The following is a 120,953-nucleotide window of genomic DNA, read 5'->3' on the forward strand; positions in this document are numbered from 1 at the left end:
AGCTTCAATTCCTCGGCGACTCACCATGTATCCTAGGAATTTCCCCGAGCTAACGCCGAACGCACACTTCTCGGCATTGAGACGTAGCTTCCTATGTTTTAGGACAGCAAAGACCTCTCCCAGATCTCGAAGGTGGTCCTGAGCGAACATGCTTCTGCAAACCAAATCGTCAATATAAGCTTCTACTTTTACGCCGAGCATGCCAGGAAACATCTTCGTGATGGAGCGTTGGAAAGTGGCGCCTGCATTCTTCAAGCCGAACGGGACAACCTTGTAGCAGAAGGTTCCCCGAGGCGAGATGAAAGCCGTTTTTTCCTGGTCTTCCAGATCCAAAGCTATTTGATGGTAGCCCCGATACGCGTCCATGAAGCTTAAGCTCTCGCATCCTGCCGTTGCATCTACCATCTGCTCAATCCGAGGAAGTGGAAATCGATCCATAGGGCAAGCGTCATTGAGGTTCGTGTAATCGACACAGACCCTTAGTTTCCCATTTTTCTTCGGGACTACCACTGGGTTGGCAAGCCAGGTGGGGTATAGCACTTACCGAATGACGCCAGCTTCCAACAGTTGATTCACCTCTGCTATCACGGCTTCGGTGTGTGCGGCCGACGAGCGTCGGACTTTTTGCACAACCGGTCGCCTATTCGGATCTACATTCAATGAGTGCATGGCGAACGAAGGGTCCACGCCCGGCATGTCTTGTGGTGTCCAAGCAAAGACCTTTATGTTTCTCATCAGGAATTGATACATCTCCTCGCGTTCGCCCATGCTCAATGAACTCCCGATCAAAAAATATCTTCCTTCTTCCCCAGGAATGGAAAAACGTATTAGCTCCTCGGCTGACCGTTGTTCGGCAAGTACACCAACATCCTCAATCACTGGGATAGGAGCGGCAGCCACGCATTGTACCTCCATGCAGCTCTGTTTGTTCGTTACAGTGCTGATGTAGCATTTCTTGGATTGGATTTGATCGCCTCGCAGGCTTTCCTATCGTCCGTTCCATCCGACGAATTTTACCACCTGGTGATATGTTGAAGCAACCGCTTGCATTTCGTGTAGCCAGGTTCGGCCAAGAATGACGTTGTACGGACTTGGCGAAGCGACCACCACAAATTCGATCTCCAGGATGCGTGATCCAGCTCGCACAGGGAGGGTAATCAGGCCGAGTGGCCATACCGGGACTCCCGTAAAACTGACAAGGGGAGCTGACGCTGTCCGGAGTTGAGCGGGAGATAATCCGAGGCTCTGATAAGTAGAGAAAAACATGACATCGGCCGAGCTTCCCGGATCTATCAATACCCGCTGTACGGTTGATTTTTCAATGGCAATAGTAACGACGAGGGCATCTGCATGTGGCAGTTGCACTCCTTTCAAGTCGTCGGAAGAAAAAGTCATGGTACAGCTGGAGCTCGGATCTTCCCACTTTCGCTTTCCCGAAGCGCCCACATTGCAGACTGATTCAGAGGCGACAGCCCTGTCTATTTCTGAACGAAGTTCGGCCGCCCTTCCTTCGGATACAAGTCCTTGTATGACGCTCGCGAGATTGCCAACAAGGGGGGGAGGTGGAGGAAGTGGATTTTGCCGAACGTCGATCCACTGGTTGAGGTGACCAGCAGCTGCTAGCTCTTCTAGATACCTTTTGAAAGATGGGCATTGCGTGGTGTAATGGCCACGTTCTTTATGATACGTGCACATCCCCGGTCCGCTTCCTACGGTGCCTAAGAGTACCGTTGGCCAAACAAAGAACGACAATTTGCCAATGATGTTAAGAAGTTTATAAATAGGTTCAGTGAATACCGTGCGTTCGGCGACGTATTCGTCCGGTCGGGGTTCTCTTTTCGTTTGTGTCCAGGATTGTGGCTGAGGGTGCTGCGGGGGTCGGCCCTTGTTGTTCGATTTGTTCGATGCCTGGCCCGAGCTACCCTGGCTTCCTTGCCCTTGGCGAACGTTCGATACCTGCTTCTTCGGCCCTATCGTCTTGGCAGGTTCAGCCTTTGATGTATGTCGCTCGGCCATTGCTTCTTCGTGAACGCAATCTTTCTCGATTATTGTCATGAGCTCTCCCATTGTCTTAGGTGGATTTCGTGAGAGGTCACGAAACATTGTCGAGGTTGGATCCAACCCATTCATGAAAGACTCGGCTGCTACCCCTTGATCACAGTCGGGAATCAGGTTATAGACTTCCCAGTAACGCTCGGTATAGAGTCGCAGTGTTTCTCCCGCCGCTCTTCGCATGTTCACCAGCATCGATAATGTCTCGGTTGAATGTTGCTGGTGACGAAGCGTTTGCTAAACTCCAATTCTAGTTCGTTGAAGCAAGAAATGGATTTGGGCTTCAGCTGATTGTACCATAACATGATCGGTTCACTGAGAGTGAGCGGGAAGATCTTACACATAAGGGCGTCAGAAAAGTTATGGAGGCTCATGGTTTGCCTGAAGCGACAAACGAACGCGACTGCGTCTTCTTTTGCCTCATAGCGCTTCAGCTTCGGCATGACGAACCTGTCTGGCGGCCGCTCTTGTTGAATAGCATCCACGAAGGGGGAAGCCTTTGCCTTCCCGAGCTTCGAATTGTCTTCGGCCTACCCTGCGGCTGCGATCTTCGGGACGACAGGGGGAAGAACGTCAGTATGACGCTCCCGAGTCTTTCCTTTTTCCCGCCGATGGCGCCGACGGTGCTCCTCTTTTTCCCTTGGTCGTGGAGCAGCTAGCATTAAGGGCACATGTGCCTCCCTCAAGCTCGTCAATTGAGTGTTCCGAGGTTGAAGAGCCGGGTCGAGGGGTTGGTACACGGTTGGCAGGCCCGTGAATTGATCGTACAGGATAATCGTATTATCGTGCTCCGAACGGTTTCCTCTGCTTTCTGTTCGGTGTCGACTGCCAGAGTTGGCGGAGTGTCGCCCATCGTTACGTTCGGAATCATGTCGCGATTGAAATGAATATTCCCGGCTGCTACTGGTATGGGGTCGCCGAGGTGGATCATTTAAGTCTACGGGCCTCTTCCCACTTTTCTGACTAATCCGCCGTTCGGAACGGTGTTGTGTTCGGACAGACGCGCCTCCCTTATTGGTTCCCGCTGTGGAGCCCGTTGCCGAGGATCTAGTACTCTCGGCTCGAATGATGCTTGTCAGCCGAGGTCGCGAAACCCCCTGATCGAGGCGCTCAAAGACATTTCGTCGTTCGGTAACGGCGAGTTCGGCCGTTTGGGCTGGGCGAGACGGTCTACTTCGTTTGTGGGATCTCTTCGGTCGACTTGGCTCGGCATGATGTTCGTTTGCAGGGGTTACGGTCAACCCTCCGTCCCGCTCCTCTAGCCGTTGTTGCAGCATGGTAATAACCGCTGCCTGACGTTTTTGTTCGGCCAAGGCGATATCCAACTCGGTCGGTGGAAAAGAAAGTTGGCGGGCTACATGTGGAACCGCCCTAGCCGTTTGACGGGGCTCAAGGTTGATAGATCCGTAGCCCTCCAACCCAAGGTTAAAGTTCTCTGGGCTCGGAGGTGAGAGGTGCTGAGCCATTTGTTTCGTGCAAATATGAAGAGCAAACAAGATCTGAGATGAACAAAGGCCCTCAACTGACTATGAACGCGAAGAACACAAAGAACACCCCGAAAGTTGTTTTCAGAAAGTTCCCCAGCAGAGTCGCCAATTGTGGGGGCGTGATTTCTTCGTGGTTCTTCTGGCGCGGCTATCTCCGAAGGTGAGATCGTGAAAGCTAACGCCGGTCTTGATGTACCTGCAGAACCGGAGGGGGCTGTTCCTCCGGGAAGAAGCTCCGATGATCAAGTCAGTAGATGGAAAGAAGGAGTTTAGTAAAAACAATATGTAGGAGAGAGAAGTGTTCTTTTAGATCAGATTTTTTTTTTTTTGGGGGGGGGATCCCCCTCTCAGTGGTCATGCTTCTCTATTTATAGGCAAAGAGGTGAAGTGCTGAGCAAGTTGGCCATACTTTCCACGTGTCACGTTCTGCTCGGTTGGCGCCTTCTAGCAGGGCCAGTTAATGAACACCACTTCCCTAGTCTTTCAGAGCCACATGGGTTGATGTCAGGATGGTCACATCGTTCAGAGATGTCACTTCGAATGTCAGAGAGGACAGCTTTCTTATCAGTAGATATTTATGGAAGGTTCCACAATCGTCTAGGTTCGGCGGGACCCACGTCCGGCATGCGAATTATCCGAGCGTAGGATATCCCGGCCGAAGCACACCCTGGCCGAACAAACAGAAGTTCGTATCCGTGCGCTTGACAAGACCCCGAGCGAACTAATGTGTCGTACGTTCGGATATAGCTTATAATTGTTTGGTGAAGTACTCGTGGTTTTGTCTATCCTTCGGTCCAGCCGATGTCCAGACTTATTTACAGGTGAACTGTGATAGCTCTGATGATGGGTCAAACAGTGTGTGAACCCTCATCCCCCTTTTGGACCTTGTGAACCTTCGGATATTTCGGCCCCCTACACATTAGGGTTGTTGTCCTTCGATATTTATAGAGTCTGCTTGACTTGCTCTCCAAATACAGGCATGTGCCTTGCACGGGTCAGCTGATGTCATTATGATGTCACTGATAAGATCTGGTAACCGTTTTAATGCGGGCTGGCACCCCCATGTGCGCTTATCATTATCTTTTGGCATAACCACTTCAGCGCGTGGAGAGGCGCGTGGCATCATGACTGGCTGAGCCTCACCTTAAGCCAAGCTTAAAAGTAGGAGACTCGCAGGGAGAGACGAGTGAGTTACATGTCTTCAAGTTGGCCGAGCCTGATGACTCTCTTAGAGATGGCCAGCGGGTGGGTGAACCATCGTTCAAGGCTAAGCCTAAATTCAAGCCGAACCTGGGTTTAAGTACGGCTACTTCTCCCGTCGTTAGCCTTGGCCCACACTTCTTGACATGGTTCGAGCTGTCATGTTCGGCCTACTACACATATTAATTAATAATCGATGATTAATTGTTAGTCGGACCTAATCGGATAGGCCCCGCTACCGATTAATTGCCGATCAATTCCTTATTTTAGAACACCGGATGCACATGTGGCAATCACAAGTATTTCCCAGGCACCAAAAATAAAAGGAAATCACAAAACATCAAGTGAGGTATCATTAGTTCTGTTCAAAAAAAGGTATCATTAGTAACTAAACTTCAACTCGCAACTTCTTAATTCAGGTTGATCCACGTTACTTCTAATTCATAGTAAGTTCAAGTCAGGTGTTTCCAAATTTTTCATGGCAGAACCAAGAAAACGTCCTTTACAAACCTCCTCTTGTTTTTGTGTTACGAAAAATACGCAGTTTTGTCAACCTACAATCCTGTTGTCATCGTAAGCATCTGTAACTTCAAGGAAGCTTCCTGCATTCAGCAAACATGATCCTTACCACCCCACATATTCATATAACATTCCACATTCACAAATGACCTAAAAACAAGCACAGAGGGATAGAGAATATGCAGCAATTCTCTCTCTTCACCGTCTCTCTCTCCTCTCTCTTCCTCCTCCTGATACCTCACGAAACTTCATCTCCTTTTACTGCACTATACCCCGATCTCATCAACTCAACCTGCAAACAATGCGCAGAAAAGTCCACCACCTTCAACTATGATTTCTGCACAAGTTCGCTCCAAACAATCCCCATCAGCCACGCCACCAACCTCCAAGGACTCGCTCTCATCGCCATGGAGCTAGCTTTGGAAAATGCCACCAACACGATTTCATATATAGAGAAGATGACAAGCACGGGAAAGTTCGATCCCTACGCTTTGGGTTGCTTGAAGGATTGCTCAGAACTATACCTTGACGGTGTTTCGATGCTGGTCGACTCCATACAAGTCTTTTGGTGGGAGCAGTACAACGCTGCTAATTTGTTGCTGAATACAGTTATGGAAACAGCGGCAACATGTGAGGAAGGTTTCAAGGAGAAAGCGGGAGAAGTGTCTCCACTGACCGTAGAAAATTACGATCTCTCCCAGTTAGGTGCTATTGCACTGTGTATCACCGACTTGCTTTCTCTAGCATTAGATTCAGATTCCTCTTGAGCTTTTGCAACTAGTTAGTCTAGCTTGCAAAATAGGAGTCCTCCTTTCTCTTGATGTTTGTATTGATGCAAGTAATTAACGCATTGCAAAACTCCACCGGGCATCGCCATACTAATTCACAAACAAAGTGATATACATCAATATAGTCTAACCTAGTTAGTTATTCTAAAGGGGGGGCTGCATTTGAGAACTATCCTTGACAGAGAAAAGTCACATATGCGTATGAGAACTTAATAAACCTACATGGTAAAAACTATTAAAAAAATAACTGCAACATTAGCAGTTTAAAATGTGTAAATTTTGACACATCTAATGGCATCTGGGGCAGATTTCCTGACATACTGCAATCACAAAGATTTTGATGCAGACAGAAAATTACTACGTCAATAAATGGAGATCAAATACTGATAAAGTACCTCTTGGAATATGGACAATTCATTCATCAATTCTAGAAACAAACAAACAAAAGAATTGTCCTAACAAAACTGGTACATCAAATGAGAACATTTTTGGTAGTATCACCCTGTTTAGGAATCGTTCATCTGGCAGTATTTTACAGCACTTACAGGTGGGTCAAGCTGCGCAGCTTCCTTGCACTTTCATAGATCTACAGTGCTAAGTTTATACAGGCACCCTTTTACCACGGTAGCTGTCAAAGAACTGCACGAAGAAAGAAGCAAATTTCATATAAAGGATATATATACAGGAACTGTTTTATGGACCTCATGTTTGGATCAAGCACTTCCCCGTTATATTTTGAGCTGATTTCTGGCGGGTACACTTAAAACCATGTTTTAAACAAGTCTAACAGTATGGATCATCAAAATATGACCCAGAAGGCTCCGAACTATGAGGTCCACATTTAAGGACCTTATTTAAGGTCCTTATTAGAAGGGGACTCTATGTGTGTGTATGTATATTCTTTTTTTTTCCTTTTGGGTAAATAAATAGGATTTGACATTACAACTACATAAAATAACAGAGTGTTTCCTCCTACAAAAAAAAAAAAAAACATGAGGCTACCATAGTTAAATTGGCAAAAAGTAGATATCCAATCAAGAAGTGATAAAAGGGTTTATAATCCAGTTGTTGCGTCGCACCAGTGCACAGCATGACAACAAAACAAACACCACGGAACATACTGTGTAAGGATGTAGAATTCCAAATCCTAAATTCTGTCCCATGGCACTTAGTGATGTCCAGTTTCAGGTAGCTGTTTACCTCAGATTACAAGCACATTGAAAGGGTGTGTAAAGTTTGTCCCCAACAGGGGATTGCGTAAAAACATTCCTCGCTGAATTCTTCATTTTACTTGTTCCTACTATTCTCCTTACTATTACAATGTCAACTTACTGGCACGGGTGATTATCCTAATTCCTTGTTAGTCGACAGGTGTGCGAAGACTACAACAAGAAAAAGAATCAAAATTAATATACAACATCAGTAATAGTTCAAGGTGCAAATCCCACACACATAACTACCAGTAATTTTCATAACTCAAACACACCTCGCAGAACTCAACCTCATGCTAAAGATATCCTATGAAGATTTTAGACCACTAGTCCCCCAAAAGAGAGAATTGTAGGCTTAGCCAAATATGTATAAATCTCTTCTCTTTATTATATAAACCTCAACAATTGTCTGGGTTGAGAATAGATAAAGGTTGCCTTGCCTACGGTGTAATCCAACACCAGAAGTCAACCAACATTGTGACCTCATGTGTCGCTGCTTTCGCTATATTCACAACAAAGTTTGAACACCACTTCCATCTTAGAGCATGTGCAAGAGTTCCTAGCTAAAAGTGCACATTTTTTTTTGTTTTAGCTGCCTACACTCTTTCAACACTCCAACTCTCCAACAATACTATCTATGTTTACTTATCCTCTATCAAAAAGAAATTTTTTTTTTCTTTTCTTCTTCCCCATTCCAAAAACTGGGTTAACAAAATATTGTTTGATTGAGCAATTGGTTTTCTTGAAAACTGGGTTTGCACTTCCATTGTACTTTTATCCCCCATGGGTTCCAACAGTTGGAGAATTGACTAACTGATCGAGAAAAACTCTCAGATATACAAACCAATTGTATCAAACACTAGTTTTTCTCTTACAAGAAACAACAAACTGAAGCACACAGCCACAGAGAGAGAGAAGAGGCTTCTCTGCTGAATCGCACACCCAGCAAATTGAGCTTCTTCGGAGCACAAATCTGCAATGGTTCCAAATCTGCAATTTTTTCCCATGAACCATTGCAAATCTGCCTTCCTGATGTTTGCATTTCAGATTTCAGGCTGGAAACTTGGTTCAGGGGAGACGGTGCTTCAGAGACAGCACCAAAGTGCAGAGAGAAAATACCCAGGTAAAGGGTAAGAGAGAAACGTATTCAAGGAAAATGATAATTTACTCTCTCCCAAGGGAACGGCTCAATAGAAGTGGCGAGTTACTGTTCATAAAACCAAAATGTCTAGGTTCTATTGAGGCTGCTGCACTTCAGTTTTGAGTCTTGACTAGTTAAAATACCTAAGCTAACCCATTCGCCTAGCGGCCTAGCCTGCTGAACTTGCTCTTATCTCCTCATTTGGATCAAGTGTTTCCTTCCTCCAAATTTGCCGTTGATAACTAGTCAACAAGTATTTATCACCCATCCCCTCCGCCTTTTGTGTTTCAATCCAGGCTAACCATCTTCAAATTTCCTAAAGGAAGGGAATTGAGAACCTTGATGAACCCTTCACTCTACTGGCTGAAGATAGCATTGAAGACAAGATTAAAGGGTAGAATCAGTCGGCCAAGCCAAGGATACAAAGCGCATTGTCTGATAGTTCAAGCCAAGGGAGTGTATTAAGCGATTTGGTCTAGTATACTTGGAGGTGTCTCACTGATAACATAGAAGATTAGCAATTGAGGAATAGGGGGGACACATGTAGGTAGAGATTTTTGCAACAAAGTAGTGAACGCCTGATGTGTCTTTATGATATGCTCAAGCAAAGATATGTTTGAACAAGTTAGGTGGGCGCTACAAACATCTGGAGAAGTGGGCCAAGAGATGCCACAAAAGATTTATCCATAAGCACCTATACTAGGGCCTAAATCACATCATACTATCATAGATTAACGGTTAGTCTCAACCAATGTCACCAACTCTAGAATACGTGAATTGCAAGTATCTATTCATTAGTTCTCCAAACAATTTTACGTCATCCCCTTGTCTAAGAAGGAATAATAATGAACTTAATGAATACACAAGCAAAATTAAAAACACAGATATCATGAATCACAAGGGAATAAAGAGCCCTAACATTAGCAACTACAAATTAGTCTAGACTTCAGAAAAACTACATACTATCTGCCATTACAATAGTACAGGGCATATGTCAAGATTTGCCTTGTTAATACTCCCTCCGTCTCAATTTGTTGTGCTCTTATTCCTTTTTGGAATGTCCCAAAATGATTTGCCTGTTTCAAAACTTTACATTTTTTGGATGTCCATATTACCATTTTGCCCCTCATCTTCTTTTACATTTTAAAAGGTTAAGAATCAATGACATGAAAGGATAAGAAACGATTCGGCTCCAATACCATAATGAAAATTTCAAATTTGTAGGGAAACTTCCCGCCCTTGAGTTATGGCAGGTGAAAAGACGGTTGCCTTGGTTCAATTATTTTGATCTTTTACTTAAATTGAATATTCTTTCAAGGGGTAAAATGGTAAAATCAGCAAAAAGTCAATGCAATTATGATGTTCCCTTAAATAGTTCATCTCCCAATACAGGCGCAACAAATTGGGACAGAGGGAGTATCAAGAAACTTCTTCACAGATATTCCACTTCACAAGATGAAAAGCACTATTTACATTAATGTTCTACTTAATTCAAGCAAATTATCACTGTTTTCAATAGGAAATAAGTACTTCATTCAAGCAAAATTATGTGGGAGGAAATTCACTGAAGGCAGTAAAAAATATTATGCATCTTGGATGAGTACGGCAGCCTTATTCTTTATGATGTGAGTATGACTAGGAAAAACAATGCAGATAGACAAAAATGGACCCATGATTCCAAAACTAAATTATGTACAGAATCAGTAACAAAATTAGCTTTGTAGAAGAACACAACTGAGAGCGACCACTGTAAATTCCTACTGAAATCACTGTGCTGCATATCAAGAAAACATACCGATCTAACAAATGGCTGTTGGAAAACCCATCCAAGAACAGGTATCTTCTGCACAAAAACTGCCAATGTAGGCCAGAAGCCACTGCAGAAAATAACTCATCAGCAATTACAATCATCAATATGAGCAGAGCACAAGTAATCATGGAGGGAAATTTTATTTTCTTTAAATAAGTAAACCTGAAAAGAACAATGAATCCATAAGCTTCCAAAATCATTCCCAATACTGGCCATCCTATCATAACCAACAAAAAGCCCAAAGCAAAAGAAATTGTTCCCTGTACAACACGAAAGCCATAAGGTTATATAAAAAAGGAACATCATTATATGAAAAAGGCACAAGGTATAAACCTTGAAATTGCTACGCTTCGTGAAGAACTGCATTGAAGACTTCAATCCAATGGTTAATGTCACCCCAGAGATGAAGAGTATCTGATCGAGTATCACCACATAACCCAATGTTCGGCAGGCAGCAGGCATCAAATCAACAATAAGCTAAATGGGAGAGGCACCAAAAAATGGAAGGTGAGCAGTGAAAGGGCAATAAAAGAGAAGCTGTCACTCACATTTCCCATGGCAAGGAGTCCCTCGTCAAAGAAGAAAATGACTCCCAAGAACGAGAAAAATACGCCAAATCCTGTCAATCCAAGCCCAATCTCTGTTTCGTAACACAGTTGCAAAATTGTTTAGGGGATCAAAACTTTGAAATATAAACGAATAATTATGAAGAATATACATGATTAAGTGCATTTAAATACAAGCAAATTAACGGAAATGACATTAACAGGGTTTTATTTACTAGATGGGCAGTCAACCAAAGTAAAATCGAAGGATGTGTCCCTCAACTAAAGCTAAATGCCCAAATCGCATGAAGCATGAGCTCAACAGAACTAACAACTAACAAAGCAGAATCCTTCGTCCAACAAGACATGATTCCTCAGCAAGTTCGGTGCGTGAATGTAAGAGGGCAAGCAGACGACCCCTCCACGCAAATTATAGCAATTTGAGTAGAACCTACCTTTAAAGGTCCTTGTGACCACCTAATTTCTGGCATGGAAGTGACACTAAGAAAAATATTGCAAGCAGCCGTGAGTGTCCCATATCGTCTACGTGTGTATATAGATAGTACAAAAACTGTCTGTGTTGATGCACGCGTTTTCCCCTCTATCAAGAAATGCTAGTATTCCACGCTTACAAGATCTCTGATATGGTAAGCATGCCCCAAGATTTAACAAGTGCCAGTAAATCTAAAGTTCCAAGGCAACATGAAAAGAGTGCAAGGGAAGGTGACTATTAATTCATTATCACATTTCAGAGAATAACTTCATTGATCCCAGGAAAATGAACCTCCCCGATACATTGACAAACCTCACCACCAGATATATAATAAAAAAAGGAACAGAAAAGGCAACTCTGACTACTGGAAAGGTATACAGTATACACGCTTTTGGATTCATAAGAAGATCATTGATATAGGTCCAGATCATTAACTACATATACCAAATCAACTTTCAGGTTAGCGAAGAAACATTTTAAATGAATCCTTTCAGAATGACCACTGGCCAATGCCTCGAAACTGAGGGAAGTGATACGAAAAACCTCCACACTGACCACACCGTCAATGATATCAGATTTAGATCAATTCTAGCCAGAGATGATTTAGAACCACTATTCATCGAAACAATGTCAAAATCTAGTATTAGTTCATTTACAACGAGCAAGAATCACGAAATCAGAATCATAAGAGCAAACAATTAGGTCATTCATAGTACAGAGAATTAATTCATGTTCAACTTACTTTTACGGTCGTTCATTTCGAAGGAAATCATCGTGTTGATTCGGAGACAACACTAGGATCGAAGAAATTGCTACAACTGAACTGCATATCAAGGCAAAGGGAATCAAGTAACATAATATCAAAACAAATCGAACTTCCAATTAAAAAGACACAAACAAGTCCGCCAAAATCTGTCCGCTAATTCAAGCCTCGGTCTAGGGTTAGAATTGAGAAAAATCCACAGCACCTTCGTAAATTGGAGGGGAATTGAAGTCGATTCAACTCGTTTTGAGATCGAAGACCTGTACGAGATCACTAACTCGGTTAACGAACCCTAAAATTCAAGAAGAAAGCTAACGTGCGTACACCGTATAGTATGTATTACTGTAAAATACATGGGAAATACTAGATACAAAAAAAACTTATCCCGAAAGTACTCCGAAAACAACAATGGTTGAGAATCACTTTGATGATTGTGTCACACACATCAAAGTGAATCTCAACTACTAGTTGATCTTTTCTGGGTAAATTTTCTTTGTCCCTAGCATTTCTGAAAAAACATTTGTAGTAATGTATTTTAGAGAGAGAAAGAGGGCTCCGGCTATGGTGCTCCCGGGCTGTTTTGGTAGCGATACTCCCAATGAATTACGGCACTTGAATGGAAAATAGATAAATCACACTTCTTGGATCAAAATCAAAAGCTAAAAGTAGGGTGGTTTGTAAAAAACCAAGTGATTTTTTTGAAAAAAAAGAAATGAATGATTATTTACCACATAATAGGCAAAACTTATCATTGATTAATGTAACATTTACCATCGTATAAAACAAAATTTACTACACAAATAAGCAATACTTACAACAACTGGTTGGTCAGGTAACAAGTTACCATTAATTTTAAAAAAAGTACCCTATTTTTTGCGAAAAAATTTGGAGATTTTGGGGATATATATACATATATATGTATATATTCACACCATTTTAAGCTATATACACTATATATTTTGCCTTTTTGCTAAGAATTGAGTAGTGAAATTATAAATCTAGTTTAAAATTTTAATTTGTTACGAAGATATAACATAATTAGAAGAATTATCTAAAAACAAAAAATTTGACAAATATTTTCCATAATTTCTAAATAACATTATAAATGTATTTAATTTATTTATTTTTAAATAACCATTTACTGTAGATATATTTAAGTAATTTACTTTTAAATATTATAAAAAATTATATTATAGATATATTTACTTTTAAGTAACCATTTATTAGATGTAACAACTCTGATATTTAGTAAATAAAAATCTCGTTAAATATTTGAAAATCCTTATTTAAACCATAGATTGCTTAATAAAATTTTCTTTTAATTTTAATAACCCGTCATAATTAGATTTGAGACTTATAAAATTATATCCTTTCACACCGGACAATTGAGTCTTTTCTAAAGACAAATATGCTTATAGAAGCACTTGTATATTTTCCTAATGAGTAAAATAAAATCTTAAAATTATATTTTTTGACTAGAAATTCTACTTGGCAAGTAGAATTAGCTTTCAACCGATTAGTTAGAAAAATCTAATTATCATTTCACATAGTTACATTTCTCTAACCTAGAAGAACCTTATGAACCTTTTAGACCTAAGAAAGTAATCATTATACTTCCAAAAGTAGTATATTTTGACTTGCCATGTATAGGATTGGTCCGATTTCTGAGTGGACAAATACCCCCTTAGGAATAGATGTGCCGGAGAGGTTAGAATAGTCTACGGAAAGGAATGAGAGGAGTGATCTAGAAGGATGAAGAAGAGAGTAGGGGTGAACAGAGATGGTAGGCAGTGGAGACCCAAACCTAGAGATCTCAAAGAGGAAAGACAATAGAGCCCCTAAAAGAGGATAAGACCTCCTTTAAATTCAGTGCTCACCAACTTTCTCTCTCAAGAAAATGTTCACAATGTGCTCAACCACCTCTGGGATTCAATGAAAAGACGTTCATATTTATAGACCACACGAGCTAATGCTCGAGCACCAAGTGGCGCGCTGATAAAATGACACGTGTCCCTTCTATACCCCCTGACCGCCGAGGTGTCATTACCCTCGCAATGACCGCGAGTATGACGGTAAGCGTATCCTCTTATTCGCGGAGAACATCTTCTTCTTTTACAGCCACCAAGCCACTAGATCCCCTTCATTCCCGTAGGGCAAGGTCGTGACCTACTCGGTCGCGCCAATATCGCTGCCAAGCCTCAAGGGGCCCCTCGGGTCTTGGCTAAAGGCCGGAGCAGACATAAGAGTCTGGGCAAGTTCTTTGTGCATCTTGGTTAGATCGCGTTATCGTCTCCATCGGATTGGGACCGCGCCAAGCATCCACCTGAATAAATGTAGTTCTCTCCTTAAAGGAGGAATTTGGGCTCGCGAGCTTCACATGGGTGCGGCATAGCTATGGGTATCCCACGCGCAGGACCACGTGTGGCAAGACTAAGGCGCCACGTGGCGAGCTAGGGTTCGTTGGTCAAATCGTCAACCCCGCGAGGACGAGTACAAGTGTCGCATGCCCATTGACTAGTCAAACGGTCAACGGTCGCGCATATTGACCTTTCCTACAATTGGCCCCCACGCGCGTATGACTCACGCACTGTCATGCGCGTGTGTAACGGTCGGGACGGTTCGGATCTTTGCAACCATCACATCCCTTTAATTTATAGCATCCCTTTCTCGAGATTTGGGGGACCCTTCTTGAGATATAAATATCCACACTTAGTCATCGGTCCACCATTTTCCAAAGATCTCATCTTTCTCTCATCTCTTCTACCAAAAGTCCCCAACTTCCATCTTATTTTCTCTCTACTGTAGCCTTCTCTCTTTCTTCTTCTTCCTTTCCTTCTCGGTGAGAGATGGTGAGAGATGACATGGAGCAGGGGAGCAAGGCCATTTTGCAGACCTCCATCCGGGCACTTCCGGCGGACAAGTGTCGCTGGGCGTCGTACTTTGGTAGCTCAAGCGACTCATTCTGGCGGAAGGCGGAGGCCTTTGTTTTGGAGACAGACATCCCGGAGGAACCTCTCTCTTTAGTCCCTGAGGTGTCGCACGAGGAGGCCGATTTGATCCTTGTTTCTTTCGTTCTGAGGTTTCGAGTGGAGAGAGGGGACATCCCTTGTTGTTTCGTCAACTACGATGCCGTTTCCCAGGCGTCGGTCCACTAGAGCGACTAGGTGGAGTCGGTTTTGAGTAACCCAGACTCGATGCATACATTTAGGGCTTCCCATGCCCTCGAGCCCATCCGTCTTTCGGCAGAGTTGAACATTCGGAAGAACAATGCCAATATCGATCTTATGGTTTCTCGGTGGAAAAAAAGCACCCACACCTTTGTGTTCCCGTGGGGAGATGGCAGCCCAACTTTACAAGACACAGCCATACTGATGCAGTTGAGTATGAGGGGGTCTGTAGCTTTCAACCCTTCGAACCTTTCTTCGGCAGATGTAAGGTTGGTGGATTGGTTGAGGAGGGCATATACAGAGGCGGGCAACTATGGGTCCCGCTTCGATCGAGAGGGACGCGTCCAAGCCCCTCCGAAATCTGGTAAGACATCCTGGGGTTGCTGGCTGCGATACTTTTTCAAGGATTTGCCTCCTCCCGGGACTATGCCTCCTGTGGGGCAAGCAACTGAGTTCTACAAGAAGTTGTATGATTCCGATCTCCATCTCGCAGGTTTTCTTGTTTACTGGCTGTTTTTCTTTGTCATCCCTGATTTTCCTTATGAGGGGCCGAACTATACTGTTTTCCCTCTTGCGGTAAGTCTCGCGAGGGGGAACTTTGTTCCTCTTGGCCCCATCTTTCTGGGTTCTTTATTCCATCGTCTGGATCAAGTCCACACCGACAGTGAGAGATCTATGAGATGCTACGATATGGTATTAGTGGTACACTCACAATTCCTGATGGCTTTTTGTTTTGAGCATTTCCCAAGTTTTGCTCCCTCCCCTGCGGACATTAGCGGAGGTGACGAGCCGCGACCCAGGATAATGAGGTGGAGTGGGATGAGTTCAACAAAGTCTTGGGGGAAACGTATTAATGATGCTGGCAAATTTTTCGCAAGACCTTATGCTGAGCTCGTCGAAAGTGCCCTTTCTACCAGTTTCTTTTCAGAAAATAACCGTATTGTGGATTTCCAGACCAAAGGTATTACTGTCTCTGCTTCTACTCTTGCTGCATTTGCCGATGCTTGCCCGTGTTCTCTTCCTGCACTATGTGCGGAAGGGACGCATTCCATGTTGTATCGTCTCGACAGGGTAGCACGGCAGTTTGGTTATGACTAGGGTGCGCCGAGTCAGGCGCCACCGCTGAGGGGTTATGTTAAGAGTCTTCGCCATTTTACTAGGGCTCACGTAGAGGAACTGACTGAGGGTTACAGCGTTGTGGTACTTCCGAGGAACAACATGGAGACTTCCTTTACGGCTAACAGTTGCTTGGCTTAGCGTCACAACCTTGACTCCTTCATTAATTATGTTTGCGGCATCCCTGAGATTCAAGCATTTTCAGACGTCTATCACCGCGACGTGTCTTTAAGGTCCCCAAAGGCGAGGCAACCTAGATGGCGTGGCAAGAAGAGTTATTGGGCTCCGTCAAGCACCACCCCTGCGGCCAGCCGCGGTATTACCATCGCGGAGCCAATTTTGACTATAATCCCACCAAGGATGACTCGTGCGAAGGCAAAGGAGAAAGCCTTCTCGCAGCAGCAAGATCCTCAACTGAAGCGGCTACGGAAGGTATGCCTCTGGAACAACACTTCTCCATTTCTTCTTAGCGGTATTTGTTGTTTACCTTTGCTGCAGTCTTTGAACTTATTTCTTTCTTCAGGGTGCCCCTGCTTGAGCAGCAAGGACTCCTCGTTTTGAAGAGACCCCTGCGAGTGTCGCGTCTGCCGATGAGATCTACTTCTCTTCCCCTTCGACTCTCCCATTGCTTCATTGTTGTTTTCTCACATGTCCATCTTTGCTCCATAGGCTCTTCGTTCAAGCACGAAGGGAGGGGGGGGGGGAACATACCCCTTCGAGTAAGCTTAAGAGAAAGAGGGAAGATGAGGAGGTTCGCGAGGGGGGTTCTAACAGTAGCATTGACGACACCATTCCGATCAGTCAATCTTTTAAACTACCTCGTGTCGCACAGCCTAGTCCAAGCGGCACGTCCATTGTCGTAGGTAAGAAGGCAGTTGTTGATTTGGCTGAAGGGGAATCTGATAGAGCTGATTGCGACGCTGAGTGGAGCGAAGGTCACGATAATGAGAAAGATAAGGACAACAATATTGATGGCAGTGAGGAAGGCCAAAGTGATGGGAATGATGATGATGAAGACCACAGTGGTGATGATAATAGTGATGAAGATCTGGGCGATGACAAAGAAGGAGACGGTGCTGAGGATGAAAATGGTGGGGATGAAAATGGTAATGATAGCGATGGCGACGAAGGTCGCAACGGTGGCGGAGGTGATGGTGAGAATTTGGGTGTTGACACAACGCACCCTGTAGTTGAGGAGGACGAAGAGGATGATGATGCTTCAGGTCTGATACCCAGTCGAAGGATTTCAACGGAGGGGCTCCTCTCAATTCCAGACATCAACCAATTGGCGCCGGAGGCCGTTATTCCGCAGCTTCCTCTACAAGAAGCAGTAAAGGCTACCTTGGACCTTTTCGACAGGCGTGTCAACATTCCTCCTACTGGCGACCTTGCCAGGCACATTCAAACACATGATGCAGTAGTAGCACTTACAAATCTGACTTCCGCGGAAGTCTTTGCGGACTTGCAAGACAACTCTGATATCTCTCGGGACCCTACAGGCGGGGTATGTTGCTGGCGGCGTCAGCGAGGGTAGGTTTATACTGGCTGGGGGGTCTGTTTTGCAACAACAAGTCGAGGTAAGTACTAGCCGCGGACATGTAGCGACTGATGATGATTCTGAAGTACAAGTGGTGGAACCACCTGTGGTCAACGAGGTGGAAGAGCTTTCGAACGAGGCCTTTTTTGGTTATTACGGTCTCACCCGTGAGGTGACTTCTTTCCTCTCCTTTGTCCGGGACCGTTTCCCTTATACGTTTTTTAAGGTTCGCGACCTCTACAGTTTGACCATGGGCCGGCTGCAGCTTGAGTGCCTTTACAACTTTTTACAGAGTATCAAGAACACAAGGGTGTGTGATTTGGGCCTCACCCAGATTGAGGAGATCGGAAACACCGTCCAAAACTTTGACAAGTTGGGGTTTGATATCTGGTGGGTGTATAAAGAGCTTGACGTTGCAAAGATCTTGCGTGAAAACGAGAAACTGTGGAGGCACTGTGAGGGGGCAAAGGTAGCCTTGGAGGAGGCTCGCACGGCTGTTGCTAAAGCGCAGGGCGCGATGGTCGCAGTTGAGGAGGTGGTGGAAGAACGAAGGAGGGTTTATAAGCACAGGGCTGAGGAAGCTCGTCTTGGAGAGAGGCTCATTGACGTGCCCCTCTGTGACACTGGTCCTTTTCTGAAGAAAATCTTTGGTTGATAACTTCATTTGTTTTGGGTATTGTAATGTAATAACTTTGGAGAATATTTGTAGTAATTTTTGTGGTAACTTTTGGTGATGTAATGACAATGTCGGATATTCGCAGTAGTTTTTATGCGTAATATGACTATGTTTTAGGAACATAGTTAGGTGATATTACAACTACCGCTTTACTTTTCGCTAATTGCCCATTACATGATTCGCCTGCCGTCCTTTATAGGAAAACTGTTCATAAATGAACTAAGGATAGCACGAACGAAACCAAACTGAAAACGTGAGAAATACCTTTACATCATGGGTAGTACATCTTAATAAACTTAGCATTGATGAGACCAGTTTTAAAACCATCACTGGCCCTTGCTAACTCATAGTGACCACTGTTACTGGCCTTGATTACCTCATACGGGCCTTCCTACCTCGGAGTGAATTTTGGTTGCTCTAAGTCCCTCATGACTGCGGTTGTAGACTTCCACACTAAATCTCCAACTTGAAACGCTCGCGGCACCACCCCTTTGTTGTAGTACTTGGCTACCGATTCCTAGTACTTTTCTTGATTCCTTGCGACAGTGTTCCTTCTTTCTTCCATGGCCTCCAGGTCTGCCCTTCTTTCTTCTTGTGTCACCTCCGCCGCGAGGGCTAGCCTCGTGGATGGCATGCTTAGCCTAGCGAGGAGAACAGTTTCTGCCCCATAGACTAAATTGAAAGGGCTAGCCCGCGTGGCTTTACGATGAGAGGTCCTGTATGCCCACAGTGCTACCCCCAAGTGGTTAGCCCATGTCCCACCTTTTTTGTCAAGCAGCTTGCTAATGATACGGATGAGGGTTTTGTTGGTTGCATCGGCTTGACCGTTGCCCTGGGGATAGTATGGAGTCAACATGAGGTGACTCACTTAGTAGGACTTTAAAAGCTTCTTCACGTTCTTATTGATGAAGGGAGTGCCATTATCCGAAAGGATGACTTTGGGTATACCAAAGCGGCAAATGATGTTTTCTTTGATGAAGTTCGTGACTGCCGCACCAGTAGCCCTGCCTAAGCTCACCGCCTCTACCCACTTCGTGTTTATCTCAGTAGCGACTAAGATCCACTGGTTTCCTCCAGATGACGGGTGTATGGGCCCAATTGGATCCACTGCCTAAGTATGGAACGAATAAGGGGCGCGAATGAAGTGTAGTTCCACGGATGGCGCGTGGACTAGGTTCCCAAATTTCTGACAAGCCGCACACCTGCGCACATGTCGCTTCGAGTCCGCTTCCATCGTGGGCCAGAAATACCCGAGATGGATTAAATGCTCATATAGTTTCCTCCAACCCTAGTGTTCCACCTCGTGGACCTTTTGCAAAACTTCTTCAGCTTTTTCGCGAGGTAGACAACGCAAGGGAATCCCGTCTAAAGTGCGTCGGTAGAGTTGCCCCCCTTCCAAGAAGTAGCACTGAGAGTAGTGTTGAACCCTCCGGGCTTCTTTTGGGTCTAAGGGCAGCGCTCCTTCGCGAAGGAAATCAATGTACTCCTACCTCCAGTCTAGCTCTTCCATGAGGCAACCCTCTGCCTCTATCGCGTACAACATGCACTTTTGGCAAGTGCGGAGGACCTTCGCGGCATCTTCTTTCATGTTGGGCCAGTAATAACCCTGCCTTTGAACTCTGCGGTATAGAGAGATCTCGTTCTCGCCGCAAGTTTTGTCATGGATCTGACGCAACTTGGTCTTCGCCTCACCAGGGCCTACGCATCTCGCTAGCCACCATTGAGGTCCGCAATAGTATAGCTCACCGCGAAGGACAGTAAACTGGGCCACCTCCGCAATGGGCAAGTTCCCTTTTTCGGAAACCAACTGCTTTAAGATGGGGTCGCGCCAGTCTTCCTTGCGGTGAGCCCCGAGCCCATCTATGATTGATGGCTCTGTCTTTCTAATGATCTCAATCGTCACTTTTTCTTCATCGAATTCTGTCTTTGCCCCTAGCGTTGCGAGAGCGTCAGGGAATTTGTTGTCTGATCTTGGCTTGTGAATTATGTCCACTACCTCAAACCTTCCCATTAACTTTTGTACTGTCGCCCTGTAGGGCGTGAGGGTGGGCTCCTTCAGCGTGTATTCCTTGGATGTTTGGAGAATAATAAGTTTTGAATCCCCCATAATTTTCAACCATGAAATTCCTCTAAAACTTGCTGCTAAGAGCCCTAGGATTATAGCCTCATATTCTGCTTCGTTGTTGGAGCATGCGAAGCCTAGCTTGTAGGACAAGTATTCTCTTTCCCCTTCATAACTTTGAAGGACAATTCCTGCACCACCATGTGCTCCTCCTGCTGCCCCGTCGAAACTTAGCGTCCAGGACGCCTCACTTGGACTGGCTGCAAGAGCTTCGAAACCGTCTCTCGGTAATGCCTCTTCCAATGGTTCGCACTGTCCGCTTGGAAATTGTGCAAGGAGATCTGCTAGGGCTTGACACTTGATAACCCGTGGGGTGACACATGTAATCTCGAATTCTGTCAAGGCCAAGAGCCATCTCGCGATCCTTCTGGACAGAGCCGGTCGTGACAGTAAGTATCTCACAGGGTCGCTCTTAGTAACGAGCTGTACTGAAAATGACAGGAAGTAGTGCCTCAACTTCTGAGCAGTGAATACGAGGGCCATGCAATGTCGCTCCACTGGGGTGTTTCTCTCCTCCGCTCCTTGAATCTTCTGGCTAATGTAGTATGATGTTCGCTCCACCCCCTCTATCTTTTGAGCAAAGAGTGCCCCGATGAATTTTGGCATTGATGTCAGGTACAGGATGAAAGGCTTTCCTGGTTGTGGTGCAATCATGGTTTGAGGCGAGGCTAAGGCAGCCTTGACACTGTCGAAGGCTTTCTGATGCTCGTTGTTCCATTTGAACTCTGCCTTTCCCTTCAACAGGTCACTGAATGGCGCGGTTATCTCCACTAGTGCTGAAATGAACCTCCGCAAGTAAGAAACCTTTCTGAGAAAGCGCTTAAGGGACCGTTGCGAGTGCGGCGCGGGCATCTCCGCGATGGACGTTATCTTTGTCTCATCCACGTCGATCCTGTGCCTATGCACCAAGAACACCAAAAACTTCCCTGCTATCACACCAAAGGCACATTTCAATGGGTTCATCTTCATGTTAAACTTTTTGCATCTCTCAAACACTTCTTCTAGGTTCTTCAAATGATCAGCGCTCTCCTTTGACTTGACCACCAAATCATCCACATAGTCTTCTACTATGCAGTCATGACGTACTGGTAAGTGGCGCCTGCATTTTTCAGACCGAAATGCATCACCACATAGTAGAAATTTTCGAGAGGGGTGCGAAAGGCTGTCCTCTTTGCATCTTCGGGGGCCATTTTTATCTGATTGTACCCGCTGACGCCGTCCATAAATGAGAGCATTTGGTGACCTAAAGTAGCGTCGACCAATGTATCTACGTGCAGCAGTGGGAACTCATCTTTTGGGCATGACTTGTTAAGGTCGCGAAAGTCCACGCAGACCCTAATCTGCCCGTTCTTCTTCTTTACTGGTTTAATGTTGGCAAGCCATGAGGGATATTGGATCGGTCGTATTAAACCAGCTTTCCTTAACTTCTCAACTTCTTCCTTTATCTTCTCCTCTAACTCAGGGTTGTACTTCCGTTGCCCTTGCTTCACAGCTTTGGAGTTGGGGAACACGTCCAAGTGGTGCGAAACTAGGCCTTCGTCCAGCCCGAGCATTTCTTCATAGTGCCACGCGAAGACATCCGCGTACTTTCTCAATAACTCAATCAGTTTCTCTCGAGTTTCACCGCCCAGCGCCTTGCTTGTAAACACAGGCCGCGGGGATCCTACGCCTTCTCTCAGGTTTATCTCCTCCAAGGCCTTTTACTGCGGCCTAGGACCATCTTGCATGCATTCCGGTGCTGGTTCCGGCTTATCCACCAAGTCTGGCTTGACTTTTGTTGCTATCACAGTGTAGGGGCTGGCGATCCCGTGAGGGACCGTTACCCTCGCGCACCGTCATAAGCAGTACACCGTTTGGCGACCCTCTTCGATCTTAGTAACTTTCCTCGGGACTGCCGACGCCACCTTCGCGGCGGGTCGCTTGCTCGCGACCCCCTCTTCCTTGTTCATTATGTTCTCTCACCTTGGGACCTTGATGCCTATGGGCTTAGCTGACACCACCTCCACTTCTTCCTCCATCTCGGAGAAGTAAACTGCATCGGGCAAGTGCACCTCGTTCGTGTCAAAAGGCTTTTCTGACGCGGCTACCGTGACCTTCTTTCCTACCCAGATTCCTTTCATGCATTGATGATAGCTTGACGGGACTACAACATATTTATGCATCCAGCTCCTCCTAAGGATGATATGGTAGTTCTTTTGTGCATCGATGATGTGAAACTTTGTTGTAGCGCGGATGGCACCCACCGCAAAGTCTACCACCACGTAGCCTAGAGACCCTTTCTTATCTCCTCCGAATCCCGTGATCGCAACAGAGGATTTCACGATTCGGTTCTCTAGTATTCTGAGATTCTTGAAGGTAGCGAGTGGCATGATGTTGATGGACGCCCCTCCATTTAGGAAGGCCCGCTTCAACTTAACCCCCCTAACGTGGGCTGTCACATAGAGTGGCCTATTATAGGAGAATGTGACGCGACGGTCTGCATCGGAGAAGGTGATAGAGTTAGCTCCTTCTCGGATGGTTCGTGGCACTGAGCCATCCACAACCATGCACGCCTGCTGGTGCGCCTCCGCAATGTTTACAATGGACTTGGTGATTTCTGTTCTAGCTGTGATTGTGAAGCCCAGCGCATCATAGAATGCCTTGAACTTAGTGCTTCCTTGCAACACCATGACTGCAACGTCAGAGTCAGGGATGACCCTTGGTTGCTCGTGAGAGGCAATTTCATCAAAGTGATCATAATAGGAAGTCATACAGACCTCCTCATCCGTGTACTCATCCTTTTCAGCAAAGAAGTTGTAACAGGCAGCCATATGGACGGCGCGCTCATGCTCAGTATAAGGATGTTCTCGCACGTCATTAGGGTAGCCAGTCCTAACTCTTAGCTAATTGGCTTCTAGCTTTCTCTTGAAGATTCTCCTCAGAGTCCAACAATCGCTTGTTGGGTGTTTCATGTGCATGTGGTAAACAAAGTACCTCGTACTCTCGCGATCCTGCTGCGATGGCTTGTGCTCCACCTCAGGCAACCTGAGTACACCGTCGATGACCCATTGTTCCACCAATGCCTTCACTTTTTCCACGCTGCAAGGATATTTTGGGGCTTCTGCTGGTTCTTTATCTTTTCGCTTCTTGTGATCACCGACATCGCTACCACCCCCTGCCTCTTATGCGACTGCAGGGCAGAAGAGGCAGTAGCGACTGTGAGAGAGCGGTTGGACTTCTAGTTATCCTTAGGAGGGGGTTTCATAGTATGGCGCAGGTTGTAGGCTGCTTCAAGGAGAGCTGAGAAGGTTGGGATATTAATGCTCACCAAGAATACGCAATAGTCACGCAGGATTTCGTCAATGCATATTTCGACTAAGTGTGACTCGCCCACTAGCTCGTGGCAGTCCACAGCTTTGCCTTGAAAGCGCTTGATGTAGTCAATGATATCCTCACCATTACGCTGTGTTTCCTTCACGAGGGACAAGGTAGTGACCTTCTCGCGGACTTAGAAGAACTTAGTGTAAAACTTGGTTTTCATTTCTTCCCAAGTTTTAATCGAATAAGGTTTAAGATTCACATACCAGGTGTATGCTCGTGAGGTAAGGGATTTTGAGAACTCGCGGAGGCGAAGGTTATGGCCACTGAAATGGGCCCCAAAAGTTTCGATAAAGCGAACCACATGCTCTTGGGCGCTTCCCTCTTTTCTGTCAAATTTAATGAACTTGGGTGGGGTATATCCCTTTGGATAAGGTAGAGAGATGATGGTTATAGGATATGAGGGTTGTATATCAGGGTTGGGTAGGGAGGAAAGAGTGGCTTTGGTCTTTTCTTTGAGTAGAAGGGCTTGCACATCAGCTACAATGAGAAATTGATTCTGAGATTGGCCGTTGTCCTCGGCCTGGAGAGGCTGCTGGTGGATTGAACCAGTACCCGTAATAGGGGCTGGTCCACCGATTTGGGGGATTTTGGACAGGGTTTTGAACAGGGTTTGCTGGATTTGCTGCTGCTACGTTGGTTGATGCTACAGCGGGAGGCGGCAGGGCTACGACGAGCGGCACTGCTGGTGGTACTGCCAATTGTAGGCAGAGCTGCTGTAATAGCCTTTGTGAGAGCAGTCATGGCAGCAATCATATGATTTTGGCCATCTCGGATGGCCTGAAGAACTCCATGGTGGCGTCTCCTCCTTGAGTGGAGGAGCCGTCGCCCTCTCCCAAGATTGGCCCCGTATTGGGCAGATTTTCTGCCATGGCCGCCGCTGTGCGATCCGGAGGTTGTTGAACAGCTGGGGTTTCTAGACCACTTCTTAAGCTAATCATAAACTAAGCAACCTCCCCAGCAGAGTCACCAATGTAGGATTGGTCTGATTTTTTAGTGGACAAATACCCCTTAGGAAAAGTTGTGTAAGAGAGGTTAGAATAGTTTACGGAAAAGAATGAGAGGAGTGATCTAGAAGGGTGAAGAATAGAGCAGGGGTGAACAGAGAGGGTAGCCAGTGGAGACCCAAACCCAGAGATCTCAAAGAGGAAAGACAATAGAGCCCCTGAAAGAGGATAAGACCTCCTTTAAAATCAGTGCTCACCAACTTTCTCTCTCTAGGAAATGTTCACAATGTGCCCAACCACCTCTAGGATTCAATGAAGAGACGTTCATATTTATAGACCGCACGAGCTAATGCTCGAGCACCAAGTGGCGCGCTAATAAAATGACACGTGTCCCTTCTGTACCCCCTGACCACCGAGGTGTCGCTACCCTCGCGATGAGCTCAAGTATGACGATAAGCGTATCCTCTTATTCGCGGAGAACCTCTTCTTCTTTTACAGCCACCAAGCCACTAGATCCCTTTCATTCCTATAGGGCAAGGTCGTGACCTACTCGATCGTGCCAATATAGCTGCCAAGCTTCAAGGGGCCCCTCGGGTCCTGCCTAAAGGCCGAAGCAAACATAAGAGTCTGGGCAAGTTCTTTATGCATCTTTGTTAGACCGCGTTATCGTCTCCATCGGATTGGGACCGCGGCAAGCATCCACCTGAATAAATGTAGTTCTCTCCTTAAAGGAGGAATCTGGGCTCGCGACCTTCACATGAGTGTAGCATAGCTATGGGTATCCCACGCGCGGGGCCACGTGTCGCACGACTAAGGCTTCACCTGGCAAGCTAGGGTTCGTTAGTCAAATCGTCAACCCCGCGAGGACGAGTATAGGTGTCGCATGCCCATTGGCTAGTCAAACAGTCAACAATCACGCCTATTGACCTTTCCTACACCATGCATGCAAGCCTAAGAATAATAGCCTTGAACCTAAACACCCTCCAAAGATCACTTTCCTAGATTTTCTCTAGGGGTGTGTGTGTGTGTGTGTGTGTATATATATATATATATATACACACACACACACACATAATAGCCTACCATAATCATGCATATGCACACATACATAGACTTTCTAGGAAAGTCTTAACCATTGGTCAATGAGATATCACTTGAAAGCCTTACCTTAAATCATTACCTCTTCCTAGACTTATTAGGGCTACTTAGTACCTAAATACACATATGTATATAGATATATTTATATATATATATATATAAACATGCATGGTACGTACAAAGAGGGAGAGAGAGAGAGAGAGAGAGAGAGAGAGAGAGAGAGAGAGAGGTGTGTGCATGTGTTGGTACACCCCAACAAGCTACCTTGTTTAGCCAACCTCACACTCTGTGGGCACACGCCCCAAAATTTTCAATTTTTGTTATTTTAAAATTGAGTGCGGCCCTCTTTGAAAAGCGCGGCGAAACGCTTCGATTCAGAGTCGCCATTCGGGTTTTAGCGGTGAAAAAAACACTCAAGGAACCGAACTCGAAAACGTTTGCTATGTTTGTTTGATTTTGAAAAGGCTTGTAGACTGGACCGTCGTCACCTTCGATATCTGAGGTTCGGGAGCCAGGTTACGAGAGGGGAAGGGTTTTATGGCACTCCTCTCGCCCAATCCGGAGATCGGTCTCTACTCAGGCATTTTTATAAAACTTTTGCATTTTTCTCTCATTGATCATTTCTTTAGCCAGTTAGGGCGGGGGAACAGTTAATGGGGATTAAAACTGTGACAAGTTGCAGTTATGTGACAAAAATGCTTATGGAGATGATTTGCTTGCAATAATGAATATAGATTGAGAACAAGCACCGAGAGCATTTTAAAAAGGTTGGAGTACGCTGTTTCCCGGGGAAGTGAGCAGGTATCACACCAGAATGCACTGGCCAAGCCACCGCATGCTGATACAACCTGCGCACGCCACTAAATAACTGGCGTACTTCAACTATCTGGTCTCACAGTCTTTGTTTGCAACCCTCTGGGCTCTAGAAAGGACCAACGCACACCCAGGACAAACCACGCAGTTAATATCAGCATACATATACAAACCACAGATAGCAGGAATGGCTTGAAGCCATGAGAAGAAACAGAAAACTCCATAAACAGTGTGGGGACATGAAAAGAGACCAAGACTAAGCTAAATGCAAGGGCAAGCCACTGGATCCTAGTAACACTGCCGTACGCCAGTCTTAAGAGACCGTATGCCAGTTTCACCATTTGGTCAGTGCTTGGCTTTGCATTATCTGGGTTTTGGAACATGACCGGAGAGATCCCAGAAGCCCTCCAAAGCAAATAAAAGCAAATATTGAATTCTACACCTAAACAGTTCTAGGATACGGAAAGCTGTAAAGCTGATTATTAGCATGCTAAGGTGATGACATAAGTATAAGCAAGTAAAAATGGACAATCAATGATCCCCACGCCAGTAGTGTACATACTGCCGCTACCGGCGTACGGCATGATTGTACTAGCGTGCGCCATTTTTCATCTCACACGATTGCTATATTTTACTAGTTTAAGGCCAGGACTAGTATTGATTACTAGCCTGGACCATACTGGTTCCCCTCAGGGGTCGAAAACAGAAAGCCACACAAATGTGGTATACCTTTTTGTGTTGAGGTTTGAGGTGGTTTTGAGCTTTAAGGTTGAAAATGGAGGTTGGATGGTGACTGAATGATAATGGGGTGTATGGGAGTGGACTCCTCTTCTTTCTCTTTCAATGGAGGAGGAGAGACAAAGAGCAAGAGAGGAGAGAAAAGGGGTTGGACTCTTTAATGTGGTTAACCCCTTGCAAATGAATGCAAGGGGGGTATTTATAGCACAAGAGTGGATTGAGAGAGAGCAGTCAACTGGGGTTAAGGGTTCGTTAGGTTAGGGAGAGGAGTCTCCCATGCATTTAATGCATGGGACTAGGTGATGGGGTGTGTAGGAGAGAGAGGGGAACATCCCTGCAGAATATAATTATCAGGGGGACTGTTCCCTGTACTGGGGTGGTTACAAAATCTCGAGCATGTGGTTGAATAGTGGTGATTTGACTGGCTTTGACTAGCGTACGCCATGTTTTGACCTACGTGCGCCAGTGATAACTAAGTCAACGGTCGATGACCGACACGTGACAGTTCACTAGCGCACGCCAAGAGAACACTGGCGTAAGCAAGTAGGGTTTTGTTGGGGCCATCTGACTCGAAGGGTTTGAGGATGGAATTCGAAAGGGTTTAAATGAGAAATGTCCAAAGCTCAAAGCTCAAGACTTGCCATCGACCTTGGAATGTTCTCGACCTTTAATCATCATTGGGGCAACAAAAAAAAAAGACCGTAAGATAGGTTTATCCGGATAGTTCAGAATAGGGTGTCTACACACTCAACCTAAGTACTACTTTACAACCCATTTTTAGACTACTTTAAACATGAAATCTAGCCCTTAATGAAATTGACTTACAACCTTGACCTAGGATTGACTAAACATGGGAAGACTATTCTTTTAGCCTAGCTATCATGATTTTTAGACTTATAAGACTTGCAACCTAGGTTATAATCACCTAGGATTTACTTAAAAGCCTTAGGAAATCTCCATGATCACATAGTCTTACACCTTGAATGGATTGACAAGGTTTTGGCATACTTGAAGACAAGATTTGACAACACAATGGAGCAAACAAATGAGAGGAAAAGATAGATAGAGAGGGCCGGCCATGAGAGGAGAGAGAGAGCCAAGTTTTTGCTATAAATAACCCCCCCCCCCCCCCCCCCTCCCCTCTTGCCATTTGACTCACACCTTCAAATCTTCCAACTTTTCTCTTCTAGAAATCCTTGTGTTTGTTCTTTGTTCTCTCTTGTTCTTGAGTTCTTCAAGAAACTCATCCAAGGCCGTCACTAAACCACCACTCGACCACCCTTTCGATTCAAAAAGTTTAGTAGTTTAGTCAAGAACTAGTTTCAAGAGAAAGAAAGTCTTATCTTTTCTCTTTCAAAACTACAGTAAACTTACCGTAGGAAGTCACTCCGTTCGATAGCCAACGTACTTTTTCCATAGCCGTACCTACCGCCAAGAAGAATGGTAGAATATTTCTAATTACTTTCTCTAGTAAAAAAATTATAGTTATATTTTTTTGATGTGTTTAAAAAAAATGCATGTTAAGTTAAAGTACTAAAAATATCTAGCAAACTTGTTCTACTAAAACTTCGAAATGAAATATGATCATGTAGAATATTTCTACTCACTTTCTCTAGTAAAAAATTTAGTTATTTTTTTGTTGTGTTTAAAAAAAATGCTTGTTAAGTTAAAGTATTAAAAATATCTAGCAAACTTATTCTACTAAAATTTCGAAATGAAATATGATCATGTAGATTATCCTTACCCACTATCTCCAAGTATAAGTAGAAATGTGTATATTGTTTGTATGTTTGAAATGCATGAAAGAAAGTAAAAGCTAGTAACTTACTTTACGAAAATCTCGAAAGGAAATATGACCATGTCGAATATCTCAATTTGAATTACCGGAAAAACATATATTGTTTTGAACCTCCCAAAAAGAAAGAAAAAACGGACTTTGAAATGTAAGAAATAACAGTTTGATTGAAAGTATTCATATTTTGATCTTTAGATGGTTATGAGCATGTATACATGTTTACTAGGATTTCTTATTTTCATGTGTGATAAAGCATAAATGGTTTCCACTCCAAAGGTGTTCGTCCATGTGACACTATGCTTTAAGTGTGTGGTAATTGTTTGAATGTGATTCCGTGAACATGAGCATGATAAAGTAATATAGAGTTAGATAATCTTGCTAGTTTAGTTTCAAGATTACAATGAATGATTTATGATTACTTACGTGAAAAGTCCTACCGTAGATTCATTGCATGAAAATGAGACACAAAAATTGAGAAAGTTAGAAACATGACACCTAAGGTATGGTTAATGAAAAGACGTGTTTTGAAACCACAATGTGGCTGGACGTGATAGCCCATTGTGTGGTGTGTGTTACCAATGGGACCAGACTTGGTAGTCTCATTGGAGGTGTGACTTGGTTATCTGCAGAGAGGAGTCAAGAAAGAAAAATGTTTTGAAACCACAATGTAGCTGGATGTGGTAGCCCATTGTGTGTATGGATTTTTGAAACCGTAATGTGGCCAGACTTGGTAGCCCATTGTGTGTGTTGCTAATGGAGCCAGACGTGGTAGCCTCATTGGTAACGTGGCGTGTTTAAAAAGTGTTTTTCGACATGTTGATTTGGTAAATGGAAATGAGACACAGTTTACAATGAGTCGCGTAGGAGAAATACAGATATCACAGACACCAATGTTAGTTGAATAGCGAATGTGGCTGTGTCATTGTTAAGTATGCATGTGCTATTTGAAATTCCTGATTGACATTTTATTTCTATGACCTATTGTTAGTAATTTATGGGTTAGCGGCTATGTGATTATTCTGCTAAGCTCTCATAGCTCATGGTGTTACCTTTGGTGACTATAACATATTATACTGGTGGCGACGCTGGTATAATGTGTCAGACTTTGTAGATGATCAGGGTGAGCTGTACACCTTGGACACTTTCGGAGCCGAGAAGCTGGTTAGGATGGAGGAACAGACGGAGTTGTAGACATGAACCATAGTTTTCCTCCCTTTATGTAATAAATATACTCTTACGAGAGTTATGCTGTAATAACGAGCCAGACTCTATTTAAGTTTCTAATGAAATTTTTTTATTTAACGTTCCCAAAATTCGGGGCGTTACATTATATATATATATATATATATATATATATATATATATATATATATATATTTAAAAGTAGCTACCACATTAAATTTTATTTGAATCTACTTGTATTACTTTTTATGATAAATTAAATAAAAGTATTTACATTACTAAAATTACTTTTAAAAAAGGATCAAATAAATGAGATATTTCAATTTACTGGTTCATTAGTGGTTACTGTTACATTGGCCAAGTGATTAATGTTAACCACAAAGACTGTTTACGACTTCAGTTTCCAAGTGATCAATGTTAACCATTTTTGAAATTTGCTAATTGTATAATTTGAAGGATTGAAATAGATAAGTCTGTGGTTAATCAATTAAACAAATTAATCAGCCTATTTTAGCCAATTGTATTAATATTCGCTAATCACTATCAATCAACATCATTGTTAACTACTACATCCACCAAATATGATTTTAATCGATTCAAATCGTTTGATCAATTGGTTTAACTTATAACCAGATCAATCAATTACAAATGAATCAATCCTCGTTGATTGATCACTGCCAAGTATATTGATTTTAACACTATTAGTTGTTAGATTTGCAAATTATATCATATTGATCAATATAAACTATATTAATGAAATTGAATAGCTTAATTTCATTAAATACTACCATAAATTCAATTAAGAATCCTGCAAAATTATTCAATAACTAATAAGCAAAAATATATTAACATCGATATGCTTACCACAAATACTATTACCTAGGGTATGGCAAACAAAACTATATTATCTACGGAGATTACCTACCATTTTCATAACTATACTTACCACAAATACATGTTTTTTACTAAATTCTGGATATGCTTACCACAAATACGGAGAACTTATTCTCCAAATACTCCCTAATACAGTTTTCATCCGTAATAAAAATACCATAAAACGTGGTATAGATGGCCATAAGAAATGGTAAATATAAGCATAAAAAACGTAAAAATTGTATGGAGCTTCTTCTTAAATCGTAAAAACCGTATGGAAGCTTCATTAGGTTCTTGTGAAACACTTATTCGACATTCTTCAACTTATAATCTTTCGATAGATTGGTACGAGGTAATAATCACAACTAAATTCAGTTTGTTCTTCAAAAAACTTACTAGGTGAGCTTCTTCAACTTGTTATGGAGTTTCTTCTTAAATCTTCATTTTTTTGGACAAAAGGAGAGATAAATGGGAGCTAGAGGAGTTAGAGTGGATAAGTTTACAAGGTTTAAGGTAGTATGAAAAAACCTAATACCCTTAATGTCATAATTGGTGGTAGGTAAACAAGGCAATTGGCAAAACATGACCAATTTGCGTGGTAAGACTGGTTTAAGCATATAGTCTTTTTACCCTTATTTTACGGTAAGTATTGTTAACCACATGGTAAGTGTTATCAACGAATTTTAGTCCATTGTAAAAAGTCAGCTTTTGTGGTATCTCTAGCCTTATACTTTGATAAGTAAACCTTATTCTATAGTAAGTATGACATTAATACCGGGTAGGTATACATTTATGTATCATCATTAATGTCCTAGTAGCTACCACATTAAATTTTATTTGGATCTTCTTGTATTACTTTTATGTAAATTAAATAAAAGCATTTATATTAATAAATATTACTTTCAAAAAAGGATCAATTAGATGAGATATTTCAATTTACTGGTTCATTAGTGGTTACTCCTATATTGATCAAGCGATCAATGTTAACCACAAAGACTGTTACTCTTTCATTTACCAAGTGATCAATATTAACTATCAAATAATTATTTTTGAAATTTGCTAATTATTTAATTTGAAGGATTGAAATAGATAAGTCCGTGGTAAAGCAATTAAATAAATTAGTCAGCCTACTTTTAGCCAATTGTATTAATTTTCACTAATACTATCAATCAATATCATTGTTAACTATCACACATGCCAAATATGATTTTAATCGATTCAAATCGTCTGATCAATTGGCTAAACATATAATAAGATCAATCAATTACAAATGAATCAATCATTGTTGATTGATCACTGCCAAGTATATTAGTATCAATACTATTAATTGTTAGATTTGCAAATTATATCATAAACGAAGACAATTTTTTAGGTTTTTTTACTACCCAATTCTTAGCAAAAAGACAAAATATATGGTATATATAGCTTAAAGTGGTGTGAATATATAAATCTCCAAATTTTTCGGCCCGAAAATAGGTATTCTTTTCTTTTTTTTTACTTGATGGTAACTTGTTACCTGACCAATCAGTTGTAATAAGTGTTGCCTGTTTGTATGGTAAGTTGTACCTTATACAATGGTAAGTTGTATCTTATACGATGGTAAGTGTTGCTTTAATTAATGATAAGTATTGCCTGTTTCTGTGGTAAATAATCCTTTATTTTTTTGGTCAAAACCACCTCGTTTTTAACAAAATCACCATACTTTTAGTTTTTGGTTTTGATCCAAGAGCTGTGATTTATCTATTTTCAATCCAATAGCTGTAATTCATTGGGAGTATGGTGCTCCCATACCACTTGGGAGCACCACAGAAGGCAGGCTAAGCCAGAAAAGAGAGGAGGAACCTGTGACAGTCATGACGGTAGGCCCAGGGATCACTGATTATGTAGCTTTAGTAACTTCGTTGAAGGTACAAAAATGGAGGGGGGAGAGAGAGAGAGAGAGAGAGAGAGAGAGAGAGAGAGAGAGAGAGAGAGAGAGAGAGATCTATTTTTGGTTTCGTCTTCTTTGCCATGGAATTTAATTATCATTCGCTTGCTCCTTTAGACATTGAGAAAGGCTGGGAAAAAAAATATTTATTCGAATAATTATAAAGTACGAGAAAGAATGAGAAACAAATAAAAAATTAATCAATTCTAGTATACAACGGGAGAAACAAAACAAACAATCAAACAACCGTAATTTTCATTTCACAAATTCATTATTGCCTTTTATTTTTCCATGGAAAAAGTTTACGGAACAAGAAATACATTACTATTTACTACCTTATATTTTCGTGTGAAAAAAAGTATACAAAATGTACGTTACTTAATGCTATTTTTTTTCGAGAAGTCCTTCCTAGTGAAGTTAGTTGTCTCACCTTCCATCCACAGTTGAGGCGGAGATTCAAGTCCCACGGGAGGCGAATTTAGGGTTCAGGGCTATAGATAGCCTTTGGATCCCCTGTGGACCCTATTGACTAACATACTAACATCTTGCCAACTCCTACTGATATATACAATATTGACAAAAAAAATGCTACTTTTTTCTTCTATATATTAATTAATGCCGCAGTGTTCGATCACGACTAATTATAGCAACAAAACGAGAAAAAAAAAAAACACACATTGTTGCCACACAGCTCTTCTATTGTTCTACAGTGTGAAAGTTTGCTATTGCAAGGTATTTCCCCTTTCCCTTTTCCCCTTTTTTACTTCTCTTTTGTTAATATTGTTGACTTTTATTTTTGTGACAGAGGAAGAGAGAAAAAGGTTGGAAAAGGGAAATGATTTGTTGGAGAACTAGCGGTAGGGGAACACATGACGCGTGCATAAGTTGAGTTTTGCATATTTTGTCCAAATATAATCAGACAAACAATAAGCGGAAAACCATTATGCCTATTCCATCAAAATTCGACTTGCGCATTGCCGCCTCTAGTGTTTATTGGTCCATTTTTATACCAAATCTTATGAAACTTAGGCTGTGTTTAGAAGTTGCGAAGGAAAGAGAAAAGAAGAGATAATACTCCCTCCGTCCCTTTTTTTGTGTCCAGTATTCCATTTTGGGCTGTCCCTTAATAAGTGTCCATTTTGTAAAGTTAGGGGGGTAAAAGTTGGTGTATTGTCTATTTTGTCCCTAAAAGTAGATTTTATTTTGAAAAGTTAGTGAGTAAAAGTGTAATGATGATGGGTAAGTAGGGAAAGTGGAGGAAAAAGTTGATGTGAAAGGTGTAATGATGATGTCTTTTTAATAAGTTGGAGTTACGAAGCAGGACACTTAAAAATGGACGGAGGGAGTAATAAAGAGGGAAATTAGAGAAAAAGTTAAGAAGAAATTAAAGAGATAAAATAATTTATTTTTTAATTGTCCCTTTTCTTTCTCTAAAAATCAAACATTGGAAGAAAATATTTTAAAATGCTCTCTTCCTTACTTTTTTTTTTCCCCCTAAGTTCCAAACATTACAGTACTTTTCTCTGGCCTTCTCACAGCACAAAGGGCTATCTGCATCCTTGTAAACTTATAAGTTTGAAATTTATTTCAGTATTTTTTTACGTTTTGTAACTTTTTATTTAGCTTTTCTTTCTAATTTTTGAGGTTAATCGTTCTTCTCAACGAGACGAATCGGAAAAGTATAAAAATATCGACTGATGTTGAAAATTTTCGAAAAAGACAATATTTTATACAATCAAAACAACTGTTTGATACTTTTTTTTATCTTTAGTTAACATTTTTTTGCATTCGGTCATAATTTTATACTTTTTAGACTCCTCTTGTTGAAATGAATAATTAAGCCAAAAAATATGACTCAAATATAACAAAAATTCAGAAAAGACGAACACAACACACAAAACGAAAAAAGGAAAATAAGTTTACAAGAATAAAGAGCTTTCTCCCTTTTTGGTAGACAAATTATATGGACAGATAGACTATTACACTTTCCCACCAAGAAACATTGGAGCTCTTTAACAGCATGCTAAAACCTTAAAACGAGTCGCTATAATTTTTTTTATCAGTAAAAATATTACTCCCTCCGTCCCTTTTTAAGTATCCTGTTTCGTAACTCTAACTTATTAAAAAGACATCATCATTATACTTTTTACATCAGCTTTTTTCTCCACTTTCCCTACTTACCCATTATCGTTACACTTTTACTTATTAACTTTTCAAAATGAAATATACTTTTAGAGACAAAATAGGCAATGCATCAACTTTTACCTACTAACTTTACAAAATGGACACTTATTAAGGGACAACCCAAAATAAAATACTGGACTCTAAATAAGGGACGGAGGGAATATATTATTAGAAACTTGATACAGGTACATCAAGGAAAATAAAGAAATCTAAACCATGATATTGATACATGGAATAGGGAAAAGAAAAAACTTCCAATAGAACATTGGGAGAGAGAAGCACTACGAGGCTGAAAAACATCAGGCCATAACCAAGGAAACTACACTAAACCAAAAGAAGCCAAAGAAGCAGAAACTGATAGCACCCTCATAGCAGCTGATCAACATTGTTGATTGATACGTCCCCAAGCAGCACCAAAGTAATGTGGAAAGAGGACCTAGATCACAACACAACTTATCACACACCATGCTTCACTTTAGTATGCAAGGTATTTAGGATAGATTCAGCACTTCACTTCTTTGATCATCAGTTTCATAGCTTCTCTTAGCCCTCCAAAGGAAAGGAGTTGAAAAGAGAAATACATACCAATCCATCACAGAGACAGAGAAGCACCTGATATAGACAACAATACCATCCTAGAAAGATACCAACAACAAAGAGACCATCGTCGGATAGTAACATCAGAAATTCGGAGATAACAGGCAGTGGCAAGAGGAATAGGAAGACCTATTAGCCACAACAAGAAGAAGACAGCTCCCAAATAAAGCAGCATAGACTGAAACAAGACAGCTCCATAAAGTTTCAAGGCATAATTAAAGAATTCTGCAAATTGAAATTGTCCACCTGACCTCTTAGCCCTCCCATAGATGGAGTTGATAAGAGGATGGATAAAGTGAAACAAACAGCAACAGCATCACCAGCTAGGTAGCACCAACCAGCATTAGGATAGGAAATTACAGCAAATAATCATTTCTGGATAGAGGCTAGATCACTCCAATGGTACCACCTCTCTTAGCCCTCCAAAGCTTGGAGTTGATAAGAGAATGAATAAGATAAAGACTAAGAGCCCTTAGCCCTCCAAAGGTAGGAGTTGAAAAGAGCAGCATTGATGGTAGGGGTGAGGCAAATGCTACTGAAACAGCAGTGACAAGGACCAACAAGACTCCAAGAAAAAACAAACCTGGCCTAAGACCCAAACCCACAGCAACACCAGGCTGACACTAGAGACAAAAAAAATCAAAAGAGACAACACAACCCACCCTCCCCCAGTCAGGCCAAGCCAAACCCAAAGATCAAAAAGGAGACGACCACTCACCATAAACCACCCCAAGAAACAACAAAAAAAAGGAGAAACAACCAAAGAAAACAATAAAAAGAAAGGAAAAAGAACACCCCACCCCCCCACTCGAAAAAAAAATAAAAAATTCCCCCAACACACACAAAGACAAAAGGCCTCTCAGACTTTAACCATTCTAATGCCATCTAAGCATCTTTTGAGCTAGAGAAGTGAAAGTTGTAAGTTGTAAGTTCATGCAATCTCTATAACTCTCCTAATCGAGCTAGAGATGCTATTTACATTTGGCCCAAGCCAGAGATGTAGCACCAAGGGCAAAGAGAACATATGGACTATTCTATGAAGGAAGCAATTTCATAAAAACATCAAATTCGGGACAAAATTATGGAGTACAATATCAGGGGGATTCATCAACGTATGACATTATCGGCATATTAGCACCAACTTAATCCCGAAATATTGACTTGATCAAATCCATCTGTCAGTGTAAAATGCTTTTTATAACCAACAATCCTGGAAGAAAAGAGTAAAAAAAATAGAACCGGAAATGGTCTCTCTCTCGTACCATGCCAAACATGTTGAAGGAAACATATTTCTTCTCCATTTTCTTGTTAATTCCCTCCGATACAGTTTTACAATTCATTTACACAATTAATTGCTTCTATAACAAAACCCCTTTTCTGCAGCAACAGTTTATAGCTGGAAAGAGCTCTGAACATTGATGCAGCCACAAGTGACAAGAGAAGACTTCACATACCCTACTACCATACAGGGTCAGATAGTCATGTCACTGAAGCAAGCAGTGATTTTTCAATTGCTAATTCAGAAAATTCGGAGATAAAGGCTACAACTATGTTCATAGTTCAAAGAAGGGAATGATTAAGTACCTTAGAAGGGGATGCAGCTCCAATTAATATAGCTCAAAATACATGACCAAATTCTTGACTATAAACGCCAACCATCCTGATAACTTCGAAGAATAGTGTCAAGAAGAGCCAAGAGTGCAACAAAAGAAAAAAAAAATGAACAGCTTCCCATAGCAATATAACTCACTTTATCATTTTCACAGAGAATCACACTTGGCAGCAAAAGAGCAACACCATCTCAACCTCTAAAGATGATCACAGCAATCCCGCATTACCATATCCCTTATCATGTTCTACTTCTAATAGGAAGGAGGGCTGATGGCCTGAAAGAATACACCCCAACCCGATGCATCCACAATGTTGGCAAAAGCAAAAGTTGAAGTTAAAATGCAACCTACTGGCTAAGGAGCATACCCTCCAAGCACTTCCCTTTGGGCTTTCTCTCATGACTCTCATCCCTCTAATCCTTCTACCTCAATCAAATCACCTTCTTGGACTAATTCATTATGAATATCTCAACAGTTGGACAAAATGAGAAGCATAGTGTGACTACATTGTAGCAACTAATAGAACCAATAATCAGATACGACAACAAAACATTACATGTACTGTTTCGAAAAGGATCCAGTGCTCAAAGGAACCCCCTACTTACTGTTATCATGTACTGTTTGCACATAAGAACAGCCCATTAAGATCCTCTCAAATTCCTTCTTTTGACTACCTAAACACTATTGTTTGATTAGACGCTGTCGTTTGATTAGACCATCAAAATTCTAAAAACTTAAGTACTTTATAATATAGCATAAGTAAAGGCTAGAGCATTTTATACTACAATATGCTCTAAATTCTATCCGGAAGGAGAATTCCTGCTCTTGTGTTATATCACAAGTCCTCTTATCTCTATACAAAGTCAATCCAGATAAAATTCAGAAAACACCCACACTAAACTTTTAGAATCATTTTAATCAAAAAGGATCTAGTGCTCAAGAAAACACTCAACAAGCAGAAGTTTGCCCACATTTGCTCTTCATCTCCAGTGGTCTTTATACTATATGATGCGACTGAAAGCACTCAACGGAGATTCAAAACTTGCTAATTAAAATATAGCAGTTGTAGCTAATGGAGTAAAATGTTTTGTTGTCATAGTGAAATAAATCCTTTTAGAATTATACAAGCTATCCTATGCTTCCATAATTATATTGAATTATAAAGCACTGCAGAAGCAATCATTGTGTCCTGCTTCCTCTAGCTAGTTGAAATAACTAAGTACATGGTTTTAAAAAATCACTTCAAAACCACAGAGTACAAATTCAATCTTACATTTGTGCCGCCTGACGCCTTTCTTCTCGAACTCCCTCAGATCTATTCATTTCATCATCATTTTCGGGGTTTGATTCCACACTTTCTATGTTATTGCCACGACTCACTGTCGCGGGAAGCTAATCTAGTCCAATAGCATTCCTCTTGTAGTTCCAAACAAGCATTGAGACGTAATCCTAAGGCGAAATGAGACCTTGTTCTCTTAAGCCACTCCAGTGCTCCTCTAGAATTTTTGGATCATCTAGCCTTGTGTACTCAAGCAATGCTTTCTCATGTTCAGGTCTCCAACCATTAGGGAAAAGAGAGTAATCAGTCTCTGGTACCAGAGACATTCTGGTGTACATAAGCCCATCAATTGACTCAACAAGACGCATTCTCAGCAAATTATGGTACTCTGGGGACTGGCCTTTTTTCTCCTTCAAAGGATGAGCTAGATTTCGCGCACCAATCTTGTACACCTTTGCTCGTGATTGGAGCTTGTATTTGGCAGCATAGTGCTTTGCGAGTGATCCTCTAATGATGTAAGAACAAAAATTTACGATCTTCTTCCGATTGTCCGCATATCTGTACCACTCAACCATTGTAGACAACAACTTGTTCATTTGTTGATTTATGTGAGCTTGGGTGGCGTGAAACATTCTAAAACAAGGTTGTGGGTCTGGATCCCTATCACCCTTTAGAAAATTCAACTTCCTAAATTGCTTAATGCACTGTTTCAAACTTGTTGTAACTGACAACAGGGTGCCCACACTCTTTTCAGTGATGATCTTCCCACCTGTTGTAGTATACTGAAGAGTTGGATACACAACTCGCCGACATAGTACATGGTCAAGAAACATTATACTTTAGTAATGTGCTCAATAGGGAGGCTTTCATTGTCGAGCTTTAGGAGATATTTTTTATCACAAAACTCAATCAACTGTTTTCTCAGGGTTGCCGCATCTGCCCTGGGTCCTCTAATTACAATCAAAATGTGGCCCCCATAACGGACATAGTCAATCTTTCTTGTCTTATTTGGACCACTTGTCGGAACAAATTCCGGCCAAGATGTATTTCCTTGTTCCGCTTCCCCATTTGTATTATTCCAAATGACATCGCTCTTTGAAGGACAATAGAGCTCCTTGATATTATCCTCCATCCAACGGTCTAACTCATCAATACATACATTAGCCAGAAGGAGACTAAGAATCCCACAATATCCCCAAGAAGGAAGCTTCTCAACCTCCTCAAGCGCAAACCCAAAAAAAGGTATCCAACCAATATAGATCAGGGTTTGGCTCATCTTCTGCTAAAACCCTTTTCTTTTGATACTTTTGCTTCGTTTTCTTCTTCTTCTCACCTTCACCATGTGGAGTGGTGATAACAGGTGTAACCAAAGCCGATTTTATCAAATCAATCACCTTTTTATCCCTAACATCCCTCATTAGAGCACTTATCACCATTCCGACCTTCATGCCATCCAGAATTGTACTCAAATCTCCCTTTATGTACCACAAGTACCCCGCAAAACTCCTCCTAACGACTCTTAAGACGGTGTGGGCATTCCTCTCGGGCCTAAATGCAAACGACTTTTGAGAAAACCTAGCCTCATAAATCAGCTCCAAAATCATGAACAAAACCTCTTGAACAATCCGATCCTGAAACGGGTTTGGCTGCGTAGTAGTCAAAATGGCCCTAATTTTCCTCTTTGACAACGATTCATACTCCATCTTATCCTTCGGAGACTTGATAAAGAACTCTAACCTAGCTCCCCACTTAAACCTACTATCAAGAACTGCATTCCTTAAGGCCAACAAGTCCTCTAGTGCTGACCTCTGTATGGCATTTCGCGGCATATAAGCACCCATCTCATCGGCGCAGACCTTCTGATAAGCCAAAACACACAACTCAAATCGACATAAATAATTGGTCAGATTTGTCACTGTCTTATCGGGTTCTCGAAAATTTTCAATCCACATTTGCGAACATAAGGCGACTCCATCCTCCTTCATCAAGGTGGACAGGTCATCAGGATCCGGGACCCTTCTTGGGTGAGTTGAAGTGAACATAAATACTATAAACAAAGCCAACCCATCAACCCTAGGGTTCGAAATATAAGACTGGGTGTTCAATAACGACCTACTGCTTGGTGTGAAAAGTAATGAATTTGTGAGTAATCGATGACCAAACAGAGCAAGGCGTCGATGCATCGGGTAATGGAAAACTCACCAATTCATGATGTTTGATAGTTAATTCTAGTTGAAGTCGCCAAAAACAGAATAGTAGAGGGAAGTAAAGTAAGAAATTAGGGTTTTCGAAGGCTTACTTCAGTTGAAAATTACGAAACTTCATTCAAGATTGACTCCATTGGGATAGAGAGACAAGGGTAGGCAACAATTCAGAAGTACGGATTGTTTCTTAAACCCTCGTTATATATATATATATATCGGGGCGGTTTCAGGGACACCTAAAAAAATACCTCATAGTTCCCGATCAAATTTTGATGATCCGAGCCGCTCAATGTGATCATAACGTGATTTTAAGGGTACCCGTGATAAATCAGCAAAAAAAAATGACCGGGAAGGGCTTGATCAGAACAATTTTGAACAAGTTTTTATTGAACGGTTCAAATAAAAACTGCTCAAATCAAGCCTTTTCCGATCATTTTTTTTGTTAATTTCTCGCGGACACCCTTAAAATCACATTCTACACACATTGAATGGTTCGGATCATAAAACTTTGATCGGGAACTATGAGTTTGAGATTTGGGGTGTTTTTTTGGGTGTCCCTTGAACCGTCCCGTATATGAACCGTCCCATATATATATATATATATATATATATATATATATATATATATATATATATATACAGTGTCCTTCTAATGCGGGCGCCCGCATTCAAGCAAGTTGCGGACCACACCATTTCTCCCTTTTCTTGATTGAATTTTGATGATCCGAGCTGTTCAATGTGTTCAGAACGTGATTTTAAGGGCACCCGCGAGAAATCGGGAAAAAAAATGACCGGGAAGGGCTTGATTTGAGCAGTTTTTATTTGAACCGTTCAATAAAAAATAAACAAAAACTGCTCGGATGAAGCCCTTCCCGGCCTTTTTTTTTTTGTTGATTTCTCGCGAGTACCCTTAAAATCATGTTCTGAACACATTGAGCGGTTCGAATCATCAAAATTCAATTGGGAAAGGCAAAGTCCGCAACTTGCTTGAATGCGGGCGCCCACATTAGAAGGGCACTGTGTGTGTGTGTGTGTATATATAGAGTCATTTTCAAATGAAGAGGTCCTTACTCCATTTCTCCTATTTTCCATTCGAATTACGATGATCCGAGCTGCTCAATGTGTTCAGAACGTGATTTTAAAAGTACCCTCAAGGAATCAACAAAAAAAATGACCGGGAAGGGCTTCATTCGAGTAGTTTTTATTTGAACCGTTCGATAAAAAATAAACAAAAACTGCTCGGATGAAGTCTTTCCGGTCTTTTTTTTTGCTGATTTCTCACGGGTAACCGTAAAATCACGTTCTGAACATATTGAGCGGCTTGGATCATCGAAATTCTATTTGGAAAGGGAGGTCTTTATTTTATTAAGTTAAGGTAGCCCTTAGGAGAAGAGGACTATATATATATATATATCAATCAATCTCAAATGAGGTGGTCTGCATTTTAGTTAAAATGTGAACCTCTTCATTTCTCTTATTTTCGATTGAATTTTGATGATCCGAGCCACTCAATGTGTTCAGAACATGATTTTAAGGGTATCTACGAGAAATCAGCAAAAAAAATGATCTGTAAGGGCTTCATCCGAGCAGTTTTTATTTGAACCATTCGATAAAAAACAAACAAAAACTGCTCGGATGAATCATTTCCTGATCATTTTTTTTGTTGATTTCTAAAGGATACTTTTAAAATCACGTTCTGAACACATTGAGCGGCTCGGATGATTGTAATTCAATAGGGAAAGGGAGGTCCGCATTTTATTAAAATGAGGTGGTCCTTACGAGAGACGGACTGATATATATATATATATATATATATATATATATATATATATATATATATATATATATATATATATATATATATATATATATATATATATATATATATATATATATATATATATATATATATATATATATAGACACACACACACCCTATAAAAACGGAGGGCTTGGTTTCGGATCCTCTCAAAAAAATTCAACCCGAGTCCGTATCGGCGGATCTTCGGAGCCATGGCACAAGGTTAATTTATGCGAAAATTAAATCAGTCCTAACTAATAAAACGTATGTACTCTGTATTTATCTCGGTCTTATTAGTAGATATAGATTTTTTTTTTACTACAAGTCAAGTGTCCGAGTCAGCTCAAAAATCTTACGCGTACCTCGATTAATCATGAGGCTCATTTTCACCACCCATTTTGTAACGATTCTGATTTTTGGTAAATAAAAATTTCGTTAAATATTTGAATTTTATTTTTTAATTACTTGGATTGCTTTTAAAATTTCTTTTTAATTTCTAATAATCCGTCATAATTAGATTTTAGTCCTTAAAATTTATATTTCTTGGCTAGAAGCCATACTTGGCTAGTAAAGTTAGTTTTCAACCGATTAGTTGGAAGAACCGGACTACCAATTCACCTAGTTACATTTTCCTAACCCTAATTGGACCTTTTTAACCTTATGAACCCATCCAAACCCTAATTGAACCTTTTGGACCAAAGGATGTAATCATTGCACTTTCTTGACTAGTCAATTCTTGACTTTATTTCTCATCATTACATCTTCCTAGTGTAACTTTTCTCTTTATCCATTGAACGATAGTTGTTAGGATAATTCTTATCCTTTGGGTAAAAGGTTTTGTTTCCAACCACTAGTTAGGCCAATCTAAGTATCAATTGACTTAGTTACCTTTCTCTAGCATTTAAGAACCATTGGACAAAGATAATAATCATGATACTACCAAAAATAACACTCATAATCTACTTTACTGATGACTACTTGACCATAGACTTACTTTCTAGAAAATGGTTAACCATTGGTCCATAATTGTTAGGGAAATCTTTATCCCTTGGATAATGGAAGCTAGACTTGCCAATGAATACAAAGATTTGACAAGACAAATCATAGCCATCATTTTGCTTCCAAAAGTAGTTAACCTAGTCTTGCCATGCATGCAAACCTAGGATTGTAGCCTTAAACCTAATTAATCTAGGGTTACTTTCCTAGATACCTTTATATATATACTTATATATGTACATAGTACAAGAGAGAGAGAGGGGGGAGGAGAGGAGAGAGGGAGAAAGAGGAGTGAGGTGTGTGCTTGAGTGTTGTGCACTCCAAGCTACCCCATTAGCCTTAAGCCTATTTATGACCATGCCAACCCATTTCTAGTCAAATTCTAGCATAGAATCCTAGCCTTTAATCATCCTAGACCTAGCTCTTAATAACCTAGATTTTGACTACAAAACCTAGACTAGGATTGACCATACATGGAAGGATATACTTCAGCCTAATCGAACCCTACCCTAGACTTGTAAGACCTAGGCTATAAACACCTAGAAAGCCTAGAAAGCCTAAGATCCTAGTTAGTTTATAGCCTTAAGCCTAAAAGGATTAGACAAGACAAGTCATGGAAGGCTTTCAAGCATGATTTGACATGACCATGGAGCAAATCCATGGGAGAGAGAGAGAGAGAGAGAGATATGGCCGGCCAAAAGGAGAGAGGAGGGGCCAAGAATTTTGCTATAAATAGGACCCCTTACTTGCCATTTCAACCCACACCTTCATCCTCCAACTTCTCTCTCTAGAATTCTTGCATTTGTTCTTTGTTCTTCCTTGTTCTTGAGTGTTCTTGGAGTTCTTCCTAAGTTCTTCAAGAAACTCATCCTAAAACCACCCTTTCGATCCATAAAGTTGAGTAGTTTTAGTCACAAAGTAGTTTCAAGAGAAACCTTTCTCTTTCGAAGCTACCGGAAGCCAACCGTAGGAAGTTACTCCGCCCGATCGCCAACTTACTTTCCGTAGTCGTCACTACCGCCAAGAAGAAAGGTAGAGTCCCATATACGCTATCTCTAAGTATACGTAGAATCCTTTGTTCACTAAACTCAAACGTATAACGTAGAACTGTATGTTGGAAGTATAAGTAGATTCATCCATAGATAAGATTATCTATCACTTAATATGTTTTGAAATGCATGATAGTTAATAACTTATTTTCGCTAATGGAAGGATAAACATGTTGGAATAATCGACTTTTACCCTAATAAACACATGTGTTGTTTTGAATTTCCCACAAAGGAAGAAAGAACGGTTTTGCAAAAGATGTACATGTGGCGTTATGCTTTAAGTTGTGATTTGAGCATGATTAGTAATATAGAGTTGGATGATCTTGCTAGTTTAGTTTCAAGATTACAATGAATGATTTATGATTTCGTATGTGAAAAGTCCTACCGCGGAGTCGTTGCATGAAAACATGACACGGAAATCGAGGAGGTAGAAACATGACACTTAGGGTGTGTTAAAGGCAAGGTGTGAATGAGGCCGGACTTGCTCATTGTGTGGTAGGTGTGTAAAGGAATGATTTTGAAAACCCAATGGAAACCTGGAGCGGCGGAACCATTGTGGTATACTCGGGAACTCGGAGCGGCGGAACCAAGGGATGAATTGTGATTTTTGAAAACCCAAGTGGGAACCTGGAGCGGCGGAACCATTGTGGGAATACTCGGGAAGCCGGAGCGGCGGAACCGAGGGTTTGAATTGTGGATTGGTTATCCGTGGAGAGGAGCCAATGCCAAATTCCATGTTTTTTGTGTGCCAGTGGGAACCCGGCGCAGCGGAACCATTGTGAGGATACTCAGGAGACCGGAACGGCGGAACCGAGGTTGGGTGTGTTAAAAATGATCTTTGAAATGTTGATATGGTTATGAAATATGGAAAATGGTGACACGGTCTACGAGAAGTCGCGTAGGAGAAACTCGGAAAATATTGGACACCAACGTTAGTTTGGATAATTAATGTGGATGTGTCATTGTTAACCATTTTGTCGAATATGTATAAACAATGTGGAAATCATTAAATTTATGATTGATTATTCGTAAGTTAAGTGTTAGAGGGTATGAGTTACTCTATTGAGCCTTTGTAGCTCACGGTGTTACCTTTGGTGACCCTGACATATTATATTGGTGGCGACGCCGGTATAATGTGTCAGATCTTATAGATGAACAGGGTGAACTCTACACCTTGGAAGCCTTTGGAGCCGAAGAGCTAGCCAGGATGGAGGAAGAAGCGGAGCAATAGATAAAAACCCTAGTTCCCTCTCTTATTTGAATAAAAGTACTTTTGTAAGGTTTATGATATAATATTGAGCCAGACTCCATTTATTTTTCAATGAAATTTCCTATTTAACGTTCCCAAAATCCGGGGCGTTACACATTTACAGATAATGCAATCAAAATCGGACCAAAACTCTGTATGAACTGACCCCGAATGAATTGGTAGCATCCATAGAGGTTTTGAACCTGAGATTTTACGACGAAACAAACCCTTATGTCCGAAGCCTTTATCACCTGGCCAACCCCTCGGTTTTAAGTCTTGATATTGAGGGTGTTTCGGCCTAACTAAATCCATTAGGATTAATAATTCTTCTTATTCAAATTCTTCTCAATTGGTTAGTTTTGTGTCGATTTTTTTTTGTGTGAATTATTGTTTCTCTCAACAAGCAGAATCTAAAAAGTAGAAAATTATTAGTCAAATCTTTACAAAGGTATTCCTTTTTTTCTTCTCTACCAAATTGGGAATCACCTTCTCGTGCCACGATCACTGATCTGGTGCTTGATGTAAATTGAAGGAGAAATTGAGTTATGAATTACCGTTGTGATCAGGGAGTAGTTATGGGACCTGGGGTTCCCCATTAGAAGGAAACCGTCTTTTCTACCATTACAATTTGAAAGGGTACAAAGTATTTTCTATTTCTTTCGAAGGGTTTTTTTGGACTTCAAAAATTCCATAAACTTCAACAAAAAGGTAGTACTAAAAGTTTAATTTCCTTTATATAAGAATAGATTTCTTTGGAAGGGTGTTTTTGGACTTCAAAAAATCCATAAAAGCTTCAACAAAAGTTGGATATTTTTTTTGATATCCTTCAAAGTGGTATGGGAGCATGATGCTCTCATTGAATATGGACTCTTAAATTAAAAAATATGTAAATCATGTCCATTAGATCCAATCACCCAAAAAAGTAAGGTGGATTTGCTAAAAATGAGATGGCTTTACTATTTTTCTGAAAAAAATGTAATATTACTTACCATAAAAACAAGGTTTGCATGCCATTTACTAAGACAATACTTACTATGTTATATGGCCACACTTACTGCATTGTATGACTAAGGCTCCGTTCCAGAAACCTTCTTAAAAAATAAGTATTTATTTTGAAACTTCTCAAAGAAAAATAAGAAGGGTTGTTCCAGAAAACTCAAATAAGCAGCTTATTTCACATTTTTAAACTCAAAAATAACGTAAATGAAAAATAATTTTTCAAATTTTTTTGCACCGTATTAAAAATCTCAATGAGATCTATCAAATAAGATCCATATTGATAGAAAAATTATTTGCGTAAACACATGATTTTTTTAGCTTAAAGTTGCCTGAACCAAAAAATAAGTACGTACTTCTTATTTTGTAGAACAAGCCTTATTATTGAACAAAAAATAAGAACTTATTCAAGTTCTGGAACGGGGCCTAAACTTACTACTGAGATATTTTGACAATCAATAGTTGAGATCCACTCATACAATCCAATGGTTGGAAACAATTGAGAGCATCATGCTCCCAAACTGCTTGGGGGCATGATGCCCCCTCTATTCAAATTTAATACTCCCTCCATCCCAAATTAAATGACAATTTTTTATATTCGTGCCAGTTTTAATTCCTTATATCTTTGAATATGAATTTAAAAAAATATGCAATATGAATTTTGTTTGAAAGTTCTCGATTAGTTATATTATATACAAAGTTTTCAAACTCATGAAAAACATTATAAATTGAAAGATATAAGTAATGAAAAATGACACAAATTTCAAAAATTGTCATATTTTTTGGGACAGAGGGAGTAGTTTTTTTGGGAGTTTGTGCCACTTTCAATTGATTATATTTTATAATTTATAATGTTTCATGTGATTTATAAAATAATGTATTATAGAATTAATCGAGATCTATCAAATAATATCAATATTAGATAGTGTAAAATTTATTACCAATTTAAAAATATAACTAATTTTTTATCGATTAAAATACGACGAATGACTATTAAATTGAGACAAAGGAAAGGAGAATTAGAATAGACAGATAGGAGCACAAACTACAAAGGGGGTGTTTGGATCCTTCATTTTCCCATTTTCATTTCTCCTTTTTCCATTCCAGGTGTTTGGCTGTTCATCCCCAAAACCCATTCTTTCAAAACTCATTTTTAGATTTTGAAGATGGAGAGCAAAAGGCAAAAAGTGCTCCAGATGAGCTTTTTCCATTCCCATTTTCTTCTTTCAGCCTGCCAAAAGACATCCATACCCCTCTCATTTTTTGGATAATTCATCAATACCCTTGGCAATGCCCACACCATTTTCTCTTCTACCCAGGCCCTCTAGTTAGCTAATATTGATCTGATTAATTTTCGCTTTTGCTTGTTCTTTTCCTATACTGAAATGAAAGTATGTATGTAATTTATAGCGGAAAAAACATTATTGGTGGAAAAGTAAGAGCAAAAAATTATTGAAACAATAAAAATATAATTAAAAAAATAGTGTGACACTTTCAGTTAATGAAGAATAAGCAATTTCAAAAGAAAATTTAAAAAATTTGATTAAAACATTATTTATATACATTATACACCATTATTAATAATTAGGGGCAACATAGTAAAAAATCAATTCATAATTCATTTTCATTCCATATCTTCCAAATACTACTAATACTGAAAAATGCATTCTGTACATATCATCTAAATCCTCTATCAAAATCAAAATACATTCTGATCACAATCTAAAAAGCCAAAAAATTTAAAAACTGAAAATAAAAGTAAAAAAATAGGCTCACAAACAAGTTTCGTGCAAAAATTTGGGGTGAATAGTTTTCAAGAAACCCAAACCAGTTCATTAAAAAGTCCCCGCTAAGTGTACCCAGCTGTATTTCTCAAGCAGGTGCGCATTTTAAGAAAACCGTGCGCACCTGGAGCAAGGTTAGATCCAAGAGGAAGCGTCTCTGCAAATGACAATAGGACCAGTTTGGCGCGCATCTCTAAATTTGTACACTCGTTGATCAGTACTGAGGGTGGAGTCCAATGGAAGACGACGCAGCAGAGCGATCGTGCTTTGTAATCGGTTTGATTGAGAATAGAGCAAAGGGGGTACTGCCCCCCCCCCCCCCCCCCCCCCCCCCCCGCCCCCCCCCTCTCTCTACACACGCATATAGTATTTTTTTGGGCTGGGTGGTCAATCTTATGATGCGTGTATCTATATCGACATGAAACGTGGTATATTAAATTACCGGTCATGTGAGGAAGATGGAAGATCGTTTAGCAGAGCTTACGCAATTCGTGATCTGGCTTCTCTGTTTTTTCACGTTCAGATGTATTGAATTTGGGAAATGATGTCATCTAAATATGCTTTTCTTAATTAATTTCTCTTCTATTTGATGTGTTCGGCAGTATCTAGGGTAGATATAACGTCGTCCTTCTTCTTAAGTCATTTGTTGATTATAGCATGGGTTAAGTATCAAATATTGTACGGAGAGATTTGTCAAGACAATTATTGATTTTCTGGACTAACGGTATATCTCATAAGTAGACGGGGACTGGAAAATCAACAAATACTCGTATGGCATTGGCTTTTGCGATGCCTAATTAAGATTTCTTCTTATGTGGAGCATTTTCAATTCCTTCCGCTTATGTGGAGCATGCAGCCTAAGATGAATTCCAAACTTCGTATTAAATCTTTTTGTGTTCTTTCAACTATTGGTGGAAACTTTTGCCTTCTTCATCCAGATAACTAGAAATGCGTGCAGTTGGTCGAACAAACTGTGGAATGCATGTAAACTGTTTGTTGTAATGCAGCATTACTCAACAACAAGGAGTTTAAATCTTACATCCTTGGGTTTGGTGATGACCGATGAACTTCATCCTTCCTTACAAGAAATTTTACGTGCAGGTTGGAGTGGCTGCCTTTGACTTGAGGTCAGCTTCGCTCCATCTGTCTCAATACATTGAAACTAGCAGTTCATATCAGAACACAAAGACATTACTGCAATTTTATGACCCAATGGTGATTGTTGTTCCACCTAATAAGTTTGCGCCTGATGGTATGGTTGGAGTCTCGATACTAGTGGACAGATTTTATTCATCGATTAAGAAGGTGAACTTTCTGGCATGGCAGTGTAAGCTGTGTACAAATGCTATTTGCTATGAAACCTACAGATGTATGATATGGGGATATGTGCTGACCTGTGCAGGTCGTAATGGCTCGTGGTTGCTTTGACGACACCAAGGTAGTGCCAAACTTCCCACGTGTTTTGTTTCTTTATTCTGGTTCCGTCATTCTCACATATATGTCTTTCGCATGCCATTACGTCAACAATTAAAGGGAGCTGTGCTGGTTAAAAATATAGCAGCCAAGGAACCATCGGCACTCAGTTTGGATACTTACTACAAGCAATATTATCTCTGCTTGGCTGCAGCTTCTGCAACTATCAAGTGGTATGACAATAACCCTATGGGCTTTAGGCATGAAATAAGCATCTGAGCGGAAGGATAAATTTATATTATTGCTCCCTAGTCGTGGGTTTCATGAAAATCAGTTTTTATGACACAAACATTACTGGTGGACTTGTAGTTCTTCTTTGGTAGCATTTAAGAAGTTGTGTTTGAAAATTTTTGATTGTCAGGGAAACAAAAACTTCAATCACTTACAAGTGTTGGTGTGGAGCTGTGGCTTGACATAAATGTCGCAAGAAAACACATATTACCAATTTCGTTTAGGTGTCGGGAATGTTGGTTTACTTGGTCTTTTGAACTCCCTCCGTCCCAATTTAAATGTCCCCTACGGTTTTCCGTGCATTTTCAAACCCCCAAAAAATATACTTCTACATATTATTGACATTTAAATTGGGACGGAGGGAGTCTTTGTAGAATTTGAAGGCCAGTGCTGAATTGAGAGAGGGGACTTTTGTCTCCAACCTCTACATTCTCTGTCTTGGAACTGGGGATTTCTGGTTTCCTTGCTCTTGAATATTAGCAAATCTTGAAGCCTATTACAGACAGAGGAGGTTTGACATTAGCGGTATCAAGATATGGTACCCTCAGTAGTTTATCTCTTTGCATCAAGACCTGAAGATTTTGATTTAAACTTCACTAAGTCCAAGAATTCATAACATAGTTATAATGACAAGAAGCTACGAAGCACTGGCATGCCTAAGTGATCTCCGTATCCATTCCGGACACAGAAGGAACACGCGGGGATTTGTATGGTAGAATGGGACATGCAAAGTCCTGCGCCCAATTCTATTAAGAATGTACGCAGGGGCATGTGTGATGATACATTGTGGTGTCACTGTATTTCAAGGATTAAAGAACATAACAAGCTTGTCACTTGTGCCTCATATTTGTCTTTTTCATGGATCATCTCTGTTCTTTTCCCTGTTACTCCCTTGGCTTCTTAAGGTCAGTACAGTGGACGCGCCCACATGCAACCCCCTTGTTTTAAATCATTGGTGACTAAGGAAGTCTCTTCAAACTCTTTTGGAATTTCTTTGTACTTCAAATCTTCAACATTGAATTCTTTTTTTTTTCAACTGGAGAACAAATTAACACCAAAATGTGTTTTGTTAGTTATTGTTTTGATCATCAAAGGTGAGTTTTTTGTTTATAGAGTTTCGAGGTATTTGGTTGTTCTCTAGTAAGTTGTTCAATCTTGAAACACCAGTTTCAACCGTATCTTGTACAGGACTGAAGCAGAGAAAGGCGTCATCATTACAAACCACTCGTTGTTGGTATGTGTTTGCTTTGCATTTTCTACTGTTTGTTCAATTTTGGATTCTAAGACTTGAGGACAAATGCCATTCTGAAATATGTGATTTGTTCAATATTTCTTTTGTCATCTGTAATTTGTTAACAGTCAACACTGATATGTGTTTTACTTTTCATTATCTCATTTGGCTTCAGAATGATTCTCTAAGGCTTTGCCTCTGCAATTCTTTAAAGGAAAGAAACTTGTTGTGTTGACGTTCATGTTAGTGAGCGTTGAGGACATGTATGGGATGAGTGACTAAAAGGGTGCAGAGTAGGATTTCAAAGCCCTTTACCAGGCAATGACAGCTATTCTATCAATCTAGAACCATAATTCGATTTTTTAACATAGCTATGTCAGTGATTCTAATGGCCTTGTTTCCTTGCAAAGAATGTCCTTGGAGTGCTGTACTGGGATTTATCCTTGGCAGGTATTGTTTTTGGTGGCTTTCTGCTACATCTCAGATAGAACTTACATGTTGCTTCTCTTAGTCTCTGTCTTCCTTTTCTCTGAATTCCTCTAGCCACATTATACTGTGTGGGCTTTCTTTGTTTTTACTTGTTAGACAAGGTTAGAAAGTGTAAGACTTTGTCTTGGCCTTCTTTTGTCCATGAAATCCCCTTGATGCCTTTTCTATAGATTTTGTGACTTATAATAACAAATTCATTAACAGAGTGTACACATGAGAAGTGTCATGTAATTTGAGGGTCATATCGCTTGAATTAAGGGAATCATGTCACATGCAAGCTTAGTGTTCTAAATGGCGGCCTAGGCAGAGGGTCAGCGCCACGACTACCCCCCTTGGCATTTTGTTCGGCAGCCAGGGGGGCTAAGCGAACCTTTGGCGGAGCTTGGCGGCCGCCTAGGCGGCTAGGCGGATCTTTGCGGCTAGGCGCTTTAGTGGAAGAAAGTCAAAAAAAGGGGCAAAACAAAGTGGACGATCGGCGTGAGAGAGAGAGAGAGAGAGAGAGAGAGACGAAAGAAACATACCGGACGACAATCGGCGACGACGAGTGGCGTGAAGTTGTGACGACGATCGATCGGCGTGGGTTTCTTGATCCTCTCTGGATCTGGAAATGCTATACGCATACTGTATATAGTAGTATATATATGTGTGCTATGGTAAATTACTCAACAAGTCCTTTTAGTATATATTAATACCATAATATACACTAAAAGCATGAAAAATATCAAAAAAATACCAAAAAAAAAAACGCCAAACTCCAAGGCGGTGCCTAGGCAGCCTACCTAGGCTCTTGGCGGCAGGTCGCAGCCTGACTATCGCCAAGCGCCATTTAGAACACCGTGCAAGCTGTAAGATGTGAATGATTCTATCGTGCTTGGAGTGTTTCATCTTTTTGCCTCATTCGAACACTATTTTCTACCGGCCACTTGACTTTCTTCTAGGATTCCTGATCATTTGTCCAATAAATCAACTTGTAGATTCTATTTCAACAAAGAGTTTTCGTGTATCATGTTGATAAAGTGGAAGACGCAATATTTCTTAGTACTGCTAGCTTCCTTTTCCTGCACTAGGGATTCCAATCTTAGAAGTGCAACGATGGCTGTTATGTTATCACACAAAAAATTGCAAATGTGATCACGATGTTGTCTTGTGAACTTTTTAACCTTTTCTCGTCCTGTGTATTTTCTTTACCAGGTTACTTTTAACGGATCATTTGACCACATGAATATTGATGCCACTAGGTACCCTTCAGGCCTTTCTGAAAATCAACTAGTTCCTTTTCTTTGACATTTTCTACATACAATCAAGTCCCATTTTCATATGTATCTAATATGTCAGAAATATGTTGGGTATGTTTCCACTTTCCATGGAAATTGTTTTACATTTTCTAATAAGTATGTAGATCTATAGGGGATGAATTTAATAATTGCCATTTGACAACAGCGTCCAGAACTTGGAAATTATTGATACGCTGCATTCTGCTCTATGGGGAACAAGCAACAAAAAGAGAAGTCTATTCCACATGCTGAAGACAACAAGAACTGTTGGAGGGTGTGTTGACAAGCCTATATTGAAATGATGCAGCAAATGAATAATTGGTAGTAGCGAGAACAAGATCTTCAAGAGAAAATGAAAAGTAGAATTAAAAGAAAACTCTTATATCTTCATTTGTCCCCTGTTTCTATTTCTCTCTATTATTTTGGTTGGTAAGGAAGGACATGTTTGTGACCACCTCTTGTTTTAGAGTTTTGCAGCATATTTTGGGTCGACATATTCATCAATCATGGAACACCATATTTTGTTTAAGCGCTGTTTGATCTCACATCTGATTTTGTAGGACTAGACTTCTCCGGGCCAATCTTTTGCAGCCGCTAAAAGATATTGAAACTATCAATGCTCGACTTGATTGCTTGGTGAGTGTTGAATATTGTTGGTGTTGGTCAAAATGCATATGGAATATCTGTAAAAGTTGTTTTAGAATAAAGATCAGAGCTATAATAAGAGTTGATTGAATTCTATTCTTCTTGCTGATCATATTTACTCTTGCCTGGTGGGATTTGTCGGTCTAGACATCTATGCAGTTCTGATTTATTAATCATATACTCACTATATTCATATTACCTTCGGTAGCATGTGAAACCCTAAAAGTTCATTTGTGGATTTTGTATTCTTTGGTCATGTGACGTACACTGGAGAAGAACATACCTAAGACAAATCGAAGGGGAATATCCCCTTGATCTTTGCCTTCTGTTATGTGAAGATGCATCTTCTATGATTCTGTTCTAAACATACATTAATGCTAGTCCAGTTATGAATTGAGATCAAGATGCATGAGTTTTTCAAAATTATACTCCAGGATGAATTGATGAGCAATGAGCAACTATTCTTCGGTCTCTCCCAGGTTCTTCGTAAGTTTCCGAAAGAAACCGGTAAGAAGAAGATGAGTCATGGAGAATTGCACTGTGCATTTCTTGAGAGCCATGAAATTTATTGAGGGGATTGAAAAATGGATTTATTCCTGGTTTCCATTCAGATAGGGTCCTTTGTCATTTTTGCTTCAAGCCAAAGAAAGTTACGAATGAGGTCTTGGGCATTGATAATGCTAGAAAGAGCCAAATTTTGATTTCAAGTGTTATTCTCCTTAAAACTGCTCTGGATGCATTGCCGCTATTGTCAAAGGTACATTTGGTTAATTTCCTTTACATTTTAAGCTTCTTTATTTCTCTGATATTTATGTAATTTAAGTAACATCAGTTTTTATTTATCTCAGGTGCTCAAGGATGCAAACAGTTTTCTTCTTGGAAATGTTTACATATCAGTATGCAAGAATGATAAATATGCTTCAATAAGAAAAAGGTACAGTTGCAATTTTGGTTCTGTTTCTTGGATATCGTTGGATGATTGTAAAATTGGACCTTTGATTCCTCAAATAGCCTATGTGAGTTGTAAAAACATTTCAAGTTGACTGTACCCTTGATTTTGCATGAGGAAGAGATCAAAGAGAGTCATTGATAGAATTTGGTGCAATCAGACTTCCATACGGCAGTTGTTAAGTGTAAGAATTTGGAAATCTGGATAAACAATTCTATAAATGCAAGAGGACATTGATTTTATCTGACACTCTTTGGAAGATTCTTTGCTATGACTCATGTTCATGCCTGATAGGTGGTGCGCTATGTTATGCATACATGGTACAAAAGGAAAAGTACTCGTCCATATGAAATTGAAGCAACATGTTTTTCAACCCTGAAAATATTAAGAAGAGATATATGAGTTATGCTGATTTCATTCACCATGAGAAAGAAATTGGTGCTACAGAAGAATTGTGTCAATGAAGCTATAGGAAAATCTTACTATGTTCAGGGCATTTGGTATAGGAACTGCAATTAGTTCTATGCACTCTGCTATGATGCGTTCATATTGTTGATATAGTAAAGGTCTATGAAGAGATTTTAGTTATTTGACGTTCTTACAAAGTTGTTTTAAAGGCAGAATTGGAGAAGTTATTGATGAAGATGTGCTTCATGCACGGGTTCCTTTTGTTGCGCAAACACAACAGTGTTTTGCTGTTAAGGCTGGAATAGATGGACTACTTGATATTTCAAGGAGGTCATTTTGTGACACCAGTGAAGGTTTTCTTCTATTTAATTAGTTCATCATTCCTCACCCCATTGTGTGGGTGCATATATTTTTATGCTTGCACCTTAATCACCACGACAACATGGAATTGGCAGCTATACACAACCTTGCAAACAAATATCGTGAAGATTTCAAGTTTCCAAATTTGAAAATCCCGTTTAACAAGAGGCAGGGATTTTACTTTAGCATTCCACATAAGGACATAAAAGGAAAGCTTCCAAGCAAGTTTATTCAGGTTGTACTGGAGAATGGAGATACTTTGCTTCCAGTTTTAGTAAATCTCGTAGTGACTTTTTGCTTGATTTTATGTGGTTGTGGGATGAAATCAGGTTATGAAACACGGGAACAATGTGCACTGTTCAACTCTGGAACTTGCTTCAGTGAGTTTTGCTACAACCAATTATCATGTCCTTCATACACAGTTTTTAGTCTATGGACTGCAAATGGAACTACTCAGAATCTGGGACTACAAAAATTCACAAGTAATCGGTCAATTATTTTGTGAGGACACTACACAATTCTGAGCTAGAATCCTATTGCTTTGCCCTTAATGGTGTTGTATGGTGGTTGCTGTTGCATGTGAATGAGGTTTGGAGTGTTATATGTTCATTCAGATGTATATATATGATTACTGCAGTTAAATGTGAGGAACAAGTCTGCTGCTGCTGAATGCTATATACGGACAGAACTTTGTCTGGAAGGTTTGACTAAACTTTACTACTGTAATGTGTACTTTCTGTCATAGACTATATTCTCTGCCATTCATATTTCCTTTGACTATTTTCTGTCATGGAGCCATTAAATTCTTTGACTCGACCTGCATGTCTACTTTTGAAACATCAACTTCATGGTGGATATTTTAGCTGCATACTATTAACTAGGTCATGGCAGCTGATAGGAAAATCTAGGTTGGCTGGCGTGCCATATGGCATGCAGTTAACTATCGTCATCTGACTGAAAATCTGCTAATTTTGGCATACATAAGCTGGGAGAGATGCATTTTAGTTGCATGAGTTTCGAAGATAATCCTCATCATACTATTCCAGTGTCACTAATGACAATTGACAGGTATCATCATATTTGGACAATTTTTGTAACAAAATATGAGTAGGTCTTCACGTGTACTTTCTTTCCTTGCCCTTCTTGCATATAAAGTGCATCCCTTTGCATCACATGAATATGACAAGTCCTATTTATAGAACTTGGACTCATCCATTTGCGGAGTATGAGTCACTGTATTTCCCTTTTATTTTATCCTACAAATTGTTTTCTGAATTGGCAGAATGATTTTGATGATTTATGCCTTGTTCTCTTTGCTTTTCAAAAAAAAATTTTCAAAAAATTCCCCATACTTTCAATATTTCTCTCTCTATCTCTCTCCATTTATTATTCCTATTATTTTTCAAAAACTAAACCAAACACAGCATTAGCATTTCGCATGTGTACCTATTAGTATAGTGGAAGGCTTGTGCTACTTTTATTTCAATGAATCACACTGTATTTGTTGGACATGAATTTCTGTTCATTTGCTTTTGTGCCTCCTACGAGCCAGAAGAATTTATTGATATTTGGTGCAGCCCTAGTGGATGCCATACGGGAGGATGTCTCTATGCTTACCCTGCTCGCTGAGGTCCTATGCCTTCTAGATATGATTGTGAACTCATTTGCTCATACCATAACCACTAAGGCTGTTGATCAATATATTAGGCCTCAATTTACAGGTTTGCTTTTGAAATATCTGCTTGTATATACGTGAGAGTAGCAGTGGAGAAATGCTTGATCTTGTCATGTTATTGCCAGATAATGGCCCATTGGCAATTGATGCTGGGAGACACCCTATCCTCGAAAGCATACACAATGACTTCATTGTAAGTTACATTTTTCTTTTGATCAGCGTAATTATTTCTCAACCACAAAATTTGCAACTTCTGAAATATTGACAAACAATTTTATGACTACATTAAGAGGCTGATTCTTCTCTTTGGCAGCCCAACAATACCTTCCTTTCAGAAGCGTCAAACATGATAATTGTCATGGGCCCAAACATGTAAGAAAGGCTATGATTTTGGAATGTACTTTTTGTTATTAGGTCAGGAGTTGAACTCCTGCTCCAAGGTTTGTTCCGGCAGTCTACCCTACTTTCTGAGGCACGTGTGCTTGGATAAATAAGGAATCGATCCTATTCTGTCAAATGTCAATTATTCCACTCTAAAGCTGTGCTGTGACCCAAATGCAATTCCCTTTGTATGACCTTGTTTCTTTGAGGTGGTCATTGATTCATTGATAATAAGCATATGGATCTTCTGAGCTGAAAAAATCTCACCTTCTACTGATGATATGATTTCTTGAACAATTTCTGGTGTACAACTCCTATTTGCCCATGGCTCTTCCTTGTCAACTTTCCCCCTTCAGCAATGGTAACTTGTAGATGTGGATTCTAAGCAGTATTAAGATATGGTATCTTTGAACTTAGTGGTAATATTACAATAAATTAGCAAAATCAGGGATATGGATTCTTGAAGACAGAAATCGAAAAGATTTTCTGTTAAAATGAAGGTGGTCTTACACAGAAGCCCAGGAAGTGAATACTATTTTCCCTTTATTTGCCTTTATCTTTGAAACCTTTGTCTGAGAATGTGTGAGATTCGTAGGCAAAAAAACTCAAATTCGTTGTGGAAGATGTTCTCCAAGTTTATAACATTAAGACCCCATACAGAGCCTCGAGCACCGATTGATCCTAAGTCCTAACTGACATGCTAACGAGATACTGCAGATGATCCTTTTTTCTGTCTACTGTTTTGTAGTTTATTTTTTTCTTCTTAACTCGAGAAAAACCACTTCTTCTTTCCTTCAGGTGTGGGAAAAGTACTTATCTTCAACAGGTGTGTCTGATAGTCATCCTCGCTCAGATTGGTTGTTATATTCCTGCCCAGTACGGGACTATAAGGGTAGTTGATCATATATTTACAAGGATGGGAGCTGTGGACAATCTTGAGTCGAACTCTAGCACGGTAAATACTTAGTGTTTCAGAATATCATGTTAATGTATACATAAGAAACTCCGATTTGATCTGCGCCCCAGCTTATATATATGTGTCTGCACTCTTCTTTAGCTCTTATAAAGTCAGTTTCAGACTGCAAAACTGATTTGTGTCTCAAATCCCATATGGGTCAAGATAATGTTGGTTTATGAGATGGTGCATGTTGTAGCTTGAGTTGAGTTATGTTATGTTCTTTCCAAACCAAGTATTGAATATAGTTTCATTCACCAACTTTCTTAGCTCTATCTACTAGTTGACTGTTTCTAAAGAAAGAAAATGCGTTTCGGCCTTGTTACCGAACAGTAGCCATCATCCATGGATGTAACAGAGTTTGAGTTGGTTTCTAGTGGGTTATCAGCTTCTTCAAATAAATTCTTATGTTTCTTGAATATTATGTGCCGTGTTTAGGATTGGCATGGGAGAAGCATCATGTTTTCTAAAAGGATGTTTGTTTTACAGTTTATGACAGAGATGAAAGAGACGGCCTTTATAATGCAGAATGTCTCTCAAAGGTACACTCTAGTGTAATTGCTCTCGGGGTGTTGGAACAAGCATTAGTCAACACACTCTACTCTGTTACTGTGCTGGGCACAGGAGTCTGATCGTTATGGATGAACTGGGAAGGGCTACTTCTTCATCTGATGGATTTGCAATTGCATGGAGCTGCTGTGAGCATCTTTTACCACTCAAAGCGTAACTTCTTAACCTCTATCCTTCCACCATTCTTCACAGTTAAATAGTCAAAAGCTTCTTAAATAGTAGCTTTCCTCAAAGTTAAAACTCTATTGACAATATCGTTGAAGCCTGGTAATAGTTAGTGATACTTTTATGCGTACAACAATAGTTTCACTATAATGATGATAAGAGGAGAAGATGAGGACTTTGAACGCATACTATTTGTTTTTAAAAATGCAATGAAGCCTGCAAATGAAACTGCAGACAATTAACTGTGTGTTTGAACTCTGTGGTCCCATTTTTTGTGCTCTACGTTATCCCTCTCTTCACCCTATGATGCTTGGAGTGATCCCTTCTCTTGTTTCAAATTGATCAAAATCAAACATCTAAAATCGACGGAAAAGACAAAGGAACTGCCAGATGCTTAAATTCCTTTTTTCATCTTCATAAATTACATTCTGGCAGATAACTAATCATACTGATATCTTGCTGGTTTTTTTTAATTTATTATTTATTTCACCTTTTCTTGTGGGGTTCTTTTCTAGTTTCGGTGTTCCCTCCCATTTAGAGCAGCATTATTTTCTACAATCTGCATCTTCATGGTCGTTTTTCAGGTATACCATATTTGCCACTCACATGGAAAACCTATCAGAATTAGCTACCATCTACCCCAATGCCAAAATTCTTCACTTTCATGTTGATGTCAAAAGCAATCGGTTGGATTTCAAGGTGATACTTCTGAGTTTTCTTTTGATGGGAAAGTTCTCTTTGTAGATCAGCATCTTATGATCAAAATTATGAATTTAAATTGAATAGTTTCAACTCATGGACGGACCGCGACGTGTACCGCACTATGGTCTTCTGTTAGCAGGAGTGGCTGGTCTACTGAGCTCAGTAGTTGAAACAGCCAGAAGCATCACAGCAAGGATTACAGAAAAGGTGATAGTTCAAATGACTAACAGACCTAGTGACAGGACCATACACATTACACGGTTTGAATTTCATCTAGAATTTGTCTGTCGGTCATTTGAAAATTTCCCTTGGTGCGCTAGTACAAGTTCAATATGGTTAAAACATCTTTGATAACCAAAACCCATACAAGTTGCTCCTCCAGAACATATGCAATAGAAACTCTTTGCTTCACATATTCCACCCTCAACCTAAGTGAATCTCTTAAATATATTGCTGAAGAAATCTACTTGCGTATCTCATAATTCTTCGATTCTGAGATGTTCATGGTAGCTTGTGTAATCCCAGGCTGACCCATTATACAATTTTTAGCTCGATCCCTGCCCACATGCTCTAGTTAGGACTTAGGCTTTCAGCTTTTTTTGTAGGATGTGGTTCATTATTCAGCTTGGCTTTCCCACTGCCTATTTTAAGTCCTACACAACTGGTCTTGTTGCACAGGCACCACTTTTCAGAACTCTCTGTACTAGTTTTAACACGAACCACCTGTCCGAACTTCTGTACTAGTATTTGGATTCATATCCAATGTTTGCAAGATGCTTCTATTTCCAAGGACTTCCTGAGAGGCGTGTCCCAGTTTCAAACTGGTGGATTCTATAGAATAGGCAGTCTACTTCCTTTATTTGTACATTTACTTTTTAAGCCTATTGAGATTTGTGTGAGCATAAGTGCGTAGCCCCCATCTATATGTTACTTGGTGTTTCCCTTTCCTGACTAGTTGGTCTAGCTCACGTTATATATGGAATTATTTGCGTATTTCAACTGTCAATTTATTTGTTTTCGGGAAGTCACTGGTTTAGTAGCATTTTCCCTCTGTTACTTTTGGAGAAACGGAAATAAAAAAAAAAAAAGTATTTATTGACGAATTTGCTAATGATGTTTATTTGCCATGAATAGGAAGTTAAGAGAATGGAAGTAAACTGCATGCAGTATCGTGATATCCAGATGGTCTACCGTGCTGCTCAACGGCTGATATGCTTGAAATACTCCAGCCAAGACGAAGATTCAATCAGAGAAGCACTGCAGAATCTTAAAGAGAGCTATATAAATGGAAGCCTTTAAGGGGTCGGCAACAACCTATTACCAGTATCATCTTGTGCTAAATGTATAAAGCTTTGCGAATGACAATATGAATGTATTTCTAGAGTTGCCATTTGGAAGTGATTTCTGCGAGATGGTGTTGGCGTTTGCTGCCATCTGCTAAAAAGGGCAGGGAGGAATTAAGAGAGAGACGGGATAAACATCGCATGCCAAAAAAAGTTGTGTAAGAATGATACAAGCGCGCAGGGGCGGATCCAAAATTTGGTTGCAGTGGGGTCAAATATCTACTACACAATTTTTTGGGATTTTCAGGGCAAAAATATTATCTTTTGGGGCAAAATTACGAAATACTCCTCAAAACTATACTTGCTCTAGGGGTATTTTGGAACTCAGCGGGGTCGCGTGACCCCGCTTGCCATAGTGTGGTTCCGCCACTGCAAGTGCGGTATCGGTATTACGCACAAAAGTAAAGAGATCTTGTTATGTTTAATGATATTTTACCCCTCATCGATTTTCGATTCAACATTAAATGTAGAAATTTTAGTTAGAGATTGTTTGAAGAGGAGTGCTAGGGACAGAAAATTAGCAAAGAAAAGACCCTTAAAGTGTACATGAATAGCTCAAATTCACTGTGTAGTGCATCTGAGTCGTTCCTATAAACTTTAAGGGTCTTTTCTTTGCACTGAGCATTTCTCTTGTTTGAAATGAGTGGAAGTTTGAAAGTTTTCTTCCCTGATTTTTTATATTTAACTTCGGTATTCCATAAGGTGTAGAAAAAATGAAAAAATAAACCTGATCGAGAGCACACCACGTAAGAGAGTCATGGAGAGTGCTTCTTTCTATATTTAATTTAGAAATACTTGTTTGGTATAAATAATTTGAGCCTAAATTATCATGAGATACGACAAGTCACTCTAATGGGTTCCATAAAAAACTCATGTGTCAGCCATGGGTCGTTCTTACTAGGCAATATTGGGGACACAAATATCTTCTATATTCTTTCTTACGTCATCTTGTACAAATTGATGGTTAGACTTTGTAGGTGCGGTCAAAATTATTAATCTTTGACCAAAGGAGATTGTTTGACCTACCAATTAGCAGCAGACATGTGGCAACACGGTCCACGTGGAAGAAGAAGCCTCGGTCAAACCTTAACCTAAGGAAGAATAGTTGACCGATCAATTGAAGGGAGACACGCGTACAAAGCTTGAAGGAATCACTTGCGGAAAATTTCCGCGGAAGGGGTAGCCCCCGCGGAAGTCCGCCTACTTCGAGGGAAAAGGAAAGTGGGTCCCAAGATAGCTTCAGCAGCGGAGGGCTACGGGTGAAGCCCCGCAAGTCGTTGATGTTTAACAATTAAAGAGTCCCTAAAGTTTCATCCGGGTCACAAGGCAGGGTTCGAGAGGAGCTCCGCGATGGGAACACGATTGCCGTAGGTCGGGACCTTGCTCCAGTGGGAAAAGGGGAGTTTCTTGTGGCTTGGGACGGAGGTTGTGTCGTGGGGAATCGAGCTCTCTTGCGGAAAAAGAGTTCGCGAAAGGATATGAGTTTCCCCAAGACCAAGAGGTACAAGAGGGACACGTGTTGGAGTTTCATAGGACCGCCATCCTGGGCCTGACCTAGGCCCAGGTGCCCTATAAATACTTCTGACATTCCCCCTGATTTGATAGAGCTGACTTTTTCTGGAGAAAGAGTGTGTGAGCACTGAATTTGAGGAAGGAGAACATTCTTCCCCAGAGAAAAGGTGACCTCACTCATTCAATCCGGAAAAAGCCAGACGTTAGCCCCGCGGAAAGAAACAAGGAACACGCTGCCTTTGTATCTTCTGTACCTCTTTCCCTCACCCCACAAAGTTACTTCCCTCTTTTCCCTTACTAATCATCGACCAATTGCACCTCTCCAGCTCACGCGAGATCTACACGTAAGCGTACCTCCGTAGAATCCGGAACCTACATTAGGGGACTCTGCTGGGTAGGTGTCTTTTGGTTTATGGTTAGCACTCGATCTAAGGAATACATTGAACCACCGCGTAGGAGAGCAATGACTCATCAAGATACCACCATACCAATTGTCGAGGAGGTAGGAGAGACCAACAGTGCGGGTGCTGCTGCATAAACGCTGAGGGCTCTCCAAGACGGTCAGTGCCAATTCCTCGAAACGCTGAAGCAGATACTTGCGGCCTTCATAGGCCTTACAGAACTCATCTCGGCGGCCCTTGCGAAGGCCGTGGTCAACCAAGATGATGAACCCCCGCAGATCCATGCTGGGGGTAGTAACAGTCAGACAATATAGCTCTAAAGCCCTTTGTCCTCCCTGCATCCCTTGCGTGGTGTGCTCGTGGGGGGAATTACTGGAAATTCTGTTGAAGTACGCGGAAAAGAACCCGTTGTTGGCGGCACCAATACACCTTTTATAGGGCCCTATATCACGATGGCAGAAGTGCAGGCCTTGTTGGCTCAACAAAAGGCAAACGAAGCAAGCAGAAAGGAGCCAGTTGCAGCTGAGGCCAATACCTCGTCCGTGGGACAATTCATCACCCTAGCCGAAGTGTAGGCCCTCCTCACCAAGTAAAAGGTGAAGACAGTCTTTCCCTCTCTTCCAAGCCCCGACATCCGTCCCCCATATCCTGTGGCGATTCTATCGCTACCCTACCCAGAAGGATATACCCCTCCGAAGTTCGTGAAGTTCGACGGCAAGGAAGGCAGTGCCCAAAAACATGTAGTCCATTTTCATAGAGTCCATTGGGGCCCATGCAGCGGACTCCAACTTGCGCCTCCGTGAGTTCTTGAAGTCCCTTACTTCTCGCGCCTATACATGGTACGTAAACCTGGAGCCTTATTCGATTGCCACCTGGGAAGATGGTGAATAGCTTCTACGCCAAATTCTTCCAAGTTCGCAAGAAAGTAATAGTGATTAGCTTGAATAAGGAGACACAGACAAGTGGCGAAGATGTGGTGAATTACATTAAACGTTTTCAAGACCGTGCAATTGACTATACTGAATTGGCTAAGGAAGGCCAACTTGTGGAAATTTGTATTGGGGGGATGCTAGATGAGTTTAAGGTACTACTCATCAATCTGAAATTGGAGACCTTTTTCGCCCTGATGGAGTCCGCGTACAACCTCTGCCATGTGGTTAAGCCAGCTAGGAAAGATAGTTGGAAGAGCAAAGTTGAGAGTGCAACCGTCGCCGTCGCGGATGCACCTTGAACCTGAACTTGCGCCAGAGTGTATGTAGGACGAGCCCAAGCCACAGCAGGAGGCGTTGGAAGAGATCGATCTAAGTGATGGAGTGGGCCCCCGTAGGCCTGTATTCATAAGTAAGGTGCTGGACGGAGAATTCTGCGAAAAGCTAATTTCACTGCTGCGTGACAATTCTGATGTTTTTGTGTGGCATTATGAGAAGATGCCAGGCCTAGACCCAGCATTGGTAGCACACCATCTGGACGTCTTCCGGTCCCAACTTAAAGCCAGCCAAGCAATCCCAGCGGAAGTATCACCCTGATTTGGAGGGGCAAATCAAGGAATCGGTTGAAAAACTGGGAAGGCGGGCTTCATCCACTCGCTATAGTACCCTGAGTGGCCAAATCAGAATATGCGTCGATTTTCGCGACCTTAACAAGGCATGCCCAAAAGATGAATTCCCGCTACCACATATTGATACATTGGTGGACGCCACATCAGGACACCAGATGTTCTCTTTCATGGACGGGTTCAGCGGATACAATCAGATAAAGATGGCACCGGAGGATGCAGAGAAGACCGCATTCCGAACCCCGTTGGGTAATTTCTATTACATAGTGATGCCTTTGGGACTAAAAAATGCGGGAGCAACTTACCAGTGGGTCATGACAGCAATTTTCCATGACCTAATGCACAAAATCATTAAAGATTACGTGGATGATTTGGTAGTAAAGTCAAAGTAGCAGAGAGATCACCTCGCGGATCTAGCCACTGTGTTCAATAGGTGGAGAAAGTTCAATCTCAAAATGAACCCTCTCAAGTGCGCGTTTGGCGTGATAGCTGGAAAATTTCTGGGATTTCTTGTACATCGGCACTTGATTGACGTAGATGGAGCCAAGATCAAATCCATCACGGAGATGCCCCTTGTAGAGACCCAGAAAATCTTTAATTATTGAAGTGTTTAATAAATGGTTAATTGGAAAATTATGGTTTATTTGGTGACTAGTTGGATTAGGAATTGAAGTGAATGAATTGAGAACTTGAGGGAGTGTTGGTGTGATAAAAAGATATAGGAGTATATAAGGGATGGGTGTGTGTGTAGGAGATACAATTTCTCCCTTGTATCTCTCTCCACCGTCTCTCTCTCTCTCTCTCATCCGATTCTCTCTCTCTCTTGCTCTCTCTCATAAAACTTTACTCTATCACTCAAAAAAGCAAGAATCAACCTCCCTCCGGCCTTTCATTCACGTTCTTGAGCTCGAAAACCCTTGGGTCAAGCTTGAATCGAAGATTTGAAGTTCAAAGAGGCTAGGGCTTGCTCAAATCTCATAGATCCTGGTGTTCGTCGCGAGGTAGGGACTTCTTTATCTCTTTTATGTGTTTATATGTTGGTTTGGTGTAAGAATCGGGCTTTGATTGTCTCCATTCGTTCATTTCGAGAACTGTTGAAATCTGCAGAAAATCGCCCAAATCGCATAGGGATTGATCCCTAAACTTGGGGGATCGATCCCCCCTTTTCATTTCTGGTCCAGAAATCCTAGGGATTGATCCCTGGTGATGGGGGGGATCGATCCCTCCCCTCTCTGGAAATTCTGCTCATCTTTTGGGATTTAGCCCAACTTCAATCGGCCATAACTTCTTCGTCCAATGTCCGTTTCATGCAAATTTTATATCGATTCGAAGGTCTTGAAGTTAGCTTTCCATTGCCACCAAAATCACCTAAAGAATCTAAGTACACAGAAAGTTATGATTGTTTGAGTGGAGGTGCGTTAGTCTCCCAACATCCATCGGCTACTCCTATGATTATTGTTTTGTCATCATGACTTCCTATGATTAGTGGATGATATTCTTGACCCATTGGCCTTCCGTTAGTGAGGAATGAATAAGGAATTGCTTAGTTGAAATTTCATTTAAATACTTCCTATTGATTGTTGGCACTTGTGAACGTTTATGCATATTTGTGATATTGTTGGCATGTCGTGTCACACTTTATGAATGAATGTGGATTTTGGAAAGCTTTAACTTGTATGTTGAGTAAAGAAATAGTTGTTTGGGTCGGTGGCCGATTTAGGAAGTCTCGTAACGCAAGGGGTGGTAATACGAAGACTTAGATGGTCTCGTAACGCAAGGGGTGGTAATACGGTGACCTTAGATGTTGGTGTACACCATAACGCTAGGGGTGGTAATACGGTGACTCTTGTGGTATTATACGGCAACGCAAGGGGTGGAAATGCTGGTGGTGGAGGTATGGGATAGTGAGTTGTGTCAAAGTTGTTACTTGCTTGAGTATTGTGAACCTTATGGCATAATGTGATTATAACATATCTTAGAACTATCGTCTTGAATGTTTGGCACATCCTTGAGTCAATTGTATTTCGTCGTTGAGCTATATCCTCTTGTTTTCCTTCTCTTGCTCTTATCATCATATTTGCATATAAGATTGGTAAAGATTTTCCTACTGGGCTAGTGTAGCTCAACCTAATCTTTCTTTTCAGGTTCGAATGCCGAGTAATAGATTGCATGCTTTGTGTGCTTGACAGTGAAAGACTTTTGGAAGCTGACATCATTAGTTATTTCATCATCTTTGTAAAGATCTCATTTTGTTAAAAATGGTCTTGTAACTAATTACTTTTGAATTATCTTTTGATTAAAGTTTGTAATATTCTAAACATGTTCGTACTTGTATCTGAACTAATTTGGGCCGTGGTGCCAAAGTTGTAATTATGTAAACTTGGGAACTTGATTATAAATTAAATAGTGGGAAACTCTTTTGGGTAGCATATATGATATGCAAGACTCTGTTATTGAAATGTATTATTTAATTATGTTGAAAATCGAGAAGACGCTCAAACATTTTTTGGGAAAAGTTTCCTACCTGCGGCGCTTTATTCCCGCATTGGCGAAAATCACGGCACCCTTTGCGGACTTGTTGAAGGGTAACAAGCAAGAACATCAACAGGCTTTTGAAAGGATCAAAGCGCCCTTGACCTCTCCTCAGACTATGGTGGCTCCAGTTGCTGGAAAACCGTTGATCCTTTATCTGACCTCCACCCCGAGATCCATTGGGGCTCTGTTGGTGTAAGAAATAGATGGGACGGAATGCCTAGTCTATTACATTAGCAGGAAGGTCTAGGGAGCGGAAGAGAGGTACACGACCATCGAGCTGCATTGCCTAGCCCTCGTCTTTACTGCACAGAAGCTCAGGCACTACTTTCTATCATTCCCTATACAGATAGTAACCAAATGTGATCCGGTAAGGTATCTTTTGTCCTGCCCAGCCCTCACAGGACGGGTCGCGCGATGGTTGCTAGCATTGGCAGAATTCGAGATTTCTTATGTCACCCCAAAAGCTATTAAGTGTTAAGCGCTCGTGGACCTTCCAGCCCAATTTCCAAGTGGACAATGTGAACCACTCGAAGAATCATTGCTTGGAGATGGTTTCGAAGCTCTCACGGCTAGCACAGATAATACGCACTGGACGCTCAGCTTCAATGGGGCCGCAAGAAGTGGATCAGGTGGTGCGGGAATAGTGTTGTAGAGTGATGAAGGAGAAAAGTGTAATTTAGCCTATAAGCTAAGCTTCCCCTGTTCTAATAATGAGGCGGACTATGAAGCGTTGATTCTGGGTTTGCTAGCGGCAAAAGAAAGAGGAATCAAGCACTTAAGAATAGTAGGAGACTCAAAACTAGTGGTTTTATAGACAGAGGGAATCTACGCGCTGAAGGAGCCAGCACTGGCACCATATCAAATGACGGTCCAGAAGTTGATGAAATTCTTCAAGAATGTCAGCATTACGCATAACTCGAGGTTGGAGAATTGGTTTCCAGACGCCTTCGCAACACTTGGGGCAAGGATAGAGTTTAAAGAAAAAGCATACATCGAAATCGTAAAAATGTTTGAACCGTCTGTGATAGAAGATTTCTTTGAGCCAACCGAAGACTGGCGTGGAGCCATCAAGATACAGCTAACCACTGGCGTGGGACTCATGTCCACTGCAGAACTTTCTTGTTTCGTAATTTTGCGTGGAGAGTTGTACCACCGCACCCCTCAAGGATGGTTAGCATGGTGGGTCAGTCTGGAGGAAACAAGGGAGAGGCTAAACCAGATGCACGATGACAACTACGCAAAGAACGAAATTGCCCTATATAGAAAGATCCAGAGGCAGGGATACTATTGGCCCAACATGAAGAAGGATGCTAACTTGATTGCAAAGAACTGCACATGGTTCTCCCTTTACGCGGTCAGGCCGGAATGCTCGATGGTATGTGCTAATGATCAGGAGGAAGATTGGAGGCAGGTATACATCGATTACTTATGGGAAGGATCCTTGCCTATGGAGTGGACGGAGGCCGTGAGGATCGTCCACGGAGCACGACGCTTCTTTATTGAAAAGGGTTATTTATTCAAAAGGACCCTTGACGGGATGCCACAGAGATGCGTAGACAAAGAGGAAGCAGAGGAGGTACCAAGGAGGACGCACGGAACTGAACGTCAAGGGTGGAGAAAACTCTACGAACAGTTGGTTCATCTAGGGTATTTTTGGCCTACCATGGAAAATGACTCCAAGTGACATGTGCAAAGGTGCCAAGCCTGCCAGAAGTTTGGAAAGCTGGACCACGTTCCTTCCGTGGAGCTGCATTCGATCCGCGCCCCATACTTTTTTCATACATGGGCCATGGACTTGGTTGGACTAATCAGCACAGCCTCGCAAAAAAATAGGTCGATCTTGGCGGCCACGGAAGTCTACACTAAATGGGTTGAAGTAGCTCCATTGAAAAAGGACACCGGAGACGCGGTATCAACGTTCATTAAAGAGAACATTATTTGCAGATTTGGCATCCCTAAGATGATTCTATCGGATAACGGGACTCCGTTCATCAATCATCACGTGGGAAGCCTCCTCGATGAATACGCGGTTGACCACCGTACTTCCAGTACCTATTACCCACAGGGCAATGGGCAAGCAGAAGCGATGAACAAGACCCTCATACGGATCCTGAGCAAGCTACTGGATGAACGTGGTGGAACTTGGGCGGATCATTTGCCAATAGCCCTTTGGGCCTATCGAACTTCAAAGAGAAAGTCCACCAGCGCAAGCCCTTTCAGTTTGCTCTATGGAGCAGAAACTGTCCTACCCACGGAACTGAGCGTGCCTTCCGCGAGAATGATTCTCGCAATGGAAGGCTCCGCGAAGGGAAGAAGGGCAGACTTGGAGGTCTTGGAAGAAAGGAGAGTCGCTGCGGCCCTTGTCCAAGAGAAATACTGGGAGTCCATGGCACGTTATTATAACAAGGGTGTGGTTTCCCGGGTTTTCAAAGTTAGAGATTTGGTCTGGAAAGCGACCATGGTAGTTATGAGAGATCTGAAGACTCCGAAGTTCACGCCCAGATGGGAAGGCCCTTATGAAGTGATTAGTGCTTTCGAGAGAGGGTATTATCATCTGGTCCGTGTGGAAGATGGGTTCAGAACAAGAGTGGTCAATTCTAAGTACGTCAAGAAGTTTTACTTGTAGAAAGAGTGGTGGCAGTTTGTCCTTATGAGATGTTTTTTACTTATTTACTGTTGATATTGTTTTCAAGTTAATGAAAAGAGATTTATTCCGGTGTAAGACATTTCGAAATGATGTAGCACAAATCAGCGGGTTTGTTACCCAGAGGTGTTAATGAAATGTCAGTGTGCTTTGTCCTTTACCTTGTCTATTTGATTACGTATTACTTCAAGAAAGGGGTTGCACGGGGAGAACATCTTGGCCATTCCCCTCATTTATTTTGCAAATTATTGAGTCTTGCTAAGAATACGAACTTTCACAAGAATTGCTCAGCGGACATCCGCGAGAGTTAATGGTTATCAACAAGAGATAATGTTAAGTTAGAAGTGGTCAGAACATGATTCGCGAACCTAAGCTTGACGGTTATCAATTAGAGATAATGTTAAGCCAGAGGTGGCCAGAGCATGGCCCACAGATTTAGAATTAGCAATTATCAATTGAAGCAAACGAAAAGAAATTGGTACTAGCAGTTGAAAGCAAATATTTGCCGAAGGCCTTTTCTTATTAATGGAAAATGGAAAGATGATACATGTGGTACAATAAAAAGCAATAAACAGAAAACGAGGAAGGGCCTAAGACGCCAATTCCCCGAAGACAAGCTCGTTGGGTTTAGGGTCCGTTGGGTTTAGCGCCGCGACAACCAGCTCCTCGTCATCCTGTCTAGCTTGGGCAAGCCTGGCCTCCAGATCCATCAAGTGTTGCCTGGTAGACTCCACTTGGGTGGAAAGGCTTTGAATTTCATGCCACAGGGCTTCTCGCTCCCTCGCGGCCCTGAGAGTAGAACCCCTTGCACTCAACCAGCCCAAGTCAAAGCCCAGATCCGCCAGGTCCTGCGTCAACTCCTGCATAGCTACCTCCGTGGCAAGGGAAAACTCACCGAAGCACAGCTGTGCCCAAGGCATCAGCAGGTTGTGGAGGTTTCTCAGAAGCATCGATTCAAGCCGAAGAGACCGCGGATTGCGCCCGAGCGATGGCGTTGAGAAGTGGGTGATAAACTTCCTCAACTGTAGACCGCAAGAAAAAGGCGGATGGGCACTTCCACTTCATTATTCGCTGGCCCCTTCCCACGGTCTGCAGTAGGGCTTGGTTGGGGAGAAGTTTGCTCTCTAGACTCCACCTCGTCTCTATTTTGCTTCCCTATCTCTAAATCTGCAGCGTAGTCTCCAAGAGCAGCACTACCCTGGCCCCCCAAAATGTCATCAGTTTGTGTGAAAATCACGTCTTTAAATAAGAGATTCAGATCTGAATCAGTAATGGAGGTGGGCCCACAAAAGGTTCTTCATTTACCTCCAACTGTCGGTCTTTAGGGAGAGTTGAAGGCTGAGTCGGTGGAGGAGGCGTGCGTCTTGTTGATGGATGGGGAGAGAGAGTCTGAGAAGTGCACCACACAGGAGAGTGAGGGCTGGTTGCGTCCTCAGTCGCATCTCCGCCCGCGGTGGGTTTGGGGCCTCGTAGGATGGAGGCGTTGGAGCAACCCGGTGAACCGCCAGCAACCCGACCCAAGAAACTGTCGGTCGAGTGGATTCAGGTGCTAGCTGGAGAATGTTGTTGAGAACCTGAGGGAATGGAGTTTGACCCAGTCCCATGCAGGCCCACAGAGGGACCTCTCGTGGTGAGGCGGGGAAGTTCTTCGACGTCGTCCTCTTCCTCTTCTCGTAGGTGTTGCACAGCCGCTGCTGCGACCGGCTCCTTACCAATATTGTCTTGGCCAACAGATTCGCGGGAATCTGCTGGGGGAGGAGGCTCGCGTACCTTAGAAGTTGTTGGATGAGAAGGAGAGGGGTCTCGGTTAGTGGAATAACTGATGAAATGTTCAGATTCCTCGGAAGAAGAAGAAGACTAGGAAGAAACCGTGTTGGGGTCCCCTCCGAGATCCACAATCAAAGGTTCATCGGGCCTGAACATACCTCCTATCACCGCGGAAGACTCCGGCTCAGGCAATGGATAAGGGATTGGTTCCGCGCGGGGTTGGACAAGCTCCACACCCCTCGTCTCTTTTGAGGAATCAGGAATGTCCACGATCGAGACATCCTCGGTAGGAAGGTCACCCGCGGGGTGGGAAGACTAGGCTCGCTTGGATTCCAGAAGGATACTGATGGGTATATTGTCTCCGCCATCATCATCATCATCATCAGCATCACCTCCTCTCCCCTCCTCCTCGGAGTCCTCCTGTATCACGGCTATTCACAAAAAAGCCAATAAAATTTCAAGTGTTAGAAATTTGAAAGAAGCAACAAGGACGACAAAACATAATGAAAAAGGGACATACCCTTGAGACGACGACGCTTGGCGAGAGAGGCCGAGGCAGTCTCTTCTGTCTCCTTCTCCGCGGTGTCCTCCATCTCCCCGACTCCCGCAACATTTCCTATTTCCTCCGCCGCGGCAGTCGTCAGTGGCTCGAACACCACAAAGGTGCTGGCGTCCAAGTCCCGCTGCTGGAAGAGAATTGGAATTATGAAAAGAAATGTTAGAATAACGAAGAAGAAACAAAATCGATTGAATATGTGAAAGAAAAGGTGGAAACGTATACTGTGCGAAGAAGCTTTTGACATTGACCCCCTCCCACTGGGGGTGTTTGCGAAGAAGATGGTTGTGACGGCTCCGTTGGGACCGGAGGCTGAGTCCTCCCCGGGGTACCCCGCGTCAGGGCACGTCGAGTAGCTGCTGAGGCCGAGGGAGGAGGCATCGGTGGGAAACCCCTGTTTAGGGGCTGTGCGTCGGTCACGGCCCACCTGCTATGGGGTCCGCACCAATTAGCCCCATGAGCTTCTGCGACAGCTCGCAGAGAGGTGTTCCGCTGCCTGATCTCGGACTCTTTTGGAATGTTTGCGTTTCCACGCACAAAAGTCCAGGAGTCCAGGTTCTGCCACCAAAATTGGCGGAATTCCACGGTATACCGCCCAACATTGTCCTTGGTGGGGATGGTTAAATGCTTGTGCTACTCTAGGACAACAGTGATGTGCACCTGCCCGAATTGGAGCTGGGAGTCAATGAAGGAAGGCATCAGCGGAATAGTCCCCGGAACCCCTTGATCAAATCCTAACTGCCTGGCGAAGTGGTTCGGGTGGTAGCGGGTCACACTGGTAGCCTCGTTGCAGAGGCACGGAAGCCATCCCGGGATTGTAATAAAGGTGGCATTGATAACCGCCCACGCAATGGAGTCCTCACCACTCACAGTTGAGACAGAGGTGCAGACTGGAATGAGGCATTGGCCTATGCCAACCACCCTGAGAGAAGCAGGGCTATAGGGGCGCGGGGAGAAGTTTGTTTCAACATCGCAAGCCTCGTACCAAGAGGCGTCGCTGCTAGTCCCATACCACCGTTCCACGCGGGACCGGTTGGCCGACGCTAGGAAGGCTCGTGGAACCGGGGCAATGGTAGAAAAGTGCTCATAGACATACGTCAGCAAGAAGCTGGTGTGGGCCATGGAGAGATGGTCACACCTCCCAATAGACCATGCGAGGTCGTAGTAAACCAGGTTTAGCTGACGGTGGAGTGACCCCAGGAACAAGGGAGCCAGAGCCAGTGCAATAGACACCCTGCGAGCCAAGAGGACAGCAAGCGAAAAGACCGTTGGAGAAGGGCTGTTCGATGGCTAGTCGGGGAGAACAAAGTAGGAGAGGAAAAAAGCAAAGAAACCCGCCATGTAGAGAAGTTGTTGGTAGTGGGGACCCTCAATGAAGTCCCGCGCTTCTCCAGGAATCACTGACTTTGCGGGCTGGAAGTCCTTGAAGAAAAAACGGATCTAGCTTGGCCAATAGGTCTTCTTAGCATTTGCCGTGGAGTCCTTGCGAGTACCCTAGGCGGTAAATTGAGGATCGAATTGGGCTAATTTACCCAGCGTCCTCAATTCCGTGACGTTTTGCTGGTCGATGGAGGAAAGGTTGTTCGAATTGAAGGGGTTAACCCCGTAGAGAGAGAGGCGAGTGAGGATCACCACGTCCTCCAAATAAAGACCGCTCTCCCCCCCAAGCCCAAATAAAGGAGTGAGTATCGACACTCCACTGCGAAAATGTGTGCTCCAAATTCTAGAGCGACACCCCGTGCCGCAGAATATTCAGACTCTGCGATAGCTTCACGGCGTCAAGGGTAGCAGTGCCAAGGACGAGCTACTTCCGACCGGGATCACTGAGGACTTCATCAACCCATTTTGGCCAGTCAGTGGGTGGAGAAGACTGGGCCCTGAAGCGCCACTCTGAGTGAGGAAAATCCCCACGTTCTACGCGAAGGCGGAGGATGGATGACAGGTTGACAAGTTCCGCTTGCCCTAGTTTGACGGGACTTGTGAAGAATATTGGATTGGCTAGGGGTGCCCCCATGGTAGAATAGGACTCTGCAAGGGCCCAGAATGGGTCCCCAATGGTCTGGAGATAGGGGGCCCTCCGCCATTGCTCCGCACCTAGGACGGGATCTTCGATGACAAGATTACGCACTGCCATGGATGCTTGGTATGGAGAGAGAAGAAGCTTTTGCAGAGCAAAAGAAAAGGAGAAACGAGCTGTTGATTGCAGAGAAAGATTGAGAGCGAGAGAGCTTTTGATTGAGGGTTGAATGGTAGGTGAGAATGAATGAAAGATGGAGACCTTATATAGTAGACCCATTAATGAGCATTAATGGCAACTGTATGCCAAGAGTCATCTCAGTACACGAAGAGGTGCCACCAAAGGGCAAGAACTCGTTGTTTCGCGAAACGACTGATGATTATCCGCCGAAATTTGCAGAGAATAAAATACGCACGCGGATGACATAAACCCACCGTACGCACGCGGGGGGCATATGTAGGTGTAGTCAAAATTATTAATCCTTGACCAAAGGAGACTATTTGACTTACCAATTAGCAGCAGACATGTGGCAATATGGTCCACGCGGAAGAAGAAGCCTCGGTCAAACCTTAACCTAAGGAGGAATAGTTGGCCTATCAATCGAAGGGATACACGCGTGCAAAGCTTGAAGGATGCACCCGCGGGAAATGTAGGTGTAGCCCCCACGGAAGTCCACCTACTCCGAGGGAAGAGGAAAGTGGGTCCTAAAACAGTTTTAGCAGCGGAGGGCTACGGGTGAAGGCCCGCGAGTCGCCAATGTTTAACAATTAAAGAGTCCCTAAAGTTTCATCCAGGCCGCAAGGCACGGTCCGGGAGGAGCTTTGCGATGGGAACACGATCGCCGCAGGTCGCGACCTTGCTCCAACGGGAAAAGGGGAGTTTCTTGTGGCTTGGTGGCTTGGGACGCAAGTTGCGTCATGGGGAATCGACCTCTCCTGCGGAAAAGAGTCCGCAGGAGGACAAGTTTCCCCAAGACCCAGAGATACAAGAGGGACACGTGTTGGGGTTTGATAGGAATGCCGTCCTGGGCTTGACCTAGGCCCAGGTGCAATATAAATACCCTTGACATTCCCCCTGATTTGCTAGAGCTGACTTTTTTTGGAGAGAGAGTGTGTGAGCACTGAATTTGAGGAAGGAGAACATTCTTCCCCAGAGAAAACGTGACGTCACTCATTTAGTCCGGAAAAAGCCAAACGTTAGCCCCGCGGAAAGGAACAAGGGACACGCTGCCTTTGTCTCTTCTGTACCTCTTGCTCTTTCCTTCACCCCACAAAGTTACTTCCCTCTTTTTCCTTACTAATCATCAACCAATCGCACCTTTCCATCTCACGCGAGATCTATACGTAAGCGTACCTCCGCGGAACCCCCAACCTACAGACTTAAATTGCTATTTTAGGGGCTTCATCACCACTTGTGAGAGAAAATGTAAGAAATAATGTAAATATGTAAGGGATTATGCCGCATTACACTTTCTATTTGACCAATGCAAGGAAGGTAGGACTGTGCTGCATTACCCTATGCATTCACTTTTACTCTCATTCATCAAGTAGATTGAATTTTCTGATAAAATTATTTTGACGAATTAATCTTAATTATTTGTCTTATAGAAGCAATATTTTCGAGACATGATGAATGAGCATCTACTATGTTATTTTATTGATATCTATGTTGTTTTGGTTCTTAGGGTGAATATTATATGCTTTTCGGAAATTTAAAATACAGTTATATTATCTGGTTTTAAATTTGTAAGATGATGGGAAGCTTGAAACCTGAGTGGGTTTTTTCACTTCGCCTACTTTGTGATGATGTCCTTTTCCATGGTCCTGTGCTTTTTCCATGGTCAAATTGGGGGAGCCATCAATTTCCTTTTTGGTGGGGACGGGTTGCCTATTTGAGCTGCATTCTTTTTTAACAAAGGAGGAGTTTAAATATTTGCGGAGTCAGGAATCCAAAACAAATGGATCGAAAAGTCACAAAAAGGTAATTTCAAGTTCAAAAATTATATATTTACGCAAATAATTTTTCTAGCAATATAGATCTTGTTTGATAGATCTCATTACGATCTTTTAAACGGTGCAAAAAAAAAAAAATTTTCATTTATATTATTTTTTAGTTTGAAAATGTGAAATAAGCTACTTAGTATTTCTTAAGAAGGTTTGGGCCTGAAATTTTCAAGATTAAATTCTCTTTCTTCAGACTAAGAAAGTGTTTGAATTGGAAGTTTGGTATGATACATGAAAATGTATCCATGAATTTGTGCTTTTGGATATTACGTGAGACAATTGGTCACCTCATTTCCCTTCAATATCTGTTACTCCATAATTGAGTTCCAATTGAGTCGGTGTTTGTGTAATTCGGGCTTAAACAAGTCAAAGAAGTGTTAGGACCGTGAGGGACACCATGCACACAAACAACGCAGTGATTTCAGAGAAAAACTCCCTTTGATTATATATTCACACAATATACAATAAAGATGAAAAAACTCTCCGGAAACCACACGTCGGTTCCTCTCCGGGAGGCCACAGACCGGCCCCCCATGCTCGCCTCACCCTCTCCCTCACATTATGTCACACATAAATCTCAAATACGCCTCGGTATTTATAGAGTATCAAGCCTTGACCTCCAAGGCTTCCTACTGCCTTATAATTCCTTTTCCTACTCGGACTAGGAAATACACCAAGAAGGAAACTCTTCCATAGTAATACCGCCAAGTATGGAACTCCTCCAACTTGCCATAGGATTTGATTCTCTAACCAAAACCGAATATAATATAACTACACGCGAATAATTATCAAGCACCCCCTCGATAAATTATCACACGTGGGTGAAGCCCAACAATCACCCCCTCACCCATGTGGGATGATTTTGCACCCCCTCACCTAGGTGCACTAGAGTGCTCGCATCCTTACCAGGATGTAATCCGTGACTTCATCTCTCCTTCTCATGCGGCCGCATACTATAGAAAGAATCCAATCACAAAATCCACAAAGGAAGAGATCCCAGCGATGCATCTTCTGGTCTCCATCTCAATCCCTCTGTTCGGAGCTTCCGTGAACATCTCTCAACAACCAGTTGCCCGCTGTCTGCAGACTATTCCATACACAATTTGATTCGGTAACCGACACTCCTGTACATCTCAGGTCATGACTCCTCGTACTCCAATGCCCTTCCTGTGTGTCTCCGCAACTGTTGCTTCACACGTTCACTGTCACAAAAACTCATACTGCTTGTCTAGTACCAAACATCAGCTCCATCTGTTTGTACTCTCCACAAGCATGTATCGGTTGCCCATCATCATCCTCGTGCAGCCCAAATCACAACTGCAACTCCTGACGATAGGTCTTCAAACCCGATTGAACCAGACTGCCTCTGATCACTGTTAATCATCTCCGCAAACCTTCGCTCTAGTAAGTGCCTGTGTCACTACCAACCCGAGTGTATCCTTGCTCACTAGTTTCGCGCATGTTTGCACTGATCAACCTCCGATCCCTGCAAGTCTGCTCCGTCAATCGTCTTTTCCGCCACTTCCAATCGCCTATGCAACCTCCTCGGGTGACAAAAACGAGGTTGGTGAGCACCTTTTTTTTCAGAAATCGAACCCGTGGTTTTTCTGATGACCCTCTTCTTCAACCCTGCTCTGATACCAATTGTTAGGACCGTGAGGGACACCATGCACACAAACAACGCAGTGATTTCAGAGAAAAACTCCCTTTGATTATATATTCACACAATATACAATAAAGATGAAAAAACTCTCCGGAAACCACACGTCGGTTCCTCTCCGGGAGGCCACAGACCGGCCCCCCATGCTCGCCTCACCCTCTCCCTCACATTATGTCACACATAAATCTCAAATACGCCTCGGTATTTATAGAGTATCAAGCCTTGACCTCCAAGGCTTCCTACTGCCTTATAATTCCTTTTCCTACTCGGACTAGGAAATACACCAAGAAGGAAACTCTTCCATAGTAATACCGCCAAGTATGGAACTCCTCCAACTTGCCATAGGATTTGATTCTCTAACCAAAACCGAATATAATATAACTACACGCGAATAATTATCAAGCACCCCCTCGATAAATTATCACACGTGGGTGAAGCCCAACAAGAAGCCCATTTTTTCGAGACAGAGGAGGGCTTTAGTGCAGAAAATTGGAGTATTTAAATCTTCTGATTCAGAAACTGGAAAGAACCATTCCAAAGATTTCCTAGAAGGAATTTATCAGTTTCTGAAGCATAATGGAGTCGGCTCGAGAACTCCAACTCCAAACTAGAGGTTTGTCACTAAAACTCCATGCTTTTTATGGGTCGGTTAATTTCAGGGGAGGTAGAATTTTGGTTTGAGGGGGCTGAACAAGGAGATAAGTCTTAATTCGAAACAAATTAGTCTTTTATGTCATAGGAGTGTATCTTTTTTGGCATCATATAACACACTATATATCAAGATGATTTTAGCCCAAGTATGTGATTTTTTTTGAAGTAACTAAATTGTAGTACTTATTAATTACTTTATGGCGATTTAAAAGCACTAAAATTTTAATTGATCATACTATAGTTATTTAGATGGTAAAAGAGTATAAAAAAAATACTCAAGTACATTATACTAGTAGAAATCACATAAACTGGATCGGATCGGGTCCTGCTGGCCCGACTGTAGTTTCACCTATAGGTATTCACAAGAGCTTAGAAGTTTCTGTTTTCATAAATGGGAAGTGCTACAATACACACCCTTTATTTGAGTGTGTATCATATGCACCCTCTTTAAAATACACCAAAATGTTATGAATCCCAAAATGTTACGAATCTATTGCTAAAAAGTTACGAATCATATTGTTGAAAAGTTACGAATTTTTAGTATAAAAGTTACGATACGAAATAAAATGTTATGAATGACTATGAGGTGGCATAATATGAACCACACAATAGGTGCATATGGTACACATCTTGAAGGGGTGTGTTTTGAAGACTTTCCCTTCATAAATACCCATATGCGGGACTATGAATTAAGTTGAGAAAACGATGCGAAACCGTTTTTCTGAATTAAGCTTTGCTTTGCATTTCTGATTTTGTGTTTATTATGTTTCAGGAGTTGGGGAAGACAGAGAGCCAAACCCACATCCGGATTCCTCTGCCAACAATCAGTTGCCAGGTCCAGTATCCAAACACTACCGGTGGTGGATTTGGGTTTCTCTCTTCACCCTCTTTTCTCTTTCCGGCCAATCGGCAGCCACCCTTCTAGGAAGACTATACTATGACCAAGGTGGAAATAGCAAATGGATGGCAACATTTGTTCAATCAGCCGGCTTCCCTATCCTAATCCCACTCCTATTTTTCTTCTCACCTCAACCACCATCCAATTCCACAACCACTTCCCCAATTAAACCGCCACCAATCTTCACTCTCCTCCTCCTCTACCTCTTCTTCGGCTTGCTATTGACCGGTGACAACCTCATGTACTCCTATGGTCTCCTCTACCTCCCTGTCTCCACCTATTCCCTCTTATGCGCCACCCAACTAGCCTTCAACGCGCTTTTTTCTTCCTTCCTCAATTCCCAAAAGTTCACCGCTTTAATTCTCAACTCTATAGTCCTCCTCACCATCTCAGCATCCCTTCTAGCAGTCCACTCGGATTTGGACAGTGATACGAATATTGCAAAAGGGAAGTACATAATAGGATTTTTATGCACTTTGGGCGCGTCTGCCACTTATTCCTTGTACCTTTCCCTAGTTCAACTCTCTTTTGAGAAAATAATTAGGAGGGAGACATTTAGAACAGTGTTGGACATGCAAATATACCCATCACTTGTTCCAACATGTGGTTGTGTGGTAGGGCTTTTCGCTAGCAGAGAGTGGAAGGGATTGAGTGGGGAGATGGAGGAGTACCAAAAGGGGAAAGTTTCCTATTTGATGACTTTGATTTGGACCGCGATAACTTGGCAAATTTCGTCGATAGGGTTGCTTCGTTTAATTTTCGAGGTGTCTTCTCTGTTTTCCAATGTGGTTAGTACTTTGGCTTTGCCTGTTGTTCCGATTCTGGCCGTTTTATGTTTCCATGACAAGTTGGATGGTGTGAAGGTGATTGCCATGGTATTGGCTATATGGGGATTTCTTTCTTACATCTACCAACATTATCTTGATGACTCTAAATCTAAGCCAGCTGCAACAAGTGGAAATGCGACTTCTGGTTCTGATATAGAGCTTTGTTGATTGAAAATTTCTTAGTAGGAAAACAACACAGAGAAGATTTTAGCCTGTGTTAGTACTTAGTACTAAGAAGAGAAATTATTTTGGCACAAGGATGGAACATAATCTATGATATCGTTACGTTAAACCCTGTTAGGTGATAGCAGAACTTCAAAATTAATGCGAGAAAGCATTTTTTTACAGTATTTTATTTTGTAGAAAACAATGAGACATGTATGATGTGAAGTTTGTGATTGCTTCAAATAAATCATTTAACATCAGATTTGATGAGAAATATGCCTTTTTCGTTCCCGTTATTTCGTGGATTTGACACTTCATTATTTCCAAATTTTGGTTCATTACATTACTTTTAATTTTTTTTTCCCTCCTAAAGTAGACTTTTAAGATAGGACATGAAAAATGTTATCCAATTTACAGTTCAAGACAGAAAAGGAACCGTGGTTTCGAAGTTGTGCATTTGGAAATTCAAATCACTAAATATTTAACTTTTCCTGGCAGACCATTTCTTTTTATTGATGCTGTGTTTGAATGAGTTTCTGAGAAATTTTTTATGAGAGTAATGATTGAAAATATGTGTAATGAGTGGAGAGAGATGAATCTCTCATGATATTGTACTTCCATGAAAATTACCAAGGGCAATGTATAATTTCTGTAATGCCCCAATTTTTGGAAACATTAATTTAATAAATTTTCAACATTTATTAAAGGGAAAAAAATTGAAATGGTCCCTGTAGTTAAGTGTTTGTGTCAACTTAGTCCCTGTAGTTGTAATTTGCTCGATTTACACTCTGTACTTTTCATTTTGTTTCAATTTGGTCGAATTACTAACCGCCGTTAGTTCACCGTTAGTCCTTTTAACAACAAAATCAAATGGCTCCCTTTTTTAGGGTTAAAACAGTAATTCTTTCATTCCCCTCTTGCCCTAATATTAGGGATGTGCACGGTTCGGGCGGGTCAGGTTTGCTCCCGAACTCGACCAAACATGTCGGGTAACAAATGTTTTAGGCCCGCAAACCGAATCGAAAAGGGGTAAGAACTGTCCGCGAGCCCGATTCTTTACGTAAAAATTGAATTAATCTTTATGAATTGGTCGGGTCGGGTAAGAAACACACCAACCTGGACCCCGAACCAAAATCTGATTTTTAACAGAAAATAAACCTGTACTCTTCCGAACCACATGTTCGACCCCGCCTGAGACCCTTCGAGTCGGGTCGGGTTGGGTCCGCGGGTGAACGGATTTTTTGCATAGGCCTACCTAATATACCTCTGAACCAAAACACAACTCATTCTTCCATTCTCCATTAATAAGGAGGCACTTAAGAAGAGATTTGGTTATAGTTTTCTGCAAAAAGTTGCCCTTCAATTCAGCATTTTTATGAACAGCCATGAGGTAACATAACCACTGGTATTGTCTACCTGTTCAACTTGTGAACAAATACTGAGATGTCTTATTTTTTTGCATAGTACTAAAAATGCATATAGAACCATGTCCAAAAGTCACAACATGATAAAGAATCATATCCAAAAGTCAAAATATTACATGAACTCATGGGTTGTTCAGCTAAATAAGTCAAGTGGCTTATTTTTTGTTCTTATTCAATTTTTTTCGCATTTATTAATTTTTTGTCAATTTTCGGAGATTATTGCTTCGTTATGACGAGAGGAACCTAAAAAGTAAAAAATTACCATCGAAATTCATTTTTTTTAATAAAGACGAAAAAATTGGCTTATTGGCTTATTTTTGTCTTGTTTTAAAAGAATTAACGGCGGACTAACGACAGTTAGCAATTGGACCAAATTGGAACAAAATGGAAAGTACAGAGTGTAAATCGAGTCAATTACAACTACAGGGACCAAGTTGACACAAACACTTAACTACAGGGACCATTTCGGTTTTTTTCCCTTTATTAAATATAAAGTCATTACAAACTAAATTTTCCTTAAATTCAAATTTACATTTAATAAACATGATAGGAAGGGTACTAAGGTAATCTACTTTTCTTCCTCCTCGGCAAGTCTCTGATCAGCACCGTACTTTTTCGATGGATAGTACTACAGCTGTACGTTTCTAAACTCTGGCATAAGATGCCATGGCCACAAAAAAGTAGCAAATTGGGCCATCTTGGGTTTTTGATATTTGATACGCCATTTGGGCCATTCTCTGCACAAATTGGGCCATCTTGGCTCTTTGATATTTTGGCTGATAGATATGGGAAGTCTTCTATAGCCCTTCAAGCATGGAGCAATATTCTTACAGGTAGGGAGATTTTCATATCTTCATCTAATACTTCTAAATCCTTGGCTCATGCGGAAGTGTATTGCCCTGCTCAATTGCTAGACAGCTTGGTTTCGTTTAGGGCATCTCTATCCCTTATTGTGGTTCTGCCAATATTTCGATGTCTGAACGTTCTAGCATTTCCGTTGAGCATTTCAAAACACGGTTTGCTCAGTCAAAACAACTGTTAAGGCGAACTATTGTTCAGGATTTTAGAGAGCCAGAAGTGGATACTACTTCTGAATTTGACTATTGGTGGCACACGAATTGTTCCTTTATCTTTGTGTGTGGGCTTCGGTCGTGGATTCGGTAATTTAACCGGATCATCAGTAACCGAGGCCTCATATCGGCACGGTCTATAGGATCATACAGGTGGGCCAGTGTATATCATTCCATTCACTCGCTCGGTGCCAAGCCTCCTGTTTACACTTCGGTTAAATACCGAAGTGTGCATTCTGTTATGATATCTGGAAAGGATGTAGCATAGCAAGAGGGGACCAAGTGCGATACGTGGCGCAAAGGTTCATCGAGGCCAGGTCTGGCCATGTGCTCCGTAACTGCTTTATCCGGTGTGTCATCTGTGATGTCACCCGAGGAGGTTACCCGAGCGTATCCTTTACGCGCTAGCTTGGAGCCCAAGTAAACCTAGGTTTATAAATATAAAGGGAGACTCATTTTTGAGAGGTATGCCATCTTTCCCTAACCCTAGACCTAAAACATCTCTCCTTACATCTAACTTGATCGTCGGAAGGTCACTAGGCTATTCCAGCCTTAGTGACTTGTTGCAGGTTCAGAGGCGGAGGAACAGAGCAGCGGAAGATGAATACTAACTCAGGTCAAGGTCCCTCCTAAATCGAACCCTTACACTTTGGATATGCACTTCTTTCAAGAAATTTCTGACGCAGCGGAATTCACGAAGAGATTAGTTAGCGTACTAATCCAAACGAGATAAACAACTCGTCGCAACGAGCAAATCTTGCGCACAAGAAAGAAAGAGAAAATCTCTGTAATATTATTAATCAAAAGCTGCATAAACCCTAAGTTACAAACCTTTATATAGGCCGAAACTCTAGAAACCCTAAAAATAAACTTGGAAATTAAAAAGTTCCAGAATTTGGGGGTTTTCCTAAAATTGAAAACGGGAAAGAAAAACAAGACTTTCCCAAAAAGAATCAACTTAAAAGGAATTACGATCTAAGAGTTATTAAAGAAACAAATCTTTCCTAAAACGGCAAAATAACGCAATAGAAAGCCTAAACGAATGAATCGGGCCGAAAAACACCATTCATCATCAACCTTTAGGGTTCATGAGTATCGACTGGAGCGCGAAAATAAGTCAGCCCACCAAGTTTGGGCCTATTCTGAGCTCGTCCGAATTTAGCCGATTTGGGTAATCTGAAATTAAACACCGTTTAGACTGTCGGGGCTTAGCTTGGTCTAGCTGATCATGGAATTGGGCCTCCACATGTTCTACATCAGTCCCTTCTTCTTCGAAAGAACTCGACCTCGAGTTCAAGTCTGGATACAGCGGCTCCTCAGCATGATACTCAGATAAATCAGCAACATTGAAAACCTTTGAAATCTTCATGGAATCAGGGAGATTAATCACATAAGCATTGTCACCAATCTTCTTCAAAACTTCATATGGACCATACTTCCTGGGCTTCAGCTTGTTATAGGTCCCCACTGGAAACCGTTCCTTGCGCAAGAACACCATCACAAAATCCCCTTCCTTGAATAATTTCTCACGCCTGTGTTTGTCTGCAGCCCTCTTGTATTTCGCATTAGTCTCAACTAGTTTCTGTTTTACTTGCTCATGCACCTCTTGAGCCTGCTTAGCCATTGCCTCAGCTGCAACGCTAACCCCGGGACCCCGCGAGAGATGAACCAAATCCACTGTATGCTTTGGAGATGTCACATATACCAAGGAAAAAGGTGATTTTCCCGTGGCACTGTGAACTGCACTATTGAAAGCAAACTCAGCTTGCGGCAAAGCATGATCCCACTGCTTTGGTTTGTCACCACAGATACTGCGAATCAAATTCCCCAAACTCCGATTAGTCACTTCAGTTTGTCCGTTAGTTTGTGGATGTGCAGTAGAACTCCTCTTCAGCGATGTTCCAAACATCCTCCATAGAGTCACCCAAAAATGGCTAAGGAACTTCACATCCCGATCAGAGGTAATAGACTGTGGCACCCCATGCAATCGCACTACCTCTCGAAAGAACAATCGAGCCACATGTGAGGCATCCGATGTCTTTCGACAAGCAATAAAGTGCACCATTTTAGAAAACCTGTCAACCACCACAAATACAGAATCTACACCTCGTTGGGTACGGGGCAGTCCCAACACAAAATCCATAGACAGATCCTCCCAAATATTATTAGGCACAGGTAAAGGAGTATAAAGACCAGTATTTTGAGATTGACCCTTAGATACCTGACAAGTGTAGCACCTCCGCACAAAATTTCCAGCATCCTTCTTTAGTTGTGGCCAAAAATAGCGCTCCTCCAAACTCGCAATAGTCTTATCCCTCCCTAAGTGCCCACTTAACCCTCCACCATGAAGGTCTCGAATTAAGCCTTCCCTTAAAGAAGATTGAGGAATACAAAGACGATTGCCACGAAACAAGTACCCATCAGTAACATGAAAGTCACTAATAGGCCGGTTCTGAACGCATACTGCCCAAATTTCTTTGAAGTCTTCATCCTCTGGATACAGCTCCTTTAAGAACTCAAAGCCTACAACTTCATGGGCCAAAGTCACCAACAAATCAGCCCGACGACTCAATGCATCAGCCACCCTATTTGACACCCCAGACTTGTGCCGAATAGTGAACGGAAATTTCTGCAAGAATGTAGCCCAGCGCACATGCATACTGTCCAACTTCTTCTGGCTATTGATGAACTTCAGCGCTTGATGATCAGTGTACAACACGAACTCCCTCTGAATCAAATAATGCTCCCAATGTTTGAGAGCGCGAATCACAGAATAGAACTCCTGATCATAAGTGCTCCACTTTTGTCTAGCTTCACTTAGCTTTTCACTAAAGAAAGCCACTGGTCTCTTCTCTTGGGACAAAACAGCCCCAATACCAACTCCACTAGCATCACACTCAACTTCAAAAATCTTCTCAAAGCTAGGTAGAGCTAATACCGGTGCAGTACAAAGCCGTTCTTTAACCAGCGCGAAACTTTGCTCCGCTTCACTTCCCCACAGAAACTTGCCCTTTTTCAAGCACTCCGTGATTGGTGCTACGATAGTACTGAAATTTCGAATGAATCGCCTATAGAAGGTGGCCAATCCATGGAAACTTCTCACTTCCGTAACAGATTTAGGCGTTGGCCAATCACGAATAACTCGAACCTTCTCTTCATCCACATGAATACCTTCAGAACTCACCACATAGCCCAAGAATAATAAGCTGCGAGTCAAGAAACTGCACTTCTTGAGTTGAATATATAGCTTATTTTCTTGCAGCACCATCAGCACTTGGTGCACATGCTCCACATGCTCCTCCTCAGACTTGCTATAAATCAGTATGTCGTCGAAATAAACGACAACAAACTTTCCAGTGAAAGGCCGCAGAACCTGATTCATCACCCTCATAAAAGTACTCGGCGCGTTAGAAAGGCCGAATGGCATAACCAACCATTCGTACAGGCCATCCTTAGTTTTGAACGCCGTCTTCCATTCGTCTCCCGGTCGGATACGAATCTGATGGTACCCGCTCCGCAAATCAATCTTCGAAAACCACTTCGACCCATCCAACATATCAAGCATATCATCCAGGCGAGGAATTGGAAATCTATACTTGATGGTTATTTTGTTGATGGCCTGACTGTCCACGCACATACGCCAACTCCCATCTTTCTTTGGCGTCAACAAGGCTGGAACACCACATGGACTCAAACTCTCCCGAATGTGCCCCTTCTGCAGCAACTCCTCTACTTTCTCCCTCAGAATCTCATTCTCCTTCGGACTCATCCGATAATGTGGTAAGTTGGGCAGACTTGCCCCAGGCACCAAATCTATCGCATGCTGAATATCTCTCATTGGAGGGAGCTCATTAGGCACATCTTCAGTAACAAGCTCCTCAAATTCCTCCAATAATGGCTGTATCTTTTTAGGTATAGGAACTATCAGAATCTTTGCCTTGTCCCTTTCCTCCACAACCAGAGACTTTACCACCATAGCATAAACCTGTTCCGACTCCTTGAAATCTGTCACAAATTCAGCTTCGGAACTAGCAATTGTTAGAAACGAAGACCCTTCTGTTTTAGGTGGTTTGACAGGCTCCTTATGACTGGAAGGAGCCATAACAACCTTACGTGACTCCCAATTAAAACTATAAGTATTATCACGACCCTTATAAACAATATCAACATCAAACTGCCACGGTCTACCTAATAGTACATGGCTAGCATCCATCTCAATTACATCACAGATAACTTCAGATCTATAAATTTTCCCAATTGAAAGAGGAAGTTTACAAATTTCAGTTACCTTCACCGTAGGGCCTTTCTTTATCCAACCGATGCTGTATGGAGAGGGATGAGGTTCGGTTGGCAACTTCAGATGGTCCACCAGTCTTTTTGCCACAAAATTCTCACAACTCCCACTGTCCACGATCAAGTCACATACTTTCTGATTGATGGAACAGTTTGATCGAAAGATGTTGTGACGCTGATTGGAATCTTCTGCTCTCGGCGCGAATAACACCCGTTGCACCACACAATTCACTCGTTCCCCATCCTCCTCTGCATAATCTACATCATAAGAATTTTCTTCTGGCCAATCCTCTTCAGGCCCATCTTCTTCGCCACCCCCTTCTACTAGGCCCACCTTCCGATCTGGACACTCATTGGAGCGGTGTCCAGGCTTGCCACACCGAAAACACTTATCTCCAAAGGGTTTGGCATATGGATTAGGGGCTTTAGTCACGTTCCTGTTATTGGAGCTACCTGCCTGATTAGCTCCTCCAAATTTAGAACCACCACCAACTGTAACTTTAGGTTGAAAAGGAGGCACTGTTGGCTGTTTCTCTTTCCCCTTATCAGCAGCAGGAACAAACGACTCTCGACGGTACCCTGAATTGGCTGGTTTACGCTCCATCTGTTCGGCCTTAATTGCTAAGTTAAGGGCGTCATCAACTTCCCAAACAGGCTGCAATCCTATCTTTTCCTGAATTGAGGGCTTCAACCCGTTCATGTACCTCGCTACTTGCTGACCTTCAGTCTCACTCAGATTATTACGTTCTGAGAGTCGATTGAATTCAGTCGTGTAATCAAAAACAGACCTAGATCCCTGCGAACAGTTCTGGTATGACCGGAACAGATGTTGGTCATAGTCAGACGGCAAAAACCTCTCCATCATAAGCTGTTTCATTCTGCGCCATGTTGTCACAGACTCTCTTCCTTGCCTCCGTCGTCTCGCCTGCAATTGGTCCCACCAAACTGCAGCGCCGCTCTTTAGTTTATAAGCGACCATCTTTACTTGCTTCGACTCAGGAACTTCCATCATATTAAGGAACCTCTCAACCTCTGAAACCCAGTCAAGAAACTCTTCCATCTGTAAATTACCGTTGAACGTGGGAAGGTCCACTTTCATGCGGTAATCATCGAACCGATGTTGTTGTCGCCCAACGGGACGGTCTTCTTGTTCTTCATTATCCTCAGGTTCGAATTCTTCACTCTCAGCATCATGTATTACCATCTGACGACGACCGGCTGCGCCTCGGGCAAATCCTCCGGCGCGATTCCGATCTTGGTTACGAGGTTGGCGATGGGCAAATCCCAACGCGCGATCCTCCTCAACCCTCCCTGGCCTTTGGCGGATTTGTAGAGTCATCTCCTGCAGCATCTCACGCATCTCAGTGAACTGAGTGCGGGTATCCTGACGGATCTCAGTGAACTGAGTGCGGGTATCCTGACGGATCTCCGTCAACTGTGCTTGTTGATCCTCCACCATCCTCCTTAGGTCAGTAAGCCCACGACCAACGTCAATGGGTGTGTCTTCTTCTGTGTTTAGTGCCATCGAACCAGGCAAAGCCTTGCTCTGATACCACTTGACGCAGCGGAATTCACGAAGAGATTAGTTAGCGTACTAATCCAAACTAGATAAACAACTCGTCGCAACGAGCAAATCTTGCGCACAAGAAAGAAAGAGAAAATCTCTGTAATATTATTAATCAAAAGCTGCATAAACCCTAAGTTACAAACCTTTATATAGGCCGAAACTCTAGAAACCCTAAAAATAAACTTGGAAATTAAAAAGTTCCAGAATTTGGGGGTTTTCCTAAAATTGAAAACGGGAAAGAAAAACAAGACTTTCCCAAAAAGAATCAACTTAAAAGGAATTACGATCTAAGAGTTATTAAAGAAACAAATCTTTCCTAAAACGGCAAAATAACGCAATAGAAAGCCTAAACGAATGAATCGGGCCGAAAAACACCATTCATCATCAACCTTTAGGGTTCATGAGTATCGACTGGAGCGCGAAAATAAGTCAGCCCACCAAGTTTGGGCCTATTCTGAGCTCGTCCGAATTTAGCCGATTTGGGTAATCTGAAATTAAACACCGTTTAGACTGTCGGGGCTTAGCTTGGTCTAGCTGATCATGGAATTGGGCCTCCACATGTTCTACATCAATTTCTCAAGCATATTGATTTTGAGAATTCTAAGTTTGGGAACAAAAATTGTAATGATTCATCTTCCTTTTCTTCAGATGGTGGGTTTGGAGTGATTGGGAGTACTGAAGATACTACTGAAGGTGAGCTTAATCAAGAAATGGCTCCTATTGCAGCTTCACCCATTTCAGTGGTCATCCCTTCTCCTCCTCCAAGGAGACGATCTTTAACAGTGTCACAGAAAAGAGGTCCTTTTCCTCTAAACTAAGCTACTCTAAGTGTTGAATTCTTCTTTTCATAGGAAATTCTGACAGTACCTATCTTTGCAGGTGCAGTTTCTCCTCCTGAATCTGTTTCAAAGAAAAGAAAACTTGTCACCCAGTCTGAAAGGATTATCCCTACAAAACATTACCTTGAGACAACAACTGAGCAAACTGGTTTGTCTTGTTTTCTAACCATTTGCTTCTTCGCCTTAGGCTTATATCCCAATTCACTTACCCTTTCCCTCTTTCTTTGTCTATTTTCCTTGTAGCCTCAAACACGGCTAAAGTCACAAGGAAGCTCAGACTTGAGACTTCTTCAAGTGATGACGAAGTTGAACCTGAGGAAGAAGCTCTGGTTCCTAGGAGTAATTTCACTTCTTATCCTAAAGAATTTTTTTTTTTATAAACTCTCTTTTGAATATGACTTCTCTTCTTGCCTATTGTAACGCCCTGATTTTCGGAAACGTTAATTAAATCATTTGTAGCTGATTTAATAATTCATAAAAACAAATTTAAGAAATAAAATTTTATTAAACAGAGTTGAGCAGCGAAAATCTCAAATACTAAATTTAAAACTGCTTAATTGTCTTACAACTCAACAAAATAAAACAAAGTTTGACAAATGTGATAACACTTTTGAAAATTCAAATAATGATACTTCAAAATAACAGAGCTTCTAAGGGTAAGGCATCTAAAGCTCGACAAACTCCCCTTCCTCAGCTGGGAGGTCCTCACACTTGTACTGATCATCTTGTAGAGGATTTTGCTCTTTGTTCTCTTGATTATCGAGCATGAAATGCCAGCCCAACGACACTATAATGAGTTTTGAAACTTAGTAGATAATTCCAACTCTACAAACCCCATACTCTATAGTTAGCAGTTCAACAATATAACAATTGATAATACAAAGAAGGTACAAAATAATAGCACATCATCTTTTTATTTACTATCCATCAACTTACATGAAATCTAAGGATCCTCTCCACGAGATCCTTTCCTCCCACATCCACCAACTTTGACCGTCCCATGGAATGACTCTCCCTTTATCTGTCCTGCACCAGGGTTCTAAGCGAATACTACTAAATTATGTATTCAGTCTGAATTTGCCTACAACCATAATACACCATGACAACTCAGCATTAGGGGTTGCACTATCTCATTGCCAGGATCCTTTACCGTCTCCCAACTCTACACAATAGGTACTTTACCATACCCCTAATCTACACTGGTACTATACCGTATTTAGGGATCCTTTACTGTTTCCCAAAATACTGTACCCGGAGTCCTTTACTGTACTCTACACACATATTGGGTATTGTACCGCATCCCAAATACTGTACCCGGAGTCCTTTACTGTACTCTACACACATATTGGGTATTGTACCGCATCCCAAATACTGTACCCGGAGTCCTTGATCATCCTCCACACACTCTGAGTACTTTACCATACTCGGGGTCCTTTACTGTTTCCCAACTCAACCAAAGGTAATTTACCGTACTAGGGTCCTTTACTGGCACCCAACATCCTCAATCAACTTAACCATTTTATCTTTTACTTAAACATCGTCTACGTGAGTCACTACTCGTAACCACCTAGTGAACCTAAGTCCATTCTAGCATGTACAACATGATACAATCAACAACAGCTCAATTCATAACATTACACATTTCAATGAGATGCAATATAACAATTGATAGGTGCAAATAATTAAACACACAAGGGATTTGAATTGGGTTGTTGCCTTTGGAGTTACTTATAAATTTTATTGAACAAGTGTTAAACATTTTATTAAGTCTGCACTGTGTATAAGTATTTTTTTTTAACCCAATCAAGATTGGAATAGTTATACCATATAATTGTCATTTGTGAACATTAAAAGTCAACACTACATAACACGGGAGATGTATACCGTGGAGTAAAATCCATATTGAGGTTAACTTGTGAAAGAAATAAACCATTTGGGGTTAAATTGAATAGCATACAAAGTCCAGGGCTAATAGTGTAATAACATCATAAGATTTCAAAACAAAAAGAAATGGAACATGCAGGAGGAAAAGAAAAGAGTTTCGGTTATGTTCTTTTTTGGTTCAACATGGGTTTGATTTTTGTCATCTCTAAGCATTAAAACTAACACATACGGGTACAAATATACTTAGGGGAAGGTACGGAAGCGATTATTCTACCTTTAATCCAGACAAAACGATTCGGTGGAGTCCGGTGGGTTTTCGTTTGGCGGTGAAAGATCGGTATTCTAGCAGCAACTTTGGACTGGAATAACTTGACCAAATCTCTGCCGTTTTGGATGATTCTTGTGTTTAACGCAAAAATCTTGAAACGCTCTACAACTTTCGTGAAGAAGTCTAAGCCCGAAAACCACTCTAAGTAGGAGAAAAATGGAAGTTTAGAAGGGTCGCTGAATCTGCCTGGAAATCAGAATCCGAGAATTTTACCGAACTTTGAATGGCGATAACTCTATCAATTCTTGACCGTTTTGGGCAATTCTTGGATTGGAATTGAAGCTCTCGACCCCCTCTACAACATTTGTGAAGAAACTTAGGCCTAAAAATGACATCAACAAGGAAGAAACAGGCCATGAACAGAGATACGTGATATGGACGAAAATTAAGTTTATGGGATTAAAGATTTAATGATATGAATGCATGGGCTGATTTTCCCACCGTTCTCACATACCTGATTCTTCTTCTTTTTCCTTTGCTGACTGCGTAGTGCTTTTTCTCTTAGCCAAAAAAAAAAAAGGGCCTGGGAGATGGGTTTGTTTTTCGTAGAGAAATGAAATGGAGGTGGGGAACTAATAATATAGAGGAGCAGTGGAGGAAGGTGGGATGATCTGGGTGAAGGTGATGGCATGTGGGAGGGAAGTGAGAGAGATAGAATCGGGAGAGATAAGGGAGAGGGGATGGGTGCATAATCCCATAAATTGTGGGATGGGTATATTATAAATATACATAGACACACACATATAGTTACAAGCTAATTAATAATGTATATGCTAAACTAATTTTAAACACCAAAAATTAATCTAGGTTCTAGTTTAATCTAATTACATTTTTAAATAATTATTCGATTACTATAGACTATTTGATTAAAAATAATTTCTTTATTCAAGAAAAATAGGGCAAAATCAAGGGCGTTACACCTATAACAGGTAAAGCAAGAGGAACCTCAAAAGAGATGATCTCTTATGTGAGAAAAGAAAAAACAGTTCAAAAGACCAGGAATATGGATGAACTTTCTCCTCCTAAAAAGGTAAAAATTCCATATTTTAGACACATACATATATGTTCCAAATGAACTGGCCTTTTGCTTATTGATTTTTTATCCTATGGGCTCAAGAAGTGTCTTCTAAGAGGCCATTGGATCTGTCCACTTCATACTCTATATCTCAAAGAGCTTCGAAGTCACTTATTGTACAAGATACAAACATTCTTTCATTGAAAGATGCTATGTCTAAAGTATTTCTGAATAACGCTCTTATGCTTCTAAAGTTTGGAAATACTTGCTTATAAGGAAATACCTGCTTATAACCTATCTTTCACTGTATTAGGATGTACCTGCTTTGTCTCTTCTTCCAAAGATGAGCATTGTCGAAATGGATGTTGGGATCGATGCAGGCTTTGTTACCACGACTTGCCAAACCCATATCACAATTTCCTTTTCAGGTTATAGCTGACATCTGTTTTTTGAACATCATCTTATGCTTATGTTTAAATATTAATCTAAACTCTAGCTTGATTGTTTCAACATCTTCCAATTACTTTGGAATCACCTACTTTTGCTAATATCATGGCAAATTTTGTTCAAATAACGGCTGTTAAGCAAATAGTTCAAGCTTCAAAGGGAGGTCCTATTCCAGTTCCCTTACAAGTTTTGGAACAGGGTTCTTTGTTACCTGCCAGTGTATCTGCTTCAACGGTTCTTCCTTTGAAAGGCCTCCAGAAACAAGATTCTGATGAGTTCATGTCTTCTTCTTCTTCTTCAGATAAGGTAATCTTATGTTAGAGCATATACCTATTCTTTTATTGCTCATTGTACTTATCATTTTATTTGGGGATTTTGTTTCTTTGCAGATGACTGAAACTATCAGTGGTCGTGAGACCATTCTGTCAATGGAATCTAGCTCTTTGAAGTCTACCTATGAGCTTTCTCCTCCTTTAACTGACCTGCCTTTGATAGCATTTGATTTGACATTTTTCAAAGGCCAGTTAAAAAGATTTTGGTGACCAGATTTCTGACCCAATTCCTCTCATTTTTTCCAACCCTTTGGAAAATCTTGAGCAGCTTTTGAGCCCTTTACGATATTCAAATCCTCCATGGTTTAGGATTAATTACATTCTCACTTCAGGTGAAGTTTCTTTGTTAATAAGCTATGTGAAAGCTTTAAATAACTTAGAACTTCCTGCTCTTTTTGAACATGGTTTAATTCATCCTTTCGAAGTGTGTTATCCTGCCTTGTTTCTATCCAACAGACTTCCTTCTTCTATTAATTCCATTCTTCAGCAGTCTCTTGCTCAATTCAGTGCATTAATTTTTCAAAATCAATTCTTATATGAGAGCATTGAGCAAACTTCTTCAAAAGTTGAAAAATTAGAAGCTTAGGCTTTCAAGAATGCTGTTTATCTTTCATCTTATCAATCTCGAATGACCAAGCTCAAGGAACTTAACGAAAAGATGAGATGGTTAGAGGAAGAAATGAAGAAAGTCAAGGATGAAATCAATGAAGCCTCTATTGATCTTCTTGAGCTCCAAGATGAAGCTTCTAAAAGTCAATCGATGCTTACACGGCTCATTCCTTCACTTCGAATGGTGCAAAAGAAAAGAGCTACTCAGACTCCTCTCTTAGACGACAACAACATTCATTCCATACAAACTGTTTTGTCAGAAATTCGTGATGTGATCAATTCTCACTTGTGACAATTAATTGTAATATTTGGTGCAAACAATGTCTTAACTCTTTATTATTTAATGCTTCAGGAGTTCTTGATCGCATTCATTTCTAGATGAATACAGTTGTATTAACTTTGCATTAACTAGGTACGATTCCTTTGAATTGAATTGAACTATAAACCTGACACCTCATCGACCCCCTTCCAAGGTTATTAATGATCGTCTTCAGGTTTTTCTGATATAAATATGAGCCTTGTGGAAAGAAAAGCATTCATCTTATCCCTTTCTCTCACCTTTTCCTTTGTTTTTCTTTCTCTTTCTATAATTTGTAGATGAAAATACCCAATCACTAGGTTGGGTTTGGTCATCAAACGGAAAAAATTGAGCAACATGGTAGTTCGACAAAAGTTTCTGCATAAAGATGATTTCCATGAAAGCGTGATGCTCTCTCATTTCATAGAAGTCTCATGCTTGGTCATAACTTCGAAACATGGCCATATCAGCTTTCGTGATGCTTTCCTGTTGGGCTATGGCTTCTAGCTATAGCCATATCAGCAGTCGAGATGATCTCAGGTTGAGCTGAAACTTCGAAGACCAAAGAATCTAATAAAATGGTCTTCGATTTTACTCTACCTACCATTGGAGCTTTGCTCAAGTCTTTGTATCTCAGTTCTAGCACACAAAGATCGAACTTCTGTTAGGGATTTAAGCTTACTTAGATCTTTTTCTTATTGTAATATCCCTTAAATGGGTGTTCTGAATGTTTCTTTGTCTATGAATATAATGAATGGAACAATTTCTCTTCCCAATTTATCATTGTATATCCATATTGTTTTGTGGTTCATTTAGTAAATCAAACGATGATTCGAGAACCATTTTAACTCCTAAAAAGTCAATCAACATCTGGGAGATAGATTTCTCCACAAAAAGAGTCAAATCTGAATTTGCTTTCTTTTGTTGTTACACCTATTTAGGTGTTTTTGCATCTTTTGGTGTATGAGTATGAATGAATGGGTTTTCCTTTAATGAATTCTTCCTTCCATTACACTCATGGTTATGCATATTTTACCATAACTATTCATTAAATCAAAGTATACCACTCTTAACGATAGGTAAAATATAATAAAAGAATATAATCATTCATACTTATTTATCTCAATATTGCTTCGAAGTGTTTAGAATCCCTCAATTAATATCTTTGGTTTTAAATGCTTTTAACCAATATATTAATTACTGAGACAAATCAACCACCTTCCATTAGCTGTAAACCTTTATTACTTGATCTCGTGATGAATTTACATCGCCTTTTGTCTTTTCATCTTCAAGACTTGTATATTTGTCCATTAATAGGCAAGACACGCTGATCAACCCCTGGCCCTTCAAGTCTTGCCCTATAAATGCCTAGTGAAAAGCTATCAAAGATCACATCATCTCTTTTAACTTTCTTTTCTTCTTCTCTCTCTAAGACTTTAATCCAGAAATGGCAAACAATCAACAAGACCCTATCCTTGTTGATTTAATGAATGAGTTGCCAATAAAATGGCAAAACTCATTGTTGAGCTCAAACTAGATAACAAGGCTGAGCTCCAGGCCCTTCGAAACAAGATTCAAGAGCTTCATGCACAATTGGTGGATGTGGAGACTGCTTCCCGTCTCGGCTTGGCTAGGACTTGGGACGAGCTCACGGCCACTCTCTTGGCTCATGAAGCCAAAAGTCCTCCAGGGGGTGGGTCTCAATAGAGACTTACCTTTGGGACTGTGAGGATTAGCACATGATCTTCATTTTTTATTTTTTTTGTGGTCGAGGTTTGGCCCCTTTTTTTTTATGAAGATCATAGTAGAACTTCATTTTCTTTTGTTATTTAGACCTATTTTAGGTCTATTTCTGTTCAAACCTATTTGGGTTTGTTTTCTTTTCTTTTGTTTTGTTGCATCCATTAGTGTGCTTTTGATGTAAATAAAATTTAGTAAATGAAAGAAAATCCATCTTTTTGCTCCATTGTTCTAATTTTATAGCTTCGAACTTTAATGGTATAGCTTTGAAATGGTTCCATATGGATAGCTAAGGTCATGTTAACTTTACATGAATCCCTAAATATGAACCAAACCAGCTGATTAGAGACAAAAGGAATAAACTGACTAACTCTTTAAGTTTCTCAGCTGACTTGGGTTTCATTTAGAGTAATAATGAATGAATAAGTCAGTCCATACCTACCTATCATCATTTATTACATTAGGACTCTTAAATGATAAGGTCTATCACCTTTTATGCTTATTTCCAGTTTCAAACAAACACTAGTCTTTTAAGGTTTCAAACAACTCGATTGTTTATCTCGTCTCTCTTTTTTCTTTATTTTCAATATCTCCATGGCTGAAAAACAACCAGTGTTAGAGATGAAAGGAAAATCCGAAGAAAAACTTACTCCAGAACTTGTCATATATGCCATGAGTCTTATAAGGCAAACACTGTATAAAGTGGAGAATGAACCAAGGTTTGAGGTTCGTTCTCGGTCTTTCCTTACAGGAGTATCTGATCCCTTTATGTTGACTCCTGTTGATGTTACTGAGTTCTTTGATGATTCTGAGGATTCAAGGAGCAAGGTGGAAGAAAATAAGACTCCTAATTTATCTAAAGACACTCTTGGAAAGCCTCGGAATAGATGGTCTTTTTAGTTGTTCAGACTCTTATCTCCCTCTTCTTTTCTTGTTTATGGCCTTTTTGGGGCCATTTTTGTTAAGGGATGCACCTCTCTTGTTGTGAGGTGTAGAAAATATGTGAATCAAGACCTTCTATGCCTTGTCATCTCATATTTTGTTTTATATGATTTATTCTTTCGATAAATCTATATCCTGATAGGAACGCAAAAGAAATAAATCTCTCGAAGGGTTACCTTTTATGAAATGATTCCCAAATAGAAGGAAGATAAGACATTAGATACCTTCCATTTATTTTCCTTCGATGAACATATCCATTTAGATTTCTTAAATGATATGCTCCTCCTTTCAGAACTCTATGGATTTGGAATCGTCCATCCCATGTTGGAGCCCATTTTCCCAATCCATCCATTCTAACTCTTCTATCTTTGACAGGTAAGATCACCTTCCATACAAGATCTCCCTCATCAAAGCTTCAAAGAGCTACTCTTTTATTGTAACTTCTGGCTATTCTTGCCTTTTGTAGCATAATTTGATTTAAAGCTTGTACTCTGGCTTCATCAATATCTTCCAACTCCATATGCATGGCTTGATGATATGCCTCTGTAATTAAATCATTTTGGGATACTACTCTTTGAGATCTTACAGTGATTTCCATAGGCAATACAACATCATGTCCATAAGTTAAGGCAAATGGAGTAGTACCTGTACTAGTTCTTTTTTGTATTTCTATATGCCCATAACGTATCTAATAACAAGTTATGCCATATTTTTGGATTCTTATCCATTATTCTTTGGATTCCTTTCTTGATAATCTTGTTAGTATATTCTACTTGGCCATTGGATTGAGCATAATATGTGCTGGTATATATTAAAGAAATTCCATAGTTATTAGCATAAGCTTGGGGGTTTTGGGGTTTCCAAACCTATAAATGATACCTTTTAAGAATTCGATAACATGGGTTTGTTTAACCTCCTCATAAGCTTGAGCTTCCACCCATTTAGTAAAGTAATCAGTGGCTATTGAAATGAATTTATGCTTCTCTGAAGAAGGAGGGTAAATCATCCCAATCATGTCCATAGCCCATCCTCTAAAAGGCCATGGTTTTATTATATATTGTAAATCTGTGACTGGTAAATGCTTAAGTGGCCCTGTCTTTTGACAAACTTGACATCCTTTTGCATAATCTATGCAATCTTTAAGGATAGTAGGCCAATAATAATCATATCTCCTTATTAATCATCTCATTTTAATGCCAGCTTGATGTGCTCCACAAATTCCTTCATGAACCTCAGCCATTACTTTGAATGCATTCACCTTGTTTAGACATTTTAAAAGAAGTCCATCAATTAATGCTTGTCTCCAATCCTTATTCTGAACTGGAGGAACATCAATCTCCAATACTTTGAAGTCACTCAATCTGCTGCTCAACATAGGTAAGGCCTTCTCAAAGTTAATTGACAAAAATCCTTCTCATTTTCTGTTAAAATTTTATAATTAGAAGCCCTTTGAGCTATCTCATTGGCTTCTTCATTGAAGAACCTAGGAATGTATGTCAAGGTAATCATAAAGAATTGAGCTATCAGTTTCTTAGCATGTTGGTGATATATTAATAAAGATGGACTAGTGCATTAAAATTATCCATTCAACTGGTTAATTACTAACTGAGAATCTCCAAAGATTTCGGCAGCATTAACTCTCAATTTAAGCAAAATTTCTAGACCTATGATTAAGACTTCATATTCTACTTGGTTATTAGAACACTGTCCTTCATTAAGTCGAAATCCATATTTGGTTTTCAAACCTTGAGGGGATTCTAATATTATTTCTACCCTAGCCATTTGAGCTGTTTTAGATCCATCAAACCATAGTTTCCATGGTTTGATTTCAACTATTGCAGCCTCAAATAGTTTTGTCACTTAGATCTCATTTGGATGATAAGCCAAAAAATTGGCCAATGCTTGTCCTTTTACTGATTTTTGAGGAATGTACTCAAGACAAAATTCTATTAAAGACACAATCCATTTCCCAATCTTCCCACTAAGTACAGGCTTCGAAAGCATATGCTTAATTACATCAGTTTGAGAAATAACATAGGTTACTCTAGGTAGCATATAATGCCTGAGTTTCTTAGAAGCATAAAATAAAGCCAAACATAGTTTCTCTACTGCAGCATACTTGCATTCACAGGAGTTTAGAAACCTACTAAGATAATAAACCGCTCTCTCTTTGCCATCTTCATTGTCTTGAGCTAACAGTACTCCTATTGAGTCTTGAGTTGCTGCTAGGTATAACTTTCTTGGTTTCCCTTTGATAGGAGGCATCAACACGGGTGGACTGGTTTTAATTACTTCTTGATGGCTTCGAAAGCATCATCATGCTCCTTAGACTACTTGAACTCTTCTCTCTCTTTCAGTTTTAACAAAGAAGAGAAAATTTTAGTCTTTCCTGCAATATTAGATATAAATCTTCGAAGGAAATTTAATTGACCAGGAAACCTTTGTAACTCTTTCTTATTGGAAGGTGGCTTGGCTTCAATAATAGTCTTTGCTTTGTTCTCAACCTGTATCCCTTTGTTATGGACAAAATATCCTAGAAATTTTCCAGCTGTTACTCCAAAAGCACATTTTTCTAGATTTAATTTTAGTTGATAGTGCTTCATTTGTCGAAATGCCTTTTCTAAATGTTCAAGGTGATCATCATTAGAACTTGACTTCACAATGATATCATCTATGTAAAATTCTAGAAAAACTTCCAACTAAGTCATGAAAAATAGTATTCACAGCTCTCTGGTATGTGGCTCCAGCATTTTTTTAAACCAAATGGCATTTTGACCCATTCAAAAATGCCAATGTTACCAAGGCATGCAAAAGTTGTTTTGTGCACATCTTCTTCTGCTATATAGATTTGATTATATCCTGAATGCCCATCCAATGGACAATATCTTCTGTCCAGCTGAACTGTCTACAAGCATATCTACATTAGGCATATGATACTCATCTTTGGGAATTGTAGTGTAAAGATTTTGAAAGTCAACACAGATTCTTATACTTCCATTCTTTTTAGGCACTGGAACTACATTAGATAGCCATTCACATACCTGGCTGTCCTAATGAAGCCTGCATCCAAAAGTCTTTGCATTTCCTTTTTAACACCTGCAATAGTTTTTGGACTCATCTTCCAGGTTGGTTGTTTGATAGGTTTGAATTGTGGCTGGATAGGCAGCCTATGCTCCACCAATCCTCTGTCCAATCTAGGTAGTTCCTTATAACTCCAGGCAAAACATTCTTTATTTGCTTTTAATAGTTCTATTAACTTAGCTTTCATATCTGGTTTGTTAATAAACACTGGATTAGGATTGTCTTTGTCTCCCAATTTTACTTCCTCCAAAAGATCTTGGGCTTCGACCTGCTCCTGAGATGTCAGTTTTTTGTCCTCCATACAAGGCTTTTCTAACAAAACATTTTCCCATATGTTATCTTCCTGAATCTTTTGTTCGATCCCTAGAGTAACATACCTTATTAAAGCCAATGAGTTGGCTTCTTCTTCAACCTTTTCCTTGGACTTACATCCAAGCAACATCATCTTTTGGGGTGTCTGATTCATAATCAACAACTTGTTTCAGCTTTAATTTCAGCTCTGCTAATTCTCCCAATTCCAACTCGTCGGTTGGGTTAGTGGCAGCCTGGAGTAGTTCACTCAAAGAAACTACATTTGACTTGTACATTTCTACTTCAACAAAGTTTGTAGTGGCACTAAAGGGATGTGGATCAGCTTTGATTCCTTCAACACCCACTTCTTTGCCTTTCTCATATTTGACAATCTTTAATTCCTGATGCATAGAAGAATGAATACATCCATTAACATGGATCCAATCTCTCCCTAATAAAGCATTATATTTAGCATATGTATCAACTATACAGAAAGCAGTATCAGTTTCTATACCACCCACTGCCAATCTAATTGAGAATATACCCTTTACATGTTGGCTTTCTCCCGTGAATCCTGCAATGGATGTGCTGGTTGGGATTAACTTTGCCCTTCCTTTCTCTAACTTTTTCAAGGTTCGAAAGGGTAAAATATTCATTGCAGTACCATTATCCACTAGAATTCTATTAAGTGGGATTCCATCGAAACATGCTGTAATATATAAAAGGCCTTAAATATTGTCTCATGGCATTAATAGGCAGTTTAAATGGATATGAAATATCAACATAATTTAGATCAATTACCAATGGATATTCGATATCAGACATGGAATCAAGCACAAAGCTAGCACTTTCTTTTGAACTTACCTCTAAGCTTTCTTGATTTTGCTCAATTTCACATATCAAATCTTCATCCATTTGTATTTGAGCTATTTCTTATAAGTCATAATCATTGCAAATGATGGTGAGTTCATCATCACTACGTGTGTCTTTAGAAATGTCAAATTTTCCCAAAATCAACCATGTATCATCTTGCTTCGAAGATGTTTCTCCATTCCTGAGGAAGTTCATAGAACATGGATAAACCATATTTACTTGGACTTCAGGTTGTCTCCCAAATTGAATAGTCAAAATCTCGTTGGCTGGTTTGACAGTCTCTCCTTTCACTTCCTCTTTGGATTTAACCTCTTGTGTTGAAACTTCCATAGGAGAAGAACTTCCTTCTAACCCTCCTTGTTCCACCAACATGGCTTCCAGTAAACCAGATTGGTAACTGGCCAATGAGTTTGGGGAAGGAAGATCTAAATCCTCTTCAAGCATGGCAGAGGCCACTCCTTTCAGAGTTTCTTCACTTTGAAATTGAATTCGAAATTCATCTGCTAGGTCTTTTTGGGCTCTGTTAAACCTTTGATTAGGTCTTGTTCCCCACCCTGATTCCTCTCCAGTTGAAGATTCTCCTAACTAAAAAAGTGAGCACTTCCTTTGAAGTTTCCTTTTTCGAGTTCTGGATAGTAAAGGAACCATATGTGGTGTCTTGGATTTAGGGTCCCTTATCAATACCCAATTCCCAGAATTTGAACTCAGTGGTTTGAATGTCTTGTTTCCACTCTTAATTGAGCCTTTGTACCCTTGAAATAAATTAGGCTTAATCTATTTCAAAAACCAATCAGGGACTCCTTTCACCAAAGTAAATTCCTCCTGTTTGGTTCCTTCATGTGGTCCTGATGTTTGGCCAATATTGGCCTTCTCCAAAGGAGGTATTTCTCTCCTTTAAACAGATGGAATTGGACTAGTAGGAACTTTCCTCTTCGAAGTCAACCAAGACTTGTTTCCTTCACTTGGCTTAACTTGCGATGGGGTAATTCTTGTCATCCCTACCTCTTTAGGGAAAAAACTCATTCCCTTTCTATCAAAATCCTTAAAAATCAAATAATTGGCTCTGCATCCAACACATAAGCACTCCAAAAATAAGGCTTCTAACATTGGCAAATGATTGTTGCTTGAGAACTTCTGTGGAGGAGAACCAATACTGGGCTGCCTGTAATAATTCTGCCTTGTCCCCATGTTTCGAGGTTGGCTTCCATAAGGTTTACCCCTCCCATACTGAATAGAATTCTAAATAGAATTCATGTTCACTGGCACCTCCTTGTCCTGCCAATATTTCTTGATAGTTCGAGCCAATAAAGTTGGCATATTGGTGTTAACTCCAGCTTCTTTAATCTTTGGAAAAGGAGTGGCATCCATTCCCATAGTCTTTTCAGGGAACTTGATCTTTCCTTTCCTGATTTGTTCTTCAATCCTATCACGAAAAACATTGCATGACTTAGTTGAATGAGACCAAGAATCATGCCATTTACAGTATGTTTTCCTATTCTTTTCTTCTGCAGTAGGCAGTTTCACATTTGAAGGCAGCTTAATAATCCTCTTTCTTAACAAATAATCGAAGATTTCATCAGCCTTTTATATATCAAATGAATAAACTTTATTACTTTCCTTCTGCTTAAATTTCTGCCCTATGGAAACATTCTTTTGAATTAAGGGTTCACAAACACAAGGGTCGTGCTCAACTATTTCTGCGGCATTAATCTCATAATTAGGATCTCAATAATAAGTTGAGTAAGAAGAATTATGTCTATCCATACCTTCTTCTAACAAAGATTCATATCTAGTTGCTTTATAGGTCATATCTACAAAGTCTCTAAACTCTGGAGAATCAAACCTATTTCGAAGTTCTCTTTCCAAACCATCCTATGCTAATCTCACAAATTCTGCCTCTGGCAGTTGGAGTTTGCATTTGGTCCTAGCCCTCTTAAACCTGGATATGAAATCAGCTACTTTCTCATCTGGCTTTTGCCTTAGCCTAGCCAAATCTGCCATAGAGACTTCAGGTTCTGCATGGAAGAATTGTGCATGAAACACTTCTTCCTTTTGAAACCAATTAGCTATTAATCCTGGTGGTAAATTAGTATACCAAGCAAAAGCTAGTCCAGACAAAGAATTTGGAAACAGTTTCAACTTCATGAAGCCATTTTGAGCCAAATTCTTACATTATGCAGAAAATCTTGCAATGTGTTCTACCGAAGATTGTCTCCCATCCCCATGAAACAAAGTAAAATCTGGAATTTTAAATTCTCTAAGAATCTGGAATGTCGTATCTATCCATTCAGGATATGGCTTTCTATAGATTTGTGGTTGTACCCTCCAAGTTCGAGGTCCACAGACTTCTTGAATGAGACTCATCACTTGGTCTGTTAATATTGGGTTCTCTCCAAGAAGATTTTGTCCTTGGTTTATCACATGTGGTTCTACAAAATCTTCCGCATAGAGTTCACTATGAACATTAAAATCTACTTGGTTTTCTCTTGGATGACTCACATATGTAGGTTGTTGCATCCCACTAGTTGGAATATTAGCCTGTACAGGCCATGGAGTTTCTTTCCTAAGATTTTCTCCATAAATTGGGAGATGATTTTTAATAGTAGGCATCCTTTGAGGAGGATTCTGAGGGTTGTTACCTCTCTTGTTTGGTTTATACCTTTGATCTAACTCAGTGACATCCTCCCATCTTCTAAGTGTTGGTTCGAAAAGAGGATTCACACTTTGTGTTTCCCTGATGTTCCTCTGGATCCTAGGATTAAAATTTAAAGGTTCCTTTGGGACATCATTAATAGGTTTAACTGGCCTAATTGGCTCATACCAAGACTAGGGTATTTCCTCTTGGTACATTTTCTCTTTGTTTGGCCTAGATTTCATTTTACCTTGTCCCATATCCTCTCTAAGCCTTCCTTCGAAAGGACTTTGGTGAGTGCTTGAGTTAGCATGGTCATTTAGTCCAATATTTCCTGGACTATTCGTTGCTAAATCTGGATTAGGCAACCTATTTTTTTATGCTTTTGATCATGGCTCTCTGAGTTTGAGCCATTTCTCTAAAAGCAATCATCATTTCTCTAAACATCTCCTCCTTATCTTGATCTTTACCACTAGCATGTCCCTCTTGGAAATTAAGAGGTGGTTCATAAGGAGGCTCTTCCTTTTCCAAAGCTATTTGAGGAAATTCGAGGCCAATAGGTAGGCCCGGTTCCACAACTTGCTCTGGTACAGTTTCTTCTTCTAGCTTTGGACCACAAATCTATTTGTTTCCCAAGCCTTGGCATTTTCACACCTTTGAGTCCCACCGAGCGTGCCAAAAATTGTTTGGGCTAAATTAGCTCAACCTATGGCAAAATGACTGTGTGCGGGCGTGCCAGAAAAGAATAGAATTTATTCTCTTCAGATTATCTCAAAATAGCTAATTTAATTAGGCAATTGTGTTATCCATTCGATTACCTCAATTAAGAGGATTTTTCTAAAGGTATCAATCAATAAAAGATTGATGCTCTTCAATCAGAAAAGATAATTGAACATAAACAAGCTTGAATTTAATCAAAAGCCAGTTTATATACAATTACTCTTAAGATTTTGATAAGAATAATACAAGAATATAGGCACACTTGAATTGAATAAAAACAGACCTATGATCGATTACTCTTTGGTAAGAAAAAGACAGAAAGAAATAAGATAACTTGAATTTTATCACAAGTAATCTTACATGCAAATAAGTTTTCAAACTTACAAATACTAAACTAATTAATCTAAGTCCTAAACTACGATAGATCTCTGAGCAATCATTTTTGTATGAATTGTCAGATGATGAATTTTGTCGGGGGTTTCTTCTTCCATTGCTTCTTCATTTATAGACACTGGGTCTGTCTTCAATTTGTATTCTCCACGTTTTCTTTTAGCGCCCAAGTTTTCATTCAAATTTGATTTTAAATGCTCTCCCTTCCCTCTAAAAATGGTTGCAAAGGTCTTCTAATGGTTGCTTGACTTAGTCTTCTCAGAAACTCTTCTCTTTCCACGTTCGTGGATGCTGATAGTGGCTAAATTCTGGGTAGTGGGTTCTTGTTTTTGTGCAACATGGATTAATGCTTTGAAATAATTTACCCAGATGATTCATTGTAAATATAATCGATTTCCCTTATGAAACAGGTCTCTAATGACACCATTAGATGATTCTAAGGGTTAATTAACGGTTATGCTTAATTTCTCATTTTCATATCTATTATTTGTTGACCAAACAATATCGTATAGTACTAAAGTAACGTTATCATTAAACCCTTGATCTTCTATGTCTCGGGCTTAATTATTACGTGTTTTGATTGGACCTTACATTGTTTGATGGCACGTGTAGTTCTTTCATTGGGTGGCATATTTTAGGATGTAAACAGGTCCACCTCAGGTCCCACACAGATGATTCGAACTGCCCTTGATTTTTAAAATATTTTTTATGGAGTCTTGTAAAAAATTAGGTCAACCCGATATCGGTAAGGATTTTTTCTGAATTTGTAAAGGCGAAAACTGAGTAGTTAAGTAGTTTTACCTCCACAAATTCAGAAAAAATTCTTACCGATATCAAGTTGAGCAGATTTCTTATAGGGCTCCATAAAAAAATGTTTTAAAAATAATGGGCGGTTCAAATCATCTTTGTGAGACCTGAGGTGGGCTCCACAAAATCCATATATACATGGTATGTACAATCTCATATGTATCCATAGCTTTATTGAAATAAAATAACCAGATCATATTCCCAAAAGAAAAAGTTTTCTTCCCCTTTTATTTCAACTAGGGAAGAAAGCTCTAGCATTAGGAAACTTAACTTTGCATAACATTCAATGTAGACCACCTAATCATGGTGATGCTTTTGGTGGCAAGATGTAGACTCTGAGTCATCTTAATGAATATTTTCCTTCGAATTACGATAGGAGTATAACCAAACCTTTGTCATCTTATCCTTTGGTAGAACTTTTTGCTATCGTTCTCAATTTTTATTCTGCACTTCGAATTACAAAATTTGGTTATGATTAAGAGGTTGTGTTTACACCCATTCTTGGTCAAATTCTAAAGGGATAATGCTGGGCCAGTCCTATTTTTTCAATTTATGGCCAAGGAGATCCTACCACTATAATTTCATGTTCTCATTAGGTCTTCTTAGAAAAAACTCATGCGCGTGAGCAGTTAGTACTAGCCCAACCTTCCACTTTTTTGTCTTTTATGTTGCTTTATGGCACTGTCTCTCTCACACACACACTCTCTCTCTCCTTGTAACTCTTTCCGCCTCTCTCTCTCTGTAGAGACCCGTCATTTAAATTATTTAACTTCTAACTTTTATATATGATTGAGCCTTTTAATGTGGATAATGTATTTGGGTCAATATGAAATTGCTTATTCGTAATGGAGTTAATGTAGTGTTTTAGTGGTTGAGCGGTGTGAAGTGTGATTTAACCTATTTGTGTATCAAAAATCTACAGCAGGAGAGTATTTTTCCCCATTTTTACTTTTCTTTTCTAGTACTCTCTCTCTCTCTCTCTCTTGGGTCTCTCATGTCTCTCTCACTCCCACACACTTGAATCTTCTTCAACATCTCAAATCCATGAAAGCCCAACACAAATTGTAAAGACCCGGTATTTTTTTTATAAATAATAATAATTATCAAAACAAAAATATTATTTTTGTTCAAAAAAATTATTTATACCGTCACACAAATTTTATTTCCGTAATCGATTGTGTGCGCACGTATCCGGTGAGTGATTTTTCTAGTGTGTGCGTGTGTTACCCGAAACCAAACCCAACCTTTCCCTATTTCTTATTTTTTCGGCAGAGGAGGAAACAAAATCCCCCATTTCACTCCTTAATTCCCTCCCAACTCAACACCTCATATATACCCATGAGTTAGTATCCTCCCTCCAAAATCCAACCCATTATATTACTCCCCACTCACTTCCTTCCCAGGTAATGTAGGGGGATGAAAACAATTGGTGCTCAGAACAACACTAGATTGTAACAGCTACTCGTACCTCTTCAACGGAACCCTAGTTCGTCGTCGGTACCCTAATCTGCAAAACAGACAAGGGGTGAGCGCACCTTTGTCTCTCGTGGCAAAGGCCCTTCGATGCCTAAGTTAGTATCACGTACTAGCGGAAAAACCCTAATTATCAGTAAATTAATATGAGTGCAACGTATTGCATACCTTTTACCTCTAGGTTAACTTCGTATTTATAGATTCATAGATGCTTGCTGCCCAAGCATCCCTGTTGCCCTAGGATTCCTATCTCGTATAGGAAACCCAGGATATCTTGGATTCTCGTTCCCTTATCAGTTTATTACCTCAGTCCTTTTAGGACTCTTTTCCATAATAGGCCGAACATCCCATTCCCATTGGATATCTTTCCTGGGTTCCTATATTCTCGGGATTCCATTCCTTTACGGAACACCACTGTCCTGGAATCTCCTAGAGTATTCCCTCTGCTCCAACACTTGATTAGAGTTCTTTCCTTGTTCGGCTATCTCATCGCCGAACAGACTGCCTGGATCAGTCACTTCATATGTAACTGGTCCTTTATCAACTTCTTGGACCAATATCTTCTAAGGAGCTCTCCTTCTGTTCGGCCCTCTCGTTGCCGAACAGTCTACTTTGGACCAATGACTTCTCATGTCACTGCACCTATATCAATCTTTTGGTCCAACAACTTCTCATGTTGCTGGTCATCATTACCGACCACTGTATTGCACGGTGACTTATCTTGTCTTAATCAAACCATGGTCCCACATACCACATGTTTGGGTATTATTTTTGCCTGTCCGGGAATACCTTCCTATAATTGCTCCCCAGCTTTGCCTTTTGCCACTGTTCGGGGTAATTGGTAAAGCTATTGATATTTTTTGGTGGCTTGGTCATTACTTTTCTCGAGGTAATGACCTCATGTGGTGTGTTTCGTACACTTTGCATTAAATTTCGTCTGACGTTCTGTTTAAACAGCGTCAGAATGGCATCCGTTCAATCCTTGTTTCACGTTATATTTTAAGTAACGGTGTGAGAGGAGACGTTTCGTCTTCGTCTCTCACCTTTAAACCCCAAAAAGGGATCTTTTTTGGGTATTTCACCCAAAACTTGAATCTCTTCTTTCTCTCTCTGAAACCAAGCGAGAGTTCTCTTCTCTTTTAGCCATTACCGCCGTTTGAAGCTTTCGTTTGCACCTCCAACCACCGCTGCAACAAGCATCATAAGATCTTTATTCCCTTCTCGCGTTTCATTCTTAGGGTTTCATTTATACCATTTCTAGATTTTCTTTGCTCTGTTGATAGCTTCTTGAGTTTATCCATGGTGGATGAGGATAATAATGGCCCCAAGCTTGGTAAATTTAGGAAGCTTTGCGATACCCCCGCAGCCATGGCGGCCTTTAGAATAGAGTATAGTATTCCTAAAAATGTAGGGTTAGAACTTACCCCAATAGGAGTAGATAGGGACACTGGTTCATGGGATAGGATGTGCATCCCTATCGTAGCTATTGTTGAGGGTGGGGTTTGCTTTCCCCTCGATCCATTACTTCGCCATGTGTTAAACTGGTACCGCCTTTCGTCCATGCAAGTTTCCACTAACTTCTTCAGATTAGTGATGGGGATCGTGTCACTAAATAGGAGCTTAGGGACCCATCTAGGAATTTGGGACATCCAATGGTGGTATAGCATTGTGCTAAACCCTAAATACAATGCCTACTACTTCAAAGTAAGGAAAGCAAAAAAGTGTCTCGTGCTTAACTTGCCATTTTCTGCTCGTGATCACGAAATGGACTTCCTCTATGTCATTGGAGCCTTCGAGCTAATGGGGGAAGACAGCCAAGTAGTGGGCTTCCATTGCCCCCATGTATGGGGCTACCCGCGTATGCTCCTAATTCGCTTCGTAATTCTCGTTTACTGCTTTCTCATAGCTTCTTTTTGTTTCTAATTCATGTTTGCATTTTAATTCTACAGCGGATAATGCTAACAAACGTCCAAGATGTGAACCTAGCTACGTCCGAACAGTAGAAATCAATAGGATTCTAAAGTACACAGGAGAACCTGGAACATTGACAGCTGGTCGTGGTCGTGACACGAATGTTCTTTTGGGCTACGATCCCGCCTACAAAGGCTTCATTGACAGAAGGCTTGCCAATCCAAGTACCAGCGCTGCCTCAACTTCGACTGCTCCCCAGCCAAGGAACTCAAGATCCAATGCTGGAGTGAATTGTCGGACAGCCAGGTGAAATCCAATTTCTGAAGGTGTCACCCTGCCGCACGTGGCGCTTAGAAGATCCTCTCGTAGATAGGCCGTTCCTCAACGATAGCCCGAACAGTCAACTCCCAATCGTGATACCAGCCAATCGTCGTCATCTGGGTACTCACCTTCTCCACCCCCCTCAGGTAATATGTCTCACCAACCGGTTCACTTCTTATAATTTCTGTTTGAGGTCACGGCTCTGGCCGGGTATCATCAACCGTTTATGCTCCCTCTGCACTTCATCATAACAGAGGGGGCTCTGTCCGTTCGTCTTCGTCTCCTTAGGGAGCAGACACTGTTCTCGATGTCAATGATGCCCATCGAGACAAGCGTCCTAGAGCCGAAGACCAAAAGGTACTACTACACAGGCTGATACAGAAACTCGTCACCCATAATCTCCAAGCACTCAAGTCTTTCCCCAAATGTGGGCTCCCCCTCTCATTAGGGGAGACCGTCCCGTTCATGTTGGGGACAGTGCTAGTTCCTCAGAAATAGCTTTCGCACTTGCACATGGGCTGCTGCTTCCAGTGGACATGCAAAAAGAATCCGGATCCCTGCCTGATCGGCTTGTAGCCACTGGTCTTATTAGCGGTATTAAGGTAAAGAAAATCGTGTCTTTGATAAAGTTACAATATTTTTCGTACTATATTTCATCATCAATCTTTGTTATTTCATACTTGGTACCCTCTCAGTTCATTCAAAAGATGGTGGTGCTGGGCCAGAAATTCCAAGAGATCGAGCCAGAACGCAACAGGCTTCTGAGAGATAACACCAGGCTATTGTAAACAATGAGAAAAAGACAAAGCAAAAATAGAGCTTGATGGGATAAAGAAGACAGCTTTCGAAGAAGGGTATCAAAAGGTTTTTGATACGGCGGCAGCTAGCTACGTGGACCAGATGCCTGCCATCCAAGATCAAATCTGGGGTGCGTGCTGGGAGGCATGCCTGACAAAGGTGGGGGTTGCTGAAGATTCTCCCCTCTGGGAGGACAATGATCTGCCAAGCACCCGTTCTCACAGTGTTCATGAACCAGTGGAGCATCCAGAGGATGATATTGAACAACAGATTGAAGAGTTTGCTGATGCTGCAGAAGATACACCAACCGGCACTCATGATGCTCATGCCGGTCAATCACCTGTCCGAGAAATAATTAATGAACCTATCAATCTGGAGGAGAATGCACCTGGAGGTGGTTCCATTACTGAAGTTAGTATAGAGATTCCGGATGAAACTCCTCCAGAGGTCTAGAATCTGGATTGATAAGTAAGTATTCTTCTAAACACATTTTTAGAACGATTTGCAGATCCTGCGCGTGTGATCGTTGTCCTTAGCCCTGCGTGGCAGCAGTAGAAACTTTTGGTAATATTTTGATAACACAGGTATTCGGCCCCTTGTGCCATGACAGTATGTGTTGCTCGGCCCCTCATGGCCATAAACTCTTGTTTTTGAAATGTTGCCTGGTACTTCATACCATCTATATCGATATTTTTTATACTTCAAATGCAATTGTCTGTATGCATGAGTGTTATCTAAGTTCTCATACTTAGTCTTAGTTTCTAGACATATCTCATTATGTTTGTGCCCAAGTGTTTTCATACTTAGTCAGTTACTCCTGAACATATGCTCGTTATGTTTTGTAGCCAAGTATTTCATACCTGGAGAAGAAGCATTTATTTCATACTTGCTTGTAAGTGTCTCGTACTTAAACAGCAAGTTAAGTGTTTGTCGTACTTAGCAATCTTGTGCATATGTGCGTATGCAAATCTAAGTTTCTCGTACTTAGACTAATTTAAAGTTTCTCATACTTTAGACAGAAGCCTAAGCGAAATTTATGCTTGTGTGAAATCTAAGTTTCTCATACTTAGCCACATGATACGTGTATTCGTATGTACATAAGTAATCATGCCTATTTTCCACTCCCCAATACGAAAAAAGGGAAACAAGCCTGAAGTTCGTATTTACAGAAAAAAGAACTAGAAATAGGTAGAACGGGAAACAAATTTTTGGAAAATTGATATATTGCAAAGAGATGATTTTACTCATAATCCTTCAAACTCAAGGGGGCGTTATTCGTACCCCTTGCAACTAACAAGTAATAAAACACAAAGGAGTTTTATTCATAACTCCCACACAATCACGTAGTGCGTCCTAAAAAAGAAATAAGACTAAATTCTTTTAAACAAAGAATTTTCTTAGTTTGTGAACATTCCAAGGCCTTGGCACTGGGTTTTCGTCCAGATCTGCCAATCTATAAGCCCCTATGCCTACAATCTAAGTTACCCGATATGGGCCTTCCCAATTGACCCCCAACTTGCCCTCGTTGGCCACCTTGGTATTGCTGAGCACCTTACGAAGCACAAGTTTCCCAAAACCAAATTCTCGTGGGTGGACATTTTTGTTGTAGATTTTCATCAGCTGCTCTTGGTACGAGGCTAAATGAACCAGAGCTCTCTCCCTCCGTTCCTCGGCCAGAGCCAACTCTATCTCCAGGACTCTGTCATTGCCTCCACTTTCAACCAAAATGGTCCTATTGGTTGGCAGACTGACTTTCCAATGGTATAACTGCCTCTGTACCATATGCCAATGAATAGGGGGTCTCTCCCGTAGACCTCCTAGGAGTTGTTCGGTGAGCCCACAAGACCAGGGGCAACTCATCGGGCTACTTTCCCTTTGCTTTATCCAACCTTTTCTTGATCCCATCAAGAATGGTTTTATTGGATGCTTCTGCTTGCCCATTACTCTGAGGGTAAGCTGGAGTCGAATAATAATTTCTTATGCTGTACTGGGCATAGAAAGCCTTAAACTTATTTTGAAATTTGGACCCGTTATTTGTAATCAATGAATAAGGGACCCCAAACCGAGTAATAATGCTCTTCCACACAAACCTTTCTATCATACGTTCGGTGATTTTGGGTAATGGTTTTGCCTCAATCCATTTGGTGAAATAGTCCGTTGCTACCAACAGAAATTTCCTGTTGCCAATTGCCTTGTGGATGGACCTACGATGTCCATTCCCCATTGAGTAAACAACCAAGGACTCGTCAATGGCACTAAATCTTCTGCTGGTGTTCGAATAATTGGTGAGAATTTCTGACACTTCTCACAAATTTTCACATACACCTTTGCATCTTCCTGCATGTGTGGCCACCAATAACCTTGGGTAATTGCTCGGTGGGCAATAGACCTGCCCCCAACATGGCTTCCACATGTCCCTTTGTGGATTTCGTGGAGGAATTTCTGCACCATCTCGGGGTGCACACAAAGTAAATATGGACCGGTGAAGGATTTTCTGTAAAGCTTTCCTTCTAGTGACAGCCAAAACCGTGCAGACTTGGTTTTTATTTTGTGAGCCTCCTTTTTATAAAGGGGAGTGTTTCATCTCATAAAAACTCCACAATCGGATCCATCCAACTTGGTCCTTGGCTCACGTCCAAGACCAACTCCACACTTCTTCCAATGCTAAGCTCAATAAGATAGTCTACGGCCACCTTTCTCTTAAGCTCTGTTGGTACAGCTGCAACCAACTAGGCTAGTGAATTTGCATGGGCATTCTGTCCAGAGCTTATCTGCTTGATGTATACCTTTTCGAAAGTATCAAGCAGATCCTTGGCTGCTTCCACGTATGTTGCCATCTTCTCACTTCGGGCTTCGTATTCCCCGGATAGTTGATTCACCACAAGTTGCGAATCACAATATACCCTAATTCTTGCCACATTCAAGGTTTTTGCACTCCTTAACCCAGCTAAGAGTGCCTCGTACTCTACTACGTTATTTGATGCACTGAAACCAAGCTGAACAGATAGCTCCAACATTACTCCTTCAGGAGGAAAAAGCACAACCCCGATTCCTAAACCAGTATTACATGCTGATCCGTCAACAAATAATTTCCATTCCAGGGGATCCTGTTCGGCTAGGGCCTTCTCCTTTTTGGATGGTGGTCCAGTCATCTGCTCTTTCTTGTAGGAGGTAAGGGTGCTATCGCCGGTGAGAACTCAGCCACAAAATTAGCCAAAACTTGGCCTTTGATTGTCGTGCGCGGTTGATAGTCAATGTCATATTGGCATAACTCAACGGACCAAGTAGAGATTCTTCCTGAAAAGTCTGCCTTTCATAGTAGTGATTTCAATGGGAACTCTATGTAAACCACAACCCTATGGCTCTGGAAATAATGGGGCAATTTTCTTGTTGCTGTCCTTAACGCCAGGACCAATTTCTCGTGGGGCAGATATCTCGTTTCTGCGTCCAGCAATATTTTACTCACATAATATACTGGGATTTGTTCGGATCCCTTGTCCCTTAACAAAACTGCACTAACAGCATGTTCAGAAACTGCCAAGTATAAAACTAGAGACTCATCTGGTTCTAGGGTTGACAGGAGGGGGGCGGAAGCCAAATATTTCTTTAAGTCCTGAAAAGCTTTTCACAATCTGCTCCCCATTCAAATCCTTCCATTTTCTTTAAATTTGCTATGTGTCCTTGTCTGGTCTTACTTTTTACCGCCATATCGTCTATGTAAACCTCCATAGTCTTGCCAAGGAGCTTTTTGAACATGATGGTTGCCAGCCTTTGATATGTTGTGTAATTACTCGCTCCATCTTTGTACAATATTGTTTGCTTTAAACGCCCAAAGCCCATAGACTTCCCAGTAGGTTACCCATCCCTGGACTACCCCAGGATGAGCATGCTTAACTGTGAAGCTCCTATGCGCTTTGGCCCGCCCTCACGGCTTTAAAAGGCCTTGTACAAGTAGGAGGGATCTTTCCTTATAAACCATGACTTGCCCCCTCCCGTCCGGACGGAGCCTGCTTCCTGCAGTACTGCTAGCCACCTAAAAGCGGGGTGTCACAAACTACCCCCCTTAGGGATGCAACGTCCTCGTTGCACAGGCCCAGCAACCTCCCCTGGGGTCCGTGGTAGCAGAGCGCATCCTACTCACCACTTTGCCCAGGGCGGGGCTCTGATACCATTTGTAATGACTCGCTCCATCTTTGTACAATATTGTCCGCTTTGGACGCCCAAAGCCCATAGACTTCCTAGTAGGTTACCCATCCCTGGACTACCCCAAGATGAGCACGCTTAACTGTGAAGCTCTTATGCGCTTTGGCCCGCCCTCACGGCTTTAAAAGGCCTTGTACAAGTAGGAGGGATCTTTCTTTATAAATCATGACTTGCCCCCTCCCGTCCGGACGGAGCCTGCTTCCTGGAGTACCACCGGCCACCGAAAAGCGGGGTGTCACATGTTGCCCCTGCGTTCCTCAGTCCAAAGGGCATGACACTATAACAGTACAACCCTCGTGTTGTAATGAAAGAAGTCTTCTCCTGATCAGGCCCAAACATAACAATCTGATGATATCCTCGATACGCGTCGAGAAAACTCATCTGCTCATATCCAATAGTTGCATCAACCAACTGGTCCATTCTGGGAAGAGGGAAGCTGTCTTTTGGACATGCCTTATTTAAGTCTGTGAAATCTACACAGACACGCCATTTTCCGTTCTTCTTTTTTACTACTACATTGTTGGATAGCCACTCTGGATAGTAGACCTTTTGTGTTGCTACAGCTTCTAACAAACGATTGACCTTTTCGATAACAGCATCTACATGCTGTACGGCTACCTTTGCTTTTTCTGAATCACAGGCTTATGTTGAGGATCTGCGTTTAAATGGTGGCAGATTACATTTGCATCTACTTCGGGCATCTCCTTTAGTACCCATGCAAACACATCAACATGTTCTTTTAAGAAACCCACCAATTCGGCTTCTTCCTCGGCCAATAGTGATTCCCCATCAGAAAATACCTTTCAGGATCAGTATCGTCGATCTGTATTTTCCTTAGGCCTTCAACCACTTTTTCTACTGGACTTCTCCCAACATCCTCAATAGTGGGTTAATCTGGTACTTCTGCTGTATGAACTTGGTGGGCCTTTTGGATTTTCTTGACGATGGAAATCAAGTGCTGTTGAGCCACCTTCTGGTTACCCTTGATCTTTTCAATCCCATTGGATCCAGGAAATTTTACCATCTTGTGATAAGTCGAGGAAACTGCTATCATCTTATGTAACCAGGTCCTCCCTATAATTGTGTTATAGGAGGAAGGAACATCTACAACCAGAAAGTCAGTCCTTGGTACTACGAACCTCGCCTGAATAGGTAGTGTCACTTTTCCAAGGGGCCAAACTGCTCCTGCACCAAACCCAACCAAGGGTGTCATTGATTGTTCTAAATCTGTCTGCGCCAGTCCTAACTTCTTGAAGGCGTCATAATAGAGAACCTCTATACAACTCCCTAAATCCACAAGGATCCTCTCAATGTCATACTCCCCAATTCATAGGGTTATGACCAGAGCATCGTTATGGGGCACTTGAACTTCTCCCAGATCCTCATCCGTAAAAACTATGCCTTCATTGTATGTGTCATTTTCTCGCCCTCTCTTTTTTCCCAACCGTATAACATGCTGGTCATGTTTGACTTGTCTTTAGAGCAGTCTAACCTCATTCCTCGTATAAGGCATGGCCAATCCATGTATCATATGGATTACCCCTTTAGGATTCTGCTTGTAATCCATCTCCATGGCTTGCCCATTATCTTTGGGGTCCTCCTGAATGAATTCCTTGAGATTGCCTCGAGAGACCAGATCATCAAGGTGCCTTTTAAACATCTCATAGTCTTCAGTCATATGGCCCCAATTCGTGTGGTAGCTGCAGTGCTGATTCATAGCGCGTTTTGTATTTTTATCTCCACCTAGACTTGGGGGCCATTTGAAGTAAGGCTGATTCTTTATTCGATAAAGAATCCTATAAATGGGCTCTTTCCAAACCGTAGTAATAGAAAAGAAAGATTTGGGATCAGGAGCTTGTTTAAACTTGTATGGCTCTTTTTTAGCCTGCCCATAATCTTTCCTCTCTCGGTAAGTTTTGGGCTCTGGCTTATCTGCTTTCTTCGCAGGCCCCTTAACTTGCTCGGCAACCACCTTGCCGTCTTCCCGGAGTATGTCATCCTCGTTCCTGGTGTGCTGCTCTATCCGTTCCATTAACTTTGCTAGTGTTCCTACTGGACTCATGTTCAAAGATTTACGCAGCTCCCCCCGAACAAGCAACCCGATCTTGAATGTGGCTATTGTGTACTCCTCACTGCAACCTTCAATCTCGTTGAAAGTCTCCCAATACTTCTTCGCATAGTTCCTGATCGGCTCATCCTCTCCTTGCTTCATAAAGGAAAGGCTCTCAAAAGTTTTTGGAGCTCTTCTGCTCGTCAAGAACCGAACAGTGAATCCTTCGGCCAACTGCACCCATGTTCGGATGGAGCGCAGACCCAATTTATGGAACCAGGACAAAGCTACCTTCCCCAAACTCGATGGGAACATCTTGCACATAATTGCATCATCCCTTTCATGCATAAACATCGCCTGCTGGTAGTGTTGTATATGTGCCATGGAATTAGCATCTATCTCGTAGAGGATGAACATTCCGTGTTTCACTCTGCTCGACAAACTAGCCTCCTGTAACTTTCTTGCAAAGGGGGAGGATGCAATATTCCTGAGTGCCTTCCGTGCTGCTTTCATGCAGTCATGGTTTCATCTTCTTGTCCCTTTGTCTTGTCGGGTCTAGTCTTTTCCCAATCGGAATGTGGTCTCTCATACCTATCCCTATGATGTTTTTTGGTCCCTTCCTCCTCAGGGGTAGAACTTTGGCCCCTGCTCCTCCTTCTTCTTGAAGAAGCCCTTCGCCGTTTCGGTGTTCAGTTCTTACTCCTGCTCCTCCCTTCTCGTGGAGAAGCTCTATGTCACCTCGGGGTGGGACTTCTGCTCCTGCTCCTTCTTCCTCGTGAATGAGCTTTTCTATATTTCACCCTATCATACCTGTCTCCCTTGAAATTTCTCCGTGAAAGTCCAGAGTCCTCCGGATGTTCTCGGATACTCTCTAACTCCCGGATCTCTTGCTCTCGTTTTTTGATCAAATGGTCATACTCCTCGATTTCTTGCCTCTTTTTATCGAGGACATCTTCGCTGTAGTGCACACTTTTTTAGTGTGCAATCGACTCTACCCTTCGGTGGGATTTACTCCTTCTTATGGACCTTGAGGCTGTCCTTCCCTCCCTGCTCCTGGAGTTGTTGTGATCTGTAAAATGGTGGCCCCTACTCGTGGTCCTCCTTTGTCCGCCTTCAGCCTTTCTCGGAGCCCCTGGTGGAGATTTGTTTACTCCTCCATCTAGCAAATTCTTTGGATCGAGCGGTGTTGTTGGATTTTCTTCCACCATGGTCGTATTTTAAAGAGAACTCTATCGCTTCCCATAGACGGCACCAATTGTAGGGGGATGAAAACAATTGGTGCTCAGAACAGCACTAGATTGTAACAGCTACTCCTACCTCTTCACCGGAACCCTAGTTCGTCGTGGGTACCCTAATCTGCAAAACAGACAAGGGATGAGTGCACCTTTGCCTCTCGTGGCAAAGGCTCTTCGATGCCTAAGTTAGTATCACGTACTAGCAGAAAAACCTTAATTATCAGTAGGAAATTAATATGAGTGCAACGTATTGCGTACCTTTTACCTTTAGGTTAACTTCGTATTTATAGATTCATAGATGCTTGCTGCCTAAGCATCCCTGTTGCTCTAAGATTCCTATCTTGTATAAGAAACCCATGATATCTTGGATTCTCGTTCCCTTATCAGTTTATTACCTCAGTCCTTTTAGGACTCTTTTCCATAATAGGCCGAACATCCCATTCCCGTTGGGTATCTTTCCTGGATTCTTATATTCTCGGGATCCCATTCTTTTACGGAACACCACTGTCCTGGAATCTCCTAGAGTATTCCCTCTACTCCAACACTTGATTAGAGTTCTTTCCTTGTTCGGCTATCTCATCACCGAATAGACTGCCTAGACCAGTCACTTCATATGTAACTGGTCCTTTATCAACTACTTGGACCAATATCTTCTAAGGAGCTCTCCTTCTGTTCGGCCCTCTCTTTGCCGAACAGACTACTTTGGACCAGTGACTTCTCATGCCATTGCACCTATATCAATCTCTTGGTCCAACAACTTCTAATGTCGCCAGTCATCATTGCCGACCACTGTATTGCACGGCGACTTATCCTATCTTAATCAATCCATGGTCCCACATACCACGTGTTCGGGTATTATTTCTGCCTGTCTGGGAATACCTCCCTACAGGTAAGCTTCCTTCTTTCTATTCTTTCTTATTTCTTTTTCTTTTTGGCAGACACACACACACGTACACGGTAGGGGAGAGAGAGAGAGAGAGAGAGAGAGAGAGAGAGAGAGAGAGAGAGAGAAGGAATTGGAGCCGAACCACTCATTGGATCTCACCATCACTGCCGATTTCCACCGTCATTGCCGATCATCATCACCATCGGTCCAAACCACCACTGATCAGCCGAACCCGCCATCACAATTGGACCTCACCTCTGCCAAGCACACCCACCACCGGAACACTCCACTACTTTGCTCACCATCATCACAGTCGAGCTCCACGTTGCTCCGACCCGCCACCGAAATCTCTCCGAACCCTATTTCTTCGGACGAGTTCGGAACTCACCTCCCTACGTATATTTATATATTGATTTTAGTGTTCAGTGTGATTGTATTCGGACCCAACGTTGCCGGTCGAGTCCGGGCCGAAACCCATTGTTTTTTCCCAAAAATGGTCGCCACTGGATTTGAAAATTTCTTAGAATATTCGCAGTTTAGTCCCTTAAGTTAGATTAGCTTATAAATCTAACCCTTGAGTATTAAAGGCTAAGATTATAAGTCTTGAGGTGATTAAGAGTAAAAGTAGACTTTAGTTTAGAAAAAGAAAAGAGAAAATAAAAGGAATAACTGAATTTGTTTTAATCGCATGATTAGTGTTATCACACAGTTAAATATTTTTAGCATGTTGGTATGTTTAGTTGGATTATTGAATCGAATGATTAATTTTATCGTATGATAAATTATTTGCGTGTTTAGTTTTAACGCATGATTTGTTATTATCGTTAATTTAATTGCTGTTAGCCCGTTAGCATGTTTCGAAAAATGTTGAACCGTGTGAAATGTTGTTGTACTGGTAGATTGGACAAATAGGTTCCCGGGATTGGTTGCGATGTGCGGATTTAACATATTAGACATGAAAATAGGATTTTGAAAAAATATAATGGGTGAGATGATGGTGAGACGAAATGTGACGCCCTATAATCTAGTTGAGTCCGGGCTTTAGTGGGGAGTCTCGGTAGACATCTGGATGGGTGCTCACGATATATAATTGATTTGGATTTGATTATTGAGATTGCGGAACCTTGAGTATGGCATGGCTATGATTCACTTTTGAGAAACGAAATTGAAGCGCAAGAGGTGTTATAAAGCAAGGGGTGGAATTTACCATGTTTGTTCTCCTTGTGTTAGAGCAAAGGGTGGAAGTTACCGCGATGAATTCTACTAAGTAGATAACATAGGGTCTTTCATCTAGGCACAAGGAGGGAGTTGAATCATGTCATGGCCATTGCTTAGTGGTCAAGGGT

General features: G+C 41.2%; 6 protein-coding genes and 1 pseudogene across 20 annotated transcripts; 4 read left to right on the top strand and 3 right to left on the bottom strand.

The window, feature by feature from the left end:
* Window positions 1-987: 987 nt before the first annotated feature.
* Window positions 988-2,235, bottom strand: LOC131306847 (uncharacterized). Its single transcript, XM_058333275.1, has one exon. The coding sequence runs from the start codon at window positions 2,233-2,235 to the stop codon at window positions 988-990; it is 1,248 nt and encodes a 415-aa protein (XP_058189258.1).
* Window positions 2,236-5,394: 3,159 nt separating this feature from the next.
* LOC131307610 (putative invertase inhibitor) lies at window positions 5,395-6,121 on the top strand. The gene has a single exon (XM_058334231.1). It carries the CDS (start codon window positions 5,438-5,440, stop codon window positions 6,023-6,025), a length of 588 nt encoding a protein of 195 aa, XP_058190214.1. The 5' UTR covers window positions 5,395-5,437; the 3' UTR covers window positions 6,026-6,121.
* Window positions 6,122-6,381: 260 nt separating this feature from the next.
* LOC131307611 (vesicle transport protein GOT1-like) lies at window positions 6,382-33,348 on the bottom strand. Of its 6 annotated transcripts, none has more exons than XM_058334232.1 (8): window positions 33,273-33,348; window positions 12,215-12,269; window positions 11,989-12,069; window positions 10,757-10,848; window positions 10,542-10,622; window positions 10,371-10,468; window positions 10,194-10,275; window positions 6,382-6,685 (listed from the first exon to the last, which is right to left on the bottom strand). In XM_058334232.1, the coding sequence occupies exons 3-8, from the start codon at window positions 12,017-12,019 to the stop codon at window positions 6,647-6,649; spliced, it is 423 nt and encodes a 140-aa protein (XP_058190215.1). In that variant the 5' UTR covers window positions 12,020-12,069; window positions 12,215-12,269; window positions 33,273-33,348; the 3' UTR covers window positions 6,382-6,646. The 6 variants fall into 6 exon arrangements, with proteins under 6 accessions (XP_058190215.1, XP_058190217.1, XP_058190218.1 ...); XM_058334234.1 differs by having other exon boundaries at window positions 11,989-12,064; window positions 33,273-33,289; XM_058334237.1 differs by lacking the exon at window positions 33,273-33,348 and adding an exon at window positions 7,379-7,428 and having other exon boundaries at window positions 6,557-6,685; window positions 12,215-12,364.
* Window positions 15,204-16,274, top strand: LOC131306848 (uncharacterized). Its single transcript, XM_058333276.1, has one exon. The coding sequence runs from the start codon at window positions 15,204-15,206 to the stop codon at window positions 16,272-16,274; it is 1,071 nt and encodes a 356-aa protein (XP_058189259.1).
* Window positions 33,349-38,802: 5,454 nt separating the features above from the next.
* LOC131307595 (nuclear intron maturase 2, mitochondrial-like) lies at window positions 38,803-41,407 on the bottom strand (annotated as a pseudogene).
* A 7,708-nt stretch (window positions 41,408-49,115) lies between these two features.
* Window positions 49,116-62,090, top strand: LOC131307594 (DNA mismatch repair protein MSH4). 10 transcript variants are annotated; one of them, XM_058334196.1, is made up of 24 exons: window positions 49,121-49,408; window positions 50,208-50,411; window positions 50,509-50,544; window positions 50,640-50,752; window positions 51,999-52,044; window positions 53,722-53,768; window positions 53,971-54,078; window positions 54,365-54,440; window positions 54,884-54,956; window positions 55,061-55,206; window positions 55,298-55,383; window positions 56,020-56,159; window positions 56,262-56,401; window positions 56,496-56,648; window positions 56,804-56,867; window positions 57,744-57,887; window positions 57,967-58,034; window positions 58,155-58,213; window positions 59,021-59,177; window positions 59,667-59,719; window positions 59,802-59,900; window positions 60,497-60,611; window positions 60,699-60,821; window positions 61,749-62,090. In XM_058334196.1, exons 1-24 carry the CDS (start codon window positions 49,343-49,345, stop codon window positions 61,911-61,913), a joined length of 2,481 nt encoding a protein of 826 aa, XP_058190179.1. In that variant the 5' UTR covers window positions 49,121-49,342; the 3' UTR covers window positions 61,914-62,090. The 10 variants fall into 10 exon arrangements, 9 of the variants coding, with proteins under 9 accessions (XP_058190186.1, XP_058190184.1, XP_058190179.1 ...); XM_058334197.1 differs by having other exon boundaries at window positions 54,929-54,956; XM_058334198.1 differs by having other exon boundaries at window positions 49,123-49,408; window positions 56,496-56,546.
* Window positions 62,091-79,087: 16,997 nt separating this feature from the next.
* On the top strand, window positions 79,088-81,151 carry LOC131306850 (probable purine permease 11). Its single transcript, XM_058333277.1, has 2 exons — window positions 79,088-79,220; window positions 80,031-81,151. The coding sequence occupies exons 1-2, from the start codon at window positions 79,184-79,186 to the stop codon at window positions 81,149-81,151; spliced, it is 1,158 nt and encodes a 385-aa protein (XP_058189260.1). The 5' UTR covers window positions 79,088-79,183.
* The last annotated feature ends 39,802 nt before the right edge of the window (window positions 81,152-120,953 follow it).

This window comes from Rhododendron vialii, chromosome 11a, assembly GCF_030253575.1.
Source record: "Rhododendron vialii isolate Sample 1 chromosome 11a, ASM3025357v1".
Lineage (NCBI taxonomy): Eukaryota > Viridiplantae > Streptophyta > Magnoliopsida > Ericales > Ericaceae > Rhododendron > Rhododendron vialii.

Coding starts and splice junctions, on each gene's coding strand:
- LOC131306847 (XM_058333275.1), bottom strand. CDS start 2,235: ATGCGAAGAGCGGCGGGAGAAACACTGCGACTCTATACCGAGCGTTAC.
- LOC131307610 (XM_058334231.1), top strand. CDS start 5,438: ATGCAGCAATTCTCTCTCTTCACCGTCTCTCTCTCCTCTCTCTTCCTC.
- LOC131307611 (XM_058334232.1), bottom strand. CDS start 12,019: ATGATTTCCTTCGAAATGAACGACCGTAAAA. Junction 10,623..10,756: donor GACTCCTTGCCATGGGAAAT/GTGAGTGACAGC, acceptor ATACTCGATCAG/ATACTCTTCATCTCTGGGGT. Junction 10,469..10,541: donor CGAAGCGTAGCAATTTCAAG/GTTTATACCTTG, acceptor CGTGTTGTACAG/GGAACAATTTCTTTTGCTTT.
- LOC131306848 (XM_058333276.1), top strand. CDS start 15,204: ATGCATACATTTAGGGCTTCCCATGCCCTCGAGCCCATCCGTCTTTCG.
- LOC131307594 (XM_058334196.1), top strand. CDS start 49,343: ATGGAAGACGACGCAGCAGAGCGATCGTGCTTTGTAATCGGTTTGATT. Junction 55,207..55,297: donor CATTGCCGCTATTGTCAAAG/GTACATTTGGTT, acceptor TATTTATCTCAG/GTGCTCAAGGATGCAAACAG. Junction 60,822..61,748: donor CAGCAAGGATTACAGAAAAG/GTGATAGTTCAA, acceptor TGCCATGAATAG/GAAGTTAAGAGAATGGAAGT.
- LOC131306850 (XM_058333277.1), top strand. CDS start 79,184: ATGGAGTCGGCTCGAGAACTCCAACTCCAAACTAGAG. Junction 79,221..80,030: donor ACTCCAACTCCAAACTAGAG/GTTTGTCACTAA, acceptor ATTATGTTTCAG/GAGTTGGGGAAGACAGAGAG.